This window comes from Scyliorhinus canicula, chromosome 14 (assembly GCF_902713615.1).
Source record: "Scyliorhinus canicula chromosome 14, sScyCan1.1, whole genome shotgun sequence".
Taxonomy (NCBI): Eukaryota; Metazoa; Chordata; class Chondrichthyes; order Carcharhiniformes; family Scyliorhinidae; genus Scyliorhinus; species Scyliorhinus canicula.
This window is the reverse complement of record NC_052159.1, coordinates 7174557-7296452: the sequence shown is the minus strand read 5'-3', so window position 1 is coordinate 7296452 and position 121896 is coordinate 7174557. Positions and strand designations below refer to the sequence as shown.

General features: G+C 49.9%; 1 protein-coding gene across 2 annotated transcripts; it reads left to right on the top strand.

Moving 5' to 3' along the window:
* The first annotated feature begins 9500 nt into the window (after positions 1-9500).
* slco2b1 (solute carrier organic anion transporter family, member 2B1) lies at positions 9501-105387 on the top strand. 2 transcript variants are annotated; one of them, XM_038818850.1, is made up of 15 exons: positions 9501-9612; positions 56621-56733; positions 59697-59834; positions 61159-61321; positions 66129-66353; positions 73539-73637; positions 77097-77227; positions 82673-82775; positions 85193-85357; positions 86110-86314; positions 89983-90133; positions 96629-96789; positions 101644-101708; positions 102566-102686; positions 105164-105387. In XM_038818850.1, the coding sequence occupies exons 2-15, from the start codon at positions 56644-56646 to the stop codon at positions 105369-105371; spliced, it is 2025 nt and encodes a 674-aa protein (XP_038674778.1). In that variant the 5' UTR covers positions 9501-9612; positions 56621-56643; the 3' UTR covers positions 105372-105387. The 2 variants fall into 2 exon arrangements, with proteins under 2 accessions (XP_038674778.1, XP_038674779.1); XM_038818851.1 differs by having other exon boundaries at positions 9520-9612; positions 56626-56733.
* Positions 105388-121896: the final 16509 nt, after the last annotated feature.

The following is a 121896-nucleotide window of genomic DNA, read 5'->3' as shown; positions in this document are numbered from 1 at the left end:
TTGTGTGCAGTTTTGGTGTCCTTCTCTGAGGAAGGATGTTCTTGCTATGGAGGGAGGGCAGCAAAGGATTACCAGGCTGATTCCTGGGATGGCAGGACTGCCATATATGGAGAAACTAAATCGATTTGGATTATATTCATTGGAGTTTAGAAGAGTGAGAGGGAACCTCATAGAAAATTATAAAATTCTAACAGGATTAGTCAGGGTAGATTCAGAAAGAAGGTTCCCGATGATGGGGGGAGTCCAGGACTGGGGGGGGGGGGGGGGGGGGGGGGGGGTCATAGTTTGAAGATAAGGGATAAACCTTTTAGGACTGAGGGAAGGAGAAATTTCTTCACCCAGAGAGTGGTGAATCTGTGGAATTCGCTTCCATGAAAAGTAGTTGACGCCAAAACGTTGTGTCATTTTAGGAAGGAATTACATATAGCTCTTGGGGCTAAAGGGATCACGGGATAGGGGCAATGCCGGATCCTGGTATTGAACACATTTTTACCGTAAGGAGCTTCCTTCATTTCCCCATGTACTGTCGTTTCCCCCCCACCCCTCTCAGAGGAAATACTTAATCTCTATCCAGCCAATCAAATCCTTTAATTGCGATAAATAATTGTGGTGGCTCTAGGTAATCGTAGAATTCCTACAGTGCAGAAGGAGGCCATTTGGCCCATTGGTTCTGCGCCATATCTCCGAAAGAGCACCCTACCTAGGGCCAGGCCCCCACCCTATCCCCGTAACCCAGTAACCCCGTAACCCCACCTAACCTTTTGGACACTAAGGGGCATGATTATGGCCAATCCACTTAACCTGCACATCTTTGGACTTGTGGGAGGAAACCGGAGCACCCGGAGGAAACCCACGCACACACGGGGAGAGCGTGCAGACTCCGCACAGCGCGTCATCCAAGGCCAGAATTGAACCCGGGTCCCTGGAGCTGTGAGGCAGCAGAGCTAACCACTGTGCCACTGTAAAACCAGGTAGATGGCAGTAATCAAGAACCAAGTGATTATTGGCAACTAATAAGGGGTATCTGATGTCCAGGCCCACATTCCATGACATAGGTGCGAATGCTCTGGCTCTGGGGTTCATTCTGACCAGGACCCTGCCCCCCAGGACCTGTGCTGATCCCTCATTGATTGGCTAATATGAGACTGAAGTCACTGTTGTTCCCAAAACATTTAGGGTCTCCCCGCAAACATCACCAACTTGGCTGATGTCTCACTCGAGTCAAAAACTAAACACCTCCTCGAATAAGTGTAAACATTTGTTCACCTACAACTGTGGCTGACGCCCGGTGTCAACCTCCATCTTTAGTGTGGTCTTCCATTTACTGTCAGGACTATCTCAATTGGGGCTGTTTTGCTCAATCTCACCATGTTCAATCTCAGTGTTTCAGACTCCTCATCTGAATTCTTCTCTGCTTTGTTCACTGGTGCAGTGGTTTGCCGCTTAAATTGGCACATTCTGACAAAACAGCTGTTCAACTTAAAATCCTATAAACAGACTTCAAAACTACAGACAGACCTGGCTCCTCCCAGTAATTACATCACCTGTACCCCACTAAGTTCCATGACCTCCTTAGCTAGGACTAAACACCCGCTCCCTCATAAATTATCTACAGTCCAGGGAATCTCCAGCAATCAAAACACGATTCCATTAGTCCTTTATCTGTATCCAAGTAAGTGGTTGGAATGAATGCTTATCTCATCTTTTACGCCTCTTTAATTACAGCTTTAGAAGACGCACTGCCTGTGCGTATTTTAAATAAGGGGTTTTTGGTAACATTGCTGCCACAGAATGTGGGTCTGGTTTAGCACAGTGGGTTAAATAGCTGCCTTGCAATGCAGAACAATGCCAGCAGCGCGGGTTCAATTCCTGTACCGGGCTCCCTGCACAGGCGCCGGAATGTGACGACTAGGGGCTTTTCACAGTAACTTAATTGAAGCCTACTTGTGACAATCAGCGATTATTATTATTACAGAATGTAATACGTAACAATTTCTACATGCACCAGATCCTCATTCTTTTGGGCTATCTAATTAAATTAACTCTATGTTCCTGCACTATCTGCATCCTTCCAGCAGGGGACGACGTTATGCAGCAGGTGGCGTCAGTTCAACCTCTGGAGACTAAAAAGCTGCCAGAACACACAAACTAACTTTTCCTTTTTTACTGGCATCAGCAGCTTATTTCTAAGCCGAAATGATGATAATTGAGTAATTCCCTTATCACTTCATGCTTTATTTTTACTTTTTAATGATTGCCCATAACAATGTCAGGAATTATGATTACTTGTTTTATTTGTACCATCATTACAATTCGCCACCTGCTTCCACGATGATTTCTCACCAACCAATTACTAATCTAATACCCAACTTGCATTCTAACGGTGCCTTTAACATAGAAAAGCGTCCCAATCCACTTTATTACATTTGGCTGGGAACCACATATGGAGACAGTGACTTAAAGCTTGGTCCAAACAGTATGCATTAGTGAGCGTCTCAAAGCGAGGGGAGGGCAAGGCAGAGAGGTTTAGGGAGGGATTGCAGCGCTTGAGGCCCTTAGTCAGCTGAAGGCCCGGCTGCCAATGGAGAAAGTTTGAAAACGGACCGATGTCCAAGGGGGTCAGACTTGGGGCAGTGCCGATGGCTCAGAGGACAGTGGTTAGCACTGTTGCTTCACAGCTCAGGTTCCCAGGCTCGATTCCGGCCTCGGGTGACTGGAGTTTGCACGTTCTCCCCGTGCGTGGGTTTCCTCCGGGTGCTCCGGTTTCCTCCCACAGTCCAAAGACGTGCAGGTTAGGTGGATTGGCCGTGATAAATTGCCCTATAATGTCCAAAAAGGTTAGACTGGGTTACGGGGATAGGGCGGAGGTGTGAGCTTCGGTAGGGTGATCTTTCCATGGGCTGGTGCAGACTCGATGGGCCGAATGGTCTCCTTCTGCACTGTAAATTCTATGATATTCTATGACTGGGCTAGACTGTAGCGATCGGGAAGGGTGAGGCCATGAAGGGAATTTGAAAAGAAGGATGAGAACTCTAAAGTCAAGGCGTGGCTTAAACCGGGAACCAAAACTGGTCAGTGAGCGTCGAGGAGATGGGACTCGGTGCGAATTGAAACACAGGCGGCAGAGCTTTGTTAACAGTGGGTGGTCAGCCAGGGGTGTATTGGCCTATTCGAGCCTGAAGGTGGTGAAGGACGAGAGTTTTGGAGTCAGTTTATCTGAGATAGATGGTAACTAGTGCGATAAAACTACATTCCCAGTGATGGCATGGCTGTGAGGTCGGAAACGCGCCTCCGGGTCCAATATATGTGTTTGAGCATCAGACAGTTGCGCGGGGGACACATGGAGATGTGGCAAGGGAATGGAGCTTGTATAGCTGGGCTGAAACAAATCACTTCCTTCTTCCCCAAATTTAATTGGAGGAAAGTTCTGTTCATCTAATGCTGAGTGATAATTTGGATTCAGTGGGAGGGGTTGAGTGGGGTGGGGGTGAGGTAGGGCTGGGTGTGGTCAGTGTGCATGTAGTAACTGATGCTGTGCCTTCCAATGCTGTCACTGAGGGGCAGCCTAGATGAGAAATAGGAAAGAAGAAGCCAAAGATTGGTCATTGAGGAGACACCAGAGGTAACGGTGCGGGATCAGGAAGAGAAGCCATTGCAAGCCATTCTCTGACTCTGATTGGATTAGAATGGAACCAGGAGAGATCTATCCCACCCAGCTGACCAACAGGGGAGAGGGTGTTGGAGGAGGATGGTGTGGTCACCGTGTCAAAGGCTACGGACAGCTCGAGAAGGACGAGGAGGGAAAGTTTCCCTTTGTCTCCGTCACAGAGGATGTTAGTTATCAGTTTGATAAGACCGGTTTCGATAATGAGGCTGGGGAAGAAACCTGATGGGAGGGATTCGAACATGGAGTTCCGGGAGAGATGGGAAAAAATTTGGAAGGAACTTCATGGACCTTGGTGGGGAAAGGCAAGTTGAAGGTGGCACTAGTTTGCAAGGACGAAGGGGGTCAAGGGTGTTTTGTTTGGGAAGATGGCAGGTTTGAGGGAGAGGAATCAGTACGTGAGGAGGGAGACCCATTTACAATATCAACTAACATGGCCACCGGGAAGGAATGGAGCGATGTCAGCAGGTTAGCGGGAATAGCGTTGAGGGAGCAGGACGTGGGTCTCATTAATAAGGTGAACTTGGAGAGGACATTAACAGTGATTAGAGTGGAACTAGAGAAAGATGCGAGTTCAGGTCTAGGGCAGGCGGAGCCATAGCTAAAGTCACGGGGTAAACAATGATAGGGTTATTGACGAATCATGGCGACCAATCTCTTATCAATGAGTCTATAACAGACTCAAACATGAGGTGAGGAACAGCCCCAGAGGTGGAGAGCGTGGGGAAGCATAGGCCCTGAGACATCGGTTCCTCCCCAGCATGATAGTCGCCGCTGGTCTCCCAAACCGAGACCCCTCACTCGAGTTTCATCAGTATAATAAACACTTGACTCTTTGTTTCTGTATTGATTGTAATATTTTAGCATTGCCAACCCTCCAATGCTTGTCCTGTAGTCTCCAGGAATTAATAAAAAGTAATCTCCAGGACACTGCCAAAAGCAACTCAGCCATCTCCCACCTTATCTTGGGATCGGCCATTTCCAAAGGGCCTTGCTTGCGCACCAAGGGTCTATGCGTAGCTTGGTGCTGCCGCACTCAGAGGTGATTCTGGTCATGTTTTATACCTCATTCACCTCGAGGTGAATTTCCCTCTCCTTGATGTCTACCTCTGAGTACGGCAGCACCAAGCTACGCCTGGACCCTTGGTGCGCAAGCAAGGCCAACATATATTATTCATTCCGAATTGTCCCTTGAACTGAGTGGCTAGCTGGAGCTATTTCAGAGGGCAGTTAAGAGTCACCCGCATGGCTGTGGGTGTAGAGGCACATGTGAGGAGGGCAGATTTCCATTAGTGAACCAGATGGGTTTTTACAACAATCGACAATGGTTTCATGGTCATCGTTGGACGTCTAATCCCAGATGTTTATTGAATTTCAAATCTCACAATCTGCTGTGATGGGATTTGAACCCTGGGTCCCCTGCGCTTTCCCCTTAGCCTCTCGATTGCTAGTCTAGTGAAAATACCACCGCAGCACTGACTCCCCCTAAGTCCCCGGTGTTGCAAGGCCGGGAGGTTCTGGCCATGTTTCTGCAGAAGGACCCGATCAGTTAAACCTTGCTGTAGCTCTGTTCCTGACGTGGGAAGGTTTGCTCAGAGAAACACCTTTCGGCCACAAGCCCACTGGGCAGTGGTCCAAACACAATCTTCGGCAGGCCCTGTGGGAAAAGGAGATGGCAGATCCTGTGGGATGGTTTCCTGAGCAGTCAAAGCCTTTGGCAGAATGCCTCATCATCAGAACTTTTGTAATGCAGAACAATGCCAACAGCGCGGGTTCAATTCCCGTACCGGCCTCCCCGAACAGGGGCCGGAATGTGGCGACTAGCGGCTTTTCACAGTAACTTCATTGAAGCCGACTTGTGACAATAAGCGATTATTATTATTATTACAAGCACAGAGATGTGGCTTGGCTGGTGGTGAGAAAGGCCCTCCCTGACATCTCTTTCTGCACACCTCCACCGTACATTGTCCTGAGGCAGAATTCTTAAGATACTGTCGTGCAGAGGCTTCCGGAATGTTCATTTGGAAAGAAGACCTGGAAAGAGATGCAATGGTTTTTGTTCCATCTGGAGTAGCTGTGTGAGACTCTGGGCTCTCCGGGCTGTTCCCAGGGACGCACTGCGAGATAAATATCAACTGCTGCTGGAGGATCATTAACTCGGTGAAAGACCCTCTTTGGTCTGTCTGATCACGCAGTGCAAAGACTTGTCCCTGACTGAGTGTTGCAGACTGGCGCATTCCAAAGGCCAGGATGTGCTGAGGGACGCGCTGAAGCTTGGGACAGCTGCCACAGAGGCTCAATGGGGGAAGGTCGCTGTCTCAGACCCTCCTGCCAAAGGTTGGAAACCACCTAAAACCCAGTATATAGCAGGGAACCTCTGACATAAAATCTAATTGTGCACTGTACACATAACCTGTCATGGAAGTGAAGTGAAGCATCTCGCGTACTGCATTGAAAGAAACTGATCTGATTGCACTTTAGGGAATGTCAAATTTGAACTGTTACGTAATGTTACCCTTACAAACTTCACGAATAAAGTATGTTTTTGGAAACGAAAGAAAGCTCATCAGGGCATCAAAGTAAATCATTTTTTTTTAACTTTCTTTAAACAAATGTGTTTGTTAGTTATAAAACTATTGGAGATGGGAATCGAGCCTATTTGGCTGCCAGTCAAGGTTCATCCAGTTGGGTCATGAAGAGTTTGTTTGCTTTCTGACTGGTTCAGGATGACTATGGGCCACAGGGCCGGACATATTGGGTGACCGACGGCAGGGGGCATGGGGGTGGGGCAGTTGGTGATGAGAGGTCATGTTCTAAATCCTCCTGGAATAAGGCCAACCATTGTTGGCAACTCAATTATCTATCCCCCTTTCTAATATTGTCGTATTCCTTAAAGACTTATTTAATGGAGGCTCTCAAAGTGCAATGATGACCTTACCTCAACTTGATTTCACCATTTGGCAATGCAGCACAAGTTAATTGTAGTGATTATCACTCCGCAATCCTGGGCCAGGCGTGGGGGTGGGGGGGAGTTTCCAGTAATATGTTCAAGGTCACTGCAGACCCTGGAATGCCCCCACATGTCACGTCTAGAGGCCAAAATATGGAATGCAACTAATTCTTCGTAGTTAACAGATTGCAAAACTGTGCAGCAGGTTTAGTCGAGTGCCCTGTGTTTTCTTTAAGGTAAAGCAGCATGAGGAAAGACTTTTTTAGGCGGCGAGCGGTGAAGATATGGGTACAGCAGATCGAATGGCCTTCTTCTGTAACCATTGTACAGTCCTGTGAATCTATTCGCATGGTGTGCAGGAGGGAGATTGGAAACGAATCCTGCACAAGATCACAAATGATCGCCAGTGCGAGAGTCAACATCAAAGTAGTAAATCCACAGGCACTTAGGTGCGGACTACATTCATGGATGAGATCAACAGATTGTTGGAATCTAAGGGACTCGAGTGGTCTGGAGAGTGGGTGGGAATGTGGAGTTGAAGTTGAAGATCAGCATGATCTTATTTTTAAATTCTTTTACGGGATGTGGGCCCCACTGGCCAGGCCAGCTTTTATTGCCCACCCCTAATTGCCCATGAGAAGGTGGTGGTGAGCTTTGTTTTTCGAAAGGCTGCAGTCCCTGAGGTGGAGGTTAGCACATTATCCAGTAAGCTGGAGAATTGCTCAGTTGTGTCCTGTGCACAGAAACCAAGACAAATTTAACTGGGCCAATCAGCCTAATCTCGATCACCAGTGAAGTGACGGAAGGTGTTGTTGACAGCGCTGTCATAGAATCATAGCATCTCTACAGTGCAGACAGTGCCCTTACTCAGCAATAACCTGCTCACGGACACTCAGTTTGGGTTCCGCCAGGGTCACCCAGTTCCTGACCTCATTACAGCCTTGGTTCGAACATGGGCCAAGGAGCTGACCTCCAGAGGTTGAGAGTGACATCATGGCAGCATTTGACTGAGTATGGCACCAAGGAGCCCTCGAGAAAGCACGGTCAATGGGAATCAGGGCGAAAGCTCTCCGCTGGTTGCAGTCAGAACTGGCAGAAAGCAAAATGGTTGTGGTGGTGGGGGACCAATCGTTTCAGTCCTAGGACATCACTGCAGGAGTTCATTAGCGTGTATCTACACCACACATGTATCTACACCACACATGTATCTACACCACACATGTACCTACACCACACATGTACCTACACCACACGGACAGCAGCAGTTTCAGAAGGCAGCTCACCATCACCCACTCAAAGGAGAGGCAGATTTACACTTCTGGGGCCCCCTCTTTGCAAGGGCCCCAGGTCACACCCTGCCCCCAGTGACATTGAGCCCTGCCCCAATCAGCGCCGGCCCAGGGTTGCTGGCGCCCCGGGCAAGCTGAACTTCGGCGCCCTTCGGGGGGGGGGCCGAGGGGGGGAGCCAAGCCCGAGGCCGAGGGGGGGGCGGGCCGGAGCCCGAGGCCGAGGGGGGGGTGGGCCGAGGGGGGCGGACGGAGGGGGGACGGAAGGGGGGGCGACGGGCGGAGGGGCAGCGGACGGAAGGGGGGCGGACGGAGGGGGGGGTCGGAGGGGGGGGGGGGGCTGAAGGGGCCGCCCTGGGGGAGGGCGGCCACCGCGCATACGCTGGTTGGCACCGGCCCAACTGCGCATGCGCGGGACCCGAGTCTCTGGCGCCCCCTAGCACATGGCGCCCCGGGCGACTGCCCGAGTTGCCGGTACCTTGGGCCGGCCCTGGCCCCAATGCCATTGAGCACCACCCACAATGATGTTGGTCCCACCCCGAATGACGTCAATGCTCCCCTGACTCTGCCCACCCTCGGCTCACACAATGCAAGGCACAGAAACCTGAAATCGGGCCCTCGCTGTGCGGTCCAGTTGCTGATCAGTCCGGCTCTCTCACTCTCTGCCCTGCTGCCTGACTGGCCTCTGGACCTGGTCGAGTCGTCTCGTTCCTGCTGGCCATTGCTCCCTGATTCTCCGAGACACGATGCTGGTGCTTGTGTGGTCTTCTCTGTACCTACCGACTGCCGCTCTGCTCATCTCTTTACTCTCACTCGGGTATCCGGGCCTCGACCCTCAATAATCGCCTGTGCTCCTGGCTGGCTGCCTGGCAGCTGTCTCTCTGGCCTGGCCTCAGCTCTATTACGCCCTGGTTTCCTGGCCTGGTTGCTGCCCAAGTCAGCCTTCTCACTCTCAGCTCTGCTTGGCCGCTGCTCCACCCGTTTCCCCAAAGCACAATGTGGGCCATTGCCTGGCCTTCTTTGCACCTTCCGACTGGTACTCTGCTCACCTCTCAGCTCTCGCTCGGGTGGCCAGGCCTCAACCCTTGACCTTTGATGACCGCGTGTGCTCCTGGTTACCGACTGCTGCTGCTGGACCCTGTTCTCTTTGGTTATAAGACCATAAGACATAGGAGCAGAATTTGGCCACTTGGCCCATCGAGTCCCCTCCGCCATTCAATCACAGCTGATATTTTCTCATCCCCATTCTCCTGCCTTCTCCCCATAACCCCTGATCCCCTGATTAATCAAACACCTATCTATCTCTGTCTTAAAGACACTCAATGATTTGGCGCCGGAATATTTCGACAAGGGGCTTTTCGCAGTAACTTCACTGAAGCCTACTTGTGACAATAAGCGACTATTATTATATCCCATGAAAGATGAAGAAAAATGGCTTTCTCTACATGAAAGGGCCAGTAGAGCCGCAATGGACCGAGTGGCCCCCTTGTGTGCTGCAGAATCCCAACACCCAACATCTGTGCACAATTTGGAATGAACTCCGCCAGATACAATCTCTCCCAGTTTTTTTTTGTTAAACCTTGCCTCCTGTGCTGTGAGTGGAGGAGTTTGCTGATCACACCCTGGCCCTCCTCCTGCACATTTACAAACACACTCGGGAGTTCCTCTGGCGTGTCTGCCACCGAACAAGTTTCAAGTGAAAGCTGGGAACCGTGAGTAAAAACTTCTTTTTGTTGAGCGCTTATGTCAGTTCGGCTGCCGAACACAACTTTCTAAAAAGTCCCAAACAAGGAGGCAGATTGGGGAGGCGAAGGTGCTCACATCTGAATTGTGCCATCTCAGTATCCAAGTCTTTCACTTTCCTTTAGAGAGTGCATTTCTGATCTGCTTTGAGGAGCGAGGAGATTTGCCCGTGAAGCACAATCTAAACCCCTTCGACAAGCCCAAAGGCAGAGAACTGCACCTTGTTTTAATCCCACACTGGGAGCATCCCCATTTAGCATCCCCTCTCCTCTCCCCAAATTCAAACTATGCAACACAACTCTACTCAATCTCCCTCTTCTGCATCTGACGCCTGCCTTTCTGCGGGAGCAGTTTTTGATATTTACTTGTAAAAAAACAAATAATTCTTAAAACAAAAGAACTTGCCTAAGTTTGGGGGGGTTTTTCTTTTAGTTTTACAAGATAAACTCATGCTATCAGTATAGCATGTTCAGGAAATGCCACACAGCTAATTTGCTGCCAAACCCGTTTTCGACTTCGGAGAAAGCAAACTTTGTTTCCTTCAAAAGTTTTTTTTTCTCCACGATAGATCTGTCAAATATTGTTTCCGGGCTTTTGTGATGGTTTCCAATCAAACTGTGACCCAAGGTACCAGAGTTCCCTATTGGGAAGTGGGCAATTATATTCATTTATACAGTATAACAACATTTGTATTTCATGCAATGACTGCCAGAGGCTTTAGCCAAACGAGGGCTTTTGGAGTGTAGACACTGTTACAGAATCCTGACATCCGACCCATCAAGTCTGCACTGACCCTCAGAAAAAGAGCACCCTATCGAGACTCAGCACCCCTCCCTATCCCTGTAACCCCATACAACCTTTTGGATACTAAGGGGCAATTTGGCAAGACCAGTCCACCGAATAACAATCACTTACCGTCACAAGTCGGCTTCAATGAAGTTACTGTGAAAAGCCCCTAGTCGCCACATTCCAGCCCCTGTTCAGAGAGGCGCTGCTGGCATTGTTCTGCATTACCAGCCAGCTGCTTAGCCCACTGTGCTAAAGATCTTTGGGCTGTTGTACTGTCGAACAGTCAATGTGCTCACTGTGAGCTCCCTCAAACAGCATTGAGATAAACCCACCAGAGGTGAATAATAATCATCTTTATTAGTGTCACAAGTAGGCTTGCATTAACACTTCAATGAAGTTACAGTGAAAAGCCCCTAGTTGCCACATTCCGGCACCTGTTCGGGTACATGGAGGGAGAATTCAGAATGTCCAATTCACCTAACAAGCCTGTCTTTCGGGACTTGTGGGAGGAAACCGGAGCACCCGGAGGAAACTTGCGCAGTCAGTGGGAGAACGTGCAGACTCCACACAGACAGTGACACAAGCTGGAAATCGAACCTGAGTCCCTGGCACTGTGAAGAGACAGTGTTTTTTAAAAATAGAATTTACAGTGCAGAAGGAGGCCATTCGGCCCATTGAGTCTGCACCGGCTCCTGGAAAGAGCACCCTAACCAAGGTCAACACCTCCACCCTATCCCCATAACCCAACCCAACACTAATGGCAATTTTGGACATTAAGGGCAATTTATCATGGCCAATCCACCTAACCTGCACATCTTTGGACTGTGGGAGGAAACCGGAGTACCCGGAGGAAACCCACGAACACACGTGGAGGATGTGCAGACTCCGCACAGACAGTGACCCAAGCCGGGAATCGAACCTGGGACCCTGGAGCTGTGAAGCAATTGTGCTATCCACAATGCTCCCGTGCTGCCCCAGTGAAGAGACAGTGTTAACCACTGTGCTACCGTGCTACCCATATAGGCCAGGACACCGGGGAGAAATCCCATCCTGCTCTTCTTCGAAATATGACAGTGGAATATTTCATATCCATCGGACAGGCGAAAGGGTATCACCGGTTTGATATCTCAAGTGAGAGACAGCACCTGTGAAAGGGCAGCACTTCGTTGGCACTGCACTGGAGTGTTAGCCCATGCTGCAGGCACAAGAACAAGGAGGCCAGAATCAGCTTGCATAAAACATTAGTTCGACCTCAAATGGAGGATGCGTCCAGTTCTGGGCACCAGAGTGTGAAAGCATTAGAGAAAGCGCAGAACAGATTCACGAGAAAGGCTGCAGAGGTGGGAGACATCAGTTAGACTGATGAAGCTGGGCTTGTTCCCCAAAGGAGATTTGATTCAAAATCATGAGGGATCTGGATAGAGGAGATACTGTTTTCATTGGTGGAAGGATTGATAACCAGGGAGCTCAGATTTAAGATGATTGGTTCAGGAAAAGTCGCCATGGTCCCAGATGGCCATAGGCTGCGTTCCCCTTTGAGGGGGGAGAGCTGATTTAACCTGAGGGTCACCACACCTCAGGCAAGGGGCAAGGTTTTTTTTAAATTTAGAGTGTCCAATTATTTTTTCCAATTAAGGGGCAATTTAGAGTGTTCAGTCCACCTACTCTGCACATCTTTGGGTTGCGGGAGTGAAACCCACGCAGACACAGGGAGAATGTGCAAACTCCACACAGACAGTGACCCAGGGCTGGGATTCGAACCCGGGTCCTCAGCGCCGTAGGCAGCAATGCCAACCACTGTGCCACCGTGCTGCCCCGCAAGGGGCAAGGTTGAGCCTTCATGAGCAACCTCACGGGAATTGAACCCGCGCTGTCGGCCTTACACTGCATCACGAACCAGTTGTCCATCCAACTGAGCTAAACCAGCTTAAAGAAATGAAGCCCGAGAGACAGGGGGAGAAACTTTGTCACACAGCGAGTGGTTAGAATCTGGAATGTGGGTGTGGCGGAGGTTGTGACTTTCAAAAGGAAACTGGCGAATTACCTGAAGAGAAGGAAATAGCATGGAAAGGGGGCAGGACAGTGGGATAGGTTGAGTATCTCTAGCAGAGGGCTAGCATGGGCACGGTGGACTGAATGGCCTCCATCTGTGCTCTATCCACCTCATGATTCAGTGTCTCTGGATTGGGGTTTGAACCCCCAATATTCTGACCCAAAGGCAAGGGTGCAACAAATTGATTCACCGCTCACAAGGGTCCAGTTCCAACAGAACATCCCCCCCTATTCCTTCACAAAAACAAAGTGTGCAGGGGGGTCCCAGTGAATCGGTGGGAGACAGGCCAATGTAAACACTGGGTGTAAATGGTGAATAGTGACTGAAGGGAAATTATTTAAATATACCACTGTTGAAAGAAGACCGATGGTGGGCTTAATTGGCCTTAAATGTTTTCCGGCCTCCAGCGATGCGTGAGGCAGACAAAGCAAGCACTTCCGTCTGTGCCCGTAACTAGTCACTTCAGGTCGCCAGAGGCTATAGCTTGAGCGGTGCCACTCCACATCGAGTGCGGCTGATCCACAGATTCACCTCTTTTTTACCACCATAAACGTATTGGCAGGTCTTGCAGGTTGATAATCAACCTGTTTTAGAACATAGAACATAGAACAGTACAACACAGAACAGGCCCTTCGGCCCTCAATGTTGTGCCGAGCCATGATCACCCTACTCAAACCCACGTATCCACCCTATACCTGTAACCCCCCCCTTACTTTTATTAGGACACTACGGGCAATTTAGCATGGCCAATCCACCTAACCCGCACATCTTCGGACTGTGGGAGGAAACCGGAGCACCCGGAGGAAACCCACGCACACAGTGGGAGGACGTGCAGACTCCACACAGACAGTGACCCAGCCGGGAATCGAACCTGGCATCCTGGAGCTGTGAAGCATTTATGCTAACCACCATGCTACCCTGCTGCCCCTGTCCTGGGAGTGATTGATGGGGACAGTGTAGAGGGACCTTTACTCTGTATCTAACCCCGTGCTGTACCTGTCCTGGGAGTGTGTGATGGGGGATAGTGTAGATGGAGCTTTACTCTGTATCTAACCCCGTGCTGTACCTGTCCTGGGAGTGTTTGATGCTGCCAGTGTAGAGGGAGCGTTACTGCGTTTCTAACCCCGTGCTGTACCTGTCCTCAGAGTGTTTGAAGGGGACAGTGTAGACGGAGCTTTACTCTGTATATAACCCCGTGTTGTACAAGTCCTTGGAGCGTTTCATGGGGACAGTGTAGAGGGAGCTTTACTCTGTATCTAACCCCGTGCTGTACGTGACCTCGGAGTGTTTGAAGGGGACAGTGTCGAGGGAGCTTTACTATGTATCTAACCCCGTACTGTACCTGTACTGGGAGTGTTTGATGGGAAAATGTAGAGGGAGCTTTACTCTCTATCAGTCCCCGTGCTGTACCTGTCCTGGGAATGTTTGCTGGGGACGGTGTAGAGGGAACTTTACTCTGTACCTAACCCCGTGCTGCACCTGTCCTGGGAGTGTTTGATCGGAAAATGTAGAGGGAGGTTAACTCTGTATCTAACCCCATGCTCTTCCTGTCCTTGGAGTGTTTGATGGCGACAGTGTAGAGGGAGATTTACTCTGTACCTAACCCCGTGCTGTACCTGTCCTGGGAGTGTTTGATCGGAAAATGTAGAGGGAGCTTTACTCTCTATCAGTCCCCGTGCTGTACCTGTCCTGGGAATGTTTGCTGGGGACGGTGTAGAGGGAACTTTACTCTGTACCTAACCCCGTGCTGCACCTGTCCTGGGAGTGTTTGATCGGAAAATGTAGAGGGAGGTTAACTCTGTATCTAACCCCGTGCTGTACCTGTCCTGGGAGTGTTTGACGGGGACAGTGTAGAGGGAGCTCTACTCTGTATCTAACCCAGTGCTGTAGCCGTCCTGGGAGTGTTTGATGTGGACAGAGTAGTGGGAGCTTTACTCTGTATCTAACCCCGTGCTGTACCTGTCCTCGGAGTTTTTCAAGGGTACAGTGTAGAGGGAGCTTTACTCTGTATCTAACCCCGTGCTGTACCTGTCCTGGGAGTGTTTGATGGGGACAGTGTAGATGGAGCTTTACTCTGTATCTATCCCCGTGCCGCTTTCCTTGACTGTCGAGTCCCGGGCTGGGATTTAAACCAGAGCCCTCTGACTCAGGAGCAAGGATGTTACCCACTGCAAAACAAGACCTCCTGAAGCCTCAGAGAGGGTTGTCCTCAAATGCTGGACCAGAAACCCAGTGCTTCGTTCAATATTGATTGTGCCGGAGCGTGGCGACTTTCTGCGAGAGCTCCCTCACACAGCACCCGATGCCTGTGTCTATGTATTTACATTGTGCAGTTTCTGTTTGCCCTGTTAGGTATGTTGTGTCTGAGCTGTAAGCAGAACAATACTTTTCACGGAACCTTGCTACACGTGACAATAAATAAATCCAAACAGATTTATTGTGACCTCTCTGCAGCTACAACGTAACTGTGGGCTGTAGTCACCTCATTTTAGGCAGTGACAGGGCAGGACATTGCAGTCTACACTGACAGATGTCACGGTTTAAGTCCATAGAACGTACAGTGCAGAAGGAAGCCATTCGGCCCATCGACTCTGCACCGACCCACTTAAGCCCCCACCTCCACCCTATCCCCGTAACCCAATAACCCCTCCTGACCTTTTTGGACACTAAGGGCAATTTATCATGGCCAATCCACCTAACCTGCACGTCTTTGGACTGTGGGAGGAAACCGGAGCACCCGGAGGAAACCCACGCAGACACGGGGGGCAGGATTCTCCGACCCCCACGCCGGGTGGGAGAATCGCGGGAGTGCCGGGCGATTCCCGCCACGCCGCCCTGGCACCCGCACGCGATTCTCCCCTCCCCCCAAAACGGCGTGCCGCATTTTAATACAGGCCGCTCTGGAGAATCGCCGCTCGCCATTTCTAACGGACGAGCGGCGATTCTCCGGCCCGGATGGGCCGGGCGGCCTGCCCAATACGACCGGTTCACGCCGGCGCCGACAACACCTGGTCGCTGCCGGCGTGAACAGCGCGCGAACGCTGCATGTGCGGCCTGTGGGGGAGGGGGGGGGAGGGAGGATCAAACACCAGGGGGGTGCTCAGTGGGGGTCTGGCCCGCGATCGGTGCCCACCGATCGTCGGGACGGCGTCTCTAAAAGACGCACTCTTTTCCCTCCGCCGCCCCGCAAGATCAATCCTCCATGTCTTGCGGGGAGGACGGCAGCCGCGCATGCCAGGGTTGACGCCGGCCAGCCTGCGCATGCCCGGGTTGGCGCTGGCCAGCCTGCGCATGCCCGGGTTGGCGCTGGCCAGCCGCGCATGCCCAGGTTAGCGCCGGCCAGCCTGCGCATGCCCGGGTTGACGCCGGCCAGCCTGCGCATGCCCGGGTGATATCATTTTAGCTCCGCCGGCCGCGTCATTTACGCGCTGCCGCTTTGACGCGGGTGCCAAGGCCTGGCGCGCGTAATTAACGCGGCGCCGCTCCTAACCCCTGGGGGGGTGGGAGAACAGGGGGCGAGGAGCGATCTCTGGCGCTGGCGTCGGCACTTTATCTCCCTTTGGGGAATTTCACCCGGGGAGAATGTGCAGACTCCGCACAGACAGTGACCCAGCGGGAATCGAACCTGGGACCCTGGTGCTGTGAAGCCACACCGTGCTAACCACTGTGCTACCATGCTGCCCAGTTAATGCCTACATATGCATCTCTCAGATGGGACATTTGATTGAGGCCCGATCGCCCCTTGGCAAAGTGATGCCATGGCCAATATTGTGAAGAAAAAAGAATTACAGACTATTTAATGTTAAAATAATAGCGAGCTAGCACGTTACATGCATTTTTTGTGATTGATGTATGTGTGAAGCAATGAACTATAATCGGTCCATTGTTTAAATTAACACCAGGAATCAGATTGGAGACTCTGAACACAGCTAACTGCAAATCCCGCAGCTGTTCTCAATATCCTGAGTTCAATTCCCACCACGACATTCAAATTCAGCTGAAAACAACTTGGGAATAATCTAATAATGAGTAAGGGTGACCACAAAACTGTTGGAATGTCGTTCAAACACCACTGGTTGGCCAATGCTCCTTCAGGGAAGGAAATCTGTCATCCCTATTTGTGCCTGGACCAACGTGGCTTGGTTGAGAGCTCCCATGCTGCTGAGTCAGAAGGCTGTGTGTTCAAGTCCCACTCCTGGCTGAAATTGCCAGTGTAGTACTGACAGAGAGATGCACTGTCAGTGAGACAGTCCTGCAGCGAAACACAAAGTCAAGGTCCCATCTTCCCTCTCAGGTCCTTGAGGACACCTCATAGCCCGGCATATCCCCCACTCTATCATTACCACCAAGCCAGAGGACCAACCCTGGTTCAGTGCAGGAGAGCATGCCAGGAGCAACATCAGGCAGACCGAAAAATGATGTGTCAACCTGGTGAAGATACAACACAGGACTACTTGTGTGCTGAATAGCATAAGCAACAAGTAATAGACAGAGCTAAGCGATTCCACAACAAACGCATCAGATCTAAGCTCTGCAGTCCTGCCACGTCCAGCTGTGAATAGTGGAAACAACTCACTGGAGGAGGCGGCTCCACAAAAATCCCCATCCTCAGTGGTGGAGGAGCCCAGCACATTTGTGCAAAAGACAAGGCTGAGGAACTCGCAACAATCTTCAGCCGGAAGAGCAGAATGGATGATCCATCTCAGTCCCCAGCATCACAGATATCAGTCTTCAGCCCAGTGATATCAAGAAACAGCTGAAGGCACTGGGTACTGCAACACCCATGGGCCCTGACAATATTGCTGCAATAGTACTGAAGACTTGTGCCCCAGAACTCTCCACACCCCAAGGCAAGCTGTTTCAGTACAGCCAGAACATTGGCATCTCCCATCCACACAAGAAACAGGACAAATCCAATGGAGGTGGTGGTGTAGTGGTATTGTCACTGGGCTAGTAAACCAGAAACCCAGGGTAATGCTCTGGGGACCTGGGTTCAATTCCTGCCACTGCAGATGGTGAAATTTGAATTCAATAAAAATCTGGAATTACAAGTCTAAAGATGACCGTGAAACTATTGTCAATTCTTGTAAAACCCCATCTGGTTCACTAACTTCCTTTAGGGAAGGAAATCTGCCGTCCTTACCCGGTCTGGCCTACACGTGACTCCAGACCCACAGCAATGTGGTTGATTCATAACTGCCCCTCAAGGGCAATAAATACTGGTAAATGCTGTCCCATGAACAAATTTTTAAAAATCCAATTACCGCCCTATCCGTCTACTCTCCATTATCAGCAAAGTGATGCAAGAAGTCATCAACAGGGCTATCAAGTGGCACTTACTCAGCAATAACCTGCTCATGGATGCTCACTTTGGGTTCTGCCAGTCATTCAGCTCCTAACCTCATTACAGCCTCAGTTCAAACATGGACAGAAGAGCTGAATGCCAGAGGTGAGGTGAGAGTGACTGCCCTCGGCATCAAGGCAATATCAAGGAGCCCTAGCTAAACTGGAGTCAATAGGAATCAGGAGGGAAACGCTCCACTGGTTGGAGTCATACCCGGCACAAAGGAAGATGGCTGTGGTGGTTGGAGGTCAATCATCTCAGCTCCAGGACGTCACTGCAGGGGTTCCTCAGGATAGTGTCCTGGGCCCAACCATCTTCAGCTGCTTCATCAATGACCTCCCTTCCATCATAAGGTCAGAAGTGGGGATGTTTGCAGATGACTGCACAATGTTCAGCACCATTTGCAACTCCTCAGATAATGAAGCAGTTCAAATGCAGCAAGACCTGGACAATATCCAGGCTTGGGGTTGCAAGTGGCAAGTTAGATTTGCGCCACACGAGTACCAGGCAATGTCCATCTCCTACAAGAGAGGATCTAACCATCACCCCTTGATATTTAATGGCATTACCATCACTGAATTTTTTACCAGGCCCTCTTCCCTTTTGCCTATTCTAGGCTTGCGTTTTGGATCTTCTGTTGTGAACACAGACACAAAATAGCTATCCAAAGTCTCTGCCATTTCCCTGTTTCCAATTATTAATTCTCTATCTCTCTCCCTAAAGGACCAACACTTACTTTAGTTCCTCTTTTTCATTCTGTCAGTTTGTAGAAATGTTTACAGTCATTTCTTAATATCTTGCATTTTTCTGCCTTTATTTAAAAAAAATTTAGTCACCCTTTGATGGTTTCCAAAGACTTCCCAATCTTCTGCCCTGCAACTAAACTATACAGTATTGTTAGCTTTTTCTTTAAGGGCAGCACGGTAGCACAAGTGGATAGCACTGTGGCTTCACAGCGCCAGGGTCCCGGGTTCGATTCCCTGCTGGGTCACTGTCTGTGCGGAGTCTGCACACCCGTGTCTGCGTGGGTTTCCTCCGGGTGCTCCGGTTTCCTCCCACAGTCCAAAGACGTGCAGGTTAGGTGGATTGGCCATGACAAATTGCCCTTAGTGACCAAAAAAAGGTTAGGAGGGGTTATTGGGTTACAGGGATAGGGTGGAAATGAGGGCTTAAGTGGGTTGGTGCAGACTCGATGGGCCAAATGGCCTCCTTCTGCACTGTATGTTCTATGTTTAAATTGATACCATCCTGAGTCACGCATGGGTGTTGCATCCTTCTTGGAGAGTCTATCATTTTCAATAGAATGTATTTTTGTGAAAGTTGTGAAATATCCCCTTAAATATCTACCACTGCTTCTCCTCTGTCTTACCTTTGAACCTATTTTTTCTATTCCACCGTAGCTGACTCTGTCTTCATACCCTTGAAAATGCCATTTTTAAGTTTCAGACACTAGTTTTAGGTCCACATGTCTCACCCTCAGACTGAGTGCAAAATTCTGTCATGGTAAGATTGCTCTTGCCTTGAGGATCCTTTATTAGATTGTTAATTAAACCTGGGAACAGGAACTAAGGGATTCAACAGGAAGGGTCCTTACAAGCACCAGCACCTTCTCAAGGGCAATTAGGAATGGGCAACAAATGCTGGACCTGCCAGCAACACCCACACACATCCCAACAACAAACAAATAAAAATATGGAGGTGATGCAGGAGCTTGCTATGGTGTATGAGCTATCACAACCTTTGTAGTAACAATGGAAACCCTCCATCAAAGCCCTAAGTCCATGCGTTGTTAATAGATCCAACGTATCACATTCTGAGATGGTTTCACCTGCATCCCCATTGGCAAAATCCTCATTGTAACGGGCGAGACGGAGGCTGGGCAGGGGGGGTCAAGAAAAACAATGAACGAGAACAAGAAGTGAAAGAGGTTGAAGGAAACAAGAGGAAAAGAGGAAAATTAGAACTCCAATTTCTCTGCGTGTTCCCTACAGACCAGCTGAAACAAGCTGCCTCAAACTGTCTCCATGTTTGCATTATAATTCTCATCCTTGTTTTCAAATCCCTCCATAGCCTGGCCCCACTTCCTGCTCTGTAACCTCCCCCAGCTCCATAACCCCACTGGGATCCATGTGCTCCATCAATTCTGGCCTCTTGTCCATCCCCATTTTCCCAACATTGGTGGCCGTGCCTTCAGCTACCGAGATCCGGTGGGCGGCATGGTGGTAAGGCGACACGGTGGCACGGTGGTTAGCACTGCCGCCTCACAGCTCCAGGGACCCGGCTTCAATTCCGGCCTCGGTGTCACTGTCTGTGCGGAATCTGCACGTTCTCCCCTTGCCTGCGTGGGTTTCCTCCGGGTGCTCCGGTTTCCTCCCGCAGTCCAAAGATGTACAGGTTAGGTGGATTGGTCATGCTAAATTGCCCCTTAGTATCCAAAAGGTTAGGTGGGGTTACTGAGTTACGGGGATAGGGTGGAGGTGTGGGCTTGGGTAGGGTGCTCTCTCCAAGGGCTGGTGCAGACTCGATGGGCCGAATGGCCTCCTTCTGCACTGTAAATTCTGTGATTCTATGAGTCCCTCCCCAGTGCCCTTGCTTAAAATAAATCCTCAACCAACATCACCAAAATCAAATCTATCTGGTCAATATCACATTGTTGTTCTCAAATTGGCTACTGCATGTCCCACATTGCAACGGTGACTACACTTCAAAAGTACGTCATTGCCTGTGAAAGGTTTTGGAATGTACTGAGGCGGTGAATGTTTTTCTTTGCTTGCAATCTTGTCTCCCACATATCGCACACGTTTCCTATGTGGCATGATAAATTACATGCCTGCACGTGTCGGGAACATGCTGTGACACATTGCTACATACTCAGCAGGAGTGAGGAGGGCGCTGAATCAAAGTAATTTGATGGTGTCCGAAGTGTCTCGGTTATTTCGAGCAACAAGGAGGTGGTCTTGAATCCTGAGGATACGAATCCGACACTTTGGGGAGCACGTCTGAAAGTTTTCTCAGCTTGCGAAACATCTCTTCTTCGATCGACAGCCAACTTCGTTGCCGAGGGAACGTATTTTTTTGCTCCAGACTTATACTAAGGTGTTGACTTTAGCATCTACAGCTGAGAAAACACAGACCCCAGCAGTGTAAGATAAAATCAGAAAGCGCTGGACAAACCCAGCAGGTCTAGCAGCAAATGTGGAGAGACACACAGAAGTTTCGAGTCCATATCATTGCTCTCCAGAGACCCAATATTCGGGATTCATACCCACTCAAAACATGAGCCCTGTCTCTCTCTCCCTCTCTCCGCCGGACCTGCTGAGCTTTTGCTGCATTTTCCGTTTTTATTTCCGGTCCCCCGCGGTATTTTGCTTTTACACAGAGGCTTTCTGTTATAGAAACTGCCCGATCTTTCCTGGTCGTTCCAGTGAAAGATTTGTTTTATTGTCACGTGTAGAACATAGAACATAGAACATACAGTGCAGAAGGAGGCCATTCGGCCCATCGAGTCTGCACCGACCCACTTAAGCCCTCACTTCAACCCTATCCCCGTAACCCAGTATCCCCTCCTAGCCGTTTTGGACACTAAAGGCAATTTAGCACGGCCAATCCACCTGACCTGCACGTCTTTGGACTGCGGGAGGAAACCGGAGCACCCGGAGGAAACCCACCCAGACACGGGGAGAACGTGCAGACTCCGCACAGGCAGTGACCCAGCGAGGAATCGAACCTGGGACCCTGGTGCTGTGAAGCCACAGTGCTGTACACGTATGCTACCGTGCTGCCCGACACTGTACCGAGGTACAGTGACAAGTATTTTCCTGCGAGCAGATCAAACGGGTGGTGGTGGGCACTAAGAATAGGAAATGATGGGAAAACCCAACTGGTTTGCCAGCATCTGTGGAGAGACAAACAGAGTCAGTGTTTCGAGTCCAATAGGACTCCTCTTCAGAGGGGGTAGGTATGTGGGGTGAGAGCAGGGAGGGTGTGTTGAGCTCCAGAACTGATCTTGGCATCTTGCGATGTTGCATTACGTTAGGCTCCCATCGATTGTTATTCTTGTTGTTGGCACATTTGGACGAAGAGAGGGAAACATCAGCCATGGGGGAGCATGGTGGCAGAGTGGCAATGTCACTGGGCTAGCAATCCAGAGGTACAGGATACTTTCCTGGGGACACCGGTTCAAATCCACCTTGGCAGCTGGTGGAATTTAACTTCAATTAATCAAAGCAAAAATGGAATAAAAAAACTCTGACCATCACGTGATAGTCAGAAAGACCCACCTGGTTCACTAATGTCCTCTAGGGAAGGAAATCTGCCGCCCTTACCCGATCTGGCCTACATGTGACTCCAGACCCACAGCAAAGTGGTTGACTCTGAAATGGCCGAGTTAGACACCCCGTTCAAGGGCAATTAGGATCGGGCAACAAATGCTGGCCACGCCAACAATGCCAACACCACTTGAAATAATTATAATGAAGATCATTCCGGGTCATTAACAAGTAGTTATTTGTGTGAGTTTGTTGTGTTTACACTGACTGCTATATTACAGCAGTGGCCGCACTTCATTGACTCAATGGAATGGTGCCTAATTAAGGCAAAAGTGCCTTTGGAATGTGGGCTCGCGGCAATGTTGCGGAGCATGTCCTTGTTCCATATCACAGTGCCTCTCATTACATAAGGAGTGACTCTTATCCCCCAACCTCAGACTCCCTTTGAAGCCCTTTCACTGTCCTGTTTGGGACCTGCTCAGTCAGCCCAGGCGGAGAGTCATACCTGAAACTCTCTTACTCTGTACAGTTCCAATATCTTGAAAGAACTTGCAAATCATTTTATTCGTTCACAGAATGCGCACCTCGCTGGCTAGGCCAGAGTTTATTGCCCATCCCTAATTGTCCCTGAGAAGGTGGTGGGAAGCTGCCTTCCTGATCCCGCTGCAGTCCATGTGGTGTAGGTACACCCACTGTGCTGTTAGCGAGGAGGTTCCAATATTTTGACCCAGCGACAGTGAAGGAACGGCCGATATATTTCCAAGTCCGGGTGGTGAGTGACTTGGGGGGGAACCTCCAGGTGGTGGGGTTCCCAGGTATCTGCTGCCCTTGCCCTTCTGGATGGTTGTGGGTTTGGAAGGTGCTGTTTAAGGAGCCTTGGTGAGTTGCTTCAGGGCATCTTGTAGATGGTACACACGGCTGCCACTGTGCAACGGTGCTGGAGTGAATGAATATTCAACGTGAGGTGCCAATCAAGCTGGCTGCATTGCTCTGTATTGTGTCACATTCCTCAAGTTTTGTTGGAGCTGCGCTCATCCAGACAAGAGGAGAGTCTTCCATCACATTCTTGACTTGTTCTCTGTAGATGGTTGTCAACTTTGGGGAGTCAGGAGGTGGGTTAGCCTCCACATAATTCCCATTCCCTGATCCGCCCTTATAGCCACAGTATTTGTATGGCTAGTCCTGTTCAGCCCCAGGGTGTTGATCGTGGGTCTCAGCGATGGCAATGCATTTCAAAGTCAAGAGGAGATGGTTAGATTCTCTCTTGTCGGAGGTGGTCATTGCCTGACATTTGTGCGGTGTAAAGATCAGCGACCTTCACTGGCACAGGATGTCCCAGAGCTGTTTTCAATTATTGACGGATTTCAGACGTTTCCTGACTGTCGGGCAGAAAATACGCAGCCGATTTGTGCACAGCAAGATGTCACAAAACAGCAACATGATCATGCCCCAGGTCATCAGTCTCAACGATGGTTGAGGAATAAGTATTGGTCAGGAGACTGGGGACTGATCCTCAAAAGAAGGGTTGAGCAATCTTGCTGAAGTCAGCCGAGGGGCAGAAGCAGTCCCCTCAGTGCTGCACTGAGCAAGCCTCTGGAATGGGAGCCTGAACCCTTCGACTGTTACTGCAGAAACGGGAGTGGGGGTTTACTCAGGCACAGCTGGCAGGCCTCGGCTGTGAGTCGGATCCTGACACATTTCCTTAGAATTCTTTCGGGGAAAGTTGCTGACATTGTGTCAACTGTGGGAGGCGTGACACAGTCGGAGAACAGTCAAGAATTCATAGTTCACTTGGCCTTTTGCACCTACGGAATGGAGCGATTAGGCCTGTAAATCTTTCTTCCTCACTCCTGCCTCTCGGATGGGCAGCAGATTTTACAGCAGGACAACTCATCAGACCCTCATCTCTCACTCTGTTTTACTGAAGCCTCTGGTGACTGATTCTTCCAGCCCAGCAGATACCATTTCTCACCCCTCCACAAGTGGGGTGGTCAGGATTACACACTCCAGAGAAACTTCCTCACTTGGCTTTTAGCGCTGGAGGAATTGCCCTTATCATCCCCACAACAGGGGCAGCAGGGTAGCAGCAGGGTAGCATGGTGGTTAGCATAAATGCTTCACAGCTCCAGGGTCCCAGGTTCGATTCCCGGCTGGGTCACTGTCTGTGTGGAGTCTGCATGTCCTCCCCGTGTGTGTGTGGATTTCCTCTGGGTGCTCCGGTTTCCTCCCACAGTCCAAAGATGTGTGGGTTAGGTGGATTGGCCATGCTAAATTGCCTGTAGTGTCCTAATAAAAGTAAGGTTAAGGGGGGGGGGGGTTGTTGGGTTACGGGTATAGGGTGGATACGTGGGTTTGAGTAGGGTGATCATGGCTCGGCACAACATTGAGGGCCGAAGGGCCTGTTCTGTGCTGTACTGTTCTATGTTCTATGTTAACATGCTGAATGGGAGGGAACCCTAACAATGCCTGAATTGTTTGACTTTTGAAAGTGAGTGTGGAAGTGCAAAGCAAGGCAGCAGCGATATCACAGCTCCCTCACTGAATGGAATCCAGTGTAGAAAGATCAACACCTTCTCCAGTTCATCATTTTTCACCAAGAGTCATTTAACAAAGGGACGCAACGAGCAACAACAACTATCTGCATTTATAAAGCACCTTTAAAATTGTGATGAGTGCCAGAAGTGATTTTCAAACTGAGTGACATTAGGCGACATTAGGGGAGCCGACCTAAAATTTGAAGAGGTGGATTTTAAGGAACATCTTAAATGTGGAGAGGGAAAGAGAGAGGGTGAGAGAGAGAGAGAGAGTGAAATAGAGAGAACAAAGAACAACAAAGAACAAAGAAAAGTACAGCACAGGAACAGGCCCTTCGGCCCTCCAAGCCCATGCCGACCATGCTGCCCGTCTAAACTAAAATCTTCACTAGAGAGAGAGGCTCAGAGGGAGAAAATGACGACTGGGCCTCGGTCCTAACCCCTGATCCCCTTATTGATCAAGAACCTATCTATCTCTGTCTTAAACACACTCAGTGATTTGCCTTCTGCGGCAAAGAGTTCATCTGTAGTTATGTGCAATTAACAATTGCAACAGAATCAAAGTGTAACCACTCGATTGTTTTGTTTCATAGATTGTTACTTCCTTTTCGTCCCCACTGCCGTGTTCCCCAAGGGGAGGGCCTCTCAGTTCTCCAGCTCCTTTCAGCCTTTCGAAACCTCAGTCAATAGTAGTCCCCCACACTGACATTCTTCACAATAACTTTGAGGTTTGAGGGAAGCCACAGACATTAAATGTCAGCCAAGAAATATACAAAAATAAATCACTGCGCCCAGGGTTTGCCGATGACCAAGTTATAAAGGAGACTGCCGGTGGGAAGGCATGACAACAACAACTTGCATTTCTATAGCACCTTGGCTGCAGTAAACTGCCCCAAGATGCTTCAGAGGAGCCAAATCAAACAAAATTCCACACTGATTCCCGTAAGCAGGTAATAATTGGGTCAGGCGACAAATAGTTTGGTCAAGGAGCTAGCTTTTAAGGTGAGTCTTGAAGTAGGAAAACGAGTTAGAGAGGTGGAGAGGTCTAGGGAGGGAATCCCAGAGCGTAAGAACATAAGAACTAGGAGCAGGAGTCGGCCATCTGGCTCCTCGAGCCTGCTCCGCCATTCAATAAGATCATGGCTGATCTTTTTGTGGACTCAGCTCCACTTACCCGCCCGCTCACCATAACCCTTAATTCCTTTCCTGTTCAAAAATCGATCTACCTTTGCCTTAAAAACATTCAACGAGGTTTCCTCAACTGCTTCACTGGGCAGGGAATTCCACAGATTCACAACCCTTTGGGTGAAGAAGTTCCTCCACAACTCAGTCCTAAATCTGCTTCCCCGTATTTTGAGGCTATGCACCCTAGATCTAGTTTCACCCGCCAGTGGAAACAACCTCCCTGCTTTTATCTTATCTGTTCCCTTCATAATTTTATATGTTTCTGTAAGATCCCCCCTCATTCTTCTGAATTCCAATGAGTATAGTCCCAGTCTACTCAACCTCTCCTCATAAGCCAATGCTCTCAATGCCGGAATCAACCTAGTGAATCTCCTCTGCACGCCCTCCAGAGCCAGTACAGAGCTTGGGGCCCAGACGTCAGCAATGAAGAGCAGGAGTGAAATAGGTCGGGTTTGGAGGGGCGCAGATGTCAAGGACGGTGGGGTTTTCTGTAAACTGGAAGGTTATGGGTGATTTGATCAACGTTTTTACGAAATTAAGGAGAACTGATGAAGTAGGTAGAGTGAAACAATTTTGGCTGGTGAGGTCTCGGGAAAGAGTCTGAAGGTTAGAGAGTGAAATTAGGAAACAAATCAAAGAGACAAAGGGAGGAGGAAATTGAAATTCTCTTCCACAAATATCCATCGAGGCTCGATCAATTATTAATTTGAAATCTGAGATTGGTAGATTTTTGTTATTGAAAGGATTTGGGGAAAAGATGGGTACATCCAGTTAAAGTATAGACCAACCTGGGAATAGAGGGATACGGACCCAGGAAGTGTAGAAGATTTTAGTTCAGAAGGGCAGCATGGTCGGCACAGGCTTGGAGGGCCGAAGGGCCTGTTCCTGTGCTATACTTTTCTTTGTTCTTTGTTCTTAACCATGGTCTGTGTGTATGGTGGAACAGGCTTCCATGTGTTCCTCTGCTTAAATGCTGACTGTGAGGGTAAGATACTTGGGGGAAAAATAAATTGATGTTTACTGTGTCCTTCCTATAATCAGGTTTTTATTCATAATTAAATGTTACGTTGCTGCTCATTTCTAGCACATTTAAGGCCTCATTTAGCCTCCTGCCCTGTCATTTTAAAGCTCCTTCAAACCCTCTATATTGTAGCCTGGTAATTTTATGAGGTTTTGCATCATTTCTGATGATGACATCAACTCCAAGGCCCCATTTCTGAAGGGAAGTCACTGATGTAAACAATTTGTCAGCATGAAGTCCCTGTAAGTAGCAAAGAAGTAACTGACCGTTCTTTGAACATTTTTAAGGCAGAGCTAGAAAGGTTTCTTGATAAGCAAGGGGGTGAAAGGTTATTGGCGCGGGATGAAGGTGGGTGGGGGTGTGGGGGGGGGGGGGGGGGGAGAGGTTAGGCAGTGTTGTGTTATGCTTCTTCATGTAGCATAAGCTGCTTCCTTGATGTATGCTCTGACAATGGAAGGTTCAGACTTGGAGATAGGTTTACCACATTTATTGAACAGTTAACAATTCTCCTACTTGAGTTCGACTCTCCTGCTAATCTTGCTCCAGTAACTCAGTCTAACTAACCAGTCAGCTCTAAGCCACGTGGTGGGTATGATGCTTCTGATCTGCCCCAGCCCTTCTCTCTAAGTGTCGCCTGCGGAAAGAGAAAGAGCACGTGTGCCCTGTCCTTTTATATGGGTTTCCCCCTCGAGGGGCTGAGTGGCCTACTCCATATAAGGAGGCCATTTGGCCAACCAAGTCAGCACCGACCTTCCGAAAGAGCACCCTCCCTAGGACCACTCCCCCCGGCCCTGTCACTGCAACCCCATAACCGACACATCTTTGGACACTGAGGGGCAATTTAGCACGGCCAATCCATGTTATCCTGTACACATTTGGACTGTGAGAGGAAACCGGAGCACCCGGAGGAAACCCGCGCAGACACGGGGAGAACGTGCAAACTCCACACGGAGACTGACCCAAGCTGGGAATGGAACCCGGGTCCCTGGCGCTGTGAGGCAGCAGTGCTAACCACTGTGCCGCCGTGTCGCCCTGTGGTTATATCCAGCATTTTTCTGTTTTCAGTTCCGACATCAGCAGTAATATTGCTTTTGAGGACACACCGAACCAGGGTTTATATCGAATCTGAAAGATGTTGCATCTCCAACTGTACAGAATACCCTCAGTGTTGCATTGGAACTGTTAGCTTAGATTAGTTCCTCGAGTCTCAAGGGGGCGAGGGGCCTGTGGCCACAATCTAATAACTCATTAAATTCTACCTCATTGGTCAAGCCTTTAATCAACTGCCTCAACATCTCTGTATATATCTTCTGTCAAATTTTGACTGATAATGAGGGCAGCACAGTGACGCAGTGGTTAGCACTGGGAATAGAGGGATACGGACCCAGGAAGATTGTAGTGTAGTCGGGCAGCATGGTCGGCACGGGCTTGGAGGGCTGAAGGGCCTGTTCCTGTGCTGTACTTTTCTTTGTTCTTTGTTCTTTGTTCCTTGGGACTGCGGCGCTGAGGACCCGGGTTCGAATCCTGGCCCTGGGTCACTGACTGTGACCGTGTGGAGTTTGCACTCCACACAGTTTACTGACCGTGTGCAGTTTGCACATTCTCCCCCGTGTCTGAGTGGGTTTCGCCCCCACAACACAAAGATGTGCAAAGCTAGGAGGATTGGCCACGCTAAATTGCCCCTTAATTGGGGAAAAAAATAATCGGGTACTCTAAATTTAAAAAAAAATTTGACTGATAATTGCGTCTGTGGCTAAAATTGGATTAAATAAATGATTATTCTAAAGCATAAATTTAGAGTACCCACTTCGTTTTTTCCAATTAAGGGGCAATTTAGCATGGCCAATCCACCCTACCCTGCACTTCTTTGGGTTGTGGGGGTGAAACCCACGCAGACACGGGGAGAATGTGCAAACTCCACACGGACAGTGACCCAGGGCCGGGATCGAGCCTGGGACCTCGGCGCCGTGAGGCAGCAGTGCTAACCACTGTGCCACCGTGCTGCCCGCTAAATGATTATTTTTGAGCTCCGTTCCATAAGTGGAGATGATTGATGTAGTGGGAATACCACTGGACTGGGAATCCACACTAATGCTCTGGTAACATCGGATCAAATCCCAACATAGCAGTTGGTAGAATTTTTAAAATCTGGGACGTACACCGTGGGCGGGATTCCCAGGTCACGGGCGAAGCGGGACCTGTTACGAGCTAGACAGAAAATTTGGCGCTCCAGCCAAAACTCCATTCACTTTGCAGCATCACCTGAAACTCCCAAACACAATCGAGGACGGAGGACGTCAGCCCACGTCTCCATGATGGTGACCATGAAACTGTCCTCGATTGTTGTAAAAACACATGTGGTTCACTGATGTTCATCAGGGAAGGGAATCTGCCGTCCTTACCCGGTCTGGCCGACATGTGACTTCAGACCCACAGGGATGTGGTTGACTCTTAAATGCCCCTCTGAAATGGCCCAGCAATGAGGTGCTTTTTGATGTGTAGCAACTTTGTAATGTAGGATATGCAGCTGCTACTTTGGCCACAGCTAACTCCCACAATGTGATAATGAGCAGATTGTCTGTTTGAGTGATGTTGGATAGGCGATAAACATATAGTCTGTGGGTCACCAGTGGGAATTCCTCTGCTCCCTTCTGGAATAAACAGAAGATCTTTTTCATCTACTTGAGAGGGGAGCTTGAATGTTTCATTCAAAACCAAAACGCAGTATCAATGACAGCATGGCACTCCCTCAGTAACACTGACAGCATGGCACTCCCTCAGTACCACTGACAGCATGCCACTCCCTCAGTAACACTGACAGCATGCCACTCCCTCAGTAACACTGACAGCATGGCACTCCCTCAGTACCACTGACAGCATGCCACTCCCTCAGTAACACTGACAGCATGGCACTCCCTCCCTCAGTAACACTGACAGCATGCCACTCCCTCAGTAACACTGACAGCATGCCACTCCCTCAGTAACACTGACAGCATGGCACTCCCTCCCTCAGTACCACTGACAGCATGGCACTCCCTCCCTCAGTACCGCTGACAGCATGGCACTCCCTCCCTCAGTACCGCTGACAGCATGGCACTCCCTCCCTCAGTACCGCTGACAGCATGGCACTCCCTCCCTCAGTAACACTGACAGCATGCCACTCCCTCAGTAACACTGACAGCATGCCACTCCCTCCCTCAGTACCGCTGACAGCATGGCACTCCCTCCCTCAGTACCACTGACAGCATGGCACTCCCTCAGTACCGCTGACAGCATGGCACTCCCTCCCTCAGTACCACTGACAGCATGGCACTCCCTCCCTCAGTACCGCTGACAGCATGGCACTCCCTCCCTCAGTAACACTGACAGCATGGCACTCCCTCAGTAACACTGACAGCATGCCACTCCCTCAGTAACACTGACAGCATGGCACTCCCTCCCTCAGTACCACTGACAGCATGGCACTCCCTCCCTCAGTACCACTGACAGCATGGCAATCCCTCAGTAACACTGACAGCATGGCACTCCCTCCCTCAGTAACACTGACAGCATGGCACTCCCTCCCTCAGTAACACTGACAGCATGGCACTCCCTCCCTCAGTAACACTGACAGCATGGCACTTTCTCAGTACCACTGACAGCATGGCACTCCCTCCCTCAGTACCACTGACAGCATGGCACTCCCTCCCTCAGTAACACTGACAGCATGGCACTCCCTCCCTCAGTACCACTGACAGCATGGCACTCCCTCCCTCAGTACCACTGAGAGCATGGCACTCCCTCCCTCAGTACCGCTGACAGCATGGCACTCCCTCAGTACCACTGACAGCATGGCACTCCCTCCCTCAGTACCAGTGACAGCATGGCACTCCCTCCCTCAGTAACACTGACAGCATGGCACTCCCTCAGTACCGCTGACAGCATGGCACTCCCTCCCTCAGTACCGCTGACAGCATGGCACTCCCTCCCTCAGTAACACTGACAGCATGGCACTCCCTCCCTCAGTACCACTGACAGCATGGCACTCCCTCAGTAACACTGACAGCATGCCACTCCCTCCCTCAGTAACACTGACAGCATGGCACTCCCTCCCTCAGTAACACTGACAGCATGGCACTCCCTCCCTCAGTACCACTGACAGCATGGCACTCCCTCCCTCAGTACCACTGAGAGCATGGCACTCCCTCCCTCAGTAACACTGACAGCATGCCACTCCCTCCCTCAGTACCGCTGACAGCATGGCACTCCCTCAGTACCGCTGACAGCATGGCACTCCCTCAGTACCACTGACAGCATGGCACTCCCTCCGTCAGTAACACTGACAGCATGGCACTCCCTCAGTACCACTGACAGCATGGCACTCCCTCCCTCAGTACCGCTGATAGCATGGCACTCCCTCCCTCAGTACCGCTGACAGCATGGCACTCCCTCCCTCAGTACCGCTGATAGCATGGCACTCCCTCCCTCAGTACCGCTGACAGCATGGCACTCCCTCAGTACCACTGACAGCATGGCACTCCCTCCCTCAGTACCGCTGACAGCATGGCACTCCCTCCCTCAGTAACACTGACAGCATGGCACTCCCTCCCTCAGTACCACTGACAGCATGGCACTCCCTCAGTAACACTGACAGCATGGCACTAACTCAGTACCACTGACAGCATGGCACTCCCTCAGTACCACTGACAGCATGGCACTCCCTCCCTCAGTAACACTGACAGCATGGCACTCCCTCCCTCAGTACCACTGACAGCATGGCACTCCCTCCCTCAGTACCACTGACAGCATGGCACTCCCTCAGTACCACTGACAGCATGGCACTCCCTCAGTACCACTGACAGCATGGCACTCCCTCCCTCAGTAACACTGACAGCATGGCACTCCCTCCCTCAGTACCACTGACAGCATGGCACTCCCTCCCTCAGTACCACTGACAGCATGGCACTCCCTCCCTCAGTAACACTGACAGCATGGCACTCCCTCCCTCAGTACCACTGACAGCATGGCACTCCCTCCCTCAGTACCACTGACAGCATGGCAATCCCTCAGTACCACTGACAGCATGGCACTCCCTCCCTCAGTAACACTGACAGCATGGCACTCCCTCCCTCAGTACCGCTGACAGCATGGCACTCCCTCCCTCAGTACCACTGACAGCATGGCACTCCCTCAGTACCACTGACAGCATGGCACTCCCTCCCTCAGTACCGCTGACAGCATGGCACTCCCTCCCTTAGTAACACTGACGGCATGGCACTCCCTCCCTCAGTACCGCTGACAGCATGGCACTCCCTCCCTCAGTACCACTGACAGCATGGCACTCACTCCCTCAGTACCACTGACAGCATGGCACTCCCTCCCTCAGTACCGCTGACAGCATGGCACTCCCTCAACACTGCACTGGGAACGACAGCCTGAATTCTCCTACCCAAGCCAGGGCTCAGGAATCTGATGACAGTGCCGCCAGTGGTTGGAATCGAAGACCCACAAGGGGCCATATTTAGTGGGTGCAAAGACAAAGGCAGCCTTAAGATGGGGAAGGCACTCGTCATGGAGAGAGAGAACGGTTCTGGTAGCAAAAGGAGATATTTTTCTTCACCGCTGGTCCCTAATGCTCCTGGTATCTCCCTGACCCTGGCTTGTGCAACACTGCCGGGCAACAGGCAACCTTAAATCTCTATTTCAGCCCAAAATCTTTAGCCTTGGACTCGATGCTTAAACGCTTCCTGCTCAGCCTTCCCCAGTCTCCTGACGCAGAGCTGGCTGAAGACCATTGTCTCAACGCAATTTTGATGTTGTCTAACAGATATAATCTGCAGCTGTATGAGATTCCTTCCCCAGATTGACTTTCTATTTACAATTATATATTTTGTCTCCTGTTTCTTCGCTTTCATTCTGACCACACAACGAGGCGCTGACATGATCCGCCTGCCTTTCTACTAAACAACTTTGTATTTATTTCTCTTCTGCTCCAGATTTTAATCCCGATTTCTTCAGGTTGTGGATGTAAACATTCTGGAGTCATTAAAGAGGACGTTTTCGAGTAATAGAATTTACAGTGCAGAAGGAGGCCATTTGGCCCATCGAGTCTGCACCGGCCCTTACAAAGAGCACCCGACCCAAGGTCAACACCTCCACCCTATCCCCATAACCCAGTAATCCCGATTTAACATTCTTTGGACACTAAGGGCAATTTAGCATGGCCAATCCACCTAACCCGCACGTCTTTTGATTTGATTTATTATTGTCACACGTCTTTGGACTGTGGGAGGAAACCGGAGCACCCGGAGGAAACCCACGCAGACACGGGGAGAATGAGCAGACTCCACACAGACAGTGACCCAAGCCTGGAATTGAACCTGGGACCCGGGAGCTGTGAAGCAATTTGTGCTAACCACTATGCCACCGTGCTGCCCTGTTGATTGTTGTGTTTTCCAGCTGCTATAAGCCAACCAGCCCAACAGAACACCCTCATTATGTACAAGACCATAAGACGTGGGAGCAGAAGCAGGCCAATCGGCCCATCGAATCTGCTCAGCCATTCAATGAGATTGAGAGGGGCTGTTTTAGCACTGGGCTAAATCGCTGGCTTTGAAAGCAGACTAAGGCAGGCCAGCAGCACGGTTCAATTCCCATACCAGCCTCCCCAAACAGGCGCCGGAATGTGGCGACTAGGGACTTTTCACAGTAACTTCATTTGAAGCCTACTCGTGACAATAAGCGATTTTCATTTCATTTTTTCAGATCATGATTTATTTGAGTGAACATCGACTACATTGATGTTTTATGTTCGTTTACGGGATGTGGGATGGCTGGATCAGCATTTATTGCCCATCCCTAATTGCCCTTCAACTGAGTGGCTTGCTCGGCCACTTCAGAGGGGGGGCAGCTCAGAGTCAACCACATTGCTGTGGGGTCTGGAGTCACATGTAGGTCAGACCGGGTAGGGACGGTAGATTTCCTTCCCTGAAGGACATTAGTGAACCAGATGGGTTTTTACAACAATCAGCAATAGTTTCATGGTCATCGTTAGACTTTTAATTCCAGATTTTTATTGAAGTAAAATTTCACTGCCTGCTATGATGGGATTCGATCCCGGGTCCTGGGGCATTACTGTAGGCCGCTGGATTACTAGTCCAGTGACAATATTACTACGCCACTCGAAGAAGTGATGTGGAGATGCCGGCGTTGGACTGGGGTGAGCACAGTAAGAAGTCTGACAACACCAGGTTAAAGTCCAACAGGTTTGTTTCAAACACGAGCTTTCGGAGCACTGCTCCGAAAGCTCGTGTTTGAAACAAACCTGTTGGACTTTAATCTGGTGTTGTAAGACTTCTTACTCTACTCGAAGAAGTTGCTGTGATTAGATCCTCATCTTGCAAATACTTTGCAAGACATTAGAAAGGGCGCAGAGAAGATTTCCAAGAATGGAACCAATGTTAAGGGTCTTCGAGAGACACCGGGTTGTTCTTCTTCGAACAGAGAAGGTTAAGAGTAGATTAGTGGAGTCAAAATGTTTCTTTACTCTTTCCTGTGGAAGTCACTGGCAAGGCCAGCGATTGTTCCCCATCCCTAATTGCCCTTGATCTTAGTGGCTTGCTCCGAGGGCAGTTGAGATTAACATTGCTGTAGTACAGGGGTCACATGTAGGCCAGACCAGACCAGGACAGCAGATTGATGCCCCGAAAAGGGGCATAAGTGAACCAGGTGAGTTTTTACACCAATCAAGGATAACTCCATGCCACTATTAATGAGACTCGCTTCGTAATTCCAGGATTTTAACAAAAAAAATTAATGCATTTGGCAATTAACTGAATTCTACCAGCAGCCATGGTGGGGTTTGAACCTGTGTCCCCATTGTATTAGAGTGGGCCACTAAAGCAATGGCATTTTCACTATGCCACTATCTCCCCCATAATTGGCCAAGGAAGCAAGTTTTAAGGAACATCTTGAAGTAGGAGAGATCGAGATACTTTGGGAGGGAATCATACAATTCTAGAATCCCTTCAGTGCAGAAGGCCATCCTTCCCATCGAGTCTGCGCCGTCTCTGAAAGAGCATCCTATCTCGGCCCACTCCCCTGCCCTATCCCGGTAACCGCACCTAACCGTTGGATACTAAAGGGCAATTTATCATGGCCAATCCACCTAACCTGCACATCTTTGGACTGTGGGAGGAAACCAGAGCACCTGGAGGAAACCCACGCACACACGGGGAGGACGTGCAGACTCCGCACAGACATGGTCATATGGGGCGGGATTCTGTGATCCTGAGGCTAAGTGTTCACGCCGTCGGAACCACCGTCGCGTTTCTCGACAGCGTCAACACGGCCTCAGGATCAGCAATTCTGGCCCCTACCGGGAGGCCAGTACGGCACTGGAGCGGTTCACACTGCTCCAGCTGCTGATCCCGGCATCAACTGGGCGCCGCAGATCCGCACATGCGCAGTGGCTCCCTTCAACCCGCCGGCCCCAACGTAACATGGCGCAGAGCAATAGGGGCCGGCACGGAAGAATGGAGGCTCCCAGCCAGAGAGGCCGGCCCGCCGATTGGTGGGCCCCGATCGCGGGCCAGGCCACATCGGAGGCCTCCCCCCCCCTCCCCCCGCCAGGTCGGACCCCCCTCTGCCCCACAGGCCGCCCCCCGACCCTCCCATTCTGAGTTCCGCCGGCGCCGTCCACACCTGCTCTCAGCCGGCGGAACTCGGCTTTATAATGACGGCCGCTCAGCCCATCCCGGGCCGGGAATCGGCGGGGGGGGGGGGGGGGGGGGCTGCGTAGAGTGGCCCCAGACTGGAGCCACGCCAACCATGCCGGCGCCAATGGCGCCAATTCTCCGTGGAGAATCACGTGCCGGCGCGGGGAAGAGTGGCGCGATTCACGCTGGTCACGGGGATTCTCCGGCCCGGCCCCCGGCTGAGAGAATCCCGCCCACGACTTCCTAACATTTAGTTGGAGGGACTTTCTGCTGATCGTTTCCCCAGGAGATATTTTGTTCAATTTGCCAGCGGTGCTGTAACTACTTGTTTTTCATTTCACACATTCATCCAAATCTCCTTTGGATGTGATTGTTGAACCTGCTTCCAACCCCCTTTGATGCAGCACAATTCAGATCATAAAGACTCGCTGCATGAAAACACACTCCCTTCTCCTCTCTTGATTGTTTTGCCAGTTGTAATACATTGATGTCCTTTAGTTACCGGAACACCATCAAGTGGAAGTAATTTCTCCTTATCTAGAGCAGTAACTTCCGAGCTCTAAGGCTGTGTAACTGGAGATACCTAACGTTTCCACCCCCCCCCCCCCCCCCCATCCCCCGCAGTTCCCAGATAAGCATGTGCATGGCAATTGCCTGATATGTTCCAACCTCCGATGGGCAATTGCCCTGCAATGCAATCCAGTTGAAAATGCGACTTAAATCGCAAACTTTGGATGGTTCGAACTCTCTTACCGTCGTAGTCATCCAGAGAAACTCATTAAAATTAAAACCACTTCTAGCTCTTGGGGAACTATTGTACAGGCCCTTACCTGCCGCTAAGGGACACTTCCCCTCACCTCGGATCGCCCAGGGGACTCCCCAATAAGACCCCTCTCCCCGGGTATCTCCCCCAACCCTGACCACCGCACCAGGCCTGACCTCACCCCCCCCCCACCCCCACCGTCAACTGCCTGACCGCCCCCCCCCCCCGCTAAATGCCTGACCCCCCCCCCCCTTCCCTACCTGCCCCATGCCCAATCCCCCCACCAAATTCTAACCACTTACTTGACCAGTCCAGCTTCTCCTTGGCTTGAAAGTGGCTGGACCCCCTGAACCTGGCTGATTAACAGCGGCCGGTGCCACAGGAAAGGGTGTGGCTTCCTTGGACAGAAGGCCTCGGAAATAATAATAATTATCGCTTATTGTCACGAGTAGGCTTCAATGAAGTTACTGTGAAAAGCCCCTAGTCGCCACATTCCGACACCTGTTCGGGGAGGCTGGTACGGGAATCGAACCCGCGCTGCTGGCATTGCTCTGTATTATAAGCCAGCGATTTAGCCCACTGTGCTAAATCAGCCGAAGCTGCTGCCTGAATCGCTCTCCCTGGCCTGAGTCAGAAGGTCAAGTGTTCATAGGTTCATAGAATTTACAGTGCAGAAGGAGGCCATTGGGCCCATCGGGTCTGCACCGGCCCTTGGAAAGAGCACCTTACTTAAGTCCACACTTCCAACCTATCCCCGTAACCCCACCCAACCTTTTTGGACACTAAGGGCAATTTAGCACGGCCAATCCACCTGACCTGCACATCTTTGGACTGTGGGAGGAAACCGGAGCACCCGGAGGAAACCCACGCACACACGGGGAGAACGTGCAGGCTCTGCACAGACAGTGACCCAAGCCAGGAATCGAACCTGGGACCCTGGAGCTGTGAAGCAACTATGCTAACCTCTATGCTACCCATGCATCGGAAAGATTCCAAGGTAAAGCTGTAGGACTAGAGCGGCAATCTGACTCTGATTGGCACTCCGCACAAGTTCATGCCCAGAATCTATTAGAATTATTATTAGGGGCAGCAGGGTAGCATGGTGGTTAGCATAAATGCTTCACAGCTCCAGGGTCCCAGGTTCGATTCCCGGCTGGGTCACTGTCTGTGTGGAGTCTGCACGTCCTCCCCCTGTGTGCGTGGGTTTCCTCCGGGTGCTCCGGTTTCCTCCCACAGTCCAAAGATGTGCGGGTTAGGTGGATTGGCCATGCTAAATTGCCCGTAGTGTCCTAATAAAAGTAAGCTTAAGGGGGGGTTGTTGGGTTACGGGTATAGGGTGGATACGTGGGTTTGAGTAGGGTGATCATGGCTCGGCACAACATTGAGGGCCGAAGGGCCTGTTCTGTGCTGTACTGTTCTATGTTCTATTATTAAGTGGAGCCCTCAACACTGGCCCCATTCTCTTAATTCTCCTCGACACTCTCTCCACGGTCTTGAGATCAGCAAGAAGAACTTGAAAAACGACTTTCCCTACCACAGACAGTGGCTGAGGTGAATAGTGTCGATGCACATAAGGATAAGCTAGGTAAAAACATGGAGGAGGAAGCGATCGAAGGATATGTTGATGGGCGAAGATGAGGCAGAAATGGGAGAAGGCTTGTGTGGAGCACAAATACATAGACAAGTCAGCACAAATAGCGACTCGATGTAATATATGTACCGATTAGCGGCATGGTTGAGTGGAATGTACTGTGTGCACACATTGAGTTAGAAAAAACATTTTGCAAGATATAAATGGAGTTACTTCAGGAATTTTTCAAGAAAGAAAATGTGCTTCGTATTAAAATTTTCCCTTGGCAGGGAGCTCTGAAAGGTTTCCAGTTTTGGTCTAATGAAATGTTCCCTTTACAAGAATTGTTTAATTATATTGTGCGGAAATAGGACGGGTTGGGAACAAAGTTCTTTTCCACTTTACTCTCTCCTGCTGGTGAGCTTCAAAGTCGGCACAAGTACCTATAGATCTGAAACGGAATGTTTGCGAGTGAAGAGAGTGATACATTTTGGACTTTCTTGGTTCTTTCTGCACATTGCGATTTGAGTTACTTAAATATCTTGCAGGGGGCAGGTTTCCTCTGTTGGTTAGCGGTGGCCCTCAAGTAATTGAGGATGCTATCTGGAGATAAAGAAGAAACATCTTACTCGCCTCAAGTGAGGTTTAAGTTGAGATCTTCTGGGCGAATTTCTGCCCTGGATTGGATTGAGTTTGTTTATTTTCACGTGTACCGAGGTACAGTGAAAAGTATTTTTCTGCGAGCAGCTCAACGGATCATTAAGTACATGGGAAGAAATGGGAATTAAAAGAAAATACATAATAGGGCAACACAAGGTACACAATGTAACTACATAAGCACCGGCATCGGATGAAGCATACAGGGTGTAGTGTTAATGAGGTCAGTCCATAAGAGGGTCATTTAGGAGTCTGGTAACAGCGGGGAAGAAGCTGTTTTTGAGTCTGTTTTCCTCAGTAGTTCTGAACAACCTTTCACCCCGTACCCCCACCATACGCCTCAACATCCAGTACAACATGTGGTGATCTTTGTGAGGGGGTTTTCAGGATGGAAGGTGTAGCGATCACAAAGATACACAAAGCTCTTTTGAAGATCTAAACTAATTTTATTAACACTACTAAATTTGTGTTTGACACTTATTCTGAATAGCAAACATGCATGTAAGAATTAAACTGCACTCACGAACAACATCTCTATCTACTAATTATAATTATGATATCTTAACTAACTCTGCAATACACTATGAATCTTATCTTCTTCAGCTCCAGTCTAATCTCCTCCCCTTAGCTTAAGAACCAGTGCAATTTATAGTACTGTCCCTTAGCTCCCTCTAGTGGCTAGGCTTAACATAACATTAACTCTTCACATGCTGTACATTTGTATAATGTCACACAACATAGGCTAGTTTATATTAGATCTTGATACTCAAGCGTCTGGAGTACGATTTGAATCTGTAACATTTTTTACGTTTTAATTTGTGGGATATGGGCATTGTTGGCTAGGCAAGCATTTATTGCCCATCCCTAATTGCCCCTTGAGAAGGTGGCGGTGAGCTGTCTTCTTGAACCGCTGGAGTCCATGTGGTGTAGGTACATGGTACATTCCATGCAGGAGAGATCTTCATCTGCATTGCGCGCCCAATCAGCTTGGTGTCAGGTACAGGACAGGTATTGCTGTACTTGTACTAGAGGCAGCCCCGGGGCAGAGTGGATCTGGTTTATGAGGGAAGTAAGTGGTGGGTACAACATTCTGCTTATTGAGCACTTCGCTCTTCAACCGGCGGCTCTGTGTCGGATGAACATTTTGTTTTGCAAGTGGTGAGGTTAACAAGCAAACTGCTAATTAGAGGGGAAAGGCGTGCAGAGGAATTGGGTCGGGTCTGATTGGCTCCCTTGTAAATAGCGTGTCTTGTTTGAATGAACTGGTGGTGTGGCCTGGGCTGTCGGAGTGGATTTAAGAAGCCAGAGCAGCAGGGTGGTGAAAGGTCAGTGGAACGGGAGGCCACAGAGGGAGAGAGTTCAAACGGAACTGCAGCTTGGCATCGAGCGGCCCTGATATCCAGGTACACGGGAATGATTTTGATTGGCAGGGTTGGGGCGATTGGGATATGGAAGGCACTGCCTGATAGAATGGTCGATACAGATTTAATAATGTCTCTCAAATGGGGAATTGGATGAAAGACAAAAATAATAAATGGATATGGGAAAAGATCGGAGAGGGGTGGGAGTAACCAGGCTGCCCTTTGAAAGGTGTTGCACAGGAGATGGTAGCGCAGTGGTTAGCAGATAATCCTAACGACCAGACCCGGCTAGTGTATCAACTATCTTTCTTCCCAATGACAACCCCACCATGGAACAGGCTGCCAAAAGGAAATAGTCACGGTCCCACCACCGTCAATCTCCAAGACCCTTCTTTAGTGTATTTCTATTTGAAAGTGTTCATTGTCGGGTCCACCATCTCAGCAGGGTGGTGCTATTTTAGCTCATGCGACCCTGATAAATGTTGGCGGATTGTGAGTATTAGTCTGTGACACCGACGCAGCTAAAACAGTAATGGGAGTAAATGGACAGTTCTTTCAATGAGTCAGCACAGACCCGTGATGTTCCCTGTTTTGTAAATCAGGATGTCCTGAGAATGTAGAGTGGAACAAAGCACATCAAACTCAGTTCCTGAACAAAGCTGATTTATTTACACTACTTTGATAAGCTTCGAACAAGTCACAAGGTGTAAGTTATTAAATTAAGCTATACGAGAGGGCAGGACGGTAGCACAGTGGTTAGCACAGTTGCTTCACAGCTCCAGGGTCCCAGGTTCGATTCCCCGGCTGGGTCACTGCCTGTGCGGAGTCTGCACGTTCTCCCCGCGTGTGTGCGTGGGTTTCCTCCGGGTGCTCCGGTTTCCTCCCACAGTCCAAAGATGTGCAGGTTAGGTGGATTGGCCATGCTAACCTGCCCTTATGTTAGGTGGGGTGACTGGTTTACAGGGATAGGATGGAGGTGTGGGCTTAAGTGGGGTGCTCTTTCCAAGAGCCGGTGCAGACTAGATGGGCTGAATGGCCTCCTTCTGCACTGTAAATTCTATGATATCTTGAACTACAGAACTCTACACCATGTAACTAATTTTCAAGGCAACACAGAAAGACCTCGAAGTGAGTGCAGATAGAACAGAATAAATCAGGGCTTCAAAGATTAAACTGCAAGGACAGGTTGCATAAACTTGACTAATATTCCCATGAGTTTGAAAGTGAAGGATGTTTTTATTGAGACATTTAAGACCGTAAGACACAGGAGCTGAAGAGGACCATTTGGCCCATCGAGTCTGCTCTAGTTGGGTCATACGGATAGGGTGGGGGACTGGGCCTTGGTAAGGTGTTCTTTCAGTTGGTCAGTGCAGACTCGATGGGCCAAATGGCCTCCTTCTGCACTGAAGGGATTCTGGTGGGACAGCCCAGGTCAAGGAGACGTAGGCCAGGATTCTCCGAACTCCCAGCCAAGTGTTGACGCCGGCGTAAACACCGGAGTGGTGTACGCTGTTGTCAACGGGCCTCCTGGCCCAGCAATTCACCGCTGTTCAGGGGGCTAGCACGGTGCCGGAGAGCTGCGCGCTGCTCCAGCGCCGAAAGGCGACCCTACACGGCCGGGTCAGCGCATGCGCGCGACGGCCGTCTCCGTGCTGGCGTGGCGCAACATGTTGCCGACTTTACAGCGGGCCGCGCGGAAGGAGGTAGATCGCGTCCCGTAGATCAACCCCCTCCAGATCGCGGCCGCCCGCCGATCGGAACCCCTGATCGCGGGTCTGGACCCCCATGGATGCCCCCCCGGAGTCAGATGCCCCTGCACCCCCCACCAGGATGCCCACCGCGGCCGCGGATCCGAGCCCCCGCCAGGTGGTACCAGGTTAGAACCACGCTGGCGGGATTCGGTGGGACTCGGCGGGAGTTTGGTCCGTCGCCCGTGGAGAATCACCATGGGGGCCTAATTCAATGGCCCCCGACCAGCACCGCGGCAACCACACGGGCGCGTTTGGCAACCGGAGAATCGGTGGCCCGGCGTTGGAGTGGCGTGGCGGGAATTTCCCGCGCCCCCGGCGATTCTCCAACCCGGCACAGGCTCAGAGAATCCCGGCCACCATCTCAGATATTAAGACGTTGCCATTTAGGAGTGAAATTGGGAAACTCTGGGCTGGATTCTGATGCCCCATTCTACCCATCATTCCTGTGCCAGATCTTTGAAAGGGCTATTTAATTAATCCCACTGCCTCTCCCGCCCGACGTCCCAACCCCTACACCAATACCCCCCCCCCCCCCCCCCCCCAGTGACCCCCCCCCAGGGGCTGGTTTAGCACAGGGCTAAATCGCAGGCTTTGAAAGCAGACCAAGGCAGGCCAACAGCACGGGTTCAATTCCCGTACCAGCCTCCCCGAACAGGCGCCGGAATGTGGCGACTAGGGGCTTTTCAGAGTAACTTCATTTGAACCCTACTCGTGACAATAAGCCATTTTCATTTTCACCGATAACAGACACATTTCCTCCTCCTCCAGATGGAGGATCTCGATGAGAAAGTAATGCTACCCTGCAAACTTGCCAAGTGCGAGCGATACATTTTCATTTGGGTTCAAAGTTGAAATTTAATTGAATGTGTTGTTTGTCTAGTTATAAACAATATTTACAGTCTGTGGCACTACAGCTGATTGTTAATCTCACTTCTGCATTCTTGACAGTCCTGGCCCCCGTTCCTGCTGGAGTACCAGCCAACAACATGAGATTCAACATATGGCTCAAACAAACAACATCGGTTAAAATGGTCAGAGACCTGGCAGAGAAAAATCACTGCCTCTTTTTTTTAGGATTGAGAGAGTTTACAGAATATAAACAGCCCGTCGCCGCTGTTTATGCCCCACACAATCCCCTCCCTATCCTTCCTCGTTTAACTCCCAACAACATTTCCTCCGTCCCTCTCTCCTGCCTGTGTTTATCCCAATTCTCCTTAAGTGCCTCAGTTATTCACCTCAACCACCCTGTGTTGTAACGAGGTCCAAATTTGCACCACTTTCTCAGCCAAGACAAGGGATTTATTAGTGGCTATTGTGAAGGGATCTGTTTCCCTGCTTTACTGTTGCTATAGCAATCCTAATCTGCCAGACAGGGTGCAGTTAAGGAAACTTTACAATGCAACTAACCTATGCTCAGAGCACTAAGTGGACAATATATACTCCGTATCTAACCCCGTGCTGTACCTGTCCTGGGAGTGTTTGATGGGGACAGTGTAGAGGGAGCTTTACTCTGTATCTAACCCTGTGCTGTACCTGTCCTGGGAGTGTTTGATGGGGACAGTGTAGAGGGCGCTTTACTCTGAATCTAACCCCGTGTGGTACCTGTCCTGGGGGTGTTTGATGGGAACAGTGTAGAGGGAGCTTTACTCTGTATCTAACCCTGTGCTGTACCTGTCCTGGGAGTGTTTGATGGGGACAGTGTAGAGGGAGCTTTACTCTGTATCTAACCCCGTGCTGTACCTGTCCTGGGAGTGTTTGATGGGGACAGTGTAGAGGGAGCTTTACTCTGTATCTAACCCCGTGCTGTACCTGTCCTGGGAGTGTTTGATGGGGACAGTGTAGAGGGAGCTTTACTCTGTATCTAACCCCATGCTGTACCTGTCCTGGGAGTGTTTGATGGGGACAGTGTAGAGGGAGCTTTACTCTGTATCTAACCCCGTGCTGTACCTGTCCTGGGAGTGTTTGATGGGGACAGTGTAGAGGGCGCTTTACTCTGTATCTAACCCCGTGCTGTACCTGTCCTGGGAGTGTTTGATGGGGACAGTATGGAGGGAGCTTTACTCTGTATCTAACCCCGTGCTGTACCTGTCCTGGGAGTGTTTGATGGGGACAGTGTAGATGGAGCTTTACTCTGTATCTAACCCCGTGCTGTACCTGTCCTGGGAGTGTTTGATAGGGACAGTGTAGAGGGCGCTTTACTCTGTATCTAACCCCGTGCTGTACGTGTCCTGGGAGTGTTTGATGGGGACAGTGTAGAGGGAGCTTCACTCTGTGTCTAACCCAGTGCTGTACCTGTCCTGGGAGTGTTTGATGGGGACAGTGTAGAGGGAGCTTCACTCTGTGTCTAACCCAGTGCTGTACCTGTCCTGGCGGTGTTTGATGGGGACAGTGCAGAGGGAGCTTTACTCAGTATCTAACCCCGTGCTGTACCTGTCCTGGGGGTGTTTGATGGGGACAGTGTAGAGGGAGCTTCACTCTGTATCTAACCCAGTGCTGTACCTGTCCTGGGAGTGTTTGATGGGGACAGTGTAGCGGGAGCTTTACTCAGTATCTAACCCCGTGCTGTACCTGTCCTGGGACTGTTTGATGGGGACAGTGTAGAGGAAGCTTTACTCTATATCTAACCCCGTGCTGTACCTGTCCTGGGAGTGTTTGATGGGGACAGTGTAGAGGGAGCTTTACTCTGTATCTAACCCAGTGCTGTACCTGTCCTGGGAGTGGTTGATGGGGACAGTGTAGAGGGAGCTTTACTCTATATCTAACCCCGTGCTGTACCTGTCCTGGGAGTGTTTGATGGGGACAGTGTAGAGGGAGCTTTACTCTGTATCTAATCCCGTGCTGTACCTGTCCTGGGAATGTTTGATTGTGATAACGTAGAGGGAGCTTTACTCTGTATCTAATCCCGTGCTATAATTGTCCTGGGAGTGTTTGATGGGGACAGTGTAGAGGGAGCTTTACTCTGCATCTAACCCCGTGCTGTACCTGTCCTGGGAGTGTTTGATGGGGACAGTATAGAGGGAGCTTTACTCTGTATCTAACCCCGTGCTGTACCTGTCCTGGGAGTGTTTGATGGGGACAGTGTGGAGGGAGCTTTATTCTGTATCTAACCCCATGCTGTACCTGTCCTGGGAGTGTTTGATGGGGACAGTGTAGAGGGAGCTTTACTCTGTATCTAACCCCGTGCTGTACCTGTCCTGGGAGTATTTGATGGAGCAATGTCCAGCATCAGTCACTAGATGGCGATATGGAACAGGAAATAAGGCTGCCATTTATTTTCTCAGCTTGTTATAGTGTATCAGCCAATGAATTGGAGGAAGAGGCGGTGCTCACAGTGAGACTTAGACCAAATATTAGGTTTTACTGTAAAGAGGTTTATTCAGCAAACAGAATCTCATTAAACAGCAGGCGGTCTACAGAGTCTACTTAAAGGGGAACGGATAGGGTAGATAGACAGAAACTATTTCTAATTGTTGGGGAATCCAGGCTTGGAGACATAGCCCAACAACTGGAGCCAGATCCTTCAGGGGTGAAATTAGGAAACTCTTTGACACACCAAGGAGATTGGGACCCATCTGCAGAAATAGCAATTGATGCTCGTCAAATCTGTGATTGATGAAATGAAATGAAATGAAAATCGCTTATTGTCACGAGTAGGCTTCAAATGAAGTTACTGTGAAAAGCCCCTAGTCGCCACATTCCAGCGCCTGTCTGGGGAGGCTGGTACGGGAATTGAACCCACGCTGCTGGCCTGCCTTGGTCTGCTTTCAAAGCCAGCGATTTAGCCCAGTGAGCTAAACCAGCCCCTAATTATTTGTTAGCTAGAGGTATGATGGGATGGGGGGGACAAATGGAGGGATGGGGAGACAGGTCACCCATCAGGCATTTGGTTGACATTTTCACTTGGCTCAGAGCCTTAACAGTGTTCTTGGGCAAAGACTTCCTGATTCCCACTCCAGTGATTCCTTTCATCTCCCCTCAATGGCCTGGCTCAAACTTTAAGATTGTGCTCCCTTGTTCCAGACTCCTCCCCACCCAGAAGAAATAATTCCCCTCTATCTGCCCTCTCAAATCATTTGGTTCTCTGAAATTACTCAAGTAGATCGCCCCTTAACCTTCTGTATTCAAGGGAAGACAGCACCGGCTGTCCCCGTGGTTTACGCCCCAGTATCATCCTGCTGAATCTGAGCTGCCCCCTCTCCAAGGCTCTGTTGCCCTTCCTCAGGTGAAGAGCCCAGAACTAAACAGTGATGTTTGTAAGTTACAAGGAAACAGTCTAACACGCCCACAAGTTAATTAGTACCTAATTTATTCATTCGTACAAAGGGATTATTATCCTTCTTACAATGCAAACTCTGTTAAGGATAGAGTTAAGGGCACACATGTAAAGTAATCGGCAAAAGTGATATCAGAGAAATCATTTCAGTGCAGGGAGTGGTTGGGGTCTGGAATGTGCTGCCTGAGAGTGTGGTGGAGGCCGGTACAACTGAAGCTTTTAAAAAGGAATTAGGCTGTTATCTGAAAAGGGGATTTAGGGCAGGGTTACAGGGAGAATGGCACTCAGTGAACTGGCTCAATCGGGGAGCTCCAGCAGGCTCGATGGGCTGAATGGCCTCCTTCTGCACTGTGACAATTCTGCAATGCTTTTTTAATAAATAAAGAAGTTATTAAAAATCAATCTAATGGTCGCCAAATGCGATTTCAATGAATGGGTTTGTATTAAATGGTACTGCTAGATTTCTGGTTACTTTAATAAAGACGTGTGAGTCAGGCAAGGGTGCAATTTTCATTGACTAATCAAGGTGAAACAACTCAGATGAACAATTGGAGAACTGAACCTACAAGTGACTGTTTATGAATGGGATCAGGTGATTCTTTTCTGGGCGTTCTTTTGAATAAAACCTTAATGCACATTAGATTCATAGAGTTTTACAGCACAGTGAGAAGCCCTTCGGCCCATCTAGTCTGTGCCGGCCATCGAGCACCTATCTACTCTAATCCCATTTCCCAGCACTTGGTCAGTAGCTTTGTGTGCGATGGTGTTTGAGGTGCTCATGCTTCTTAAATGTTGTGAGGTTTCCGCCTCCACCACCCTTTCGGGCAGCGAGTTCCAGATTCCCACCAGCCCCTGGGAGGAAAAGGTTTTTCTTCACATCCCCTCTTAATCATCTGCCCTTTATCTTAAATCTAAGCCCCCTGGTTGTTGGCCCCTCTGCTCAGAGGAAACGTTTCTTACCTATTTCCCCCATCATTGTATACACCTCCTCAGCCTTCTCTGCTCCAAGGGAAAACCACCGCAGCCTATCCAGCCTCCCTTCATAGCTGAAACGCTCCAGCCCAGGAAACATCCTGGTGAATCTCCTCTGCACCCTCTCCAGTGCAATCACATCCTTCCTATAGAATTTACAGTGCAGAAAGAGGCCATTCGGCCCATCGAGTCTGCACTGGCTCTTGGAAAGAGCACCCCACCCAAGCCCACACCTCCACCCTATCCCCATAACCCAGTAACCCCACCCAACACTAAGGGCAATTTTGGACACCAAGGGCAATTTATCATGGCCAATCCACCTAACCTGCACATCTTTGGACTGTGGGAGGAAACCGGAGCACCCGGAGGAAACCCACGCATACACGGGGAGGATGTGCAGACTCCGCACAGACAGTGACCCAAGCCAGAATCGAACCTGGGACCCTGGAGCTGTGAAACGATTGTGCTATCCACAATGCTACCGTGCTGCCCATAGTGTGGTGACCAGAACTGCACACAGTACTCCAGCTGTGTCCTAGCCAGGGTTTTATACAGCTCCATCATAACCGCCCTGCTCTTGTATTCTATGCCTTGGCTACTGAAGGAAAGTATCCCAAATGCCTTCTTAACCACCTTCTCCACTTGTCCTGCTGCCTCCAGGATCTTTGGGCACGGCTCCCCAAGGTCCTCTGTACCTCTCCGCATCCGACTGTTCATTGCATATTCTCTTGGCTCGTTAGTCCTCCCACAATGCATCACCTCACACGTTTCAGAGTTAAATTCCATTTGCCACTCTTCTGCCCATCTGACTGGCCCATCTATATCAAAGCTAAAGGGATAACTTGATTGAGGTTTTTAAGACTTTGAAAGGAATCGGTAGGGCAGACCGAGAGAGACCTGTTGTGGTGGTTGGGGGGGGGGGAATCGCCACCAGGAGATGTAACCTTCAAATCAGAGCCAGGCAGTTCAGAGAGAGGTCAGGAAACAGTTCCTCATGCAAAGGGTGGTTGAAATGTTGGAATCTCTCCCATCAAAAGCAGTCGACCGTAGTTCAATTAATTTAAAAAATATATATTTTTGTTTATGTTTAGCGTTTATTTTAGAGTTTTCAAAAAGAGGGGCTGGATTTTCTGACCCCCCCCCCCCGCCGGGTCGGAGAATCGCCGGGGGGGGGAGGCGTGAATCCCGCCCCCGGCGTCTCCCGAAGTCTCCGGCACAAGAGATTCGGCGGGGGGGGGGGGGGGGGGGGGGGGGGGGGGAATCACGGCGCTCCTATCGGCGGACATCCCCCCGGCAATTCTCCGGCCCGCAATGGGCCGAAGTCCCGCTGCTGTCATACCGGTCCCGTCAGCGGGAATCAAAACACATCCCTTACCGGTGGGACTGGCGGTGCGGGTGGGCTCTGGGGTCCTGGGGGAGGGGGCGGGCCTATCTGACTCCGGGGGTGCCCCCACGGTGGCCTGGCGCCGATCGGGGCCTACCGATCGGCGGGCGAGCCTGTGCTGTGGGGGGCAATCTTTTCCTTCCGCGTTGGCCATGGCCTTCACTATGGCGGAGGCGGAAGTGACCCCCTCCTCTGCGCATGCGCGGGGATGACGTTAGCGGCCGCTGACGCTCCGGCGCATGCGTGGACTTCCGCCGGCCGACAAAGTCCCTTCGGCCCCGGCTGGCGTGGCGCCAAAGGCCTTTCCCGCCGGCCGGCGGGGCGCCAACCACTCCGGCGCGGGCCTAGCCCCTCAAGGTTAGGGCTTGGCCCCTAAAGGTGCAGAGAAATCCGCACCTGTGGGGCGGCCCGACGCCGGAGTGGTTCACGCCGCTCCATCCCGCTGAGAACCCCCAGCCCCGCTGGGTAGGGGAGAATCCCGGCCAAGATCAGTGCATACTTACATATGAATGCCCCCTCCCCTCCCTGGTCAGGTGGTCCATCATCTCTGTCCACCCTTCCCATGTTTAGGCGTTGCCCTGGTGTCTTGGTTTGTTTTGCATTTTTCCAGGGTGTTTGTTGTTTATTTGTGCCGGGCCTGGCAGAGCCCGAGGTCATGCAACTGGTTCTGCTTGTTTGCCGGCTAGAATGGACTTTTCCACCCCGGGGGGATTGGAGGGGGGGAGGGTTGATACCCCTCCCCGTACTGGGCGATTGGGCCTTGACCGGCCCCCAATCTGGTCTGAGGCCCTTTGTCCCTGTCGAAGGGGCCTTTCTTTGCGACCTTGATCTTGGTCCTGGCCTGACTGTTTGTTTCTGTTCCCCCCCCCCTGTCTCCCTATTATCCCCCCCTCCCTCCTTTCCTCCCTCTTCCTATTCTTTAGTTATGTGGCCCTCCCCCTCCCCTCGCTCTATTGGTTGTTGGCTACAAACAGGTCCTGGAACAGGTTGGTGAATGGTTTCCAGGTCCTGTGTGTGTTGTTACTCGTGTCTTAATAAAGCTCGTAGTCTCAAATGTGGAGAAGATGCTTTATTGTGAGTTCGTTCTCTCTTCAGAGCTGTTACCTATGGCTACCTTCAGTGTTCCTAGCTGGCGTGTGTCCTGCTCCAAGTTCTGCCCTCTGTGAAGTGTGTCCTCACTTCCTGTCCCCGTCTATTTATATGGCTCTCCCGTGCCCCCTCTAGTGTTTGCTCAGTTGTATTGCATCTAGTTAACTTGTGATCACCACATCCCCCTTTTTCTCTTTACATATTTTCTGTACATCGTTAAAGAAAATTGTACATCCTGTCCCGGTGTATTTATAGCTCTCCCTCTGGTGTTTGCTCAGTTGTTTTGTATCTAGTCAATCTACGATCACCACATCCCCCTTTTTCTCTTTACATATTGCTGTACATCGTTAAAGAAAATTATAGAAAACAGTTACTTATGATATGCGTATCTATACAGGTGATGGTGCTATTGCATATTTTACAAAGCCAATGTAGTTATATGTCCAATCTTAATAAAAAAATTTATGAGTCCAAACTAGATGAATTTGTTCAGAGCTTTTTTTTTCTTTTTGTTGTTGATGACGTGGTGATATTGATATTGCAAGTCCGCTGTGAATGTTGTTGGTGTTCCTTGTTATTTTAAGTACCCAATGCATCATCCCGAGGTGTTTGCATGGTCACCTCACTGATGTTGACTGGCATGGACTTTTTTCTGTGCTTGTGGTATTGATTTATTGTCTCATCCGCCTTGGATGCTGGTGTGCTTGCTCACTCTGGAGCAGACGTGAGTTTGTGCGATTCGTTGTCATCCCATGACATGTTTGTGGTCTTGTCATCGTTTTGCAGTGTGCTGTGGCATTGTCCTTCATGTGCCGAGTAGTACCATTGTGTACAAGTCGTTGTTTCATTGCTGTTGTTTCTGTCGTACCTGTTTTTGTTGTTTCCGTTGCCGTACTTGTTGCTGTTTTTGTCATTTCTGTCTTTGGTGTTGTCGCTATCTTTGTTCCTGACTTTGTTGTTTTCGTTGCCGTTCTTGTTGTTTCTGTTTCTGTCGTTGTCGCTATCTTTGTGCCTGACTTTGTGGTTTGTCTTGTCGCGCTTCATGTTGCTTTTGTTCTTACTGTTGTCGTTCTCGTTTCTGCTGTGCTTCTTGCTATTGTTGTTGGTCTTGTCGCGCTTCATGTTGCTTTTGTTCTTGCTGTTGTTTGTCCCGTTTCTGCTGTGCTTCTTTTGACTTTTGTTTTTCTTGTTATACTCTATTCGTGTCCCGAGTGGATAATTTGAGTCATTGAGCATTTCGTCTCGAGAGTGGTGCGAATGATCTGATGTTGCATCGGTGCTGGTGACATCAATCATTTGTGGAGAATTGGATTCCTCATCTTTGCTTTCTTGGTGCTCCTCTTCTGGAGTCAAATTCTTCTCGATTTCATTTGACGTGGTCTCTCTAGACTCTTGGTGCTCCGCTTCTGGAGTTGAAATCTTCATGATTTCTGTTGATGTTGTCTCACTGGACTCCAGGTGCTCCTCTTCTGGAGTCAAAATTTGCATGGTTTCTTTTGGCTTGGTCTCTCTGGACTCCAGGTGCTCCTCTTCTGGAGTCAGAATCTGCATGGTTTCTTTCGGCGTTGTCTCTCTGGACTCCAGGTGCTCCTCTTCTGGAGTCAAAATCTGCATGTTTTCTTTCGGCATCGTCTCTCTGGACTGTTGGGTGGCCCGACTCTGTGCTTCTGTACAGACAAGCTGAGAACTGTCAGTCTCGCTGTGATCCTGTACGTCGAGTGTGATCACCTTGTTACTGTTTTCGCTCTGTGCTTCGGTACAGACAAGCTGAGAACTGTCAGTCTCGCTGTGATCCTGTACGTCGAGTGTGATCACCTTATCACTGTCTTCGCATGCAGTGGGTAGAGGTGCATTGTCTTCTGCTTGTTCATGTGAGCTTGTTAGACTTTCATAGTCTGCTTGTGGTTGCTCAGATACGGCAGGTTGACCTTCATGGTCTTGTGCATGCATGGTGTCAGTGGTTAGATGTACGTTGTCTTCTTCTTGTTCCTGTGAGCTTGGTAGACTTTCATAGTCTGCTTGCGGTTGCTCAGATACAGCGGGTTTACCTTCATGGTCTTGTTCATGCATGGTGTTCGCCAGGGAGTGTTTGCTTGCATCCCTTTTGGAGTCTTTCATCACTCGCACTATGGAGCCTGTCATCGCTCGCTCTGTGGAGTCTTCCTGTGCTCTCTGTGTGGCGTCGTCTTCGTCTAGGGTATTGCTGTCATCCAATGTATCGACGAGCTGCCATGGCATCATGGTGTTGGATTCATCTACCATGAGTAGAGTCGTGTTGAGCTTTGCAACGGTGTCGCTGATGCTGTGATCAGCATGTCCAAATAACTCCTCCATGTCTGAGTAGTATTCTTTGAAACCCATTTCGTCTTCGTTGGCTTCTTCTACCACGAGTTGATTCGTGTTGAACTTTGCGACCGTGTCGCTGATGCTGTGATAAGCATATCCGACTGACTCAGCTGTGTCTGAGTAGTATTCTTCGAAAACCAAATCACCCTGGTTGGATTCTTCTACCACGAGTTGATTCGTGTTGAACTTTGCGACCGTGTCGCTGATGCTGTGATAAGCATATCCGACTGACTCAGCCATGTCTGAGTAGTATTCTTTGAAAACCAAATCATCTTGGTTGGATTCATCTACCACGAGTTGGTTCGTGTTGTACTTTGCGACCGTGTCGCTGATGCTGTGATAAGCATGTCCGACTGACTCAGCCATGTCTGAGAGGTAATCTTCGAAAAACAAATCATCTTTTGTTGTTTCGGAATTGTTTTTGTTCTCTTCACTTTGGGTGGTGCAGACTGCTTTTTTCAGGGTGTTGTGCAAGTTGTTTTTAACTGTTGGTTTAAGTTCAGGCGTTTTTCTGTGTTCTGAGGCAAGAAAATTTGTGTTTACCACTTTAAGTGTCTTGTTTTCAATTTTCGGGCATTTCCCTTTTAAGTGGGCGTGGTCGGGATGCTCAGACGTCATGACGTCACGCGCAGGAATGCATTGCGCATGCGCAAATCGGCCTTCTTCCTTCACTGTGCGGTTTTGTTTCCATTGCGCATGCGCGGCTTGCGCATGCGCATTACGATCCGCGACCAAAACTTTTTTAAACTGCGCATGCGCGGCTTCCGGTTCCGGCGCATGCGCAGACGCAATTTGTAGTTCTTTGCTTACCGGAGACTGCAAAATGTGCTCCGACGCCATTTTTTCGCGGATTTCAGCGATTTTTCTGTCCCATCTGGACTGGATTTCTAAAAGTTGTAAGTTACCTTCTCTTCCCGATCTGGACTGGGTTTCAGCGTTTTGGCTTTGTGATAAATTCGTGTTATTTCTTCTTTTTGATCTGTACTGTGCATTCGCGATTTCTTGTTCTTTTCGTGATTTTTTAAGTTTTGCATCACTCAGCCTCTCTGCAGTTTGGCCTCTGAGCATGCCTTGCTGTTCAAATTTCTCACAGTACTCTTCAAATTTGTTTAGTACCGTTTGTAAGCTGTTTCTGTCTTCACCTTTTGAGTATTTAAATCCATTATAAACTTTCGTAGCTTCATGTCCTTCGATGAGAATTGCTATTTTAATTTCGTCTGAGGCTGCTGCTGCATCATTTGCTATGATACCGATATCGAACCATTGTTTAAACCTTTCCCAGACACTTTTTACATTTCCAGTCGTGTCCAGCTGAAGTGGGAATCCAAGGCACTTCCTCCCATCAGCGATGTCTTCCCAAGTCGAATGTCCAGTAGGAGATTTCCATGCCATTTTGAGCTTTCTGTATCTGCCACTGAGTTGTCCTGTAGTAAGCGTCTGAAGCCACTCCTGGGTACCATGTGTTGTTACTCGTGTCTTAATAAAGCTCGTAGTCTCAAATGTGGAGAAGATGCTTTATTGTGAGTTCGTTCTCTCTTCAGAGCTGTTTCCTATGGCTACCTTCAGTGCTCCCATCTGGCATGTGTGTGTGTGTGTCCTGCTCCAAGTTCTGCCCTCTGAGTCCTCTTCAGAACCTCGGATGGTGCATTTGGTTTTCCCCGGGTGGAGGAATTCCGACAGGTCGGACGGCCAGCCTGCAGCTGTAGGTGGTGCTGCTGACTGGCAGCCGAGCAGGAATCCCCGGCGGGCGATTAGGGAGGGCAAAGGTAGCATCAGCACCCCCCCCCCCCTCCACATGAATAGTTCCGGCTGGTCCGATACCCCGAAGGCTGCGACTCCCGGGCTTGGCTCCATCCTCACCCCCACAACCTTGGATATCGCTTCAAAGAAGGCTGTCCAGAACCCGACACGTCTGGAGCAGGCCCAGAAGATGTGGGCGTGGTTGGCCGGGCCTTCTTGGCAGCGTTCACATCTGTCCTCCAGCTCCGGGAAGAACCTGCTCATTTGGGTTCTGGTCAGATGCATGAGGCCTAGCCTTGCGCAAGTGGAGGTGGAGCTCACCCTGCTCAGTGCTTCGCTCCAGAGTCCCCACCCTATTACTATCCCGAGTTCTTCCTCCCATTTTTCCCGTGTCTCGTCCAGTGAGGAGTGCGCCGCTTCTCGCAGCCGTCTGTGCAGATCCCTGCAGGACCCCCCTCCCAAATTGTCGGGTTCAGTAGTTCCTCCAACATTGAATGTTTCGGTGTTTGTGGGGACGATGTCGCCCCCTTGCAGAGGAAGTTCTTTATCTGTCGGCGTCGCAGTTCGTTCCCATTGGGCAGCTGTAGTTATTCTGTCAGTTCATAGTTCAATTAATAATTTAAACCAGACATCAATGTTGTGATATATTGACGTGTACCTTTTAAGCAGATGGTAACTGTCATTCACGGCCCAAGTGGAGAATAGTCCCAGTCTCCAAGCATCTACATTAGAAGTCAGAGGTACACCATATTGTCTCCCAGTTACCTCAATCTGTAAATAGCCTTTTCAAATTAAGGTCGTGAAGTGTTGGCTAGTGTAGACGTGAGAGATGAACAGACACTTCCAACACTGATGAAGGTTCAACTCAATTTTATTAACTATATCTAACTAACTAGCACACGATGACTGTGGGTCTAAATGATGCTAACTTAAACTAGAGACCTAAGCCTTGTCCGAACCAGTTGATTCTCTCAGCACGTGGCGATCCTGCGGGGCGGCGGAGGAACAAAGAGTGCATGGGTATCGGACCCGCTACCCGCGATCGGTGCCCACCGATCACGGGCCCATGCCACCCTTGGCACAGCCGTGGTGCGGCCGTGCCAATCGGTGCCATGGTTGTCTGGGACGGCACTTTGCGGCCGTTTTCACGAACGGTGAGAGCAGGTGTGTTTGCATTCGTGAAAATGGCCGTAAAGGCCTGGGAACTCGGCCCATCAGCCTGGGGAGAATCGCTGTTCGCCATAAAAAACGGCGAGCAGCGATCCGTGTCGTGGGGCGGCTGTGGGGGGGGGGGAGAATACCGGGAGATCGGGAAAAATGTCGGGAAGGCCTTCCCGCTATTCTCCGACCCGTCGTGGGCAGCGGAGAATCACGCCCATGGACTCAAAATATTAACTCTGTTTCGCTCACCACAGATGCTGCCAGATGTGCTGAGACGATCCAATATTTTCTTGGAATGTGAGCGCGGCTGGGTGGCCCAGTATTTGTTGTCCTCGCCCCCAAATTGTCCTTCAGAAGGTGGTGGTGGTGACCTGCTTGCTGACACCGCTGCAGTCTATCTGGTATCTATAGCAGGTAGATACAGCTGAGTGGCTTGCTGGGCTATTTCAGCGGGCAGTGAAGGGTCAGCCACTTCACTGTAAAGTAGTACAGTACTGGAAAGTAGACTCCAAACTTTGGTGTTGGTTCAATACGCATTATTGAACTTGTTAAGCAGTGCACACAGTTCGCTGTGGGTTGACACTCTACTAATCTAAGCATGCTTACTATAACTAACTAGACCAGACTAGCTCTGAGCCACGTGTAGAAGGTGCTAACTGATATATACACCCTGACTGTCACTACAGTTGTCACCAGTGGAAAGAGGCAGAGTGCTGATGCCTCGTGTGTTTTATAGTGGGTAACCACCTTCTAGTGTTCTGCCTGGTGATTGGTTGTGTTCTGTCCTGTGTGGTGATTGGCTGTACTTGGGTGTCTGTCACTACCTGTCTGTACCTCATTATGTGCATCAGTGCACATCATGACAACCTTCGGCCCTCCAAACTTGCGCCAATCATCCACCTGTATCCTTCTGCATCCCGTCAGTTCATCGGTAGCATGGTGGTTGGCAAAATTGCTTCGCGGCTCCAGGGTCCCAGGTTCGATTCCCGGCTGGGTCGCTGTCTGTGCGGAGTCTGCGCGTCCTCCCCGTGTGTGCGTGGGTTTCTTCCGGGTGCTCCGGTTTCCTCCCACGGTCTGGGGATGTGCGGGTTGGGTGGATTGGCCATGCTAAATTGCCCGTAGTGTCCTAAAAAGTAAGGTTAAGGGGGGGGGGGGTGTTGTTGGGTTACGGGTGTAGGGTGGATATGTGGGTTGAGTAGGGTGATCATGGCTCAGCACAACATCGAGGGCCGAAGGGCCTGTTCTGTGCTGTACTGTTCTATGTTCTATGTAGCTAGCAGTCTTGCCTCTGAATCAACCCTAGAGGTATGCCCACATAATACAGCCTGACCCCCCTCCTCCCCCTCAGTGTGGCACCCAGGGAGTGCTGCAGAGGTGCCATCTTTCAGATGAGGCATGGGAGCTCAGCTCCTTTTGCCCTCTTGGATGGATGTGAAAGGTCCCATGGCCCCATATTGAAATGTAGCAGCGGAGTTCTCCCCAGTTTTCTGGGGTCAAAATTAATCCCTTAGTCAGCATCTCAAAAAAACATTTTATCTCGGTCATTGTCATTTTGCTGTTGTGGGATCTTTCTGTGCACAGTGATTACACTTCATTAGTTGTGAAGCACTTTAGGATGCTCTGATGTCTTGAAAGACAGTAAATTAATGCAAGTTCGCGATCACTCTCTCTCTCGCACTTTAACCATGGTGTTTTTTCTCTCTCGCATTCACTCGCGACCCCTCTCACGCCTACTTCCTCTCTCTCTCTCTCTCTTACCATTCACAGTAATCAGTGAGTGTGCAAGTATTGAGAAAGGGCTGTTTTGAGGGTCAGGAACGATGACCCACACATATCCTGTTAAGCGTGAAGGACTACTAGCTTTGGGCAGATTGGACGGGCTGACTGGTGTTAGGGAGGGAAGAAATTGAAAGAGAAGGTTTCTGTTTGTAAATCATCTTCGAAGATGGGCAGTGTGATTGGAAGAAAATGGGACAAACTCAAACGTGTTAACTGACATTGTGGGCTCTGTCTCTCGCAGAATAGATCTACACAATCTCGAAGATGGGGATTACCACGCCACCAACGTCAAAACCCAACAGCGGTGAAGAAAGACCCAGACGGTGTCGTTTTAATCCATTTCACAGCATAAAGGTTGGTGCAGAAGTCAAAGGGTACCATTGCGTTACTTCGCTGAGCACAAGTAATACCCTCTGCTAATTTACAATGATTCAAAACTCTGTTGCCTGCATTTTAATTCTCACCCCTGTGTCTACTGACCAACATTCACCCCTGTGTTTACTGACCAACATTCAACCCTCTCTTTACTGACCAACATTTGCCCCTGTGTTTACTGACCAACATTCACCCCTGTGTTTACTGACCAACATTCACCCCTGTGTTTACTGACCAACATTCACCCCTGTGTTTACTGACCAACATTCACCCCTGGGCTCACTGATCAACATTCACCCGTGTTTACTGACCAACATTCACCCCTGTGTTTACTGACCAACATTCACCCCTGTGTTTACGGACCAACATTCACCCCTCTCTTTACTGACCAACATTCACCCCTGTGCTCATTGACCAACATTCACCCCTGTGCTCACTGACCAACATTCACCCCTGTGCTCACTGACCAACATTCACCCCTATGCTCACTGACCAACATTCACCCCTGTGTTTACTGACCAACATTCACCCCTGTGCTCACTGACCAACATTCACCCCTGTGTTTACTGACCAACATTCACCCCTGTGCTCACTGACCAACATTCACCCCTGTGCTCACTGACCAACATTCACCCCTGTGTTTACTGACCAACATTCACCCCTGTGTTTACTGACCAACATTCACCCCTCTCTTTACTGACCAACATTCACCCCTGTGTTTACTGACCAACATTCACCCCTGTGTTTACTGACCAACATTCACCCCTGTGTTTACTGACCAACATTCACCCCTGTGTTTACTGACCAACATTCACCCCTGTGTTTACTGACCAACATTCACCCCTGTGTTTACTGACCAACATTCACCCCTGTGTTTACTGACCAACATTCACCCCTGTGCTCACTGACCAACATTCACCCCTGTGCTCACTGACCAACATTCACCCCTGTGTTTACTGACCAACATTCACCCCTGTGCTCACTGACCAACATTCACCCCTGTGCTCACTGACCAACATTTACCCCTATGTTTACTGACCAACATTCACCCCTGTGTTTACTGACCAACATTCACCCCTCTCTTTACTGACCAACATTCACCCCTGTGTTTACTGACCAACATTCACCCCTGTGTTTACTGACCAACATTCACCCCTGTGCTCACTGACCAACATTCACCCCTGTGTTTACTGACCAACATTCACCCCTGTGTTTACTGACCAACATTCTCCCCTGTGCTCACTGACCAACATTCACCCCTGTGTTTACTGACCAACATTCTCCCCTGTGCTCACTGACCAACATTCACCCCTGTGTTTACTGACCAACATTCACCCCTGTGCTCACTGACCAACATTCCACCCTGTGTTTACTGACCAACATTCAACCCTGTGCTCACTGACCAACATTCACCCCTGTGTTTACTGACCAACATTCAACCCTGTGTTTACTGACCAACATTCACCCGTGTTCACTGACCAACATTCACCCTTGTGTTTACTGACCAACATTCAACCCTGTGTTTACTGACCAACATTCACCCCTGTGTTTACTGACCAACATTCACCCCTGTGTTCACTGACCAACATTCACCCCTGTGCTCACTGACCAACATTCACCCTGTTGTTTACTGACCAACATTCACCCCTGTGCTCACTGACCAACATTCACCCCTGTGCTCACTGACCAACATTCACTCCTGTGGGTGCTGACCAACGTTCATTCCTGTGAGCGCTGACCAGAGTCTAGACAGAGTTGATGAAAGGCAGGCGGGTTCGCATGATGGACTGGCTGTGTTCACGATTTTCTGTAGTTTCTTTCAGTCTTGGGCCAAGCAGTTGCCATACTAGGCTGTGATGCAGCCAGATAGGATGCTTTCCATGGTGCATCTGTAAAAATTGGTAAGAGTCAACGTTGACATGCCGAACTCCCTTAGTTTCCTGAGGGTGCAGCGGCATGCATGTGCTTTCTTGGTCGTAGTATCGACGTGAGTGGACCACGAGAGATAGTGATGTGCACACCTGGGAATTTGAAGCTGCCAACCATCTCCTCGGCCCCGTTGATGTTGACAGGGGTGTGTACGATACTTTGCTCCCTGAAGACAATAACCACCTCCTTATTTTTGCTGATGTTGAGGGAGAGATTGTCGTTGTTACGCCATGCCATTAGGTTCTCTATCTCCGTTTCTCTGCAGGTTCCGACTGATCGGGTGCACACCCAGACACAGTTTCAATGAGTTCAGTGTTTCTTCCTCGACTACCCTTTCAGACAGTGAGTTCCAGATTCCTACAATCCTTTGGGTGAAAAAGAAATCCCCATCTCCCCTCAATCTGGCGACAATCATTTTGAATCTATCGTCACTCACCCCTCTGCTATGGTAAATGTGCCCTTTCCAATCCACCTTATACCCTCACAATTTTCTACATCTCCATCAAATCCCCCTTCAGCCTCCTCTGCTCCAAGGAGAACGATGCCAGCTTATCCAATCTTCCCCAGAGCTGCTGATTTCCAGTCTTGGCTCTCTCGTAAATCCCCTCTGTATCCTCTCTAACGCAATGATATCCTTTCTGTAATGCGGTGACCGGAACTGTGTACAGTACCCACGTGGTGGCCTAACTCATGTTTCATATATTTCCAGCATCTGCTCCCGGCTCCCATAACCTCTGCATCGGCAAAGAAAGGAAAGGATTCCATATGCCGTCTTAACCACCACTTGCCGACCGAGAAATAATTCCTAATCCCAAGAGGATTGGCCACTCTATGGATCAAACATGAACTGTTCTCTGGTTGCAGGTCTCAGAGGCGGGATCATTCCACAAATAACAACTCCGGAGGGGAGGGGAGGGGAACATTGGGGGTTGGGGAGATTCAGAGAGAGAGAGAGACACTTTGCAAACTAGTTTCCACTCACACCGAGTCTCTTATCTTCCTTTCCTCCTCAGTTTTTTGTACTCTGCCATGGACTGTTGCAGCTGTCCCAACTCATGGTGTCCGGCTACATGAAAAGCATCACTTCAACCATTGAGAAGCGATTTGGCCTTTCCAGCCAGACCTCAGGGATGTTGTCTTCTCTGAACGAGGTAGGTGCGGGAGGACGTGTGATGAAAACCACAAGAACATAAGCTGTAGGATTCTCCGTCGGCGGGATGCTCCACTCCGCCGGGATCCTCCCCATCGCCGGCAGAGCACCCACGCGCACAGGGTTCCCAACGGTCTGGGGTGACCAAATGGGAAACCCCATTGGCCAGCTGCGGGAACAGAGAATCTTCCAACCCTTCTAACCTCAACTTCACCTTCCCACTCTATCCCCACATTTTAAATTTCCAAAACTCAGTCCACCTCAGCCTTGACGGGATACCCAACGACTCAGCATATTTTGAGGTAGAGAATTCCAAAGATTCACAGTCATTTCTGAGTGAAGAAATTTCTCCTCTTCTCGGGGCCTAAATGCTGACCCTGTGAATCCTGGATCTCGATTCCCCACCCAGGGGAACAACCTCTCAGCATCCCCCCCCCCCCCCCACAGCCGCCTACTTCTCGGCCGCGCGCCATTCACTGAAGACGGAGCTGAAGGGGCTATGAACGAGCTGCAGATAGATTTGGGGGGGGGGGGGGGGGGTGTGTGGTCCTGAAAGCAGGGGGTGTGGGGGCATTGAGTTCGGGTCAGCCTTTCAGAATGACGTCCCGGTCTCTGAGGAGCCGGTCCTGATGCCGTGTTTAGCTCCCCAATGCCGGAAAAGTATCAAAGTGTGGCCTCGATTGGTGGGGGTGGGGGAGGGGGCTCTCTAAGGCTCTAAACAAGCAGCTAAATGATGTTGAATAGTGGTCTCCATCTCGACATGGGGCTGGTTTAGCTCAAAGGGGCTGGTTTAGCACACTGGGCTAAATCGCTGGCTTTTAAAGCAGACCAAGGCAGGCCAGCAACACGGTTCGATTCCCGTACCAGCCTCCCCGGACAGGTGCCGGAATGTGGCGACTAGGGGCTTTTCACAGTAACTTCATCGTAGCCGACTCGTAAGCAATTTTCATTTCATTTCATTTTTTTCCTTTCGCATCGCAGCCGTCACCAAACATCCCGTCAAACACGCCTGAGATCGCACTTTGAAACTTTTCAGGTGAAGCGCGCAGCATGTTTTCCTGGCAGCTTTTTTGAATTCTCCGGGGTCTTGGATAGCTGAAGGTTTCCATTGCTTTCTCCATGACAAATGCCTCAGCCAATCAGAATGATTGTGATTTATGTGTTTCTGCTGATGAAGCTAGCCAAACACTTGTCTCCCTCCTCACTAACGTTCAGTTTCTCTGCTCCCTGGCCGCTGTAATAAATTGAAATGAAAATCCTCCAGCTGCTGCGCGGGGATTTAAACTCACGGCACCGCGTCACTGGACCTAATCCTGTCTTTTCAGATTGGAAGCACGGTGTTTATCGTCTTTGTCAGTTACTTTGGCAGCCGGGTTCATCGTCCTCGGCTAATTGGTTGTGGGGGGATTATTGTTAGTGTCGCTGCTTTCACGATGGCCATGCCGCACTTCATCATGGGGCGTTACAAATTCGATACGACCACGGCTAGTGAGTATTTCCTTTCTTTAAACAGCTTTTGAGGAGGGGATTCTAATGTTTTAAAGGTTAATGTGTAGATTTTCATGATAATGTTCCAACAAAAGGACGATTGATCAGAAATAGACGGATCCAGAAATCCAGATGAAACCTTCAAGGGTAAAGTGTTAAAATACAGATTTATGCATCCACTGTGCCCACCATCGACAAGCAGTGCGCAGCCGTATGCACTGCAGCAACTGACCTAGGCTCCTTCAACAGCACCTTCCAAACCTGTGACCTCTACCACCTAGAAGGACAAGCACAGTAAGAAGTCTTACAACACCAGGTTAAAGTCCAACAGGTTTGTTTCAAACACGAGCTTTCGGAGCACTGCTCCGCACATTCACCTGAGGAAGGAGCTGCGCTCCGAAAGCTCGTGTTTGAAACAAACCTGTTGGACTTTAACCTGGTAGATAGATAGAACAGTACAGCACAGAACAGGCCCTTCGGCCCTCGATGTTGTGCCGAACAATGATCACCCTACTCAAACCCACGTATCCACCCTATACCCGTAACCCAACAACCCCCCCCTTAACATTACTTTTTAGGACACTACGGGCAATTTAGCATGGCCAATCCACCTAACCCGCACATCTTTGGACTGTGGGAGGAAACCGGAGCACCCGGAGGAAACCCACGCACACACGGGGAGGACGTGCAGACTCCGCACAGACAGTGACCCAGCCGGGAATCGAACCTGGGATCCTGGAGCTGTGAAGCATTTATGCTAACCACCATGCTACCGTGCTGCCCCAGTGTTAAAGTGTTACGGGTAAAGTGTTAAAATACGGATTGATGCATCCACTGTGCCCACCATCGACAAGCAGTGCGCAGCCGTATGCACCTTCAACAGCACCTTCCAAACCTGCGACCTCCACCACCTACAAGGACAAGCCCAGTAAGAAGTCTTACAACACCAGGTTAAAGTCCAATAGGTTTGTTTCAAAGACTAGCTTTCGGAGCACTGCTCCGCACATTCACCTGAGGAAGGAGCCACGCTCCGAAAGCTCGTGTTTGAAACAAACCTGTTGGACTTTAACCTGGTGTTGTCAGACTTCTTACTGTGCCCACCCCAGCCCAACGCCGGCATCTCCACCTCATAGAAGGACAAGGGCAGCAGGTACCAGCGAACCCCACCGCCTGCAAATTCCCATCCAAGTCACTCACCATCCTGACTTGGAAATGTATCCCTGTTCCTTCACTGTCGCTGGGTCAAAATCCTGGAAACCCCTCCCTGATAACACTGTGTGTGTGGGAGGGGGGGTGGGGGGGGGGGGGGGGGAGGCACGGGTAGAGACATATGTACCTACACCACATGGACTGCGGCGGCTCAAGAAGGCAGAGGAGGAGAAATACTAGAATTAGTTCCAGTCTGCGGAACCTCAGTTGGTGTGGGGAGGCAGCTGGCGTTGTTTTTCTCCGAGCAGAGAGAAGGGGAGATATGATTGAGTGCTGAAAACCTCCATGCCCAGGAGGTCAGTAACCAGAGGGCAGGTTTAAAGTAATCGGCGAAACAATGAGAGGGGTGATGAGATTTAAGACGCTGAGTTGTTGAGACCTGGAATGCAGCGTCGGCAAAGCTGGTGAAAGGAGAGTAATAACTATCGAAAAGGGATGTACTTGAAGAGGAGAATTGGCAGGGTTATAAGGGAGATTGCAGGGAGTGAAACTAATTGGGTAGTTCCCTCAAAGAGCACAGGTTCAGTGGGCCGAATGGTCTGTTTCTGTGCTGTTTGATTGTAAGCAGTTACTAGCACTGTAAACTCAAAAACATACCGGGCGAAATTCTCCGCCCCCCACGACGGGTGGGAGAATAGCGGGAGGGCCTTCCCGACATTTTTGCCGCCCTCCCGCTATTCTCCCCCCCCCCCCCCCCCCCCCCCCCCCGCCGAAGTCCCGACCCGAATCGCTGCCGCCGTTTTTTTACAGCCGGCAGCGATTCTCAGCTGTTAGATGGGCCGAAGTCCCAGCCCTTTACGCCGTTTTTACGAACGGCAAACACACCTGGTCTTGCCGTTCGTAAAAACGGCGTGATTAACTCGCTATTAATAACCATGGCACGATTGGCACGGCCGTACCACGGCCGTGCCAAGGGTGCCATGAGCCCGCGATCGGTGGGCACCGATTGAGGGCAGCGGGCCCGATGCCCGCGCACTACTTGTCCTTCCGCCGCCCCGCAGTATCCATTCGCGGGGCGGCTGAGGGGCAACCCGGCCCGCGCATGCGCGGGTTTCGCGCAAAAACGCGATAACGTCACCCGCGCATGCGCGGGTTGGAGTCTTCCAAACTGCGCATGCGCGGCTGACGTCATATGACGCGTCAGCCGGCGCTAACTCCGGCAAGCGGGCTTAACGATATTCGTTAAGCCCGTCATGCCGGAGCCTACGGCGTCGGGCTGCTAGCCCTGACCGGGGACCAGAATCGGTCCCCGGTCGGGAAAGGGCGCGCTGCCGTAAAACCCGCCCGGGTTTTACGCCAGCTTTACGATTTCTCCCGTTTTGGGAGAATCGCGCCCACCATTTGATGAGGTTTAGTCTGTTTTGGATTGGATTGGATTTGTTTATTGTCACGTGTACCGAGGTGTAGTGAAAAATATTTTTCAGCTCAACAGATCATTAAGTACATGGGAAGAAAAGGGAATAAAAGAAAATACATAATAGGGCAACACAAGGTATACAATGTAACTCCATAAGCACTGGCACGGGTGGAGCATACAGGGGTGTAGTGTTAATGAGGTCAGTCCATAAGAGGGTCATTTAGGAGTCTGGTGACAGTGGGGAAGAAGCTATTTTTGAGTCTGTTCATGCGTGTTCTCAGACTTCTGAATCTCCTGCCCGATGGCAGAAGTTCTCATCCTTGTTTTCAAATCCCTCCATGGACCCCTGCCCCTCCCGATCTCTAATCTCAGCCAAATATTAATAACCTTCTGATGTCTCTGCTCCTTTCATCCATCTTGAATTCAGTCACTCCACCGTTGATGGTTGTGCCTGTGATGAATGCCGCAATTTCAGATGTATTGTGTTATAGATACTTGGTGCAGTAAGGGTGAATAGCAGTGTTAGTGTGTTTGACCGCTGCCGTCACGTTTTAAAATCATTCCGGTTTGAAAGGCAAGTATATTTTGTGAGCCAGTAGTGCAATTAAAGCTTCGTTAAAAAGGCTTGGGCGAATGGAAAGTTGTTTTGATTAAAGGGATTCCTTATGGAGTTCATTAGATTTCAGCTTGATACTGTGATGTTGTTGCTGGGTGGAGCTAAGGCATCAGGCATTTTGGGAAAGCAGCTCAGTTCTTAGCTGAATGAAGCTGTGTCCAGAAGTGAAGCAGTTTTGCTCTCTCTGCAGTTCAGTTTAAAAAGGTTAACCGCCTTCAAAGAAATGCAGACTTGTCTGAGAACAAGGGGGGGCTCAAACAAGCTGCGAAGCATGTTCTGAAGGCACACAGCCAGAGTTTCTGCATGGGTCTGACAGGGGTCAGATCTTGTCTTCAAAGCAGTGTCAAGAGATCTCTCTTTCTCAAAGAACATCTCCATGAAGCAAGTATTCCTCTGTGCCATTGGTAGTTACAGTAAATTGAGAGCTGGGCCGGGATTCTCCGATCCCGCGCTGGGTTGGAGAATCGGCGGGGGGCGGGGGGGGGGGGGGGGGGGGCGGTCATCGCCGATGCCGGTGACTGGAGAATCGGCAGCGATCGCATCCACGCCGTTACCGCCGTGCCGGTCGGGGGCCATTGAAAGTGCCCTCCCGGTGATTCTCCGCGCTCGACGGGGCGAGTTCCACCGGCGTGGGTTACGTATGGTCCGACCCGACAGGACTTCGGAGTCCTGGCTGCGGGGGCCATACTGGTGGGGGGGGGGGGGGGGGGGGGGGGGGAAGGGGATCCGACTCCGGTGGACTTCTGCGGTCCCCAGGCCCGCGATCGTGGCCTACCGGTCGGTGGGCGGGCTAATTCCGGGGGGACCTATGTTTCTCTGCGCCGAGCCCCTGTAGGGCTCTGCTATATTGCCCGGGGGGCTGGTGGCAACCCACGTGCATGCGCGGACCCACGCCGGCCATGGTGGCATACGCAAACCCGCGCCGGCCGTGTCGTGCCGGCTTTCGAGCGCACAGCACTCTGGCACCGTACTAGCCCCCTAGGAAGGAGTGAACGCCTGGGCCTGGAGGCCAGTTTTGATGCCATCGTTAACACTTAGCCGGGATTCCGATTTTTCCGATTTTTCTTGTTGTTTAAGTGGGAATATAGATAGCTGTTAAGGGGATTGTATTTACTGTATTGAGTAGTATTGTATAAGGGGTAATTATAGCGATTTTCTAGTGTGATGTTAAAGATATTTTAATACTGTTAGTAATAAAGTTTGTTTTAATACACCGTATCCCTATTCTTCTTGAAATCACTGCTGGAGCGAGGAATCTTTTCCTCACAGTTTTACAAAATTAAAATAAAATATTGGGGTTTCTGTTCAGCGTCCGAGACATTGTTGGGGTCTGATCTGGAATCATAATAATGTCTTCAGCGGTTATACTGCTAAGCTCTGCAGTTCCCTCTCCATACCTCTCCATCTCTTTCTCTCTCTCTCTCTCTCCCTCTCTCTCTATCCTGCTTTTCGGTGCTCCCTTTGACCAAACCTTCAGTCGTCTATCAAGGTATCTCCTTAAGTGACTGACGTATTGCCCAATTTTACTGTGCGACATTCCCGTGAAGTCCCTTGGGAGACCTTACTGCATTTCAAGAGCTATATAAATGCACACCAGTTCAACAAAACCATTTCTCCCCTTGCAGACAGTGTTGGCAATGTCTCTGATATCTGTCACTTGGCACGCGAGGACCAGAAGCTAAACAACAACGAGAGTTGCAGCATGGACAACATTGGCGGGGATGACCAAATGCTTTCCTTGCTGATAGTTGGACAGCTATTGTTGGGAATTGGTGGCGTTCCCATTCAGCCTTTCGGGATATCGTATGTTGACGACTTTGCCAGCAACAGGAACTCACCTTTGTATCTTGGTACGTTAATTAAGCTTTCATTCCTAAAATGTGCTCAAACGTGTAAAAAAAAAAGAAGCTTCATCGAAGAGCTCTGAAGTAAATAACCTCGCAATTATTTTTGTTGAGATATGGATTTGTTGTCCTTCCTTAAATATCAGCGTTACGTCGGCCAGACCTGGGTAAGGATGGCACAGTCCCTTCACTGAAGGACATAAGTCTGTGCGGAGTCTGCACGTCCTCCCCGTGTGTGCGTGGGTTTCCTCCGGGTGCTCCGGTTTCCTCCCACAGTCCAAAGATGTGCGGGTTAGGTGGATTGGCCAGGCTAAATTGCCCTTAGTGTCCTACAAAATAATGTTAATGGGGGTTGTTGGGTTACTGGTATAGGGTGGATACGTGGGCTTGAGTAGGGTGATCATTGCTCAGCACAACATTGAGGGCCGAAGGGCCTGTTCTGTGCTGTACTGTTCTAATTCTAATTCTAAAAAGACCATAGGACATAGGAGCAGAACTAGGCCACTCGGCCCATCGAGTCTGCTCTGCCATTCAATCATGGCTGATACTTTTCTCATCCCCATTCTCCTGCCTTCTCCCCATAACCCCTGATCCCCTTATTAATCAAGAACCTATCTATCTCTGTTTTAAAGACACTCTGATTTGGCCTCCACAGCGTTTTGCGGTAAAGAGATACACAGATTCACCACCCTCTGCTGAAGAAATTCCTCCTCATCTCTGTTTAAAAGGATCGTCCCTTTAGTCTGAGATGGTGTCCTCTGCTTCTAGTTTTTCCCACAAGTGGAAACATCCTCTCCACATCCACTCTATTCAGGCCTCACAATATCCCGTAAGTTTCAATAAGACTCCCCCTCACCTTCTAAACTCCAACGAGTACAGACCCAGAGTCCTCAACTGTTCCTCACATTAATTCCAGGGATCATTCTTGTGAACCTCCTCTGGACCCTTTCCAAGGCCAACACATCCTTCCTTAGATACGGGACCCAAAACTGCTCACAATACTCCAAATTGGGTCTGACCAGAGCCTTATACAGCCTCAGAAGTACATCCCTGTTCTTGTATTTTAGCCCTCTTGACATGAATGCTAACATTCCCATAACAGCCTCCCCGAACAGGCGCCGGAATGTGACGACTAGGGGCTTTTCACAGTAACTTCATTTGAAGCCTACTCGTGACAATAAGCGATTTTCATTTCATTTCATTGCATTTGCCTTCCTAACTGCCGACTGAACCTGCACGTTAACCTTAAGAGAATCATGAACAAGGAGTCCCAAGTCCCTTTGTGCTTCTGATTTCCTCAGCACCTTCCCATTTAGAAAATAGCCTACACCTCCATTTCTCCTTCCAAAGTGCATAACCTCACACTTTTCCACATTGTATCCCATCTGCCACTTCATTGCCCACTCTCCTAGCTTGTCCAAATCCTTCTGCAGCCCCCTTGCTTCCTCAATACCCCCTGTCCCTCTACCAATCTTTGTATCATCTGCAAACTGAGCAGCAGTGCCTTCAGTTCCTTCCTCCAGAGCATTAATGCTTATTGTGAAAAGTTGTGGTCCCAGCACAGACCCCTGAGGCACACCACTAGTCACCGGCTGCCATCCTGAAAAAAGACCCCTTTATCCCCAATCACGGCCTTCTGCCAATCAGCCAATCCTCTATCCATGCCAGGATCTTACCCTGAACATCATGGGCCCTTAACTTATTTAACAGCCTCCTATGCGGCACCTTGCCAAAGGCCTTCTGGAAATCTAAATAAATCACGTCCACTGGTTCTCCTTTGTCTACCTTCCTTGTTACGTCACATGAGTGAACCAGACACATTTCTCACCACAATTGCTGAATTGCTTCATGGTCACCATCACTGAGACTTATTTCACATTCCAGATTTATTCATTGAATTTAAATTCCACCAGCTTCCTTGGTGGGATTTGGACCCACGTCCCAGAGCATGAGTCTGGGGCCTTCGGAATACATGTTACCATGACACCACTGCCTTCCCAACATGCATTTGTGCAGCACTTTTCACAACCTCAAGGCGTCTCAAAAGGACGTAGAAGGAAATGCCTCTCCAGGGTGGGCACTGCTGTAACGTGGCAGGCAATTTGCACAATTTGCAAGCTCCCTTAACGGCAATGCGATAATGACCAGATAGATCATCTGTTTTTTATGTTGGTAATGGGATCCATATTGGCCCTGGACACCAGGGAGTACTCCACCACTGATCATTGAGGTAGAGTCTCTTGCATCTAGCTAGGAGATCAGATGTCTTTGCTGCAGAGCGATGTCTTTAAGACAGAGATAGATAGGTTCTTGATTAATAAGGGGATCAGGGGTTATGGGGAGAAGGCAGGAGAATGGGGATGAGAAAAATATCAGCCATGATTGAATTGCGGAGCAGACTCGACGGGCCGAGTGGTCTAATTTTGCTCCTATGGCTTATGGTCTTATGGGGCGGGATTCTCCCAACGGGAGACTAAGTGCCGTCGGAGGCCGCTCCTCGCCCCCTATTCTCCCCCCCACCCCCCCCGGGGGGCTAGGAGCAGCGGCGCTTCATTTACGCGTGCCGGGCCTTGTAAATGACGTCATCCGTGCATGCACGGTTGCCGTCCTCCCCGCGGGCGCCCCGCAAGAAATGGAGGAGTGATCTTGTGGGGCGGCGGAGGAAAGGAGTGCGTCCTTCGGAGAGGCCGGCCCCCGATCGGTGGGCACCGATCACGGGCCAGACCCCTATTGAGCGCCCCCCCCCTCCCTCCCAGTGCTCAATCCCCCCCCCCCCCCGGCAGCGTTCCCGCACTGTTCATAACGGCAGCGACCAGATGTGGTCGGCGCCGGTGTGAACCCGTCATACTGGGCAATCCGCTCAGCCCTTCCGGGCCGGAGAATCGCCGCTCGCCCGTTACAAACGGCGAGCGGCCATTCTCCAAGCGGCCAGCCTTAAATCTCGGCGCGGCAGTTTGGGGGTGTGGGAGAATCGCGTGCGGGTTCCGGGGCGGCGTGGCGGGACTCGCCCGGCACCCCCGCGATTCTCCCACCCGGCGTGGGGGGGGGGGGGGGGGGGAATTGCGGCCATGATTTTTGTACTGAAGTGTCTGGGATGAGGCTTGAACCCGTGACCCTCTGACTCAGAGGCAAGGGAACAGACTGAGACAAAAACAGAAAGTGCTAGAAATATTCAGCAGCTTGAGCAGGATCTGTGGAGAGAGAGAAACAGGGTTAACAGGTGGAAGTAATGTCCTTCCCCATGGTGAATGGGGGGGTGCATTTAATCAGGCGCCGTGTGGTGAGTGGTTGGGGGGCACTGGCTTCTTTCCCATTATTCCAGCAATTGAGGACCTTAAGTGATCAATTGAAGCCCCCTTAAGGGCCTCAGTGTGCTGCTGTTGGGATTAAGGCAATGAGGGGTGTAGGGCTGTCCATGTGCTGAGCTCAACGAGCAAGCTGTGTGAGGTTGCTTGCAGGCACCGGGGGGAATCCCTCATTCAAAGGCCTGATTAAAGGATCTGACATCAGGCGGGGGGGAAGGCCTTTGAGAGCCTCTTTTGCCTTCCCGCCATCATTCAGCTGTGGCCTGGGATCCAGCGATGATGGAAGGCCTCAGGTGGGCGATGAATCAACAGCAACCATTTCTTCTCCAGTGGCGCTGCCATTCAATATCGTTGCCGGTCTTTGGGTTGACTGGCAGCTCCCTGTGGGGAGGCTTCTGCCCCAGGGGTCCTGGAAGAGGCACAGCGTGGTCCAGTTAAGTGCCTGTGTGGCTTTGTAATGTGAGCCAGCAACCTCGTTACCCATTGCCGACATTAATTCGAGCTGAAAAAAATCATTAACTCTCTCTTCACAGATCCTGCTGGCTTTTCCCAGCATTTTCTGTTTCTATTTGCTTATGTGTTGGTATCCACTGAGTTCTGGTAAATGACTCAATGAAAGAGTTGAACTGCAGAGTAAATGAAAATAGCAGAGAAAGAGATAACAAATTTAGGTTCTGAAAGTTTATTTGCTTTCCACAAACTTTACACAGTAGTGTAAGTTTGACATTAATTGGCTGTGAATACTGCAGTGATGTAAGAGTCAGATGCGCGATTCTGTGATCCTGAGGCGAAGTGTTGATGCCGTCGTAAACGCCGTCGCGTTTCTCGACGGCGTCAACACGGCCTCAGGATCAGCAATGCACGGCACTGGAGCGGTTCACGCCACTCCAGCTGCTGATCCCGGCGCGAACTGGGTGCAGGAATCCGCGCATGCGCAGTGGCACCGACGCCAACGCACACATGCGCAGTGGCTTCCTGCAACGCGCCGGGCCCAACGCAACATGGCGCAGGACTACAGGGGCCGGCGCAGAAGAAAGGAGGCCGCCAGCCAGAGAGGCCGGCCCGCCAATCTGTGGGCCCCGATCGCGGGCCAGGCCACATCGGAGGCTCCCCCTCCTGGGGCAGGTGGCAGGGGCTAATGCCTGGTTTAAATCCCACCCTGGCCACCCACAGAATTTAATTTCAGTTCCTAAATCTGGAATGTAGAGATAATGGTGACCATGAAATATCATCGATTGTTTTTTAAAAACCCATCTGGTTCACCAATGAACCTTTAGGGAAGGAAATCTGCCGGCTTTACCTGGACTGGCCGACAGCTGACCCCAGACCCACAGCAACGTCTCACTTCCTGTAGTCAGACCGGGGATGTTTAAAAAAGTTAAACGCCCCCCGGGGCCTGCAAACAACCTCTGCTTATCTCATCCTCGGAGGATGTGACGGCTTGAGAGAAGGTGCAGAAAATATTAACGGGAATGGTTCCAATTTGGGGCACTTGAGTCATAATGAATCGAGGTTTGATAGAGGAATTTTGATAGGTGTGATCAAAATCATTAAGGGTCTGGACAGAGGAGACAGAGAGACATTGGGCTGGGCTCTCTGCCGGCGGGATGCTCTGTTTTGCCCACGGCCCCCCGGAGCCTCCCGACGGAGTGGGGCTGCACCACAATCGGAAACCCCGTTGATCAGCTGCCGAACCGGAGCATCCCGTCGGTGGGCCGAACCAGGTGTCTGGTGCAGCGGGATGGGGAATCCAGCCCATTGGTCACATTGCTGAAAGAATCAAGAACCAGGGGGGACAGATATAAGGTAATTGCCAAGAGAAGCTATGGGGAAATACGGAAAACAAGTTTCACACAGCGAGTGGTTAGGATCTGGAATGTTCTCTGTTCTATGGAAATACCTGAAATTCTTCCAGGATGGCCTGGGAAAGATAAAGGGTGCCGTGGCCAAAATCTATGTCCAACCAAAGTACAATAGGGCCCGCCCTGTTCCCTATGGCTTGCTGACAAAGGTAGCGGATGAGCTCAACCATTTGGAAAGTCTGGGAATCATTCAGCCGGTATAATTTGATGAGTTGTTAATGGCTGTAGTCCAGGTGCTAAAGCTGTAAAAACCATCTGCCTATGTTGGGATAGTGGTAGCACAGTGGTTAGCGCAGTTGCTTCACAGCTCCAGGTCCAATTCCTGGCTTGGGTTGGAGACTGTTCGGAGTCTGCACATTCTCCTCGTGTCTGCATGGGTTTCCTCCGGGTGCTCCGGTTTCCTCCCGCGGTCCAGGGATGTGCGGGTTAGGAGGATTGGCCATGCTAAATTGCCCTTCGTGTCCAAGAAGTGTTAAGTGGGGGTTACGGGGTTATGGGGATAGGGTAAATATGTGGGCTTCAGTAGGGTGCTCTTTGTAACGGCCGGTGCAGACTTGATGGGCCGAATGGCCTCCTTCTGCACTGTAAATTCTATGATTCTATGATTCTATGTACTGTCTGTGAGTGTGGTGGAAGCAGATTCACACAGCGAGTGGTTAGGATGTGGAATGTACTGTCTGTGAGTGTGGTGGAGGCAGATTCACACAGTGAGTGGTTAGGGTCTGGAATGTACTGTCTGTGAGTGTGGTGGAGGCAGATTCACACAGCGAGTGGTTAGGATCTGGAATGTACTGTCTGTGAGTGTGGTGGAGGCAGATTCACACAGTGAGTGGTTAGGGTCTGGAATGTACTGTCTGTGAGTGTGGTGGAGGCAGATTCACACAGCGAGTGGTTAGGATCTGGAATGTACTGTCTGAGAGTGTGGTGGAGGCAGATTCACACAGCGAGTGGTTAGGATCTGGAATGTACTGTCTGTGAGTGTGGTGGAGGCAGATTCACACAGCGAGTTGTTAGGATCTGGAATGTACTGTCTGTGAGTGTGGTGGAGACAGATTCACACAGCGAGTGGTTAGGATCTGGAATGTACTGTCTGAGAGTGCGGTGGAGACAGATTCACACAGCGAGTGGTTAGGATCTGGAATGTACTGTCTGTGAGTGTGGTGGAGGCAGATTCACACAGCGAGTGGTTAGGATGTGGAATGTACTGTCTGTGAGTGTGGTGGAGGCAGATTCACACAGCGAGTGGTTAGGATGTGGAATGTACTGTTTGTGAGTGTGGTGGAGGCAGATTCACACAGCGAGTGGTTAGGATGTGGAATGTACTGTCTGAGAGTGTGGTGGAGACAGATTCACACAGCGAGTGGTTAGGATGTGGAATGTACTGTCTGTGAGTGTGGTGGAGGCAGATTCACACAGCGAGTGGTTAGGATCTGGAATGTACTGTCTGAGAGTGTGGTGGAGGCAGATTCACACAGTGAGTGGTTAGGATCTGGAATGCACTGTCTGTGAGTGAGGTGGAGACAGATTCACACAGCGAGTGGTTAGGATCTGGAATGCACTGTCTGTGAGTGTGGTGGAGGCAGATTCACACAGCGAGTGGTTAGGTTCTGGAATGTACTGTCTGTGAGTGTGGTGGAGGCAGATTCACACAGTGAGTGGTTAGGATCTGGAATGCACTGTCTGTGAGGGAGGTGGAGACAGATTCACACAGTGAGTGGTTAGGATCTGGAATGCACTGTCTGTGAGTGTGGTGGAGGCAGATTCACACAGCGAGTGGTTAGGATCTGGAATGTACTGTCTGTGAGTGCGGTGGAGGCAGATTCAATTGAGGTTTTCAAAATGGAATTGTATTATCATCTGAAGAGAAAATAGTTTCTGAATATGTGGGAAGATGTGCGAGCACGACTAGCTGAGTTTGGCTTAGAGTGAGCCAGCACGACAGGCTGAATGGCCTCTTTCTGTGCTATAACCGTTCTCTGATTCTTATGTTGAATGACTCCTGGTTGTTGTGTTTTCCCCTGTAGGGATTTTATTTGCGGTTAGTGTTCTGGGCCCAGCTTTTGGCTTCGTTTTGGGCTCTGCCGTTCTCCGTCTCTACGTTGACATCGATAAGACCCCAGCAGGTTAGTGTTACAGTTGCAAGCTCTCACTCGCTGCATGGTGGAGATGTGTTTATAATAATAATACTAATCTTTATTATTGTCACAAGTAGGCTTACATTAACACTGCAGTGAAGTTACTGTGAAAAGCCCCTAGTCGCCACATTCCGGTGCCTGTTCGGGTACACAGAAGGAGAATTCAGGATGTCCAAATCACATAACAATCACGTCTTTGGGAACTGTGGGAGGAATCCGGAGCATCCGGAGGAAATCCACGCAGACACGGGGAGAACGTGCAGACTTTGCACAGACAGTGACCCACACTGGGCTAAATCGCTGGCTTTGAGAGCAGACCAAGGCAGGCCAGCAGCACGGTTCGATTCCCGTAACAGCCTCCCCGAACAGGCGCCGGAATGTGGCGACTAGGGGCTTTTCACAGTAATTTCATTTGAAGCCTACTCGTGACAACAAGCGATTTTCATTTCGTTTCAAGCTGGGAATCGAATTGTCGACTATGGTGGCGTGAAGCAACAGTGCTAGCCACTGTGCTACCGTGCCGCCCATTTAGCTGTGCAAGATGGTCAAGCTCAGTTTGGTCACCACGTACTTCTATTTGGGCACAGTGTCTGACAGGTGGCTAATTCAGCATGGCCACCATCCAAGGCCGCAATGATCCCCAGTGTATGGTATCGGTTGCCGCAATTATAGGACGAGGAATCCATCAGGCCTGTGGACCTGTTAGATCATGGTCGATCAGGATCTAGACCCCCCGCCTACCTGCCTTGGTTCCCCAGCATCTTGCCCAACAAATATCTTTTAATTGTGGTTTTGAAATTTTCAATTGACTCCCGCAGCTTTCTCGGGTGAGAGTTCCAGGTTTCCACTCCCCTTTGTGAAGAACTTCATCCTGAACATCAGCCCTGAATGGCCTGCCCCGCAGTTTAACACTAAGTCACTTTGGTGCAAACTCCCCCACCAGAGGAAATAATTTCTCTCCATCCACGCTGTCAACTCCTCTTAAAGATCTCAATTATGCCACCCCTTAATCTCCTGTGTACTCAATGGAATACAAGCTGAATCCATGCAACCTGCCCTAATAGTGTATCCCTTTTAGCCCTGGTATTCAAAGGGGAATTTTTAAGGGCAGGAATGAGGAGTGAGACTGGGTACTGCACGGGTCTTACAGGGGATGGATGATCCACTACCCCTTGCAGAATACGAGCTCCCCCAACAAGGGGGGCCCTTAACTAACGCAATGTGCCTTTGCATAAATCAACTCGGCCAGTCATGCACCGACTAGTGAAGACCCAGGAGGGAACTACTGGAGCTGTGTATAAATAAAATTTTCTCTACAACTCTGTATGAACTCCTTTCATTGCCCCCTTGCAGAAGAGACATATTCTTAATCCCCTCTCAATAATAATAAGAATACTCTTTATTGTCAGAAGTAGGCTGACATTAACACTGCAATGAAGTTACTGTGAAAATCCCCTCGTCGCCACATTTCGGCGCCTGTTCGGGTACACAGGGGGAGAATTCCAAATTACCTAACTTGTGGGAAGAAACCGGAGCACCCGGAAGAAACACACGGGGAGAAGGTGCAGACTCCGCACGAACAGTGACCCAAGCCGGGAATTGAACCTGGGACCCTGGCGCTGTGAAGCAACAGTGCTAACCACTGTGCTACCTTGCCAATATGAGGGACTCCCAGGGTAGCGTCCATGAAAGGCTGAATTGGTTGGGACTTCTTTCTTCAGCAGAAAGAAGACATAGCGATGACCCTGAGAGGGGCCGTTAAATTTGTGACTAGAGGGACAGAGTAGGTGTGGAGAGAATGCTTCCATTTGTGGGAGAATCGGAAACTAGGGGCCAGGAATACAAGATGGTGACTCGTGAAACAGAGGGAGAGCAGAAAATATTCAAAAAGAATTCTCCTGGGGTCGAGGAATTATGCAGATAGACTCGAGATCCCTCGCAGGAGAGAGAGTTGGGAGGAGATTTGATAGAGGTGTTCAAAATCATCAGGGCTCTGGATAGAGTAGAAAGAGAGAGAGAGAGAGAGAGACACTGTTCCCATTGGTGGAAAGATCAAGAACCTGAGGAGACAGATTTAAGTGTAATTGACAAACAAGCGAAGTGGACATGTGTGAGGAACCTTTTCACACAGCGAGTGACTAGAATCCAGAGTACACAGCCTGAGAGTTGGGTGGGAGAAGGTTCAATCATTCAAGACGGAATTAGATGATGAGCTGAAAAGGAAGAGCATGCAGAGTCACGGGGAGAAGGCAGGGGAATGGCACGAGGTGCCTTGCTCCTTCAGAGAGCTCTCACTGACATGAAGGGCCGAATGGCCTACCGTGTGTACAGTTCTGTGATTCTGTAAGGCAAAATCCCTTGACTCGGTGAGTGGTTAGAACGTGGAATTCACTGTAAGTGGTTGAGGCGATTGGATTGGATGATTTCAAAAGGAAACTAGATGGGTTCAAGAAAGAAAAGGGGAGGAAAAATATTCTGTGTTGTTGAAATGAAGTGGATGGAATGGGAGGAGGCTCGTGTGGAGTTTCAGCACAGTCACTGCCTAGTTGGGATGAATGTTTTTGTGGTGTGCGATTGATATAATGCTTAGCTTTAACAATTTATTTAAGGGGAGGAAGGGCAATAGATTTCTAAAAACAGCTGACCTGACAGATTGGCTTTTTATTCTCACACTATACAGATTAGGATAATCATAGAATCGTAGAATCTCACAGTGCAGAGGGAGGCCATTCGGCCCATTGAGTCTGCACCGGCCCTTGGAAAGAGCACCCTTCCCAAGCCCACACCTTCAACCTATCCCCATAACTCATTAACCCCACCCAACCATTTTGGATGTGGAGATACCAGCGTTGGACTTGCAACACCAGGTTAAAGTCCAACAGGTTTGTTTCGAATCACTAGCTTTCGGAGCACTGCTCCTTCCTCAGGTGAATGACAAGGTGGACACAAAGGGCAGTTTTTGGACACTAGGGGCAATTTACCATGACCAATCCACCTAACCTGCACGTCTTTGGACAGTGGGAGGAAACCGGAGCACCCGAAGGAAACCCACGCAGACACGGGGAGAACGTGCAGACTCCGCACAGACAGTGACCCAAGCCGGGAATCGAACCCGGGACCCTGGAGCTGTGAAGCAACTGTGCTAACCACTAAGCTACCGTGCTGCCCCACGGTTAAATAATATTTAACTCTTAACATTCACTGCCTGAATTGAGCCTTGCATTTTATTGGGAAACTGTCACAGAGGTGGAATAGGTACTCGAATCAATTCTGGAATCCTTCACATAGATCAGAATAACTTTAATTTACAAAGTGCCTTTCATAACTCTTGAGGACATATTGGTTAGCTGACCCATGCCAATGCAACTTGTTTTCTTTATATTCTGATTTTGTAATTTGTGATTTTACTCGATGTTTAGTTATTTCGTTTTCCTTTCACTGTTACAGATCAGGTCCCTTTGCAGTTTGGAAATCCACGTTGGGTGGGAGCGTGGTGGCTGGGATTCCTGCTGGCAGCTAGTTGCGTTTTATTGGTCTCTATCCCATACTTCTTCTTCCCAAGAGAAATGCCGAAGGAGGTAGGTCCACAGGCGACGGACTTGCCAATCTGAAGGAATGCGGGGATCAGGTAGGAGCCAAAAAAAACAGTTCAGCCAATCAGTGCGATCATGGCTGACTCACCTTGGCTCCTTTTACACTCCCAGCTGGCAAAAATCTAGCCAGCCAGTCAGAAAAATAGATCCCTGAGCTAAAGATGATTGAAGGGCAGCACGGTAGCATTGTGGATAGAACAATCGCTTCACAGCTCCAGGGTCCCAGGTTCGATTCCGGCTTGGGTCACTGTCTGTGCGGAGTCTGCACACCCTCCCCGTGTGTGCGTGGGTTTCCTCCGGGTGCTCCGCTTTCCTCCCACAGTCCAAAGATGTGCAGGTTAGGTGGATTGGCCATGATAAATTGCCCTTAGTGTCCAAAATTGCCCTTGGGGTTACTGGGTTATGGGGATAGGGTGGAGGTGTTGACCTTGGGTAGGGTGCTCTTTCCAAGAGCCGGTGCAAACTCGATGTGTTGAATGGCCTCCTTCTGCACTGTAAATTTTATGAAATTCTATGAAATTCTATGAATCTATGATTGAACAGGCATCTATTGCTTTTTTGTGGGAGAGGGTTGCACTACACTTGGCCTGAAGGAATGTCTGCTAATTTATCTCCTGGATGGTCTGACTCACAGTTAATTCCAGTCTCATATACAGTACATAGAACATACAGTGTAGAAGGAGGCCATTGGGCCCATTGAGTCTGCACCGACCCTCTTAAGTCCTCACTTCCACCCTATACCCGTAACCAATAACCACTCGTAACCTTTTTGGACACTAAGGGCCAATTTATCATGGCCAATCCACCTAACCTGCCTGTCTTTGGACTGTAGGAGGAAACCGGAGCACCCGGAGGAAACCCACACAGACACGGGGAGAACGTGCAGACTCCGCACAGACAGTGACCCAGCGGGGAATCGAACCTGGGACCCTGGTGCTGTGAAGCCACAGTGCTATTCACTTGTGCTACCGTGCAGCCCAAGATGTTGAGGTTATTTTATTTTTGAAAAATTAATTTACGGGATTTGGGCGTCGCTGGTTAGGCCAGCATTTATTGTGTTATGGGCCAGGGTTTAGAGAATCCCAAAGTGTATCATGGAGTTCACCTGACCCACAACTTTTAATAGATTGTGGTATGGGGAGCACACGGCCCACTCTGCAGGTGTGGTACAGCAGAAATGGAAAAGTATTTTTCAAAGCCAAACAATGTTTATTCTATGAACTCAAGTTAACCTTTTTGAAACAAACAGTGAACATCTCAGCAACCATTAATTCAAACACAACCCCAACGAATACAACACTAAGTAATCCTTAAGCTGTCCTTTTAACATCCATAAGACTTTAAATAAACTTTTAACAGAAGCACATCAGGTTAAAGTCACTACTGAGAGCAGTTATTAGTTTTAAATCACCAAAGGATCGATTTACAGTCTTTAGATTTCAGAGAGAGAGACTAATACACCTTCTGGCTGTGACTGCAGCTATCCACAAAACTAAAACACACCCTGCAGCAAACAGCCTAAAACAAAAGTCAAAAGCTGACAGACAGCCCAGCTCCACCCACTCTCTGACATCTCTGCAGTAGTAAACACCCATTTCTTAAGGGTACTTCACTACAGATATTTATATACACACCCATTTATAAACACCCATTTCATAAAGGTACTCTCACATGACAATTGCCCATCCCTGGTTGCCCTTCAGAAGGTGGTGGGGAACTGCTACACCCACTGTGCTGTTAGAGCGAGAGTTCCAGGATGTTGCCCCAGCGACAGTGAAGGAACGACGATACATTTCCAAGACAGGACGGTGAGTGACTTGGAGGGGAACCTCCAGGTGGTGGGGTTCCCAGGTATCTGCTGCTCTTGTCCTTCTGGATGGTAGTGGCTGTGGGTTTGGAAGATGCTGCCTAAGGAACCTTGGTGAGTTACTGCAGTGCATCTTGTAGATGGTGCACACGGCTGCCACTGTGCATCGGTGGTGGAGGGAGTGAATGTTTGAGGAAGGGGGAGGAATCAAGTGGGCTGCTTTGTCCTGGATGGTGTTGAGCTTCTTGAGCGTTGTTGGAGCTGCACACATCCAGGCAAGTGGAGAGTACTCCATTATACTCCTGACTTGTGCCTTGTAGATGGTGGACAGACATTGGGGGGTCAAGACGTGAGTTACTCACTGTAAGATTCCCAGCCTCTGACCTGCCCTGGTGGCCACAGTATTAATATGGCTAGTCCAGATCAGTTTCTGATGAATGGTAACTCTCAGGATGTGTTGACTTGTCTTCGACTACCCCACCAGCAGGAATTTTATTCTCTCCATCTACTCTTCCAATTCTGAACCGGATTTGTTGGTCGCATTCTTTCCTCTGAGTCACAAGGGTCTGGGTTCAAGTCCTGTTGTAATATGCCTTCAAAATGATAGCAGCATGGCATCACTAGCAGGGAAGTGTGTCATGCAATCCACTCTTAATTTTTCTTTTGAGACACACACACTTCACACAATCCCTTATGAGTGACACCATGCGACATGAATGTTTTTAAGTTGGTTACAATGGGAATGCTCCTGGTTTCAGGACAGAACTCGATGCTTCAAAGCAGGCTGAAATAAAGTGGATAGGAAGGATTTAGCTCCGTGAGTAGAGAGGCCAGTAACTATTTTGGACCAGTCTACTTATTTCCCTGTTTTCACTGTCTTTTCCTTCAGGGGGATTCAAGGTCGGAATCGAACCTGGAACCCCAGAGATTTGAAGTGATTGGTGAAAGGATTAGTGGGAAGATGTGTAATTCTTTTCACCCCAGATGTTTGTGGGGGATGTAGAACTCCCTGTCTGAAAGGTTGTGAGGTCTAGGGGCTCACATGGGGGCAAGGGGGAGGTGGGGGGGCCGATGTTACGATGCCGACGGGGATGGATGGGTGTGGGGCCAGGTCACCCTCATGCCTGGGTGGTGTGGGGGGGGGGGGGGGGAAGTAACGTGGACTTCTAATAATAATTATAATAATATTTATTAGTGTCACAAGTAGGCTGACATTAACACTGCAATGAAGTTACTGTGAAAATCCCCTAGTCGCCACATTCCGGCACCTGTTTGGGGACACAGAGGGGGAGCATATGTCCAATTCACCTAACAGCACATCTTTCGCGACTTGTGGGAGGAAACCAGGGCACCCGGAGGAAACTCCACCCGACAGCGACCCCAGGTCAGAATCGAACCTGGAACCCTGGAGCTGTGAGGCAGCAGTGCTAACCACTGTGCCACCGTGCCGCCCTGCTGAGGAGCCGGACTCGCTAGCCTCTTTAGCACCGCACTGCAGGAAGAATTCTACGTGTTGGGGGATTCAGTGAGAAACTCCCCAAGCTCTGGGTGAATAGCGATCTGGATCACTTTGTTTCCTCCCAGTGAGATAACCCTCTATCTATGCAAATAAGATATTAACACCATTCTTGTCGTGGAAATCATAATGAAGACAAATTCCTTGAGGTTCGATTTAAGGAAATTTATTGACACAAATATATTTGTGGAGAGAGAGTGTGTCGGCTGCAAAGCCAAGGCTCTGCACTCTGAGCTATGAGTCGAAAACCATTATAGTGTGAAATAAACAACTTTGAAGAGATAAAGCTTGGGAACATACGCAAGAGGAAATATGAATGTTTTGCCCTTGGTTTAAAAACAATTCGAGTACACATTTTGTTGTCCTTTGGAAGAACAACTTATTATCATAATAAGGCCGAGTACAAATACTAAGCAGTATTTACTTTACATTACTTGACCTGCTTATTTCTGCTCGAAAGTAGTGTTAAAATATAGTCAATATTCCCAGTATGCTTCTAAATTGGTAACTCATTAACTTTCCTTCCACAATTCTTATCTTGTGCAGTGACATTTCATGTGGCACATTATCTGACTTATCCACATGGTTGCAACTAGCATCACGTAGGGCTTTGAAGATCTATTAATATTTGATCATATCCAGGTACTCTTTGTTCAAGCAGATTCAGCAGAACATTTATTGTTAACCATAACAGGGGATCTCTGAGAAAAAGATGAACTCTGAACATTGCCTCACGCAGCATTGCTCCCCGAACAACTTGCATTTTTACAACATTTCTGACACGGTAAAACTTTACGAGGCACCTCCCAGGAGCCTATCAAACAGAGGGCGCCATTCTCCAAAGGATTTCTCACTTCATTTGTGGCGGGTGAAGTGTTGGCTAGCGTAGACTTAAGAGATGAACAGACACTTCCTACACTGATGAAGGTTCAACTCAATTTTATTAACTACTTCTAACTAACTAACACACGGTGACTGTGGGTCTAAATGATGCTAATTTAAACTAGAGACCTTAAGCCTTGTCCGAACCAGTTGATTCTCTCAGCGCGTGCTGTGAGTCTGTGCTGGGCTGGATGAGTTCTGGTTACACTGAGAGGCAGCACCCAGAATGAGCGGGAACCGTGGTGCCCTCTGCCTTTATAGTGTGTGTATTCTAACTGGTGATTGGCTGCGGTGTTTGTACATGTTGATTGGTCCCTGTGTGTGTCCATCAGTGTGTGTCTGCACCATGATATACTGGTGTATATTATGACAGTGGGTTGTTCTGGGAGTGCCCTGGGAGTGCCCTTAGAGTGCAGACGATGAAGTAGACGCTCAGCCATGATGTAATTGAATGGTGGAGTAGTCTTGATGGGCTGAGTGGCCTACAGTTCCTACCAGCTGATGCTTCTGGATTTGATAAGTGGGTGGGGGCGGGGGGGGGGGGGGTCAAAATTACTCTGTTTCATTCTCACTGTTTCATTTTCTAGGCCAGCATATGGCTGGGTCTGTTGCCCATCCCTAATTGCCCGTGAGAAAATGCTGATGAGCTGACTTCTTGAACCTCTGCAGGGCAGCACGGTAGCATTGTGGATAGCGCAATTGCTTTACAGCTCCAGGGTCCCAGGTTCGATTCCGGCTTGGGTCACTGTCTGTGCGGAGTCTGCACACCCTCCTCGTGTGTGCGTGGGTTTCCTCCGGGTGCTCCGGTTTCCTCCCACAGTCCAAAGATGTGCAGGTTAGGTGGACTGGCCATGATAAATTGCCCTTAGTGTCCAAAATTGCCCTTAGTTACTGGGTTATGAGGCTAGGGTGGAGATGTTGACCTTGGGTAGGGTGCTCTTTCCAAGAGCCGGTGCAGACTCGATGGGCCAAATGGCCTCCTTCTGCACTGTAAATTCTATGTGGTGTAGGTACACCCGCAGTGCTGTTAGGGAGGGAGTTCCAGGATTTTGACAGCGAAGAAACGGCCGATATATTTCCAAGTCAGGATGGTGAGTGGCTTGGAGAGGAAGCTCCAGCTGGTGGGGTTCCCAGGTATCTGCTGCCGTTATCCTTCTAGATAGTAGTGGCCGCGGGTTTGGAAGGTGCTGCAAAATGACGCTGATGTCACGCTTTTATTTCACAGAAATCTGAGGATCCTGAAGGTGAAAGTAAATCAGAAAAAGAAAAATTAAAATCCAAACAAGAGGACACTGCACAAGACCTATCGTTGCTTCAGTTTATTAAGAGTAAGTTTTGAATCATTTTGTGCTGGCTTGTTGGGTATGGGCAGCAGAATCACAAAGGCAAGTTTTATGACCCACTGTCCCTCTGTTAGCTCTTTGTGTTTTAAGAAGGGTCTTAAAAGAAGAATACGAGGTGAAGAGGTTTAGGGAGGGAATGATTCTTTGTCAAAGCTAACAGACAGAGAAAGTGGGAAATATTTATACTATGGAGTGAGAATGAAAGATGAGTCATTGACACAGAAACCCAGGGAAACCGGGTGCTAATGGCCACAGAAACCAAGGGGAAAGAGTGTTAATGGCAGTCCCCAGAGAGAACAAAAGATGTGAAAGGTCAAACAGCAGGGAAACTGTAAGAAGTCTTACAACACCAGGTTAAAGTCCAACAGGTTTGTTTCAAACGTGAGCTTTCGGAGCGCAACTCCTTCCTCAGCAGGGAAACTACCATCAGAGGATGAACTATAGGTGTGGGGGGAGGGGAAGGGGGAAGCAAAGAGGAGAAAGGTGCAAGAAAGGTGGATAAGATGGGGGGGGGGGATCTGTCTTTTAACTGTCTTTTACCATTTCTTTCTTTCTTAATATACATTTAATTTAACCCCCCCCCAATCTTATCCACCTTTCCTCTTGGTATCTGTGGCCATTAGCACCCAGTTTCCCTGGGTTTCTGTGGCTATGACTCATCTTTCATTCTCACTCCACAGTATAAGTATTTCCCACTGATTGAACCATCAATTCGCTAGACACGTGCTTTAAGATATGAACAGTGGTTTTAATCTACTTACTACAGAGCCAGCCTGTTACCCGTTGAACTCTCGATGAACTGCAGGCTGGCTCTGGACAAGGGTATTTATACAGCAAGTCCGGGGGAGGAGTCGTGGGCGGAGCCAAGGGTGGAGCCCTGTACAAACTCCTGTGCATTCCCAGAGCTACTACCCCTAGTGGTCGGATAACACTACTGCGCATACAATGGTATTGGTAAATACAGTGTGAATTACTAAGTTACATTCACCACATCCACTCTCTCTGTCTGTTAGCTTTGACAAAGAGTCATCGGACTCGAAACGTTAGCTCGGTTCTGTCCCTGCAGATGCTGCCAGACCTGCTGAGAGTTTCCAGCATTTCCTCTTTCGTTTCAGATTCCAGCATCCGCAGCAATTTGCTTTTATTTAGGGAGGGAATTCCAGAGCTTGGGGTCCCAGGCAGCAGGAGGCACGGCTGCCAATGGTGGGAGCGATTAAAATCAGGGATGCCAAGAGGCCAGAATTGGAGGAGCTCCGGGATCCGGGAGGGATCCTGGAGGGTAGGAGGAGATTGCAGAGGAAGGGAGATGTCGAGGTCATGGCGGGATTTGGACACGATGATGGGATTTTCTCATTTGAGGCGTAGCTGCGCCAGGAGGCACTGTGGGTGAGCGAGATCCAGACATTGCTGGGACCAAATGTCCTTTTGTATCGGAGCCCGCCGTGTTTCCTGTTCACGTGCCCAGCAAATTATCAGTGACAGCTTCAAACAGGCCCAAAAGAGCTGTCAAATTAAAGAAGCTCCAGCCACGGGAAAGCAAAGAGTCACACGGGTTTTACCCTTCAGGAGGTCAATGTGCAGAGGTGCAGAGACTCCTACACTCCGAGAGGAAAGGGAAAGTATTGAAAACCCAAGAGGCAAAACCCAAGTGTTTGGCGAAAATTGATGTTGCGCTTCTGATAGATTGGAAAGGTTAGGCATTCACCCCAGGGAAAATATTTCAGTTCTGTTTTTGTTTCACTCGGAGAGTTTGCAGTTGCAATGGCTCAGAAAGAGGCCAGTCAGCCGATGGTGAATAGCACAGCTTTGAGGGGGAGGTTGGCAGCGGTGCACTGGAGGGAGGAACCTCGGGGTTAGGTGTTTAGGACAATCGGCAATGGTTTTCCTAGTCACTATTCCCGAGGCTAGCTTCTAATTCCGGATTTCCAGAATTTATTTCAATTTGAATTCCACCGGTTGTTCGGATGGGATTTGAACCCATATCCCCAGAATATTAAACTGGGCCTCTGGATTGCTGGCCCAGTGATATTACCATCGCACCATCATCTCCAAAGTCAGAGAATTGGTTTTCTCCGGCCAGAGGCGATCGGATTAAAATAATTGACAACCAGAGGGAAAGTGAGGAGGCATTGTTCAGACAGAGGGTTGTTCAGATCTGGAACACAATACCTAAAATCAGATTCCATTAGAATTTCCAAAAGGCAATCGGACATCCACTTGGAGAGGCTGAATTTGCAGGATTGTGGAGGAAGAGCTGGGACGTGGATCTAATCGGATAGGCCCTTTTTTAGAGTCAGCGTTGACCCTATGGATGGAGGAGCTTCCTTCTGCGCTGTATCTATGATTCTACGGTACGAATCTACAATGCTCTGCCCTAAAAGTCCTGTTTCTCCTCCCCTCAGGTTTTCCTTGCATATTGCTGCGGACTTTAAGGTGCTCTGTTTACCTCCTCGTTGTCTTGGCGCAAGTGTGTATGTCGTTTCTGATGTCTGGATTAACGGTCTTCATTGGCAAGTTTCTAGAGCAACAGTTCAGCGTGACCGCCTCGTTTGCAAATCTGCTGATCGGTGGGTACGCCAATTAAAGAATGCAATCTTTCTAAAGCTTAGTTCCTTCACCTGAGGACCCCGTCTCCGTTTTTTTCTCACTTACCTGCGTTGAGGCAGATTAGGAGGTGTGGTGGGAGGGGCATGGTGCTTTTACAAGCCCCAGGTAGCCTCCAGCTCAGTGACTCACTCGAGGTTCGTTCTTCATTTAGTGCGGCTGATGTCTGCGTTGCCAAAATCCCAAGAATGAATAGAAAAGTGACTAAGTTCACTCAATGTTCGTGTTTGTGAACTCTGGTGCCAGCCATGATCCAGTAATTCTCTGAGTCAGTAAGTTGTGGGTTTAAGTATCTGTACGAGCACAGATTTCCAGGCTGACATTGCCACTGAAGGAGTGCTGTACTGTTGGAGATGCTGCCTTTATGATAAGACGTTCAGTTGAGGGTCCGTCTGCCCTCTCAGGTAGAGGCATAAGACCCCTTGGCTGCTATTTGGGGTGGGTTCTTCCAAGGGCCAGTCCAATCTTTAGCCCAAATCTAGTCATTCTCCTTGTCCTTGTTGGTGGGGATCCTTCTGTGCATAACTTGGCTGCTGTGCTTCCGACATCATAAAAGTGAACATTGTTTGGGTCAAACTGGAGAGGTCTGGTTGAATCTAGACCTGAAGATCAGCCCAGACAAATGCTTACTCCCTGCGTTTATGTTTGTTTGATAGCGGATGTGAGTTGTGCAGATTATTCTATTTTAATTCTTCCATTTTTTTTATCACTCAAGGAAGTATCCATGTCCCAGGAGCTGTTCTCGGCATCCTAATTGGCGGTGCCATTTTGAGGAAGTTTCAAATAACTCTCAGAGGCTCGGCCGTGATGTGTTTCATGGCCATTTTTGTGTCGATCTGTGCCACCACCCCCCTCTTATTTCTCGGCTGCTCAACGCAAAACATTGATGGACTCACCTTCAACCGTAGTTCCTCGAATGGGTAAGGCACATCACACGTTGAGATGTTCTTCTCTGAATCTGTCTCCCTAAGGTTGGTAACTAACACCTGCCTCTAGCTCTGTGGACGCACGTCAGGAGTGTGATGGAATCTCTCCACTTGTTTGGAGGAGCGCAGCTCCAACAGCACTTGAGAAGCTCGACAACATCCAGGACAAAGCAGCCCCGCTTGATTGGCATCCCTTCCATAAACATTCACTCCCCCCCACCACTGACCCACAGTGGCAGCCGTGTGTATCCGCTACAAAATGCACTGATCAGGGACTGATCAGGACTCCTGCGGTAGCACTTTACAAACCGTCACCCCTACCACCTAGAAGAACAAAGGCAGAGGATGTATAGGAAAACTACCACCTGCGACTTCCCCTTGCTACAGCCTATGACAGGAGGAGGCCCTTCAGCCCCTCGAAATTACTCCCCCATTCGTTAAGACCATGGCTGATCTGATTGTGACTTCAACTCTAGTTTCCAAGCTATCCCCTATAACAAAGATCTGTCTAACATGGCCTTGACTATATTCAATGACCCATAGCCTCCACTGCTCATTGGGGTCTCCCAACCTTCAAAACCCCCCGTATCACCCTCATATTATGAGCAAGACCTCTGCCCCCCCCTTTCCCCCTGGTCCTCTGGCCCTCGGCAGTGCCACCCTGGCACACAGGCACTTCTCCAGCTGGCTTGGCAGTGCTATCCGGGCACCTTGACAATGCCAGGGTGTCAGTGCCAAGGTGCCCACGTTTCAAGGGGAAAATACACTTAGCCTGACCACCCTGGGGTTTCCGATGGCCCGGGAGACGCCCCTCCCCCCCCCCCCCCCCCAAGAACGTTCTGCTTGGTCCACGTTTGTGTGGACCAGCACTGATCGGCGCCCAGCTGCGGCCTCCCTGGGGAGGCTGGAGACTCGTGGGAGGCTGGAGTTTCCCGCGTAGGTAGGTCGTAAGTAGGTATACGACCGCCTTCCGCGAGCGCCATTTGGTCCTGCAGGGGGTCGGAGAATCCCGGGAGACACGGAGGCTGTTGGGAGGCTCGCTGGAGGGCTTTCCCAGCTTTCTCTGCAAATGAAATGAAAATGAAAATCGCTTATTGTCACGAATAGGCTTGAAATGAAGTTACTGTGACAAGCCCCTAGTCACCACATTCCAGCGCCTGTTCGGGGAGGCTGGTACGGGAATTGAACCGTGCTGCTGGCCTGCCTTGGTCTGCTTACAAAGCCAGCGATTTAGCCCTGTGCTAAACAGCCCCATGGCCGCATTGTGCTCGGGCGAGAGCCCAAAGCGGCTGGAGATTCGCGGCCAGAACGCTTTTCTCTGAGGGTGGTGCCAGCTGCGTATTCACAGATCTGTTTTATTTTTCTCTTGCATGTTTAAATCTAATAATCTTAAATTTTTTTGCAAGTCCCCCTCCCGGAATATAAAAACTTTCATGCTACTTTTTGTGGGTATTAATTTTGGCTGAACCGAAACTTAGGCCGTGGTTTACCTGCCTCACCGTGCCTGACTTGGTGATGTGGCAGGGCCATTGATTCTCGGGAGATGTAGCGATCTGGATCCTGTCCTCACTGGTTCAGATGCAGATCAGCATATTTAAGTGAACCGCAAGGCTCATTTATATATGTCTGCGCCGGATTCGCCCGGCGCCCAGGACATAACGGCCATGTCTGGGTGACCTCACCAGGAATCCATTTGACACTGGTAAACACAAACATGGAACAGGTGTAATGGTACCCGGGGGAGTCGCCCATTGGAAATTCCCGGGCGGTTGGGCTATGAGCAGCATGGCACCCTGGCACTCCCACTGGCACCTGGCTGTCTTGGCCATGCCAACCTGTCACCGTGCCATTGCCGCAAGGGCACCCGTGGCACTGCCAGGGTGCCCTAATGGGAGACTGGCATGGGCACTGCCAAAATGTCAGGTTGCCCATCCCAGGGCTCCGGCCCAGGGTGCCTTGCCTATAAGAACCCCGGGGTGAGGTTCGTTGGGTGTAGTGGTGGAGGGAAGGGCAGTGGTATGGAGGTGCTGAGGGCCTTTAAAAAAGGCCCCTCAATCCATGAATACTCTTAACATAAGAACTAGGAGCAGGAGTAGGCCATCTGGCCCCTCGAGCCTGCTCCGCCATTCAATGAGATCATGGCTGATCTTTTTTTGGACTCAGCTCCACTTTCCGGCCTGAACACCATAACCCTTAATCCCTTTATTCTTCAAAAAACTATCTATCTTTACCTTAGAAACATTTAATGAAGGAGCCTCAACTGCTTCACTGGGCAAGGAATTCCATAGATTCACAACCCTTTGGGTGAAGACGTTCCTCCTAAACTCAGTCCGAAATCCACTTCCCCTTATTTTGAGGCTATGCCCCCTAGTTCTGCTTTCACCCGCCAGTGGAAACAACCTGCCCGCATCTATCCTATCTATTCCCTTCATAATCTTATACTTTTCCATAAGACCCCCCCTCATCCTTCTAAATTCCAATGAGTACAGTCCCAGTCTATTCAACCTCTCCTCGTAATCCAACCCCTTCAGGTCTGGGATTAACCTAGTGAATCTCCTCTGCACACCCTCCAGTGCCAGTACATCCTTTCTCAGGTAAGGAGACCAAAACTGAACACAATACTCCAGGTGTGGCCGCACTAACACCTTATACAATTGCAGCATAACCTCCCTAGTCTTAAACTCCATCCCTCTAGCAATGAAGGACAAAATTCCATTTGCCTTCTTAATCACCTGTTGCACCTGTAAACCAACTTTCTGTGACTCATGCACTAGCATAACCAGGTCTCTCTGTACAGCTGTATGTTTTAATATTTCATCATTTAAATAATAATCCCTTTTGCTGTTATTCCTACCCAAATGGATAACCTCATTTTTGTATGGATAATACCAAAATGGATACTAAAATGGATAACCTCTTCCTGAACGAGAGGGCTGAGCTCATCAGATTGTTTTTAAAAAATAAATTTAGAGAACCCAATCTTTTTTTTTCCAATTAAGGGGGAATTTAGCGTGGCCAATTCACCTACCCTGCACATCTTTGGGTTGTGGGGGTGAAACCCACGCAGACACGGGGAGAATGTACAAACTCCACAGGGACAGTGACCCAGGGCCGGGATCAAACCCAGGTCATCAGTGCCGTAGGCAGCAGTGCTAACCCACTGCACCACCGTGCCGGCCCCAACTGAGCTCATCAGTGCAGGAACTGATGTAAGTGTGGCCTTGATGGGGTGTTCCCTGCTGAGGCAAAAAAAAGGGCAAAGTGCTGTTGAATAGCGGGTCTTACTTTGCCCATCAGGTGCCAAGAAAGAACCCGTTAAATGCGCCCGGAATGGGACTCTGTTTTGTCCCGTTGAATAACGCCTTTTATTTTAGTTCTTAACTTTATTTCATTGATGATCTCCTGCAATTTGAAACTTCAAGTCACCCTCCTTATCTTCCCAATGTAAATTTCCATTCATGCTGCTCACTGTTCCTCCCTTAGCCGTGCTGGATTTCCGCTTTGAAGTGCGTGCTTTCACATCGTCTAATTTTTGATGTCCCGTGCAGTCTGTTTTCAGTCTCAAAAAAACTCTCTACGCACGACACAAGCCTGTTTCATGTATTTTCATGATATTTCCACCGCCATATTGTTGAAAAACAATTTTTCTCTTCACATTGCAGGTCATCGGGCATCGATGTGAGCTGTAATCGAGGGTGTTCCTGCAGGGATCAGGCCTACAATCCAGTTTGTACCACTGATGGTATTGAATTCATCTCTCCCTGCCACGCTGGCTGCAAGACTGCCATCTTCGAGTTTACGGGAAAGGTTGTGGTAAGTTGCGTTAAATCATTTATTCTTCGATGGGGGTGGTAGGGTGGGGTGGGATTGGCGGGGGGGGGGGGGGGGGTGGGGTGGGGGGGGGGGGGGGGAGCAATGTGGGCCACCGGCAAGACCAGCCTTGTTGCCCATCCCTATTTACGCTTGAATTGAGTGGCTGGTTAGACCATTTCAGAGGCTGTTAATTGCCAATCACATTGCTGTGGGTCTGGAACAACATGGAGGACAGAAAAGGATGGCGAATTCCCTTCCCTAATGGGGCATTAGTGAACCAGGTGGTTTAAAAAAAAAATTGCTTCACCGCCACCATTACTGAGACTAGTTTTCAATTCAATTTATTTAAATTCCACTGTCGGCCGGGGTGGGACTTGAACCCACGCCTCCAGAACCTCGCCGTTGGTAGTCCAGCAACATCGCCACTACACCGCCACCTCCCGGTGATGTTTGGGTGTGGCTCAGTGTTCAGCATCTTTGCCTTTGAAGCAGAAGGTTGCTGATGCAGACCTCACTCCAAAGACTTGCCCCGTGTCGCACTGAGGGGATGCCGCACCTTTGGATGCATCACTCTTTGGGTGAAGTATTGAACCAAAGCCCTGTCTGCCCAATGGGATTTGTGCGAAAGGATCAAATGACAAATTAGCAGACGAACAGAGGAGCTCTTCCTTTTAAAAAAAAAAAAAAAAATTTTTATTGGAATTTTTTGAAAAATATATATCAACAAAACAATAATAACAATAACAATAATAGTAATAAACACCCCCCGGCACCCGTAACAACGCATATAACAAACCCCCCCACCCCCCCCAATCCCAATAAACAACAAAATAAATTAACAATAAACAAATTAACTTAAACACTATCCCCCTAAAACCACCCCCCCCCCCCCCCCCCCCCTCCCCCCCCGGGTTGCTGCTGCTGCTGATCTAGTACCTTATCGTTGAGCCAGAAAGTCGAGGAAAGGCTGCCACCTCCTAAAGAACCCTTGTACCGACCCCCTCAGGGCGAATTTGACCCTCTCCAGCTGAATGAATCCCGCCATGTCATTGATCCAGGTCTCCACACTCGGAGGTCTCACATCCTTCCACTGCAGCAAGATCCTCCGCCGGGCTACTGGGGACGCAAAGGTCAAGACATCGGCCTCTTTCGCCTCCTGCACTCCCGGCTCCACCCCAACCCCAAATATCGCGAGTCCCCAGCCTGGCTTGACCCTGGATCCCACCACCCTCGACACCGTCCCCGCCACCCCCTTCCAGAACTCCTCCAGTGCCAGGCATGCCCAGAACATATGGGCATGGTTCGCTGGACTCCTCGAACACCTGACACACCTGTCTTCGCCCCCAAAGAACCTACTCATCCTAGATCCGGACATGTGGACCCGGTGCAGCACCTTGAACTGGATGAGGCTAAGCCTCGCACATGAAGAGGAGGAGTTCACCCTCTCCAGGGCGTCCGCCCATGTCCCCTCCTCAATCTGCTCTCCCAGCTCCACCTCCCACTTAGCCTTCAGCTGCTCTACCGACGCCTCCCCCACCTCCTGCATTACCTGGTAGATGTCAGACACCTTCCCATCCCCGACCCACACCCCCGAAAGCACCCTATCCCTTACCCCCTGCGGGGGCAGCAAAGGGAACCCCTCCACCTGTCACCTAGCAAACGCCTTGACCTGAAGGTACCTGAACATATTCCCCGGGGGGAGCTCAAACTTCTCCTCCAGTTCACCAAGGCTCGCGCACCTCCCGTCGATAAGCAGGTCTCCCAACTTCCTAATGCCCGCCTGTGCCACCCCAGGAACCCGCCATCCATGTTCCCTGGGACAAACCGGTGGTTCCCCTGCAGCGGGGCCTCCACCGAGCCCCCCACTTCCCCCCTGTGTCGCCTCCACTGCCCCCAAATTTTGAGTGTAGCCGCCACCACCGGGCTCGTAGTGTATCTCGTTGGAGGGAGCGGCAGCGGTGCCGTTACCAGTGCCTTCAGGCTCGTGCCTCCACAGGACGCCATCTCCATCCGTTTCCATGCTGCCCCCTCCCCATCCATTACCCACTTACGTACCATCAAGACGTTAGCCACCCAATAGTACCCAGAGAGGTTGGGCAGCGGCAGCCCCCCTCTATCCCTGCCCCGCTCCAAAAAGACCCTCCTTACCCTCGGAGTCCCGTGCGCCCAAACAAATCCCAGAATGCTGCTGTTCACCCTCCTAAAAAAGGCCCTCGGAACGAAAATGGGGAGGCACTGAAACAAAAACAAAAACCTCGGGAGCACCGTCATTTTAACGGACTGTACTCTACCCGCCAACGACAATGGCAGCATGTCCCACCTTTTAAATTCCTCCTCCATCTGCTCCACCAACCTAGTAAATTTGAGCTTGTGCAGAGTCCCCCAGCTCCTAGCCACCTGAACCCCCAGGTACCTAAAACTCCTCACTGCCCTCTTTAGCGGGAGCCTACCAATCCCCTCCTCCTGATCTCCCGGGTGTACGACAACAGCTCACTCTTGCCCAGGTTCAATTTATATCCCGAGAAACTCCCGAACTCAGCAAGAATCCCCATCACCTCCGGCATTCCCCCCATCGGGTCTGCTACACACAGCAGCAAGTCGTCCGCATACAGCGACACTCGGTGCTCCTCCCCACCTCGCGCCAAACCCCTCCACCTCCCCGACTCCCTGAGAGCCATGGCAAGAGGCTCAATTGCCAAGAGGAGCTGTTCCTGATGTCAGACAGATTATCTGGTCATTGCCACTTTACCATTTGTGGGAGTTGCTGAACACAAATTGCTACTGCGTTTTCTACATTGCAACGCAAGTGCCAGGCAATGAGCGTCCCCGACAAGATGACCAACGGTGTATAGGTAAGGTGGATTGGTCATGCTAAATTGCCACTTAGTGTACAAACGTTCGGTGGGATCACAGGGATGGGACGGGGCCGAGGTTTTTTCAGAGGGTCGCGCAAACCTGATGGGCCGAATGGCCTCCTTCTGCACTGCAGGGATTCAATTACTCTATGAATAGAGAATCTAGCCACTGCCCCCTGACATTCAATGGCACTACCGTCATGTAATCCCCCACTATCAACATCCTGGGGGTTACCATTGACCAGAAATTGAACTGAACCGGCCATAGAAATACTGTGGCTACAAAAGCAGGAATTGTGCGGCAAGCAACTCACCTCCTGACCCCCCCCCCCCCCCCCCCCCCCCCCAAAAGCCTGTCCACCATCTACAAGGCACAAGTCAGGAGTGTGATGGAATATTCTCCACTTGCCTGGATGAGTGCAGCTCCAACAACACTCAAGAAGCTCAACATCATCTGGGGAAAAGTAGCCCACAGTAATGACAACAATCATGAGCCTTCGCCCCTCCTCAATGAACAACCCAACATATTAACAACAACTTAAATTAGCACAATGTTAAGTTACATAACCGTAGCGAAAAAAAATAGAAACTATAATAAGGAACACCCCCCCCCCCCCTTGCCCCCCCCCCTCTCTCCCCCTCCCCGGCTCCCCCGGTTCCCCTCCAAATCACTCACCACCCTGACTTGGAAATATATCGGCCGTTCCTTCACTGTCGCTGGGACAAAATCCTGGAACTCCCTCCCTAACAGCACAGTGGATGTACCTACACCACATGGACTGCAGCGGTTCAAGAAGGCAGCTCACCACCACCTTCTCAAGGGGCAATTAGGGACGGCCAGTAAACGCTGGCCTAACCAGCGACGCTCACATCCCGTCAAAATGAATTCAATAAAACCGGGACCACACTTCATCGGCTGTGAAATGTGTTGGAGCATGCTGAAGTTATGAGGGGCTCGATATAAATGCAAGCGTTTATGTCCATTCTAATTCTACCACCTGCTCTAAGTTAAAATGAGTTCACGCAGCACAGATCAGGAATTTACTGCTTTAAAGGGCTGACTTTGGAGGATATGTTTTGCGATTGCTTTCTCTGTAATCAAACTGAACAAGCTCCGACAAGGATGAAAGTATGCATAGTTCTCGGTGAAGTCCGCCCACACAGTGTTACAACACAGAAGGTATGCAGCTTTATTCACCCCAATCAGCATGATTTTTTTTTTAGAAAGCGATTAATTTAACACGAGGTATTTGCTAAAACGTGGACACAGTCCAGAAATGATTGACAATTAAGAGATGTGGTCAGGAGTGACACTATCCATAATATGAGTGCTACCTTTTCCTGAGCTTGAGAGGTGGTGGCATCATGGCAACGCCGCTTGACTAGAAATCCACCAGCCCAGTGTAACGCCAATACCCCACAGGTTTAAATCGCATCGCCGCCATTGGTGGAATTTAAATTCAATTAATTTGAAGTCTGGAATTGAAAGCTGGACTCGGAAATGTGGCCGGCATGGTAGCACAGCGGTTAGCACTGTTGCTTCACAGCGGCAGGGTCCTGGGTTCGATTCCCGGCTCGGGTCACTGTCTGTGCGGAGTCTGCACGTTCTCCCCGTGTCTGCGTGGGTTTCCTGCGGGTGCTCCGGTTTCCTCCGATAAGTCCTGAAAGACGTGCTGTTAGGTGAATTTGACAATCTGAATTCTCCCTCTGTGTACCCGAACAGGTGGCGGAATGTGGCAACTAGGGGATTTTCACAGTCACTTCATTGCAGTGTTAATATAAGCCTACTTGTGACAATAAATATTATTATTATTATTATTAATGGTGATCAGGAAACTATCATCAACTGTTGCAAAAACCCATCTGCTTCACTAATGGCCTTGAGGGAAGGAAATCTGCCGTCCTTACCCGGTCTGGCCTACATGTGACTCCAGACCCACAGCAATGTGGTTGATTCCTAACCGTCCTTCTGAAATGGTGGTTGGCAGTGGGAAATAAATCTGCCTTCAGCGGTGACATCCACATCCGATGAAAGATTAAAGTCTGGGCGCAAGTTTGTAGTGGCATTGGAATAGTGAGTTCGGCTTTGATAATGGAGTCATGCCTGGCCACATTCACACTGAAATATTCCCATCGTGATTCAAACCCCATCAACCTCAAAGTGTAAATGCACAAAAACATAAGAACCTAAGGGGTGGGATTCTCCAGCAATCGGCCGGGCGGACGTACCGGCGACAAAGGGTGGCGTGAACCACTCCGGCGTCGGGCTGCCGGGAAGGTGCGGAATCCTCTGACGGGGATCCTGACGGGGGCGTCGGAGAATCCCGCCCAAGAACTAGGAGCAGGAGTAGGCCATCTGGCCCCTCGAGCCTGCTCCGCCACTCAATGAGATCATGGCTGATCTTTTATGGACTCAGCTCCACTTTCCGGCGCGGACACCATAACCCTTTATTCCTTTATTTTTGTCAGATCAAATCTGCTGAGTGCAGAAGTCTGGGCCAGAGGGTGCTTGTAACATTTATTTTTGAAGGTTTGCCTGTGTACCAGGAATCCTGGGCCTTTGCGTAGATTGTCCGACTTTGGACTGAACAACCTCCCGCACCTCCTGATCCCAGGTGGACCCCGCGGCAGTCCCTCTCATTGGCTGACCACAACAGGAACGAGAGGCTCCAGTGTAATTGAAAAAAGTTCCCCTTTTGTTTCTCCGTGGCAAAGCCTTTACCAGTCAGAGCCGACTTGCCAGGATCTTTTTCTCTTGTGGCATGAAATGTTGTGACAGTTTAAAATTTGGCATTCTTGTGTTTGTCCTGATGCGTGTCAAATGAAAAGTTTCGACAGTGTGTCTCTCTTTTCGGTAAAAATCAAGTTTGATGTGAAAGCATCTTTCAGCATCCAAGGATGGCCCAGAATTGCTTTAAAGCCAAAGGCTGTTATATTTTGAAGTGTAGTCACTGCTGTGAGCAGCCAATTTCCTCACAGCAAGCTCTCACAAACAGAAATGTGATAATCATAGATTACAATAGAAATTACAGTGCAGAAGGAGGCCATTCGGCCCATCGAGTCTGCACCGGCTCATTCCCATAACCCAGTAACCCCACCCAACACTAAGGACAATTTTGGACACTAAGGACAATTTAGCACGGCCAATCCACCTAACCTGCACATCTTTGGACTGTGGGAGGAAACCGGAGCACCCGGAGGAAACCCGCGCAGACACGGGGAGGATGTGCAGACTCCGCACAGACAGTGACCCAAGCCGGAATCGAACCTGGGACCCTGGAGCTGTGAAGCAATTGTGCTAACCACTATGCTACCGTGCTGACTCAGATAACCTTACTGAGTTTGCAATATTGTCCGGGACATAAGGGATGATGCTGTTCTTGATAATGCTGCCATGGGACGTTTTACCATCCATCCAATCAAGTGAAGGGGCCTCGGTTTAATATCTCGCCCAAAGGCAGCGTAGCACTCCTGCGCCGTCAGCTCTGATTGTTGCAATCATGCCCTGGAGTGGGACTTCAACCTCGGGACTCCGATGAGAGGGGGCTATCCACTGACCCACAGCTGGCATAGCCCAAAGCCCCTCGAATGAACAAACTCTTTGCGGATGTAACTTTGTTTTGTCTCTCTCCCTTTCTAGAATTACACCAACTGTTCCTGTATTTCTACCCAAGCCCTGGTGAAACCTGGCACCTGTGGCAGTGGATGCTACAGACTCCTCCTACCATTCATGTTCTTCCTAACCTTGGCTGCGTTTGTAGCCACACTTTGCCAAACCCCATCCTTCATGTTGGTGCTGAGGTAAGACCATTTCACATATTTGTCACTGTGGTTTTCTTCGAGCCTTCGAGAAGCCATCAGAAGCCAAATCAGTTGCTTCAGTCAGGCTCGTTCATACACATGCCTGACACCAGCAAGACGTTAGATTTATTCATTCAGAGCTTCCTGTCCACGGCAGTGGGGAGAACCCCTGACCCAGATTCAGAAGGTGGGAACGTTCAAGGGGCCAGAATTAGAGGGACACAGAGATCTCCCTGGCTTGTAGGGCTGGAGGTGAGGAATGCAACGACATGGAAGGGTGAGGCCAAGGAGGGATTTATTTTTTAAATACTCTTTCACCGGATGAGGACATCGCAAGGCCAGCATGTGTTGCCCAATCCTAATTGCTCTTTGAACTGAGTGTCTTACTTGACCATTTCAGGAGGCAGCAAAGAGACAACCACATTGAGTGGAGTTCGAACTGAGTTTGCACGTTCTCCCCGTGTCTGCGTGGGTTTCCTCCGGGTGCTCCGGCTTCCTCTCACAATCCAAAGATGTGCAGGTTCAGTGGATTGGCCACGATCAATTGCCCCTTCGAGTTGAAAGCTTCGGTGGGGTTACAGGGATAGGACGGGGGATTGGGCCTAGGTAGGGTGCTCTTTCAGAGGCAGGGCGGGCCCAAGGTACCGGCAACTCGGGCAGTCGCCCGGGGCGCCATGTGCTAGGGGGCGCCAGAGACTCGGGTCCCGCGCATGCGCAGTTGGGCCGGTGCCAACCAGCGCATGCGCGGTGGCCGCCCTCCGCCCCCCCCTCCCGCCGCCCCCCCCTCCCGCTGCCCCCCCCCTCCGGCCACCCCACCCCTCCGGCCGCCCCCCCCCCCTCCGTCCGCCCCCCCCCCCCTCCGTCCGCCCCCCCTCCGTCCGCCCCCCTCTGTCCCGCCCCCGGCCCCTCGCCCCCGCCTCGGCCCCGCCCCCCTGCCTCGGCCCCCCCCCCCCCCCCCCCCCCCCCCCGCCTCGGCCCCGCCCCCCGCCTCAGCCCCGCCCCCGCCTCGGCCCCCCCCCCCGAAGGGCGCTGAAGTTCAGCTTGCCCGGGGCGCCAGCAACCCTAGGGCCGGCACTGTTCAGAGGGTCAGTGCAGGCTCGATGGGCTGAATGACCTTCTGCACTGTAGGAATTCTATGATTGCCCTGGGTCTGGAGTCACATATAGGTCAGACCGGGGTAAGGAGGGCAGATTTCCTTCCCTAAGGGGTATTAGTGAACCGGATGAGATTTTATAACAATCAATAATGGTTTCACGGTCATCATTACGGAGACTAGCGTTCAATTCCACATTGGATTAATTGAATTCGAACACCATCCGAATGGCCTCCTTCTGCACGGGTAGAAATTCTATTCTACGGGATCCTGCCTCCCTCCCTCTCAAAGAAATTTGAATACGAGGAAGAGAATTTTAAATTCAAGGCATTACCTCACTGAAGATCAATGTTGGGCGATGAGCACAATGATGAGCATGGAGTTCAAGTTTTAAAAAATTTGTTCCTGGAACATGGGCGTCACTGGCTGAGCCAGCATTTATTTCCCAATCCTGAGAGTATTTAAGAGTCAACCACTTCGCTGCGGGTCTGGAGTCACATGTAGGCCAGGCCGGGTCAGGACGGCAGATTTCCTTCCCTAAAGGGCATTCGTGAACCAGATGCATCTTTTGCAACACGCGTTTTGTTTCATGGTCACCATTAGACTTTTGATTCTAAATTTTATTTTCTTAAATTAAAATTTCACCATCTGCCAAGGTGGGATTTGAACTTGGATCCCCAGATCATTTCTGGCCCAGTGACAATACCATTTTGCCACCGCCTCGCCAAGAGGATAGAGCGTGGGAGTTTGGCCAGGGGAACGCTGAAAGAGTCAAGTCCTGAGGCATAGATGGGGGTTTTAGCAACTGGTGAGCTGAGGCAGGGACAGGGTCGGGCGATATTCTGGAGGTAGAAATAGGCGGTCTTAGCAACGGTGCCGGTTATGCGACCATCCTGGGGCCAAATGTGACGCTGAGGTTGCAATGCGCCTGTTTTAAAGCCTCAGCTATTTGCCGGGGAGAGGATTAGAGTCGCTGGTTGTGGAAAGGGGTTTGTGGAGGGGACTGAAGGTGATGGCTTTGATCCTCCCAATATCTCATTGGAGGAAATTTATGTTCATCCGATACGGGATGCCAGTGACCAGCCTGACAATTCAGCAACAGTGGAGGAATCGAGAGAGGCGGTGGTGAGGTAGAGCTGGGATTCTCCAGATTGCATGTGCCAATGGACACTGTGCTTTTGGATGATGTTGCGAGGGGCAGCTATAGATGTGAAATAGGCAGAATGAGGGGAGGTGGTGGCATAATGGTATTGTCACTAGTCCGGCGATCCCGAGACCCAGGGTGATACTATGGGGACCCGGGGTCAGGTCGCACCCCGGCAGAATTTGAATCCAATAAATATCTGGAATTAAAAGTCTGATGATAACCATGAAACCATTGCCGGTTGTCATCTGCTTCACTAATGTCCTTCAGGGAAGGAAATCTGCCGTCCTTACCCGGTCTGGCCTACATGTGACTCCAGACCCCACAGCAATGTGGTTGATTCTTCAGGTCAAGCATGGGCAAGGGAACCTCGTGCTGATTACCACATACCAGCCACCATCAGCTGATGAATCAGTACTCCTCCATGTTGAACTCCACTTAGAGGAAGCACTGAGGGTGGCAAGGGCACAGAATATGCTCTGGGTGGTGGACTTCAATGTCCATCACCAAGGGTGGCTCGGTATCCTCAATGATGGAGGAGCCCAGCAGAATTGTGCAAAAGACAAGACTGAGGCATTTGCAACAATCTTCTGCCAGAAGGGCCAAGTGGACGATGCATATCAGTCTCCTCCGGAGGTCCCCAGCATCATAGATGTCAGTCTTCAGCCAATACGATTCACTCCATGTGATATCAGGAAATGGCTGAAGGCACTGGATACAGAAAAGGCTATGGGCCCAGACAATATCCCGGCAATTGTACTGACGACTTGTACTCCAGGAATTTCCATCTCCCTAGCCAAGCTGTTCCAGTACAGCTACAACACTGGCATCTACCCGGCAACGTGGAAACTTGCCCAAGTGTGTCCTATACACAAGAAACAGGACAAATCCAACATGACCAAATAACGCTGTACTCTCAATTATCAGTAAATGATAGAAGGGGTCATCAACAGAGCTATCAAGCGGCACTTACTCAGCAATAATCTGCTCACTGATGCTCAGTTTGGGTCCCGCCAGGGTCACTCAGCTCCTGACCTCATTACAACCTTGGTTCAAACGTGGACAAAAGAGCTGAACTCCAGAGGTGACATGAGAGTTACTGCCCTTGACATCAAGGCAGCATTTGATCGAGTATGGCATCAAGGAGCCCTAGATAAACTGGAGTCAATGGGAATCAGGGGATAACTCTCCGCTGGTTGGAATTATAACCAGCGCAAAGGTTGTGGTGGTTGGAGGTCAGTCCCCTCAGTCCTGAGACATCACAGCAGGAGTTCTTCAGGGTAGTGTTCGAGGCCCAACCATCTTCAGCTGCTTCATCGATGACCTTCCTTCCAACATAAGGTCAGATATGGGGATGTTCGCTGATGGCAGCACCATTCGAAACTCCACAGATAATGAAGCCGTCCATGTCCAAATGCAGCAAGACCTGGACAATATCCAGGCTCGGGCTGACAAGTGGCAAGTCACACTCATGCCACTCAAGTGCCAGCCAATGACCACCTCATACAAGAGAGAATCTAACCACCGCCCCTTGACATTCAATGCATTACCATAATTGAAACACCCACAATTAATATCCTGGGGGTTATCATTGATAAGAAACTGAACTGGACCCAGCCATATAAATACTGTGGCTAGCAGAGCAAGTCAGAGGCTAAGAATCCTACAGCAAGAAACTCCCCCCCCCCCCCCCCCCCCCCCCCCACTGACCCCCAAAGCCTGTCCACCATCTACAAGGCACAAGTCAGGAGTGTAATGGAATACTCTCCAGTTGCCTGGATGAGTGCAGCTCCAACAACACTCAAGAAGCTCAACACCATCCAGGACAAAGCAGCCTAGCTTGATTGGCACCCCATCCACAAACATTCACTCCCTCCATCACCGACTAACAGTAGTAGTGCTAATGCACTGCAGTAACTTACCAAGGTTCCTTAGGCAACACCTACCAAACCCACGACCGCTACCATCCAGAAGGACAAGAGCAGCAGATACCTGGGAACCCCACCACCTGGAGGTTCCCCTCCAAGTCACTTACCACCCTGACTTGGAAATATTTTGTTGTTCCTTCACTGTCACTGGGGCAACATCCTGGAACTCACTCCCTAACAGCACAGTGGGTGTACCTACACCTCAGGGACTGCAGCGGATCAAGAGGCAGCTCCCCACCACCTTCTGAAGGGGCAATTGTGGATGTGCAACAAATGCTGGCCTAGCCAGTGAAGCCCACAACCCATAAAAATTAATTTTTTTAAAAGTCAAGGATAAAGCAACGGGGAAGAGCAGACGGTAGTGGGTGTGCTGGAAAGTGAAGCAATTGATGGTGCTAATACAAAGATATGCTGATATAGTGAAAGGCTTAGCCTAGGTAGATGCAATGGATGGAGACCCGCGTTGAGTGGAAATACCAGTAGAGATTGGTCGGGCCAAATGGCCTGTTTTTTTAGCAGTATATTCTTTTTAATTCTATGTATGAACGAACTAATGACAGGACAACCCCGTTGTGACGCCCCCGTCTTGGTCACCCCCCCCCCCTTACAGCTTTCCCAGCTGCCATTTTGATTATAAAAGTCCATAGTTCACATCTCATTTGTAACTGTTTTCAATTTGTTCACTCCAGGTCAGTGAAGCCTGAAGATAAATCTTTTGCGATAGGAATTCAATTCATGCTATTCCGTGTTCTGGGTAAGTACAAGGACGACTTGATCAAACTCCCAGCCAAAGCTCTCTCTCCATTAACTCAGTGAATGTCGGGGGGGGGGGGGGGGGGGGGGGGTGTGTGTGTGTGGTGCAGTGGTAATGTCAAGGGCCTAGCAATCTAGTGACTCAGGCTGATGCTCTGGGTGGGTGGGTGGGGGTGGGGGTGGGGGGGCATGGGTTCAAATCCAACCACGGTGGACGTTCAATTAATAAATGTGGAACTGAAAGCTAGTCACAGTACTCGTGACTACTTATTAATTCCTGTAAAAACCCAGCTCGTTCAATCATGCCCTACACAGAGTAAAAATGGAGACACTATGTCCACTCGTGAGAAGATTGACAATCTGAAGGCACAGATTTACAATAATGGGCCAGCGATCAGGTTACGTGCCCTCCCCCAAATGCTGCACCCCCCGATGGGCCGACTTCCCGACGGCGTGGACCACTTGTGCTTTCAGTTTTCGTCAAACCCGTGTGGTGGCTGCGGACTGTGTCCAGGGCTGCCACAGTCGGGGGGTGGGGGCGTTCCTCTGGTCAAGGAGGGTGGGGGGGGGGGGGGGGGGGAAGCTTCGGCGGGGGATGTGCAGGCTGGTGGTGTGGGTGGTCTGGGGATGGCGAGGTGGGTTACAGGAAGGCACTATCTGGCAGACCCGGCACGGCTGCTAGCCCTTCACCGAGCGGGACATCGGCGCAAGGGCGCCGCCGACTTTGTCATCGCAAAACTAGACACGTTCTCCGGACATAGCCTCAAAATCGGAGAATCCAGCCCTATATTATTGTCTGGACCGTTTGGAGCGCAGCGATTCACATCCGAGATTCTTATGTCTGGTTATCTTTCTCAGCCTGGCTGCCTGGACCGATTCTTTATGGAAGTACGATTGACACAACATGTATCCGATGGGAAAAGAAATGTAACAAAAAGGCCGCCTGCAGATACTACAACCTGGATCTCTTCCGGGTCAGGTATGCTCACTTCAGTTCATGTCGAAGATGCTCACAACGTCTCTTTCAACAGCACTCTCCAAACAGGTGGCCACTACTGCCTGGAAGGATATGGGCAGGAGATGGCCGGGGATATCATCACCTCCAAACCACTCACCATCCTGACTTGGAAATATATTGGCTGTTCCTTCACCGTCACCCGGTCAACATCCTGGAACTCCCTCCCTGACAGCACAATGGGTGTACCTACGCCACACGGACTGCAGCGGTTCAAGAAGCCCTCTTCTCAAGGGGCAATTAGGGATGTACAATAATTGCTGACCCAGCCAGCGACACCCACATGAAATGAAATGAAAATCGCTTATTGTCACAAGTAGGCTTCAATGAAGTTACTGTGAAAATCCCCTAGTCGCCACATTCCGGCGCCTGTCCGGGGAGGCTGGTACAGGAATCGAACCGTGCTGCTGGCCTGCTTGGTCTGCTTTAAAAGCCAGTGATTTAGCCAAGTGAGCTAAATCATCCCATAATTAACATGAAAATAATGACAGGTTGAGTGAGGATCCTTGGAGGCTGATTTGGGATTGATGCGTATTCCTGGCCATTACATTCAAACAAAGAACAAAGAAAAGTACAGCACAGGAACAGGCCCTTCGGCCCTCCAAGCCAGTGCTGACCATGCTGCCCGACTAAACTACAATCTTCTACACTTTCTGGGTCTATATCCCTCTATTCCCATCCTATTCATGTATTTGTCAAGATGCCCCTTAAATGTCACTCTCGTCCCAGCTTCCACCACCTCCTCCGGCAGCGAGATCCAGGCACCCACTACCCTCTGTGTAAAAACCTTACCCTCGTACATCTCCTCTAAACCTTGCCCCTCGCACCTTAAACCTATGCCCCCTAGTAATTGACCCCTCTACCCTGGGGAAAAGCGTCTGACGATCCACTCTGTTTCCCTCATAATTTTGTTGGATAGACTACCATTTCCCCGGAGGTATTAGAGGTGCCTTATAATATTAATGCTCATTTATGTGCAAAGCTATAGTAAGGATATGCAAATTTTGATGCTGTAATGATGCCTAAACATGTCTGCTGCTCAGCATTGTACTGGTAGAATATTTGGCCTTATGTCTTGGAGTCAGAGAGGAGAAAACAAATAGAAAGAATCACAGAATGCTACAGTGCAGGAGAGGCACTTGGCCATTGAGTCTACATCGAAGGACCCTCACCTGCCCACCCAATCCCATTTGCCAGCACTTGGCCCTTGGCCATGAATGTTAAGACGTCCCGAGTGCTCATGAAATGAAAATGAAAAATGAAATGAAAATCGCTTATTGTCATGAGTAGGCTTCAATGAAGTTACTGTGAAAAGCCCCTAGTCGCCACATTCCGGCGCCTGTCCGGGGAGGCTGGTACGGGAATCGAACCGTGCTGCTGGCCTGCTTGGTCTGCTTTAAAAGCCAGCGATTTAGCCCAGTGAGCTAAACCAGCCCCTGTTACTTTTCAAAGCCCTGATACTTTCATCCAGGTACTTTTCAAAGTATGTGAGGCAACCCGCCTCTACCACCCTCCCAGGCCGTGCGTTCCAGACCCTCACGACCCTCTGGGTAAAAAAGCTTTTCCTCAAATCCCCCCTAAACCTCCCACCCCTTACTTTGAACTTGTGTCCCCCTCGTAACTGACCTTTCAACTCAGGGGAACAGCAGCTCCCTATCCACCCTGTCTATGCCCCTCAGGATCTTGTCCACCTCGATCAGGTCGCCCCTCAGCCTTCTCTGCTCCAGCGAAAACAACCCAAGCCCATCCAACCTCTCTTCATAACTAAAATGTTTCCAGGCAGCATCCTGGTGAATCTCCTCTGCACCCCCTCCAGTGCAATCATCCTTCCGATAATGTGGCGACCAGAATTGCACACAGTGCTCCAGCTGTGGCCTCACCAATATTCTATACAACTCCAACCTTTTGTAATCTATGCCACGATTGTCCCATACGCCTTTTTCACCACCCTATTAATCTGCCCTTGAAATGAAATGAAAATCGCTTATTGTCATGAGTAGGCTTTAATGAAGTTACTGTGAAAAGCCCCTAGTCGCCACATTCCGGCGCCTGTTCGGGGAGGCTGGTACGGGAATCGAACCGTGCTGCTGGCCTGCCCTGGTCTGCTTTAAGAGCCAGCGATTTATCCCAGTGTGCTAAACCAGCTATTGAAGGCAACCTTCAGACATCTATGGACAAACACGTTGTCCTTCGAAAGTTCCCAGTGTCAGACCTTTCATGGTATACTTCCTTGTCAAATGACTCCTTCCAAAGTGTATCACCTCACACATTTTCAGGGTTAAATTAAAGATAAAAGAGTGAAAAAGATAAAAATGAGACGAGTGGCCAATTGACGAAAAGATGGTTTGAGCTTTTACTTGGTGAGCGAGGTTACAGGGTTAGGCTTTTCAAAAAAATTATCAATAACAATATTTTTCTTTCTGTCCTCTATTTTGACTCAGGTACATTGGGCTGCAGATGCTGTTTGAGTGTGGAGCTTTCCTATTCTTCCTGGCGGCCTACTATGTCCTCGTGAAAGACTTGCTGAGGAAGGAGCAACAGGATGGGGTGAAAGCCAAGACTTCGATAGACGCTGAGGTTGGGGGGGAGAGAAAGATACTGATGGAGAAAGGGAACGGAACGACAGCTCAGCTTGAACTGAAAGTGTGAACGATTATTGATGGGGAGTGGAGGGTGGGAGGGTGGGGGAGAGGGGAGGTGGATGGAATGTGTACATAGCTGAAATCTGACCACAACGCAGGGGCAGGGCAGAGGTGATGCTGTGCCAATGATGGCAGACAACGAAGGACTCATTCTTTCCCATTTTGGTTTTTATTTCTGCGTACAGAGCGTTCCTCCAGGGAGCCTCTCCAACTGCCCCCCCCTCCCCCCCCCCATGTACCCCCTCTTCCTTCTCTGTTGGGAAGCTGTCCTGGCGAACTGTTGCACCAGTCAGTGATGTGAAACACGAGTGAGCTCCTTCATGTTCCTGGGACCCCAGGAGAATGAGCCTCTTATCCCGGTATCCAATTACTGTGCCAAAGCTTTTTCTTTCCTGCCCATTCACTGTCCGGAGCCCTCCTTCAATCTCCGAGTGGATTCTGGGTGCGATGGGGCAGCACAATAGAATTCATATCAAGGTGAAAGACTCCGGGCTATGGATCAAAACGTTGAAAGCAATTGTTTGTTCCTTGGCTGAAAACCTATCACGCTCACGTGACATTTCTCGCATTTATTTTAAGGCGACAATTAGAGGTGCCTTAATTTCAGCCAATTTAGGCCTTCTCCCAGACAATGTGACATCCAGGTTGTGTGGCACTAATGGTGGTGTCAATCCCGGGTCAGTATCGCGGGCGTGTCACAGTTCACTCAGCGAGTGGGAGTTGCTATGACAACAGGCGCTTTTCTGTAGTCAGGTTGCTAACTCTGGCTGGGAATATTCCGGGAGACATCGGGGGAAATGGTGTAATAAAATGGTGTGGCGCGAGCAGGTCTGGGAACGCTCGCAATTTTAGCAACCCAGACCCCTTTCATTAAAATAAAGGCTTTGCAATTCCAGAATTAGTTCTCGACATGAAGTCTAAATCGTATCAATAGTCAGCTGGAAAACTTAAACTCACCGCTTGTCACTTGTGAAAAGTAAAGTTGCCACTGTCCCAGATGACCATAGGCTGCCTTCCCCTTTGAGGGGGGAGAGCTGACTGGTGGTGATTTAACCTGAGGGTCACCACACCTCAGGCGAGGGGCAAGGTTGAGAAGGCGGGACCTTCAGGAATAACCTCAGCCGGTACGGGGATTGAACCCGCGCTGCTGGCATCGCTCTGCATCATCAACCAGCTGTACAGCCAACTTAGTGAAACCAGCCTCCACTTGTGTACAGTGTACTTGTGTCACTTGTGTACAGTGTACTTGTGTCACTTGTCTACAGTGTACTTGTGACATTTATGTACAGTGTACTTGTGTCACTAGTGTACAGTGTACATGTGTCACTAGTGTACAGTGTACTTGTGTCACTTGTCTACAGTGTACTTGTGATACGTGTGTACAGTGTACTTGTGATACTTGTGTACAGTGTACTTGTGTCACTTGTGTACAGCAAGTTCAAATCCCCACAGTCGCCACCAACTGTCCAATAGCATTTGAAATACCTCCTTGCCTGAAGAGGTGAGCACGAGGGAAGTGCCCATTATTCTGCCAATGAGCTCCTTCCCAGGTTTTGGGGTGCTCTGGATGGTGGAGGACCCTATTCCCAGCTCCAACTCCTGCTGCTTCCAGATCCTTTAAAAGTCTCGGGCCAGAGCTGCTCTGGCCAATCAGAACTGTGGCACTACAATGTGTCACTTTCCACGTGGAGGCCCAGCAGCTGTGAGCAGTCGGCAGCCGGCTGGAGAGCCGGAACGCCCCCCTGTTTGTTGACACCGCAGCCACAGGTCCCACCCATGCACATCTAGAACATAGAACAGTACAGCACAGAACAGGCCCTTCGGCCCTCGATGTTGTGCCGAGCCATGATCACCCTACTCAAACCCACGTATCCACCCTATACCCGTAACCCAACAACCCCACTCTTAACCTCACTTTTTAGGACACTACGGGCAATTTATCATGGCCAATCCACCTAACCCGCACATCTTTGGACTGTGGGAGGAAACCGGAGCACCCGGAGGAAACCCACGCACACACGGGGAGGACGTGCAGACTCCGCACAGACAGTGACCCAGCCGGGAATCGAACCTGGGACCTTGGAGCTGTGAAGCATTTATGCTAACCACCATGCTACCGTGCTGCCCCTTAAGCTGCAGTGTCAGCCACTCCGCATTAAGGATGGTGCAAATGATGTGAAAAAACTCCGTCACATTAAGTCCAGCCTCTAACCTGCTCCCTTCATCTCCCAGAACGCTTCCTTTGGACACAGGGAGATTGATGTCGATTCCCGTAAATTGGTGCCAAACCCAGTCGAATCCTAGCCATTCCGGGACCTGTGGCAACCTTCTTCTGGAGACAGAGATAGTGAGGGTCTAAGCTCCAATGTTCTTTCCATCTCATGGCTGATGGGGAGTCTCTCCCACACTTACCGTCTGACATTGTTGGGTGTTGGAAGGACTAACAGCTCGATGCTCAACCTGTTTGAGCTCGTTAGGAACGCACCTTCCTTGGCCATCAAGCCCTGGGGTGAGACTCGGACTCGGAGTTCAGAGGCAGGAAAACCGATCATGAGGCCACAAGATCGGCTCAGTATCGCTGACAACACAATCTTCTCCCACAAGGTTCAAACCTCTGGGAGCTCAGTGGCTTCAAGCTGCTGTTTTTTAAGGGTCAGTGAGGTCATTGTAAGGGTCACATGAATTCTGGGTGAGCAGTCCACAGATACACTTCCTCGGTTGATTAGCGATGTATGTATAGTCAGGTCTGAGTTCAAATCCCTGTCCTGCCCCAACACACCCACTGCAACGACGACATTTAAAGTCAGTTAATTAGAAACTAGGCTGTTGAAAGGGGCTGTTTAGCACGCAGGGCTAAATCGCTGGCTTTGAAAGCAGACCAAGCAGGCCAGCAGCACGGTTCGATTCCCGTAACAGCCTCCCCGAACAGGCGCCGGAATGTGGCGACTAGGGGCTTTTCACAGTTACTTCATTGAAGTCTACTCGTGACAATAAGCGATTTTAATTTTTTTTAATTTTTAAACAAAGCTAGCACCTGTATTGGTGGCCCATGATGCAACTGGATTGGTTTTGAACCCATCTGGTTCAGTAATGTCCTTCAGGGAAGGAAATCTGCCACCCTTACCCGGTCTGGCCTACATGTGACTCCAGACCCACACAGCGATGCGGTTGACTCTTAAATGCCCCCCTATGCTGCACCGACAGGCCCAGGAGATACCAGGAGCCTGTGTCTATCCAGGATTCTGGGCTGGGTTGAGCTGTCATTGGCGCCACTGATGTTTTGTTAAGCTGTTACTGCCTATGCTGCATCACACTAGAATATTTCTACATGCTTTAATGATGTTTTAATACTGTGAGTTGGAAGAATGAGCAAAACCTTTAATGGTTTGTAAATAGTGAACCTCGCCCTGAAGCTCTGCTTCACGGACGGGATGTGGTGAAAGGAACATGATGATATGTACATTTTAACAATCTAGTAACTTGTGTATTACTGTAGTTTATTTGATATTAACTTGTATTTACAAATATATTTTTGCACACTTGTCCCTCAACTGTGAAGTTTGGAACATTTAGTCATGTTGAATTTAATCTTTATGGGTTGAAATTATAGGGGCTGGTTTAGCACAGTGGGCTAAATTGCTGGTTTGTAATGCACAAAAACGCCAGCAGTGCGGGTTCAATTCCCGTACCGACCTCCCCGAACAGGTGCCGGAATGTGGCGACTAGGGGCTTTTCACAGTAACTTCACCGAAGCCGACTTGCGACAATAAGTGATTATTATTATTATATTATCAGCTTTGAGAGCTGATAAAGGATTTGCAGTTCACTATTGATTCTGAATGAGGTGCCTGGCTTTAATTTGAGATAGGCTGAAATTTCCTGGCTGTTCCCACCGGCGGGGTCTGCTGCTCCCGCTGATGGTGACCCTCTTGCCACAGGTTCCCCGGCGGTGGAGGGTGGGAACAATGGGAGTACCCATTGACAGCGGCAGGGCCTGAAGATCCTGTCTGGAGGGGGAAGCCGTCCTTCTTCGTTCCCCCCTCCCCCTGTCTTTTATTTTCCTTGCCAGGGGGAAACCGTATCTCTGTGACTGCCCCACTGAGCCTCGTAACCATGTCAACACCTCAGTCAGATCAACGCTGCTGACCAAATGAATCAGTGAAAATCGATATGAAGATGGATGGATTTGGAGGGATTTGGGTCCAAGGTGGGGGAAATGTGGTTGAGGCATAGGTCGGCCATGATCTCATTGATGTACCATTAATTCGACTCAAGACACATTTAGGATCCGAACTGTGGCTTTAATCAGCTAGTTGTTAGCCCGGTGGTCGATTACAGAGAATGACCGACCGCCGGGAACTCTGGGTACTTATACCCTGCCTCGGAGGCGGGGCCTACTTGCCTCTCGACCAATTGGAGAGCAGTCACATGACTAGTCCCAACCAATCGGACGAGAGGTACATGACCAGCCAGAGCCAATGGGAAGCCAGTGCTCTGCACCAATGGCAGTGCTCATATCCATCCCACCACACCACATTGAATAGCGAAGCAGGTTCGAGGGTCTGGATGGCCTCCCCCTGTCCCTCTGTCCCTATCTACAAGTCAGGTCCATGCATGCAGACTTTATAATTTAACCCCCTGGTATAATTCTAGTGGATCTGTGCTGCGCCCATTACGAAGTAGATACTTGGGTTTCCAGAAAGCAGCCCATCAAATATTACTACTCAAAGTACGAGTTCATGGTGTAGGGGGTGATATATTGGCATGGATAGAGGGTTGGTCATGTGTGAATTAGGAGCATCAGTAGGCCACTCAGCCCCTCATGCCTGCTCCACCATTCAATAGATAACTGGCCGATCTGATTGTAATCTTAACCAGGCATTCCTGCCCATCCCCCGATAACCTTTCACCCCCTTGCCAGTGAAGATCTATCTAGCACTGCCTTAAAAATATTCAAAGACTCTGGAGAGAATTCTCCGCCTCAGCCATGGTCTTATCAAATGGCAGAGCAAGCTCAAGGAATTGAATGACCTGATCCTAATTCGTATGTTCCGATGTATCCCTTCCAAAGCCAATACATGCCCCCTGAGGTGCCTTGCTCACAACCAGATATTGTCGACCAGTGGGTCTGACCAAGACTTGCGTGGAGCCAGATCCTGGCTTCCTTCCCTTTGTGTCATCCAGAATCATAGAAAGAGGCTACCTTTGACAAGGCAGCATTCCCTCAGCACTGCCTGGTAATAGCAACCAGGCTTTGGAAAGAGGTTTGAGAACGAAAGTGTAACCAAGTGAGTCAACTGACACCGAATATTGCATTTCTCCCCCCCCCCCCCCCTCCCTTGTTCGCACAGTGGTTATATTGCTGGCGCCGTCATCCCCAGGTTTCATGGAGACATCGCTCCACCGCAGCAATGGGGGAAGTTAATTAAGTAATTTTGCAATTACGGGCCAGTTGCCCTGGTAGAACTGGAATGTCCCGCTCTACTTGTTTGCAAGGTCATTTGGATTGGGAATGCAATGAAAGTAACAATGAAATGGATCCCGACATGGATCCAGTGAATCAATTTCAACTCTGTCAAAGTGCCGTGCTTGCTTTTTATAGAGCGTTCAAGAGCACGCTTCCCTCCCAGTCCGACAGTTGTGTGTTCTGTGCAGGGTTACGGGAAGGAGGCGGGAGAATGGCTCTCAGTGAATTGCTTGTTCAGAGACTCGGTGCCGACACGACGGGCTGAATGGCTTTCTTCTAGGTCGATTAATATCGCCAGAACAGATTAATTGGTCATTATCTCATTATTGTTTGGAATCTTGCTGTGTGCATACTGGTGCCTGGTCTCCTACATTACATCAGTGACTACAATTCAAAAAGCACTGTGTTACTTGCAAGGCACTATAGGGCCTCCCGAAGTTGTGGGAGATGCGATAGAAACAATCTTTTTCCTTCTTTCTCTGTTCCCCTTCCATGGACTTCAATGTTTTGCTTTAAGCCAATGGAAAGGCTGCCTCACTGGCACACTGAGGTGGGTGGTGGGTGGGGGGGGGGGGAGCAGGCATTCTGGGAGTGCCAGTCTGATCCTCACTGGGAACTAAATCAATATTCAGCAACAACAGCTTGCATTTGAAAATCGCTTATTGTCACAAGTAGGCTTCAAATGAAGTTACTGTGAAAAGCTCCTAGTCGCCACATTCCGGCACCTGTTCGGGGAGGCTGGTGCGGGAATAGCGCCTTTAACACAGTCAAACATCCCAAGGTGCTCTGCAGCTGCGCCATCAGAGAAGAACTTGACGCTGAGCCACATGATAGCAGAGTGGCACAGTGGTTGGCACTGCTGCCTCACAGTGCCAGGGTCGCAGCTTCGATTCTATCCTCGGGTGACTGTGTGGAGTCTGCACGTTCTCCCCGTGTCTGCGTGAGTTTCCTCCGGGTGCTCCAGTTTCCTCCCACAGTCCAAAGACGTGCAGCTTAAGTCGATTGGCTCCCAACGGTTAGATGGGGTTACGGGGATAGGGTGGGGCAGTGGGCCCAGGTAGGGTGCTGTTTCAGAGGGTGAGTGCAGTCGATGGTCTCCTTCTGCACTGTAGGGATTCCAAATATTCTATGACCAGTTATGAGGACAGCTTCGGCCAAATGGTAGCTTTTCAGGAATTGACAAAAAGATTCGAGAGAGAAAGAGGAGTCAGAATAGTTACTGTAGGAAATTAAAATGCTTTGGGTTAAAGTAAATGTCTTTGATATCGAGAGGAAGATCTCGGGGTTATTGTGTAAGACCTGTCAGTGATTGATGTTGGTATCGGTTACAAAACACTTAAAAGTGGAATGGATCCTTTTCTGCCTAGTTAAACTGTTAAACTTCAACAGGTTAAGGCACAATATAATGTATGGGTTCCAATCAAACAGAGAAGGGCAGCATCAGCAAACCAAGTCTTGTGGATGTTAACAGCATGTTTGGGTTGTGCAATTCTTAAAGAAAGAAAAACTTGGCCCTCCAACTTCAAAGAACAAAGAACAAAGAAAATTACAGCACAGGAACAGGCCCTTCGGCCCTCCCAGCCTGCGCCGATCCAGATCCTTTATCTAAACCTGTCTCCTATTTTCCAAGTCTCCTCTGTTCCGCGCCCGTTCATATACTTGTCTAGGTGCCTCTTAAATGATGCTATCGTGCCCGCCTCTACCACCTCCGCTGGCAAAGCGTTCCAGGCACCCACCACCCTCTGCGTAAAAAACTTTCCACGCACATCTCCCTTAAACTTTCCCCCTCTCACCTTGAAATCGTGACTCCTTGTAATTGACACCCCCACTCTTGGAAAAAGCTCGTTGCTATCCACTCTGTCCATACCTCTCATAATTTTGTAGACCTCAATCAGGTCCCCCCTCAACCTCCGTCTTTCCAACGAAAACAATCCTAATCTACTCAACCTTTCTTCATAGCTAGCACCCTCCATACCAGGCAACGTCCTGGTGAACCTCCTCTGTACCCTCTCCAAAGCATCCACATCCTTCTGGTAATGTGGCGACCAGAACTGCACACAGTATTCCACTGCACTTCAGGACATCTCAAAATTCTTCCCACCCAAGCAAGTACTTTTGCAAAGGAGGGTGAGATTTTCAGACCCGGCCACTGAATTGACTTTAGGATCCTCTCTAATTTTTCCTGTCCCACCAGGGGGGAGGGGGGGGGGGGGGGGGGGGGGTCGGAATATCCCACCCATGGACACTGTTGGAATGCAGCACAAGACACAGCAGCCAACGTGAACGGAGTAAGCGCCCACAACAAACATGTGACCATGACCATATTACCTGTTGAGGGATGAATCTTGGCCAGGGCGCTATAGTCTAGTGCTCTCCTCAAACAATTGTGGCTCTGGGATATTTTGCATCCACTTGAGAGAATAAAATCATAGAATCAATTATAGACTTTACAGTGCAGAAGGAGGCCATTCGGCCCATCGAGTCTGCACCAGCTCTTGGAAAGAGCACCCGACTTAAGCCCACTCCTCTACCCTATCCCTGTAACTCAGTAATCCCCACCCAATCTTTCTGGACACTAAGGGCAATTTTAACATGGCCAATCCACCTAACCTGCGCATCTTTGGACTGTGGGAGGAAACCGGAGCGCCCGGAGGAAACCCACGCAGACACGGGGGAGAACGTGCAGACTCTGCACAGGCAGTGACCCAAGCCGGGAATCGAACATGGGACCCTGGCGCTGTGAAGCAACTGTGCTAACCACTGTGCTATTTTGCTGCCCCCCCCCCCCCCCGAGAGGGTGGATAGGGGCCTCGGTTTAACGTGCCATTCAAAAGACGGCACCTCCGACTTCAATGGGAGCTTCAGGCTGGACTTTACACTCACGCCTCTGGACAGGGACTCGGACCCACAGCCTTCTGACCAAAGGTGAGAGAGCTGCTCGCTATATCTCTGCGAGTTTGAGGGCAGTGAAGGAGAGAGAGTCTGAGGTTACGCAGTTACAGTTTATTGGTGATTCCTGTGGTGGTATCTGAGTTTGACTGGCTTGATGGGCCTGCAAACTGTGACCTCCAAACCTAAATTCAGCCAAAAATCCAAGAACACCCAGGCAATCACTGCGGTGAAATCTCATAAAATGTGAATGGGAGATTATATAATTTAACTCCAATTGTATCTGTTTTGTAAACAATAATTAACTGCTTGTATATAATAACTTTTATACCCCAATTAAATGAATAACATTTTGTTTGAACAATATGCTGTGTGCGCTTTTTTTTTCTATTTCTAACACTTTATTCTGAAAATGAATCCTACAAGTCCACTTGGAGAGGAGGCATTTTCGGGGTTATGGGAGAAAAATGGGGGTGTCGGATGGATTTAAAAATTAAACGCATCAGCATGGGAAGAGGAAGGTAAAGGTGAAGAGGGATCTGATCCCAGGGATGATTGGTGATATTCGTGTAATAGTGCAGAAAACCAGGAAGTAGAACAATAGATTCATCTCTACACACTTCCAAGATTTTATTGACAGAGGACATACAATACAAGCGTGCAACTCCAAACCCAACAAACACATTTTCAGTCTATTACAATATGTAGGAGCACAAGTGAAGTGCCAGAAAATGGGCAGAGGTGGGGTAGACTAATAATCTCGAGGCCCCGTCCAATGCTCTAGGGGCAAGGGTTCAAAATCCACCGTGGTAGCTGGTGGGTGCAGACCTCCTTCTCTAAAACGACATTAGTGAATCAGGTGGGGTTTTTACAATTAATGTGAGTTTCCAGGTCACCATTACTGTGACAAGCTTTTAATTCCAGATTTCATTCACTGAATTCAAATTTTTTGAACCCATGTTGATGAGCATTAGCCTGGGTCTCCGGATTACTACTCCAACGACATGACCACTATGCCCTGTATCCATGACATGACCTAAAAAGCCACTCAGTTGTATCAAACTGAGGATAGTTACAGAGAATCATAGAATTTACAGTGCAGAAGGAGGCCATCTGTCCCATCGAGTCTGCACCGGCTCTTGGAAAGAGCACCCTACCCAAGAGGCAACACCTCCACCCTATCCCCATAACCCAGTAACCCCACTCAACCAACACTGAGGGCAATTTTGGACACTAAGGGCAATTTATCATGGCCAATCCACCTAACCTGCACATCTTTGGACTGTGGGAGGAAACCGGAGCACCCGGAGGAAACCCACACAGACACGGGGAGAAAGTGCAGACTCCGCACAGACAGTGACCCAACGGGGAATCGAACCTGGGACCCTGGAGCAGTGACACAATTGTGCTAACCACTGTGCTACCGTGCTTCCCCAAAGAGATATGGAGGGAGGGAAGGAGGGAGTGAGGGAAAAGCCATGGAAGGATTTGAAAATAGGGAAGAGATTTGAAAGATTACAGACTTGGATTTTGGCATGACTATTTGTATCTTGCTGTTTCACAAACATTAGGCATTGAATTAATTGACAAACTATGGAACATGGAATTCAGGGTAAATGAGTAAGGAACAAATTAGAATTTGCTGACGCAGTTTAATCATTACTCATCACCTCTCTTAGCAACGTAATTAACTTCTTTGAGTACTTTGCAGTGACGCCCACATCTTGAGAATTAAATTTGGAAAGGAAACATCTCAACAATTTGTTTCTCCCACATGTTCCTCAAATTATTATTGAAATAGAATCTGCTGTAGATCGAATCAAACTAATCACTGAAACATTAAACAGCAAACAGATTTGGCAGAAACCCTTCGATTAGCAAGGATCAAAACTGCCAAAATGGATATCTCTCGGATTAGAAATTTGGCGACAGGTTAGGTGTTGGGAATTCTAGAGGCTGGGACAAGTAACTCACTTCCTGACTCTCCCAAAGCCTGTCCACCGCCCACAAAGCACAAATCAGGAGTGTGATGGAATTCTCTCCACTTGCCTGGATGAGCGCAGCTTCAACAACACTCGTGAAGCTCAACACCATCCAGGACAAAGCGGTCCGCTTGATTGGTGCCTCATCAGCAACCTAAAAATTAATTCCCTCCACCTCCGACGAACAGTGGCAGCTGTGTGCGCCATCAACAAGATGCACTGCAGCAACTCACCAAGGCTCCTTCGACAGCACCTTGTGAACTCACGACCTCTACCATCTAAAAGGACAAGGGTAGCAGACACATGGGAACACCACCACCTGGAAGTTCCCCTTCAAGCCACTCAGCACCCTGACATAGAAATATATCCGTCATTCCATCACTGTCACTGGGTCAAAATCCTGGAATTCCCTCCCTAACAGTATAATAATAATAATCTTTATTATTGTCACAAGTAGCCTTACATTAACACGACAATGAAGTTACAGTGAAAATCTCCTAGTCGCCACATCCCGGCACCTGGTCGGGTACACGGAAGGAGAATTCACAATGTCCAATTCACCTGAGAAGCACATCTTTCGGGAATTGTGGGAGGAAACCGGAGCACCCGGAGAAAACCCACGCAGACACGGGGAGAACGTGCAGACTCTGCACAGACAGTGACCCATGCTGGGGATTGAACCGGGGTCCCTGGCGCTGTGAAGCAACAATGATAACCACTGTGCTGCCACCCCATCCCTACACAACAGGGACTACAGCTGTTCAAGAACATAGAACATAGAACATAGAACATTACAGCGCAGTACAGGCCCTTCGGCCCTCGATGTTGCGCCGACCTGTGAAACCCCTCTAAAGCCCATCTACACTATTCCCTTATCGTCCATATGCCTATCCAATGACCATTTGAATGCCCTTAGTGTTGGCGAGTCCACTACTGTTGCAGGCAGGGCATTCCACGCCCTTACTACTCTCTGAGTAAAGAACCTACCTCTGACATCTGTCCTATATCTATCTCCCCTCAATTTAAAGCTATGTCCCCTCATGCTGGACATCACCATCCAAGGAAAAAGGCTCTCAATGTCCACCCTATCTAATCCTCTGATCATCTTGTATGCCTCAATTAAGTCACCTCTTAACCTTCTTCTCTCTAACGAAAACAGCCTCAAGTCCTTCGGCCTTTCCTCGTAAGATTTTCCCTCCATACCAGGCAACATCCTTGTAAATCTCCTCTGTACCCTTTCCAATGCTTCCACATCCTTCCTATAATGTGGCGACCAGAACTGCACACAATACTCCAAATGTGGCTGCACCAGAGTTTTGCACAGCTGCAACAAGAAGGCTGCTCATCACCGACTTCTCGTTTTTGAAAGTAATTTTAGTGTACCCAATTATGTTTTCCGATTAAGGGGCAATTTAGCGTGGCCAATCCACCTACCCTGCACATCTTCGGGTTGTGGGGGTGAGACCCACGCAGACACGGGGAGAATGTGCAAACTCCACACGGACAGTGTCCCAGGACTGAGATCAAACCTGGGTCCTCGGCGGCGCGAGGCAGCAGTGCTAACCACTGCGCCACCGTGCTGCCCTACACCACCAGCTTCTTAACGGCAATTCGGGATGGGCAATAAATGCTGGCTTGACTGATAACATCCTCATCCCATGAAAGAATAATAAGATACAAAGAAAAGACATCGGGCTGTTTTCACTTGTTCGGGCAGACATAATCAATCAAGGATCCTCCTAATTCAGATCATAGATCATAGAATTTACAGTGCAGAAGGAGGCCATTCAGCCCATCGAGTCTGCACTGGCTCTTGGAAAGAGCACCCTACCCAAGGTCAACAATTCCACCCTATCCCCATAACCCAGTAACCCCACCCAACACTAAGGGCAATTTTGGACACTAAGGTCAATTTAGCATGGCCAATCCACCTAACCTGCACATCTTTGGACTGTGGGAGGAAACCGGAGCACCTGGAGGAAATCCACGCACACACGGGGAGGATGTGCAGACTCCGCACAGACAGTGACCCAAGCTGGAATCGAACCTGGGAACCTGGGACCCTGGAGCTGTGAAGCGATTGTGCTATCCACAATGCTACCGTGCTTCCCAAATGATGACATTGATGCCTGTTCAATGGATCAATGACAATTTGTATTTATGTAGAAAATGTAAATGCCAAATTTTGTTCAATAAGCTTAAGAAAAATCAGGAACATTGTGTACAGGAGGGGGCCAGGCAGCCCATTGAGTCTGCACCGATAAAACTCTACTTGGGGCAGCACGGTAGCATGGTGGTTAGCATAAATGCTTCACAGCTCCAGGGTCCCAGGTTCGATTCCTGGCTGGGTCACTGTCTGTGCGGAGTCTGCACGTCCTCCCCGTGTGTGCGTGGGTTTCCTCCGGGTGCTCCGGTTTCCTCCCACAGTCCAAAGATGTGTGGGTTAGGTGGATTGGCCATGCTAAATTGCCCGTAGTGTCCTAAAAAGTAAGGTTAAGGGGGGGGGGGGGGGGGTTGTTGGGTTACGGGTATAGGGTGGATACGTGGGTTTGAGTAGGGTGATCATTGCTCGGCACAACATCGAGGGCTGAAGGGCCTGTTCTGTGCTGTACTGTTCTATGTTCTATGTTCTATGTTCTAAATCTACCCTAATCCCACTTTCCATTGCCTTGAATGTTCTAACATTTCAAGCACTCGTCAATTACTTCTTAAAGTTTAAGGTTTTCAGCTTCTCCGAGGCAGTGCATTCCACAGTCCCACCACCCTCTGGGTGAAAAACATTTTTCCTCCAAATCCCTCACAGCCTCCTGTCCCCTCACCTCAAAGTTATGCCCCCTCGTTATTGACCTTCAGCTAAGGGGAACAGCTGCTTTCTATCCACCCTATCCACACCCCTCATAATCTTATCCACCTCAATCAGGTCCCCCTCAGCCTACCCCACTCTGAGCTTATCCAGCCTCTCTTCACAGCAACATCCCAGTGAATCTCCTCTGCACCCTGTCCAGTGCAACCACATCTTGCTATAGTGCGGTGACCTGAATTGAACACAGTACACCAGCTAAGGCCTAAAGTCCTGTACAGCTCCAGCATAACCTCACTGCTCCGAGAATCTATGCCATGACTGATAAAGGTACGTGCCCCATATGATTTCTTCACTACTCTATTAACGGGTCCTGCTGCCTTCAGGGGTCTGTGGACAAGCACCCCAAGATCGCTCTGTTCCTCTGAGCTTCCTACTGTCCTGCCATTCATTGAGTGCTCCCTTGTCGCATTACTCCATTTTCCTGTCCTGCCATTCATTGAAATTGAAGTTGATCCACAATCAAACTCAATAGGCGGGATTCTCCGGTCCCCAACGCCGAAATCACGTTTGCCAATCGGCCGGAGAATCAAAGATGGCGACCAAATCAGGGCACGCCGCTTTTGCAATGTTCCGCCCCGTCCAAAGCGGCATACTCTCAGAGTACGCCCCGCGATGTAGCGACGGCCTCAGGGCGTTGCCTGAGGCCCACCACTAATGCTCCGCCCCCAACCAGCCGAGTTCCCGACTCGTGTGGTCTCATCCGTCGGGAACTCGGCCTGGCGGCTGCAGACTCAGTCCAGCGCCGCCACAGTTGGGGGAGGACCAATCTGCGGGCAGGGGGGGACATTGCCAGGGCCTGGGGGCACTGTGGGAGGGTGGTCTAGAGCGGGCGAGCCGGCCAAAGTGTGGGGGGCACTAGTTCGCAGGCCGGGTCCGTGAGCGACCGCCGCTATGTTGCTAGAGCTGGGTTGTCTATGCTGCCTTGATGCTAGCCCCCAGCAAAATGGAGGCCATTTTCCGCCATTTTTTCTGTCGTAAAACGCCATCGTTCCCACACGCCGGCGTGGGGGATCATAGCCTCAAAATTGGAGTAGGTAAACTGCCTATTGGAGAATTCACTCCGTGAAGAGTCGTGGGATGTTTTATTGAAGCAAGGGTGCCAAAGAAATATAAGTTATAGGATCATTTGCATACAGCCACTTATGGCACCAGAGGGGGCACTACCTTAGGGTAGTGAACTATTAATAATGTCAGCTAACAGGGGGACCAGGAGTGAAGTTGAGTAGTCAGCTGTTTATTGGGAATGAACTCTATAGGGCTGAATGGTCATTGGCAAGACCCTAATGAGCAGGAAATGCCTCAGCTCCTCCCACGGGGCTACACAATATTAACTGTGCAAAAACAGTCCATTCAGCCCAACTGCTCCACACTGGTTTTCTTGCTGTACAGAAGTGTTTTTCAAACTTTTCTCCCGGGGCCAACTTTTGCCAAGCTGCCAACCTTCGTGACACACGCCATGTTCGTTTACCTTTAATGTGGCAATAAGCGATTTTCATTTCATTTTATTCATTTTTCATTTCATTCATGTCCCACTCCCAGAAGTATGAGCACAAACTCTAGACTGATACATGAATGCACGACTGAGGGAGTGCCGCAGTGTTGAAGGTACAGTCTTTCAGCATGAGATATTAAACCAAAACCCTGGGAGCAGTTGAACCAGTAATAAATCTCTGTCTCGTTTTGCCCCCCCCCCCTTCCCCCGCCCCCCCACCCGTTTCCGACCCTCCTCTGCCCCAACCTCAGAGAGGCCCCCAGGAACATCCCCTCAATCCCCCCTCCACCTGGTAAGGCCACCAACCCCCCTCCCGATCAGATCCCTGACCGTGCCTACGGGACAGCTGGGCATCTTGGCACTGCCAACCTGGCACTCTGACAGTGTCCCTGCCAGCCTGGCAGCGTCAGGGTGCCCAGTTAGCAGCGCCAAGGTGCCCAGGTGCCAGAAGGTGTGCCAGGGTGCCACCCCACCCTGTCTCTGATCAGCCAAAGGTCTCTAATGGCCTAGGAGACAGCCCCAGTTGCCTTTACGACTGTTCTACATTTGTGGAAACCAGTACTAAATGGCACCGTGGCGAGGTCTGACAGGTGCGGCCAGAGGTCACGGTGCTGGGAGAATCCCACGAATGAATATTTAAATGGATAATTCGAATATGTTGATCGGGATCACGTCCAGTCAGGGCGAGATCCAGATCGCGATGTCTTGCGAGATTCAAAGGACTCGTCCCAAGACCAAATCGGACGCGGTGAGGACGCTGAGTCGCGTCACCTCTCCGCTCTCTAAATCAATGTCAAATTCTCCGAGCAGTACAAGTTGAGTGTCCTTCATCCAAAGTCTGACCAATTCCGTTTGGATCAGGTCGCGTTATTTGCCCGAGGGACAGCGTTTCATTTTGGTTGAACTTATTTGCCATGATTGGGTGTGACTCAGAAACAAATAAATCTCCCAGCAGCTGCGTGGTAAACCACTGTGTACACCTGGATTAGGTGATGTAAGGTAGGACCTGTACTACAGGTTCGTCGGTAGCCCCTGCCTGCTGGCTCCGCCCAGGAAGAGGAGTATAAATATGCCATTTTGCCAGCTGCTGTAGGAGGCCACCGCATCTTACTGCAATAAAGCCACAGTTGTACCCAATCTTAGTCTTTGTACAATTGATGGTGCATCAAGCTGTGCACAAGGCGGAGGGAGAGCTTGAGTTTACACTCGGGTCACAGGCTTTTGGTTTTTGGATGGGTTCAGATTCCGGTTGCATAGTTAAAGGAGGCTCCATCTGTATAAGAGCAGATGAGATCTCTCCTGTGTCCTGGCCAATATTAATATTACTTTTTAAGACAATTATTTTCGCGGCTGTGGGCATCACTGGCTGGGCCAGGCTTTATTGCTCTTGAGCTGAGTTGCTTGCAGTAGATCTGCAGTCACATGTAGGCCAGACCGGGTAAGGACGGCAGATTTCCTTCCCTAAAGGACATTAGTGAACCAGATGTGTTTTTAACGACAATCAGCACTGTTTTCACGGTCACCATTACTATTTGGCAAATTGGATCCAAATTTGGCTTCACGGCAGGAGGCAGAGGATGATGGTCAAAGGATGTTTTTGTGACTGGACGTGTGTGTCCAATGGTGTACCACAGGGATCGTTGAGGCCCTGGACAATGTGGATCATTTCCCATGCCTCAGCAGCCTCCTCTCGGTGCGGGCAGACATTGACGATGAAATCCAACATCGACTCTAATGCGCAAAGTGCCGTCTTCAATGCCTGAGTTTTCGAAGCCCGAGACCTCAAATCCAGCAGCAAGGTCACAGTCTCAGAGCAGCCGTGTCTCCGCCCTCCTGTAT

Coding starts and splice junctions, on each gene's coding strand:
- slco2b1 (XM_038818850.1), top strand. CDS start 56,644: ATGGGGATTACCACGCCACCAACGTCAAAACCCAACAGCGGTGAAGAA. Junction 66,354..73,538: donor GAACTCACCTTTGTATCTTG/GTACGTTAATTA, acceptor TTTCCCCTGTAG/GGATTTTATTTGCGGTTAGT. Junction 77,228..82,672: donor CAAGAGAAATGCCGAAGGAG/GTAGGTCCACAG, acceptor TTTATTTCACAG/AAATCTGAGGATCCTGAAGG.